At 40.8% G+C, this 144,179-nt stretch overlaps 1 protein-coding gene and 1 long non-coding RNA gene across 4 annotated transcripts; one reads left to right on the top strand and one right to left on the bottom strand.

The window, feature by feature from the left end:
- The first annotated feature begins 59,287 nt into the window (after positions 1-59,287).
- On the top strand, positions 59,288-128,680 carry esrrga (estrogen-related receptor gamma a). 3 transcript variants are annotated; one of them, XM_038702039.1, is made up of 8 exons: positions 59,288-59,446; positions 73,303-73,727; positions 80,283-80,399; positions 90,937-91,047; positions 93,708-93,890; positions 117,578-117,684; positions 117,784-117,946; positions 122,794-128,680. In XM_038702039.1, exons 1-8 carry the CDS (start codon positions 59,289-59,291, stop codon positions 123,036-123,038), a joined length of 1,509 nt encoding a protein of 502 aa, XP_038557967.1. In that variant the 5' UTR covers position 59,288; the 3' UTR covers positions 123,039-128,680. The 3 variants fall into 3 exon arrangements, with proteins under 3 accessions (XP_038557967.1, XP_038557965.1, XP_038557966.1); XM_038702037.1 differs by having other exon boundaries at positions 59,294-59,446; positions 93,729-93,890; positions 122,794-123,038; XM_038702038.1 differs by lacking the exon at positions 59,288-59,446 and adding an exon at positions 60,993-61,079 and having other exon boundaries at positions 122,794-123,038.
- On the bottom strand, positions 126,522-132,628 carry LOC119890676. The gene is made up of 3 exons (XR_005442274.1): positions 132,541-132,628; positions 128,850-129,056; positions 126,522-126,583 (listed from the first exon to the last, which is right to left on the bottom strand). It is a non-coding gene; the product is annotated as an uncharacterized LOC119890676 (long non-coding RNA).
- Positions 132,629-144,179: the final 11,551 nt, after the last annotated feature.

Raw genomic sequence — 144,179 nt, 5'->3', positions numbered from 1 at the left:
CATTATACTCACACACAAACTATTTTTAGTGGACAAGCAAGTTGTTTTTCATTATATTCCCATCAAATCTGATGTTTATATATACATTTTTCTCATGGATAGTGAAAAATAGTGATGTCCGTCGCTTTGTATGCCATACGTCAGCGGACTAATTTGCCTAATCTTCGCAGGCCTTTAGAGTGCGGTGGAAGCGCACACAACAATGAGCTGAAGGAACCTTTTTGTTCTCTGAAAAGTAGTTCCTGGGACTAAAAGTGCCCTGTACTTTCGGTGGAAAAGTGGTTTTGTTGGAAGAGTCTCAACCCAATTACCTTTAGGACACAAGCACATACTTTTATCAATAATATAAGACAAGATGTTCCTTGGGCTGGCCCAATTACATCTCTTACTAGCCTCCACCACCTCTGCTCTCTGTTTCTTGTGTTACGGGCCACAAAAAAAAATTCTTCAGAGGAGGCCGCCAAATGCGCAAAAATAACAGATGCTACCAGGGCTGCAGTAGCTTCAACATCAGCTACAGTACCCTGCGTAGTGCATGCACTTGAAGGAGTAAAAGAGCTGAGAGACTGAGAGCAGGAGGAGAGTGGAGGTGAAGCGATAAGCATGGAATAGCTCAGCCTGTAGGGAGGGGCAGGGAGGGAGGGTCATTTACACTAGGGGCGCTGGGGAAATGTCGCCACCACTTTTTGAAAGCATTTGTTAAGCAAAAAATTATTAATAAGCTACTGATTACTGCATTATATTTTCTTATATTTTTACATTGTGAATTGTCACCTACCACCTGAATTTTGTGACATTTCCACAACAAATTGGTGCAATAGCCTATTTCAACTATAAATATTTTTTCTAAATAGTAGGTCTATTAAAATATATTCTTGTCTTGTAGTCATGGACACCAATCTTATGCAATGTCACGTCACCCTTAATCTGACCCCCTAAATGATGGTGTATTGGTGAGGGTGAGGGGTGTCCGCCAAAAATGCCTTCCCCCCCACACAGGGAAATGTATTGAAAAGAGTAAAAAGAAAGAATAGAATGTAATAGTGTATGTGTGTATGTATGTATGTATGTATATATATATATATATATATATAGAATCAATTATCATCTATACAATTAAAATAGAATGTATCAGCAGAGATGGGACATGTTGGGTGCTGTGGCGTTGTGGAGGTGGGATGAACTCAGTGCTGTAGTGGAGTCTGATGGCAGATGGCGCTTTGAGGCACTGGGCTGGATTAGTCAGTGACTGAAAGTGCTCCTGAGTTGCCTCAGCTCAGCATAGAGAGGATGAGAGGGGTTGTCCATGATGGCGTTCAGCTTCCCTGTCATTCTACTCTCAGTCACTGCCTCCACACTGTACAGTTCCATCCCCACCACCGAGCTGGCCTTTATCACCAAGTCCCAATGCCACCTCCCCAGCACACCACAGCAAAAGAACTCATCACTGTTTAATGTATAAATCACTAAACTGGTTGCATCCTAAATTAAGAAGGCAATTCCACTGGGTTCAGTTTATCTTCAAATGTGTTTTTTTTAACTGTCCCTCATATTTAAAACAGCATCTGATTCCATCTTCATATCCACTCAGACACATGCAATACCCCTTTTTCTTTGTACCCAGAACTTATAAAGAAGTTGGACATAGATCGTTTCAATATAAAGCGCCATGGGACTGGAATAATCTTCCTTTTTCCTTGAGTTCCTTCAGATCCCTATTTCTATACCTTAAAACAACTTGTTTATGCTTTTAACTTTTAAGTTAACTTCAATCCTCTGTTCATTTGTTTATCTGTTAAAATGTCATATTTTCTCATCTATTTATTATTTTTTTCTCTGTAATCTATTTAATTTTTTTATTTTTTTATAAATTTACTGGTGATATTATTATTACAACTTGTATTATTTAACTTTGAGTAAAAACGTAGGTTAGTGGGAGGGGTTGGTGTGAGTTGGTGAGCGAGTTTGTGTGTGAATGAGTTTTGTATGTGTATCTGTAATGTATGTTATTTAATGTTTTAGCTTATGTTTTGTCTTTTGTATTCTGTATTTGTGTTTATAGGACCCTCTTGAAAATGAGATGATGCATCTCAAGAGGCTATCCTTTAATAATAAATTCAAACACTGGCCACTAATGACTGAAGATAGAGCCCTATGATTTCCGCAATGCAGAAATACGAACGAAGCAGAATTTAATTTTAAAAAATGGAATATGCAGAATATCGTGGAATCTGCCAAAATGTGGATGTAAATTATAAATTTTTGGGTTTTCTCTAGCATTATGTATGTTTTTACCACAACACTTAAGCCAAACAAACAGAAAAAAAACTATGCTGCTATGTTTTGGTGACATTTAGAGGCACACTTCTGCTTCTGTTCTCTGCTCTGTGTGTTTCACCGAGGGCAGGGCTTAGCACCTCTAACGTAAAACACCGAATGGGAACGTAAAACACCGATGGGAAAAAATAAAACAGAATCTGGAACAAATTTGAACTGATTTCATATGTATTCACATGTACTGTATGTGGTCAGTCCCCCCCCCCCAGGTCCTAGTAATGACAAAAGAACAAATGGGATGCTAAAGGCACTTCCAATTTATATATGCAAATAATTATATGGCAAATTTACTTAGTATTTGATATTTCTATTTTCAACAATTTACTTGCTTGTGTCTCCTCAGCTCCTGCTCAACAAATTGTACATAATATTTTGTAGAGTCAATATGTGCTGTAGCAAGCACTAAAGTGAAATCCAAAGCAGCACTCTGTACTGTACTGCCACATCTGTGTGTGTGTGTGTGTGTGTGTCTCTGAGCATGTTTTTGTGCTAGTTGGTTCTTCGCTGAGAGACTGAGAGAGTCAAGAGTCCCTAATCCTTGCCATCAGAGACTTCTTGACACACACATACTAACGCGCGCACACACACACACACACACACACACACATTCACACACATTCTTATCAGCTTGCCCAGTGAACCATTATGATGTGATGTGTATTTTTGTGTGTGTGTGCTGATGAGGGGATACCAGTCCTCCCATGACAGAGGTAATCCTGTTCAGTGGCAGGTCTGGATATCCCAACTGGGGTGTGTGTGTGTGTGTGTGTGTGTGTGTCCCATAGCAGCAGGTCATAGAGCCCAAATCTACTGTCTTGTCTGCTTGCCACTCTGCCTGTTCGTCTGTGTGTAAGCCAGTTTGTCTACTCTACCGTCTGTGTCCCATCATGCCCACGTCTGTCCATCTGTACCATTAAGTCTACTGAAACATAAACTTAAATCTTAAAAAATGGATTAAGAAATATTTTTCTTATAGTTATGTGAAAGGACTAATTGTGCTGATCCTACTGAGAATCAACGTATACATTTATTTAGCTGACGCTTTTATCCAAAGCGACTTACAATTGCTATATATGTCAACTAGGGGTTACGTGTCTTGCTCAGGGGCAGACAGGTGTCTGACAGTGGTTTTGAACCCGGGTCTCTCACACCAAAGCATGTGTCTTATCCACTGCTCCATCACCACCCCATATCAATACATATCAATTTAGGAAACATATTGCTTTTTCACTGTAGATTGTGATCTCCAAGTCCACAAGCAACAGTAAACATTATTTATGCTTTTCCAGATTTTATGACTTATCTTCAATGTTATAATGTTGGATGTTCATGTTAAACACGGACAGAGTTTAAAGCATTTATACGAAATCATTGTGAGCAAAAACCTCAGGTTTCCTCCTGTTCTGAATGCTCTGTTTTGAACTGCTTTTTCTAACAACGGCTCCGTTCTACGTAATACCGAGCCAGACGGAGCTGGTGTTCCATATATGGGCTGTGTTCGAAACGGAAGGCAGTTGTCTCGCTGCCTCGATACCTTAATAAACAGCTGCCCCAGAAGGCATCACTTTCAAGTGAAGGCAGCTCTGTTTACATTAGTTTCGAACAGCCTTTATTATAATATTATAGTTGAATGTTTAGTTCTTGCTAGATTTTCAAAAATCGAAGCGAGAAAACTACTAAAAACTTTTAAAAACGTATATTTGTGTACAAACTCGGCTTGTTTTTCTGCCACCTTGACCAGTTTTCGAAAGCTCTGGCGGCCGCAGCCGCGCTGCTTTCTGGGTAATAGTCAGCATCAAGTCACCATCGATGCTGCCTTCAAAACTGGCCGTTACTGGGGCAACTTGAAAGCATCTCAGGATACAGGAAGAGATCATTTGAGCCGTTTCGAAACAGTACTCGATGCCTCGCTGTCCTGTTAGACACCTTCTGAGACAGCAGTTTAGCCCGTTTCGAACACAGCCATGGTCATGTGCTCCCACACTAACGGCACGGCAACGCTCAGTCTGCCTGTTCCGCCCAGTAACAGCCTGGTAACATGCTTCAGGTCTTGGCCAATCAGAAGACAGTGGGCTTTGAGAGGGGGGGCCTTAAAGAGACAGGAGCATCTACAGCTTGTTCAGACAGAGGCTGAAATGAAGGCCTACATGAAGAATCAGTATAAGGAAAAAAATAATTTTTTTGAACTTTGAATCATGCAAAGCTGCCATACAGGAGTCACAGAACTACAATATAGGACTGGAAAAGCAATATAATAGGTCTCCTTTAATCATGAAGACCTCTCCCCAACCGTAACCAATTTGTCTAAATATAACCATACTTTAACTATAAAAGAGGCAGATCAGAAAATGTGCACATGAGTATCTTAAGCATTACAGGCTTTGTTCTGTGTGTCTGTCTGTTTCCAGTTTTATTTTGGTAATCGTATCTCTGGTGTTAGTGTAGTGCTTTGTTTCCTGTCTGCCCTGATTACCCTAAGGTGTCTCACATGTTTGTTCACACCACCTGCTCTTTTGTGTGTCAGTATAGTCCTTGTTTCCTTCCTGTGTTTGTGGGATCGTCTTTGTTTGTGCCTTGTGCTTCTGTCTGCAACCCCATCTGAATGTTTGTCATCGGTGTCCTGAGCTTCAGCCAACACCTCTGCCTGGTTGTTTTGTTCTGTGGGGTTTTGGATTTATGTTTCACACCTGACTGTCTTTTTACCATGTTGGATTACTTGCTTTGTTGAACTGTTTCACCTGGATTTGTTTGGACATTGCTACATGGTGATTTAGTGTCTCGGCCTACATCACTAGCTAGCTACCTGTCTGCTTCATGCCTGCCTGTCTGCTGCCTGCCAGTTGATGGTCCGGCTTACTCCTGCTCCCAGTGTCAAGTCGGAAGCCCAGTCGACTCCGGTTTCCAGCGTCCAGCTGGCAATCCAGTCGACTCCTGCTCCCTGAGTCCAGCCCACAGTGTCCAGTCGGCTTCTGCTCCTCGAGTCCAGTGAGCTACACGGCTCACTCCTGCACCTTGTGTCCAGTCGGCGGTTTGTCTGACTCCTGACCCTACTAAGTTGCAGCTAATCCCTGCCCCTGCTGAGCTTCAAATGACTTTAATTCCTTTGTTCCAACAATCACCTGAGCCAGAACTGCAGCAGCTTCCTGTTCTCGATGAATTACAGCAAACCCCTGACTCTGCTGAAATTCAGCAAACTCTTGCTTCGCCTGAGCTGCAGTTACCTCTGGCCTACCCTGAAATGCAGCAACAATCTCCTGACTTTGCTGCCGCATCCTCTGCCTGTTAACGTGCAACAGTCACCAGCCAAAGAACTGCAAGAACCTTTTTCTTCAGAGCTACAATTGACTTTGACTCTTGTGCTGCAGCAGATCTCTGTGCCGGATCTACAACATTCCCCAGTCCCAAAGCAGCAGCAACCCCTTGACCCTGTTGAGCAACTGTCACAACCTGTCATTGTTGAGCTGTTTCTTGCTGACTCTGCTGAGCTACAGCAGCCCCTCCACTAGGGCTGGGCGGTATATCAGTATATAATGTATACCAATATAATTTCAAAAAGATATGAAATTAGACAATACCTTTTATACCGATATAGTCTGATGTTGAGTTAATTAATGTTTCCGTAAAGTCCTGCCAGCGCTCCTCTCTCTCTCCCTCACCACACAGCCTCTGCGTCTGCACACAGCCGTATACTCACAAACTCTCAACAACATGGAGGGAGACAGAGTGTTGGTCGACACTGTTAAAGACCTGACTTGTAAAAAGAAAAGCACAGTTCATTCAGTGTTTTCCACACATACACTTTACTTCGGCAGGCCGCCCAGGTTAGGCGATCTCTGGGTACTATCTACAATGGAAAACGGAGGATGGGCGAGGCGAGTTGAACTGGTACCAGTAATGGAAAAACGGCATAAGAAGCGGGGAGCGCTGACGTTTTTGCAGCAGAGATGTTCTATGAGTGGGAAGAGAACTGAAGGAGGTGAATTCAATGAGTGATACTTAAGATGTAGAATGATGTATAATTAAAACAGTGAAATAAGAAACAAGCTAAGTTACTGAAAGTAGTAAAAACATGCCCGCTAAACCCCCCCCCCCAGCCCGCTTAGCAGTAAATACCGATATATATTTTTATACCGGAATTCTGCCTAACAGTACCGGGATATGACTTTTTGGCCATATCGCCCAGCCCTACCCTCCACTTTGTTCTGCTATTGCAGCCCCCATTCCTGCTGAGTTACAGATGTCCTGTTGTCCTGTCCCGTTAAAGCTGCAGCTGACTTTCATCCCTGTGCTCAAGCAAGTCCCTAATACCAACTAGAGCAGCTTTCTGTCACTACAGAGCTCCAGCAAGACCCTGACAGTGCTAAACTCCTGCTATACTACTACTCCTCTCATCCCCCTGCTTTAGTCACAAAGCTGCAAATACCTCTGGTATCCCCCGAGCCGCTGCAACAACTTCCTGACTCTGCTGAGTTGCAGTGACTTTCTGCCTCTGTTACTAACAGCCGGCCTCCAGCTGCCGTGTCGCCAGCCTCTTGCCTAGCCTACAGACGGTTTCTGCTCTTGTTGCGGCCCCCCTGAGGGGTTCCATCTTCGCCTTTCTGGTCATCTTCCAGGCCTGTTTTCCCCCATAGTCCTGCCTCCAGGCCATCTACCTGAGGTCTCCAGCTCCTCCTCTGCTCTGCTTTCAGATCCCCCATCTGAGGTTGTATTTCGGCCCTGTTCCAGCAGTATGCCTTTCTTTGATTATCTTAATGTGTCTCACCTGCTTATTCACCCTGCTTGCTCTTGTGTTAGCTGGATATGTTTCTATTTCTAGTAGGTATTTCTTATTTCATCGTTTTAATTCAAATTCATTTTCCATTCTTCATTCTGATTTTTGTGTTTTTGTGTTTACTCACTTTTTGAATCTGCTCCCTTTCCCTTCACTTGTCTTTTCCCCACACGTGCACACCTGCACCCTGGTCTCATACTGCAAATACCCCCCCTTGCCTCGCCTCTTTCTATTTCTCTCTACCTGTATGTGTTTGCTATGTTGACTTTCTCCATCAGAAGTATGTTTTATAAAGTTGCTGAAAAGTCACAGAACTCGTCTTTTGGATTTTTCCACCCACGATTCTGTTTTTACAGCAGCAGGTGCGCCGCATGTGGAGGAGGCTTGTAATGATCTATCAAAACGATCAAAACCAATGTGGTACCAAATATAACTGCACTGGTGTGTTCACTTGTAAAATATCCACTGTGTCTGCGTCTTGTAATGTAATACCAGACAACAGCTCTCCTTGTGTTTCTGTGCAAAATGCTACCTGGGCAGCCCGCCCAAGTAAAGTCTATATATGGGAAACACTGCTTACACAGCCTATTTTGTTGTGTAGGTGTGACAACTTATTGACTGCACAACGGCCAGATACAAGATGAACAAAATTGGTTTCTTTCATATCCTCTGTCTTATTTTTTCATAATTTCCACATTTGAGAAGAAGTGGAGATGTGTGTATGCACACGTGGACTTACTTTTTGTCTGTTAACTAGGGCTGAACAATTAATCGTTTTCAAATCGAAATTGCAATTTGAAAGAACAAAATTTGCTAATCATGAAGATGGTGATTAAAATGTAGGTTAATTATGCTGCACATCTGACCTGTTTTAAACAGTCATGCACCTACATATTCATTCCATTATCATCCTTGTGTGACAGACTTGCTAACCAATCACAAGCATCATACGCCTCCTATTACTGTCCTGCTCACCAATCAAAGCGGGCACAGGGCATGTACATTTTAACAACAAATAAAACTAGAGGAAAACGTGGGATAATGGCGCCTGCTGAACAGACACAGGCAGCAGCTGTACCATGGTTTTGTTCGGCTTCAGCTCACGCTGAACCCACAACTCACGTTTAGCCTGCCCTATGATGCTGACGTGTTGCTAATTTGTACTTTCTTGTGCTTCATCTACGTGTAACTCAGTGAGCCCATTCGTTCCGCTCTGTGCAGACTACACATCCCACATGGAGCATTTCAGAATAAGAGCTTTTTGCCTGCCTGATTATGCTGACTTGTTCAGATTTTGTTAATTTGTTCAGTTGTCCTTGCTTTTTGTGCTTCTTCCATGGTTAAGTAGCTACATAGTTAAATAGTTTCTTTTTTTGCCGTTTTAACTGTGTTTATTGTTGATATACAACCAGGAGTCTGCACAGGGTGTTTTATTTTGGAAATTGACTGGATTCTCTCCGCTGTTCTGTTTGACTTCCTGCCCGGGTCATCTCTCTGTGCTGCTTGTCACGGCTTCTGTCAAAAATAGACTGGCTGTGAAGATTGAACTTAGAAGAATCAAATGGTAATCACAATATCTGGCAGAAAAATTGCAATTAGATTTTTTCCCCAAATCCTTCAGCCCTGCTGAACTATATTCTGAAGCATTCATGTTTAACAAAACGTCTGCACTGACATGAATGACTGTGTTGCCATGTTTTTAGATGTCTTGATGTGTAATTTTGTGTCTATGTGCTGCACCTGTACCTGTATTTTTGGAAGCAAATTTGTAAATTTGTGTCTGTCAAGTCAGTTTTATTTATGTAGCCCAGTATCACTCAATTTTATCTCAAGGGGCTGCACTCAACACCGTCTATCCTTGGACCTTTGATTAGGACGGGGATAAGTCCCCCCCAAATAAACACTTTAACTGGGCAAAAATTGAAGAAACCTGAGGAACAGCAGCAGCAGAAGAATTTCCTCTCCCAGGACTAACAGACATGCAACTGATGTCCTGTGTACAGAAAAGACCAATGTAATAAAATTATAGTATGGATAGTTATGTTGACAATATTCTAAGTAATTGTAACATATTTCCTTCCGTATGCGTGTACAGAATATGCATATAGTAGATTGAAAATGTTTAGATATTATATAAGGTAAGTATGTGTGCTTACTTGCATATTGACATGGTTTGAGATTGTACTGTGTACGAGCGTTTATGTTTAGCCGTGCTTTCTCTTGTGTTTTGGGAGCATTACAGTGTCTGTTTTCAGGACACCAGCGGGGGGCTAATGGAACAGCTTTGTTGGTTTAAAGGAATTACCAGCCTTCTTCGCCAAAATCAACTCATAATCTGCTTTACTGGCACCACTGGGCTCACTGCCACACTGCTGACAGTACCTACCAACACACACACACACACACACACACACACACACACACACCACACACACACACACACACACACACACACACACCAGTGGTGATCAGCCAAACACCACTACAAGATGCTAACTCTCTTGTGAAAACTGGCTGAATAAAAAAAAGAGAGAGGAAAAAGACAGACAGAAAAGAAATACCAGTAAGAATGGAAGAGAGGTATAAGGTGAAGAGACAGAGAGAAAGAGGAGGGCAACAGTGGAAGAGTGGGGGTGAGACACAGGGAGAGAGAGGGAGCGATGAGATGCTGCAGGGTTATCTGTGATTAACAGTTCCACCCTATAGAACGTTGGGTTGGACTTCAAAGAAGGAGCTGCTTTTTGTTTCCAGGCCTTGAGTGTAACCCTGTTAGGAATGTGGTGTTTATAAACACACACAAAAATGTTCCAAGTTTAACAGTAAAAGACAGAGGGAAGCACACAAGAGAAGATGTGAATATTGAAACAAGGAGCAGGATGAGGATGAGATTCAACAGAAACTGACAGAGGGTGAGATACGGAGGGGAAAGAGAGCAACAACTTCAAAAGGTTATTAATGTTTTAATGAAAAATGTCATGTGTTTGTGTGTTCGTGGTTAAAGGACCAATACAATCTTCTGTGTTTTACAGTGTTTATCTAGTCATTCATTTAGCTAACATTCATTTAGTGTTTTCTACTTTGGTTGAAGAATGACAGATCAATCCACTTGGTATCATGAATACCAAGCTACTCAAACCAGACTTTGTGTTATGGTTATTCCATCCAATTCCAAATAAAGCAAAGAACTCCACTGTGCTTTTCGAGGGGTGGATTTTGTTTCAACAAAAAAGTTGTGCGTGTGGTGTAAGAATGGTGTGGGCTATGTATTCAATAGAGGAATGTTGCTGGGATGGATATCGTACATCACCTTTGACATATAATGTTACAGTTCCCAGGGATGGGTACCTCAATAAGAGATATGTGACCTGTATGAAAGCAGATGAAACAGGAGCAATGAAGATATAGTGCTTTTCGTTTTGTAATTGCTTCTCTGGTTGTTTTATTAAACAAATCATGTAGACACAACACATTTCTGTTCTAAGCAATTCAGTCCAATGTCCAGGTCCAATAAAGTTTCATCACATACTCAATACCTCTCCGGGTCAATAAAACATCTTCTCACTCTGGTCAGTACCTACAGTCAATCATTTTGGCAAGGTGTGTTCTAACATAGTGCATATTAATTATAAACATTTTATCAAACAAACATCTGAAGATTCCACAGTGTACAGGAACCATCACATTCGTAGCGCCAACATGGCATCATCGTGGGGAAACTTAGACCGAGCAAACTTACATCCTGTCTTTGCACATGTCAAAAACCATTGTACACACTCTAAACACATAACAATCACATTAATAACGATGTTATAAACTCAATATTTATGGGTTATTTACAGTTTACAGGCCTGTATGAAATCAGGTGAAACAGGAGCAATGAAGACACGGTGCGTCTCGTTTCGTTTTAGATGCTTCTGAAGAAACAGCGGAGGTAGTCTCACATAGTCTCACCTTATCCCATAGACATGAAGAGATCAGTTAAAAGCCCAATGCTCACTTAAATGTTCTTGGGAAAGCACTGACAGAAGCACAGGCTTTTTGAACTGTCTTAATAATTTGACGAATGAGAGAAACATTTTATTTATGACACATTGTGAACTTTTTGGGACATAATATGTTCTCAAAATCAAAGTTAGAATTAAATGTAGATCAGTCAAGTTGGCCTTGAAATAGAAAGACCTGAATCTTCTTTAGAATCCGATCTTCGCCAGTTGTGGAAGTGGATGGATTTCACTTATTGTTAAATTGCCTGCACAAATAAACATAACCATTAAAGTGAACACATTCTCTCAGCACAACCAGACACACACACACACACATACACATTGTCTTATAACTTCTTCCCCATACACACACACAGCAGTAAAATGCTCCATCAAAGTACAAAAGTGGAGCAAGAGAGGGAGATAGAGAAAGAGAAAAGGAGAGGTCTGAGATCTGAGAGGAGAGGAGAGGAGAACAATGGCTTTAAGTCTTGACAAACACTTAGCCGAGGCCTTCAGACTAACACTTTGGAGAAGACATGTCTGCCTGCATACCAATAGCAAACACTGTCACTCCCCATCTAACTCAGAGGCTTTTGATGTTCTATTCACAGAGATAGAGAGAAGGGAGGTGAAGGAGGGGATGGAGGTAGAGTCAGGGTAGTGAAGGGGATATGGAAGAATGAGAAGAAATGAAAAAAAGAAAGCAAAAAACGAGAGAGGGAAGGAATGAAGTTGGCTGAGAAAGAAGTAAGATCTTTAATTTCTTCAGCAAACTATGGCATTGCTGTCTGACCTTTTCTTCTCCCTTTAACTTTTTTTCTCCCTCTTTCTCTCTATCTGTCTCCAACAATATCTAGATTACAGCAGTAAGAATAAGTGTCACAGAGAAAGAAGAAGAAAAAGAAGAAGGAGACAACACAGAAGGGACCCCTGTCCATAACATCATGGTACATAATTTGCAGTTAAAGGTTTCCCCTTTCTGTCCTTTTCTCTTGAAATACTGATAGGACAGAAGACATAGGAGGGTGATGGTGTGTAAATAACCCAAGGAGTAGTAGGAGGAGGAGAGGGTTTTAAAGTGACAGGGTTATGTGTGTGTGGGTGTGTCAGAGCCTGATGCAGTTCAACCATGAAACAATTCTGTATTCTGATACAATCTATTCCTTTTTCCTTGTCACTTTCTCTTCTGATTTTATGTTTATCTGATCACGGTCATGTGAAAACGTTTTATCCCTACAAAAACCACTTTTCTACCAGCTATGGCAAACACAAGCTTGCTTTATGATGTTTAAATGGTCACTATATACTTGGGGTGGGGGAAAAAATTGATTCTTAGATGCATCGCGATTCTCTCTTGAAAGATTACATCTCGGTGCTGAAAAGTCAATAATCGGAAATTTAACCCTCCACCCCCCACCAAGCCGTTGCCGCTGCGACCGCAGTTGAGCTCTCATTACGTTACGAGGCAGAGCTCTCAGGGTGGCTGCTAATAAACCTGAGATTGCAGATCCCCCGTGCATATTCAAGTCAGCAAGTGAACACTTAAAACAAACATTCCATTTTCGACAGCATCACATCACCCGAATGTGCTGATTAGCGCAACGAGACGAAAACAGACTGGAAGGGGAGTCTTTCTCCCCACAGCATTCAGGCAGATTCATACTGTGCCACAGTAATATGCTATAGAGTCTTTATTGATGCATATATGCAACCCTTTTTTTATTGCCCTGAATAAACGAGCGCAAGCTGCAGATCAGAAATTATCAACAGGTCAGAATCTTATGATTGAGCATTACTGATTTTTTATTATTTACAATATGCCAGTATTTGAGTGTGTTAACTCTTACAGTAACAATTAATTATATTCTGCATTTACACGCCTAATGCAAGTTGTCTAATTAAACTAAAAGACAATGGAAGTAAATTAAACTGTTTATTTTAATTATTTAATTTTATTATTATTTAATTAATTATAATCTGTTTCAATAGTAGCAAGTAGTCGCACAGTGAGAAAAAATCAATCACGTATAGAAATCCCAAATTTTGATTTTCCAAGATGCATCGAAAATCATTGTAGCATTGTAGTCCTCTGAATCAGAATCGAATCACGGGGTGCCTAGAGATCAAAACTAATGCAGTCTAATACAGCACTCCTGCAATAAATCCCCACTTCATGAAATTTATATGTTCTGTTTTGTCTGAGAAAGGTATTGGTTCAACTGTATGGTCATTTTGCAAGCTGTAGTTTGTGGCGCTGGTAAATTGTAATGCATTGTACGGAGAGGTGTTTCTGTTACTTAGCGTGTTCTAATTGATATAAACAGCACCGCAAATCATATCTAGGTGTACCTGATGAATTGGCAAACTGAGAATATTTTAAATAGTGTTTGATGTTTTCACATAACAGCAGTGACATACAAACTATCATATGTGCAAACCTGTTCACATACATGTACATTACCAAGCACATCTCTTATCTGCCAAAGTGCACAGGCACTGCCAGGCACAAACAGACACACAAACACTCACTTACATGCACACACACAACCTCCTCTGCAAGTTGATAAGTGTGTTAAGGGGGCAGGGAGAAATTATTAATTATCAGGCTAATGGGCACCAGGCTGAGTTCTGCTTCATTAAGCTCTAACTGTTTGTGAGTGAATGTTTGTGTGTTTGTGTTTGTGTATCAGAGGGCAGGGGGGGGACCTCTGAGTAATACACAAAGATACACATAAATTTGCGTACACCCATAAATAGGGGGGGGCAAATCCATATTCACTTATGCAAACATACACATGCATGAAAATACTTAAATTTGTATAGACAGAAATACAAATAGAATATTTAATATAATACTCAAAACTTTGAAAATCTGTCTTTATACGTAACACAGGAGCTTTTTTTTAATAACTTGTGAACAATAAAGCCATGTTCTTTTCATGGTAATGACTTGTATTTGCATTGCTTACGTTGCTAACATTGAACATTACTTCCTCATAGACAAATGAGCTATTTCAATATTGAGAACAAACCAAGTTAAATCTTCAAATGATATGAAGGCTTTGCTCAGTCCCTCCCAGTAGCAGCAACCACCAATTGAACATGCAGTACATCAGCAAAGTGTACCATTTCATATGTCTATGAGTACATGTGCTTTATGCAGTTGTAGTTGTACTGTGATTGCGCCCTGAGTTGAATGGTGATGCAGTTTGCTTCCTCTCTATCCCTTGCAGGGTTGTGCTGGCTACACTATGATAAGTAAAACCAGCGTTGACGTTAATCTGTCTCACTCCCACTAGGAAAGACAGATAAGGTTTGGAGAGAGGCAGGAGGAGGGAGAGAGAGTGAAGGGAGTCAACGAGAAAAAGTTACATTGTTGTAATTATTTGGATTTAGATGGAGCCCTAACATAATTCTAATTTATAATAAGTGAAAAAAACAGGAACACATTTTAAGAATTTTGTTTGACAGTTCACAAAGGGGAAGAGAGAGCGAGGGGGGTGACAAAGGGTCCCCAGTCGGATTCAAATATTGTAAATTGCAATTGTATGGTATACTTCTTAGACCTTTGAGCTACCAGAGTGCCTGTTTTGAAAACATTTGAAAGCATTGCATGCAGCATGTAAGCATATGAGCATAGCTTCAAACATTAGGAATGCACAATGTAATGAGCACTCACCCTGTGACAGTGGTTGTTGAAAATGAGAGCAAAAAAGGTCTAAAAAACTGTGAATTCAGCTCCAGGTTGATCTATTATACCCTAACCCAAAATATAGGAAATGAGGAATAAAATCAAGAAAACTAATTTTGTTGCTACATGTACCTCAGGAGGAGGACAGGATTTGATTTGTGTTCTTTGTCTTTTGGTCAAAATGCTTATTTTGCTTGTAGTCATTAACTTTGAGACAATACTGTTATTTACTGCTTATTCTGTCACATTGTGTTGAATGCTACTACTTTGTTTGGAGAAATAATTCAGCATGCCAGTTCTTGTGTTCAATATTGTCATGCATTTTAATTTCCCTCTCCTGCTGTCATAACTTTGCAGAAATTTTTCTGCAAATCTTATCTGGTTTGAATTTGAAGACTTGAGTCAAACTATCAACAGCATTTATGACAACATATGGCTATTTGTGATTTGTGTGTGTGGACGTGTGTTTGCCTATAAATAGCGCTGGTGGTAACATAAGCAGGGGCCCGGGCTCAGTGGTTTTTCCCATTGATTAGCTGGCTGGCTAATGCACAATCATCGCCACCACTCTTACACACACACACACACACACACACACACACACACACACACACACACACACACACACACACACAAACTACTGCACTGCACTAATGAGAGTTAAGACCCCCTAGGAACAACCAACCGCCACTTTACCCCTGAGAGAGATGAGGGGTGTGAGGGAGAGAGAATGAAAAAATGTAAAAAGGAGAGGTAGATTAAGTACGATAAAGAGAAAATATGGAGATAGACATGTGGAAGGCACAAAGCATGATGATAATAGCGAACAGCGAGTGATGGAATAAATGCAGTCCTGCCTTCATTTTTGTGTGAATGCAGGTGCGTGTGCGCATGACGTAAAGATGCCCCTGAGGGGTGTCCTCTTGCTGTCGATGTGTGTATCCCTGTGTCTGGGTTTATGTGTGTGCTAGAATTACCCAGAATGCTTTAGCGATTGACTGGCTGGCTAATGGCGGTCTCTGTTTTCCTCTGATGGCCATTGACTGGGCTTTCTCATCAATACCTGTTTTTACAGCTATTCTAGAGCTGTGTGTGTGTGTGTGTGTGAGTGTGCGTGCTACTTGTGAAAGAAATCACCTCTGCTTGGAACTTCAGAGTTCCTTAAAATAACCTATTTCGCCATTTCCTTCATCTTACACGGACAAGTTATGTTTACATTTGGACAGCATTCTGATTTTACTGTGATATTTGAGAGGCATTATTGTGGTTTAATTATTACATAATTGCAGATACTGGAAAAAAGAACAGTGTTTTTTGATTAGCAGAGGTTGTAAGCGCTGCTGTAACTGAAACGCAAATGTACGGTGTAATCAATCACCTGATCAGGCAGATCCTAATGCATCTTATCACCTTATCACCATAGTAACTAGATGACCATTTAAACAACTGCCTTACCAATTACATATGTAGGCTTTCTAAGAGATGTTACATTTCATAAAAATGGCATTATAATGCAATACTTGCTTGCTGTGGGAAAACCTAAATATTGTTTTTAGACCAGTTAAATTCAATTAGAGGACATTGTTGAATAAAGCACAGCTTCCTCTAACCTCTCATCTCCTCCTCCCATTCCTTCTCTACACTTCTTTTCAGTTTAAACCTCTCTCCTCATCATTATGGCTCTGTTTGGTTTCATTCCTCTCCTCTCCTCTCTCAGCTCCCCTACCTGTCTATTTCCTCTCCTTTCTCTTCTGTTCTTCCTCTGTTGTTCTCCTCCTGCCGTTTTCCCCTCAGTTTGGAAAGGATTTGGTCTCACAGACACTCAGCAAGACTATCACCACTCCACCCAGGAGACCACTCATCTCTTCCTTCAACTCTCCCCCCTCGCTTCCAACCTCCTTCTATGTACCCATCTACCCATCTATCCATCCATCCATCCATTGATTGCCACTATTCCTGGACTCCTGTTATCCCACTCCTGGTCCAGCTCGGGTTTCCCTTCCCTTCCCACCACCCACAGCTGTGGAGGTGTGTGTGTGTGTGTGTGTGTGTGTGTGTGTGTGTGTGAGGGCACTAAACTCTGTATTTCTGCCTGTCTGAGTATAACATTTGATTAATTATCAAATCTGTTCCCGTATGATAATCATCACAAAAAAAAACATTAATTTTCTTTCACTATTAATCTGAGACAACAAGACAAGAATTTACTAAAATCAATTTGTGATCACTTTTTATCATCTCCAAATACATGATTGCAGCACTTGAAACACACACACGCACACAAAGATGTGCTTTCCACTAAATGTGACTCAATTCTGTGCTCATTAGTAGCAACAGTGCTCTTGTTGCCTAGTCACCTCTAAATGGCCTAAGTGGCCCAAGTATTGATAATCTATAAGAAATGGTCAATTCTATGAGAAAAGCTGACTTAATCAATGGCCTGAATACTCTAGTAAGAGGGGAGCTCTTTGTTCATTCATTCATTAACTAACTTAATCATTCATTTCATTAATATAAATACTTTTTGAAAGTATTTTTCTGCCTTTATTAGAGAGACAGATTAGAGAGGTGATCGAAAATGAGGGGAAAGAGGGATGGGGGAAAAAGCATGCAACAAGGTTCCCCATTCGGCTTCAAATGAGGGACTTTGGGGTCAGCGGTCGGCGCATTAAGCCCTAGACAGTCACTGCTAAATGGACAGCCACTTTCTCATATAGAGGCAAATGGTATGTAGTATATTTTCAGATAGACACGTCGATCCATTCGTACTATCTCTCCTGTCTCTCACGCTCTCTCTGTCTTTTCATATTTGGGCTATAAATGAGGACTTCCCTCCAGTTGTCAGGTATCATGTTGATAAATTCTGAACACAGATGCATAAAACAGTAGGCACACTACATGAACACAGTCGGTTTAACTGGCCAAGATCTCCTCTCCTCTCTTCTGCTCTCAGTAGGCTCTCTTTCCTCTCTAGGAGTGAACATAAAGTTGTGTGGCAGAGGAGAGGTGGATTGTGCCTCTGTGTGTGTGTGGACACTAACTGTCATTGCAAAGTTTGATGTCGCTGGGTCTAATTGTCTTATGTGAACACGAGAGAGTTGTTTGGCAAGCACAGGGTAAAGAGAGAGAGGACAACGAGGAAGAAGAGGGTTGAGAGTACAGCATAGTGAGGACGAGGGGAAAAAGAGTAAGCACTGAAAGGGAACAGGGAAAAGAGTTGTCAGATGTTGCAAGGCAATAGTGCTCAAGTGAGATTCCAGAAGTGTAAATCCCATTCATTTTCTGAATTGAGGATTTTGAATTATTAGCTGTAATGTCGTAACCTTCCAAGGTAAACTAACCATGAGCCTAGAGATTGTGAAATGATGGTATATGCTCCTGTAAAAGCCACAAGTCCCTATGATATCATCCAAATTTTTCTGCACCCACGAATGGCGAACTGCTAGCACTGAACAATCGTTCTAAACCGTTTACGTCACATTTACCACAGAGCAACCAAGATTTCCCTGTCCAAGTCATACTAATCATGTCGTTATCATGCCACAGTGAATATAAAAAATACAATTACATAACAGCAAATGACATGCCCTTAGGTTGGAAGTTGTTGGAATGGTATTCGCAATGGTTTATGCGATGAGTAGTCCCTTCGCTCTAAAAATAATTATGCATACAGTCTTGTCATCCTAGTTGGTTGGCTTCCAGGCTTAAAACGCTTTATATAAGGATTTTCTGAAACGTCAGTGGAGTGAATGAATGGGAAATTCACTTCCAGAAAAGGAGCTGTTCAAGAAGTAGGCAGTCACTGTTGAGCTCTAGCTATTTAGTTTTCTCCCAGATTTACCTCATTCTTCTAACCTACCGGTCAGCCATCCATGTGGGGGCAGTGGATTTGAGTGGTGTTTTTTATTATTATTAATCTGGACTAAATCTTGCCACTCTGACCTTAACTCTCACCTAAACCTGTACCTGTTTCTTGATAACACACCTGAAATAACAAACATGCCCTTAAAAGAAGCAAGGAGCAGCCACAATGCCCTCACTTTGGAGGTTTTCCTCTTTTATACAATAGAAAGATGAGGAAAAACATCTGTCCTAGACACATCAGTTCTAGCTCTTCCGCCTCTAGCTCTACCTCCCTCCTTTACTGCCTGTCTCGCTCTTTAACGTGTTCCACAACTCACCTCAGTAAGGGGAATTTGTTTAAAACCATGGTAATTGATGCAGGGCTGAGAACTAAGAGAGAGGCTGCCGCAGGTGATTAATGCACATAGAATATGCGCAGCATTTTTTGAGACACTTTTAACTGGGCCTCTTAAATGACCATGGAAAAAGAGAGACAAAAAGAGTGAGCAAAAGCAATTCCCCTGCTCTCATTTCACCTGTGTGTGTGTGTGTGTGTGTGTGTGTGTGCGCAAACTACCTCACTGTAGTTATTAAAGTAGGTGACAGCTGTATAAAACACCTATAATTTGAGCTTTAGCTACAAAGACAAAACAGCACCACTGGAAGCTGATCATTGGGTTGAAGTAGGTGTTGTGTGTTGTGTTTGTTGTGTTTTTTTAAGATGAAAATGTCTGAAATATTATAAAGCTTTAGCACTGTTGCTGCTAAAAAAACAGCATCCTCTTGTTTTACGCCATAAAGCAACCTGGTGAAACCTGTGTGAAATTCAACCCATTGGCATGCAACAGAAAAATTGTGTTAAATGATTATGATAATTTTTTATTGATGCAATGCACATTTAATGCCCTTCTTTATCGTATATCAGAAAGAGGGGAATTTGAAGTTGAGTGTGATTAATCTTTACATCACTAAAACAATTTATTTTCAAATAATAATTAGGAAATAATTAAAGAAAGCATGGGTGGTTTAGGAGGAAATGTTGTGTGATTAATGTCATGTAATTTCATCCAACATTGTGGTGGATATAGGACAAACTTTACATCACTAAGCCACAGAAATGTAAAAACTAACAAAAAGGGCATTAATGTTCTGAATATTCTGTGTCATTGGACCAACTCCTCTGTGCCTGTATTAGTGTCCATGTCTTTGCTCGAGCAGTAGATTGGATGCACTTCCACATACCTCTATGGAAATGAAGTCACACACATACACACACATACACACGGTGGGACAATCAGGTCATTCCAAGGTAAAAGGACTTAGATATAGTGAAATATTCATATTTCAGAAGTATATTGTGTGTGTGTGTGTGTGTGTGTGTGTGTCAAGCTCATGACTGCTACAAGCAGTTCTCTTTAATTGAGGTCCTGACGCCTTGAGCAAAATGCTTAGGAGAAAGATAAAACCTGCACAGTGGTGGATAAACACACACATACACAATGTTGACCTTAAAAACTAAATAAATAAAAGTTGGTTATCAGGCAGCCAGGCAGTACTGATACAATATGATGTAGGTTACTTCCTAAGCACTGCCAGTGAATTTATACATTATTAATGTGCTAGTTATTAATTGCATGTCTTACCATAGTGAGGATAATGTAACTCACTAGTTTCAGGGTTTGTATGTAGTAAACCATGCCATGAACGGACTTCCACTGACTCACATTACACCCAGGAAATAGTTTAATTTGTAAAGAAATTCCACACAGCTAGTGTAAGAAGACATTTAAGCCATGAAGGCTGACGCACTTTACTCAAGTGAAACCCAGCCAGTGACAAAGCAGTGCTTGATTTACTGAATTTGGCATGGCAGTATATTGCACCTACTTGACATTTCTGTTGGATTTCTGTTGTAATTGGACAGCTTACTTCCCTGTATTATGACATGTGACTCGATTAACTGAGTCCAACTACAGGTCGCCGAAACTCAAGGGTCAAGAGGGGCGAATTGGTTTGTGCTGCCATTGCAGTTGCATTTGGCTGTCTACAAATCTCAACAGAGGTCATAGATTATATAAAAGACACTCACTATATTATCAGCTACAATGTAAATATATTAGTACCTCATTGGCACTTAGTGTGTGTGTGTGTTTGTGTGTGTGCCTGCAAGATTGACATTAAGTAGATAAGCCAACTCACTAATAGCACAATCCTGTAGCATTTTTTCTGTATCAGAATTATAAATATTAAATGTTTGACTAAAGATACTATAACATGTTTATACCTCATACACATGTCCCTGTGCACAGGCTCTCTCTCTCACAAACACTCTTTGTGTGTGCACGAGATCTGTGGATAATGGCTCCTAAAAGCCTTTAAAAAACATACATCCATCCATTCATCTCTTCATAGATCTAAATATTTGCCTTTAATAAATGGTTTATTGAAGATAATGTTTCTGCCTAGTTCCGACATTGACTGGTTGTAATGATAGGCAGTCCACGACGCAGGGCTGAAGGTGTGGTGTGTCAGTATGTATGTCCTTGTGTGTGCTTGTTTACCTTTTACAATAAGTGTATGTATTCACCTGCGCATTTTTAAATCTGTATGTGTATTTTGTATATTTCCTGGATGTGTGTGTGTGTGTGTGTGTGTGTGCATGCGTGTAATTAGTTGTATTATAAGCAAAAAGTAGATAGACTTTAGATAGTTTATCTGTAATTTACAGTGTTTGTGGTTTCCTGTGTTCTCTGCCCTTTACCAGCTCTGATAACGGGTTCTCACTACAGCCAGGTGTCTGAACCTTATCAAGATCTCTCTCTCTTGTTCCCTCTCTCTCTCTTTCTTTCTGTCTCTCTCAAAAGCTAATGGATTACACAAATACATCTGCGAAGGCATGCACAGGCATACATTACTCACTGCATGCAGATTGAAGCTAAATACTCCTGAAATGTATTCTTAGCATTTTGCAGAAGCAGTGCCTGAACATATGCTATATAAAAATGTGTATTTAATTTGACATACTGACCTACTATATCCTACATACATAGAGCTGAAGAGATCATGCATGGCCATAAGGGACTGCTGCTTCTCTGGAGCTCATGTATTTTATTCTCCATTATGAGTCACCTAAAGTATATAATTTGCCCCTCTGTTTCCCTTTTCCTTTGTCTTTATTTCCAAACTTGTCCCAGCTTTTGTGTTACCAGTTTGTTACCGCTTGTATTTGGAAGTGCAGCAATAATTTGTGAGGCCAATTAAGAGGTATTGTAGTGTTCTGGTCTCAGCAACAAAACGAAAGCACCAAGGATGGAGAGAAAGAGGTGTTCCCCTTCCTCCCCACTTTCCACCCTCCTTCTAATCCCTTAAAAGCACTTACGAGATTGGCGCTGCCCACCCGCCTCTGCCTTCTCGGCTACCCGTTGGTTGCCACAGCAGCTGATTGGAGGAATCGAGGCTCCTAATTGGATCATGAGGGTGTGATGCAGGCGACAGTAGCCACATTATAGGAAGCTGACTTTGTGCAGTGTAACCCTGCCAGGATGACCCCTTCCGTGTGTGTGTGTGTGTGTGTGTGTGTGTGTGTGTGTGTGTGTGTGTGCATACTGACCTCAATGTGACTAAGAGCCTCCGCTCATCAGGGCCGGCTGGGTGAGGCTGCAGGAGTGGATAGGTTGATGAAGAGAGGATAGGAAAGTGGAAGAGAAGAAAATTGAGTAAAAATAAAAGGAGAAAAGAGAGGGAACACAGAAGAAAGAAGGAGCGGAGAGAAGATTGAGATATTAGCACAGAATTAAGGGTACTGCGCTTCAGTTTTCCTTTTTTACAAATTTTTCCTTTCTTTGTGACAGTAGGGGGTAAGGTAGGATTGATGACATGATGCAGTGAATTAATCCCCCTGAACTTTGTGCCTGTGCTGTGTGTGTGTGTGTGTGAGAGAGAGAGAGAGAGAGAGTGTGTGATGGTGTCTTTCACTTTGGTGCAAAGTGACTGTGTTGTCCGTTACGGTGTAAATTGATAGCGTCACTGCTCTTTGCCGCATTACGGGGAGCATGGAGCTGTACATTCAGTTTCCTAACTGCATTCTATATCACACCATCATGCACACCTGATCCCACAGACCTGAATGATACACCAGCAAGGACTATTTCTAAGCATTTTAACTTGAAACCTTGTTGGTAACACGCACACACACAGGCGCACACGCACGCTTCCTTTGTATACTATATGTTAAATGCATTCATTCTATTTGAAAACATTGTTAAAAGTAAGAGTTAAGTTTGATGTCTGTTTCTTGGCAAAGCCATCCATAACATAAGGTTACTCGCCATTCACCTTTTGTAATAAAATCCAAACTGTTAACATTTTCACATTTTTGCATGGTAAAGGAATTGTTGTGAGTGAGAAAACCAGCTATATAAAGTGTTCTTTAATATACATGTTGTGTGCAAATGTACATGCTCATGAACAGAGGTGGTTGGCAATAGCACAGTTGTTTCTAAACATTTTTGTACACAGTTAAATTACAATAAGACCTACATGTACTAATTACTTTATCCCCGAATAAAAGGAATCACATCTTGCTTTGTTTTATCGTGTCCTGATTCAACCATTTTTGACAACCCAACCTCTTTTTTTTCAGCTCAGCCGACTAACAATTTTTTCTAAGCAACTTCAGATGACTCACATAGAAAGTAGGTTTTGTATAATTTTGTTTGTTCTCTAATGTGACGGTTAATGGAAATTAGTAAAACTAAACTCTGAAATGGATTTCCCAACAGCTGGCAAAATCCTTTTGCAAGTATTGCTGTTTCTGGGCTGGTGTGAAGCGACGCTGCATGTCTCTCTTCTGTCAGTATGGTAGCTTTGACTCAAATACCCAGCTCATTTTAGTGCAACAGGGGATGTCTCGGTGAATATCTGTGTGTGTGTGTGTGTGTGTAGATGTGGATGTTCAAGTGAGTGTGGATTTGTGAGTGTGCCCGACCATGTTGGGAGTACGTGCATATTTGTGCAATCGTTTGAATACTTGGCTTGTGTGAGTTTGTGTGCACGTGTGTGTGTAAGACCGTGTGTATGTGTGTGTGGCATGTCACTGAAGTGTGGCAGTACAGCAGGGGCGTCTGATCCCTCCACCTTTTAAGAACATCAGAGGGTGTGAAAAGCACTGATTGCCCTAACCGCTCTCATTGGGACTCAAACCCCCGGCTTAGTTGTGCTTGAGCGAGTTTGGAGAGACAAGAGAGGAAGAGAGAGAGAGGTGTGTGTGTCTGTGTGTGTGAGTGAGGGAGAGTTGGATAGGGAATCAGGGGAGAGATGGGGGGGCAGGAGAGAGAGGGGTTGGAGTGAATTAGTTTGGATGAGTGATGGAGAAGGAGAGAGGAAATAAGGGTTAGCAAGGGAAAGAGTGAGTAAACAAGCAGATTTGGAGTGAGAGGGTGGTGGTAAACGAATGAGGGGTTGGAGGAGAGGGAGAAGGCTGAAATAAGATGGAGTAGAGGGAAGAAACGAGGGAAATAGTGAGGGAGCATGCAAGTTAAGGAAGTCTTGAGCAGGAAAGTTTTGGAGAGGCAGAAGTCAGACAGAAGTCACGACTTGCTTGTTCAGTACCTCGTCTTTAAATCTTGACATGTGTTTGTTCAAGCTTCTTATTGAAGCTGTGGTGAGCAACACTGGAGAAACTAGCATGAGATGATGAAATGATTGGCTGGGCTTATTACAGTCCTGCTACATCCACAGATACCGGATGTTTTACTATTTTTTGTGTCTGAACATTTGATTTATTGACTGCTGTCGGAATGTAAATTCAACAAATGTAAAAAAAAAAAATGCTTCTGAAATAATTGCCTACCCCAGCTTTAAGATCCATACTGTTTAAAGTTACGTAATGAATCCATCAGGTGCTATTAGGTTAGGTTCTATTAACAGAACACAAAACCCTTCCGACAATGTTCTTTTTCCGCGATGAAAAAAAGTATTGGGATTAAATAAGCACAGATAAGACGGCTGTATGATAATTCTGCCTGTGTCATTTTACCTCACAGTGTAGAGGGACGACCCTTTCAAATGTCAGTTTGATGACCAAGGTCAAGTCTCTGGTTGGAAAGCCTGGTAAAGTGTCTTTGGAGAAGGCAGTGATTCCCTGCAGGCCCTGGGATTGTTGCTTAGTGCTTGAACCTGTGCTCTGTTATAACACTTCACTGACATTTAATGCTTGTTTTAAGTAAAAACTTGAAACAAAAAGAAAAAATCACTGTAATGAAGAAGTGAGCATTCCTTGTATTGAGACTGGTTCCCAGTTGGTTTTGTTTTGTGTTTGGGAGGCACTTGACAATCACACATTTAAAAATGAGAGAAGGAACATATTAATACAATTTTGGATATTTTTGTTTCTAATACGGTCTTGTTGGGTAACAGGGACCCTGTATGACAGGGATCCTAGTTCTACTGTAGATATTTTAGTAGATGTGTTAATAAAATAGTACTTTTATAATAATTTTTCTTGTAGATTATGTGCATGTTTCAGTTCTCTCCCTCTCTGTTCTCCTTCCCATAAAAGAAGGCACTCTGAAGTTAATATTTCCTCTTTCGGTGTGTATATTACACACTACTGTATAAAAATGTGCGTGTGTGTGTGTGTGTGTTTGTGTTGGTGTGCTCAATGTCATCTAGGGGTTAAACTCAGTGTTGACTGTGTAGAGCAGAGTGAAGCACAAGACCCGCCGACTGATATCCACTGACATTCAGCACATTAAGCCCTACACCCTATCTACACGTGGTAGGAGTGCTGTTTATTCTCCTCAGCCAGCTGCATAAAGATACAAGCAACAAGCCTTTACCCCAACTGAAATTTATTTTTTCAGTGACCTTCACAAGAAAAGTATGCAGTTATGTATGAAATAAATAAAACAATGCAGAGGAAAATACTGTGTGTAAATTTTCATTAACATAACACTATTCTTTTCATTTAGTATTTTAGAGAGGATCCATGAAGGTCCATTTGGTAACCGGTGAAATGGCATTTGTTCTTCTTATTTATGATGAAGTTGTCTATGAAGATTCTCAGTCATCCAGGTCATAGTTATCCAACGAAGGTTAAAATCAAGGGCAACTGGACTTGGTTGAAGATAGTGGAAGACGTTTCGTCCCTCATCCAAAGGACTTCTTCAGTTCTGACTGACTGGCAGGGAAATTCAGCTATTTAACCTCAGTGGGGTCGCTGGCCCGGGTCATCGATACCGCTGGTTCGTTAGTGTTCCTTGTTGCTGTGACGACAGTCGTTACAGTCGTTAGGACTACCTGTGGCCAAGACTGAACTTTATGATGAACTTAACAATAACTTAATTTGAGGGCAATAAAGGAAAGTGTTTTTGCAAATCTCTGAAAAACACAGAGGTTGTACAGCAGTTAAGTATGGATGAACAACCAACAAATTATATTTTTATTTTTATTGTTTTAAAAATGTTTTTTTTATAAAGGCCTGTTACTCATGCCGATCTCATTCTGGCAGTGCCAGCCTCATGAAACCCAAAATAACTTTTTAGGACAACACATCATTTAAGGTAGATTTGAAAACTCACAAAGTATAAGTAAATAAAAAAATAAAACCTTGAAAATATGAGAAGAAAGGAACAATAAAGAAAAAAGACGAGGGCATCTCTCTCTCTCTCTTTCTTTCACACACACATTAAGACAAAAACATGTTCTTGCACAAAGTCTATACACACTAAAACACACACAGCATGGCCCAGTAGATTTATATGGGGCAATGGGGTCTTGGGGTCAGATATCCAGGGGTAACCAGAGGCCTGACCTCCTGGTTTATTTGGGAGTTCTGGGGCACACACATACACACACATAGTGACACACAATTTAGCACATACCACTAACTGTAAATTATGCTGCTTTTAGGAATTGTTTTAATTCCTAAAACCTGCATGGAATTAATTTCAGTGACAGGTGATGTAAACCTTTTAATAAGGAAAGGTTTTTAAAAAATCAAAATGACAACATTTCGGGTTATAGCCTCAAGGAAAACACACAAATACACACACACACACACACACACACACACACACACACACACACACACACACACACACACGCGCACGCACATCAAGGTGGGGGTCAGGTGTGGGGTTAGGCTGTGAGGGTCTCTAATAGGTTCCCCTGACACATGAGGTGTCAACACTGGAGACAGAGATGTCATCATACACACACACACACACGTGAACTTACTTAAAAACACATACATAGAGCCACACATATCATGTCCCTGTGTCCAGATATAATTTCATGCAATATATAGACACAAAACCAAATTGGCAAATTACATTAAACAGAGTATATACAAGCCCACGATTACACAAAGGAAATATGTACACCACAGTACACGCATATACACAAGTCTGATTAGAATACCTGTGTTTTCATTCTTGAATTTCTCATATTTTACACTGTCCCCTGCCGGTTTCATCCTCTAAATAACTGTTACTGTGTATGTTTTGGCATCTTTGTGTATTTTGTGCCAGCTTCTGTTTGGGTGTAAATGTGTGTATTGTTATAGGTGTGTGAATCTCAGCATTTAAAAAAATTTCAGTATGTGAGTGTGTAAGAGAGTGTATCTCAGAACATGTGAATGTGTATATCCAATGTTTATGCACATGTCTGCGTGTGTGTGTGTGTGTGTGTGTGTGTGTGTTCGCACATGTGCCTGTGTTGTTATGGATTGCCACATTGTGGACTTGACAGGATCATAATTAGGAGCAGTGATGAAATCTACCAAGTGTTTTCGCCCTGCATGGCTGCGTGTGTGTGTGTGTGTGTAATATTTGTCATCTGTGGCAGCACGCTCCCTGTTAGCACACAGTAACCATGATCACACCTCCATCTTCCACTAATAGGACCACGACAGACAGACAGAGAGTAAAAGAAGATGGATAGATAGATGTAATAATATATAGAACAAAACTCAGCAGGTACATGCAGAAAAATGAAGAAATATACCAATCTATCTTATATAAAATGTCCCCATAGGATTTCCCCACAGAGAAACTCTTTCTCTGTAGTTGGTGGTCCTCTGATAATGTATTGCAGTGAGTGAGTGAGATGTCTTAAGTGTGTGTCAGACACGCATCCATTCACCACATAAAGGCTTTTTCCCTCCCTTCATTGGTTAGTGATCCAACCCTACCTGCCACTGTAGTCAAATCTGAGAGAGAGAGAGAGAGAGAGAGAGGGGAGGAGAAGAAGAAGAAGAAGAAGAAGAGGATGAGAGTAAGGGAGCAGGGTCTGGAGGGGTGTGGGGGGAGAGAAGATGGAGGAAAGATGAGAGGAGTCAAGAGAGAGGGGGTGAGTGAGAGAAAGAGAGAGATGGGAGGCGCTCAATTTGCCATCACGGGTGCAACGGGGCAGAAAGTATCCAAGAAAGAGGATGAGTGTGTGCGTGAGAAAGAGAGACGGTGAGTGAATGTTTATGCATTTATGTGTGTGTGAGTGTGCGTGTGTGTCTAACAAGGGAGAAAAGACAACTCATTTGAATGCCAGATACAGGGAAGCGTGGCGTGCAGGGAGGGAGGGATGAGGCGAGGAGGGATAAGAAGAATGAATATGGATTACTGGGATGAAGATTCTATTATTTTCTGCCCGTTTCTCTGATCTCTTTGTCGCAATGTTATAGGCCTCTGTGTGTGTGTGTGTGTGTGTGTGTGTGTGTTAAAGTGTGATAGAGAAAGTACGGGTCTGCTACAGAGAGAGTGTATTTGCTTATGTGATGTCTGTATGTGTTTGTAACAGTGCTTGTGTGTTTGAAAGTGTTTGACAAAGTGTGCACAGCCAAAATTCATTTAACAAGAATGACGATGAGAGTATGTTTGTTTGTGTGTGTTTTTGTGTGCGTGTGTGTGTTTGAGAGAGTTCTTAAGTTTGGATGGATAAAAGACTGGAAATCATAAAGTGTTAGCTTTTTCTAGCTTAGTGAAAACACAACAGCATTTTCCTACATACGCACACATACTCATACTCGCACATGTGCACACACACACACACACACTCTCTCTCTCTCTCTGTAAACGCACACCCACACTCACTTGGCAGCACTTAACTCAGCCAACTATTGATTTTCTAATTATAAAGTGATGTCATGTCAAAATGTAGCATTAGAAAAGCTCTTTAAAAACAGCAAAACCAGGTAAAATGTTATCAGTTTTGCACATTTAAGCTTGACTACTTATTTGTAATGTACATACAGTGAATACAATGTCATAGCACGGACTCAATACATCAATGGGCACTGGAACAACTGTTTCAGTTTACAAGTGTACAAGTGTTCAAAAGCAGCATTAAATATTGGTATAATAATGTTGGCTGTAAAACATGTGGTCATACTACACAATGCCAGACTGAAAGGTAGTATAGAGGTATCTTTTATAGTTTTGTATAACCATAAGTTAATATTTTACAATACTGCCAGGGGCTTTTCTCCGACTTTATCTTTACATAAAAGTACAGTTCTTAAAATGCTTTCCCACTAATATAAATCTAACTAGCGTTTTATTTAATTAGAAAATGCATGAAATACACTAGACTTTAATAGAAATTGCCACTGCTTTTATGCAATAGCCTAGCTAGACCCCTGAAATTCCTTTCCATTGAGATGCACGTGAAAGGAAGAAAGTCTATATGCATCAACTTTTAGTCATTGTTTCCCTCTCTTCCTTTTTATGTTTCATCATAAATAATTTTTCTTAACCTCCCTCCACACCATTTTCATCTTCCCTCAGATGCATATTGCTCCTCCTCCCCCACTCTCCACACATTATCAATCTCTTTCTTTCTGTCTGTTGCTCTCTCTTTCTCTCTCTCAACGGTTGAGTGGTGAGCAGACAGAGGGAGAGGGAGAGAGAGAAAGAGATGTGAGTCTCGGCCAATTTGTCCTGACATATAGAGATGCTCAGGTGGCAGAGAGGTGTCAAACAACTAAGAGTGAGAGAGAGGGCTAGATGGGTTCGTAGGAAGAGGGGAAAGAGAGGATAGAAGAAAGAGGGGTGAGAATGGTTGATGTAGAAAGACTGAGAGGAAAGAGTTTATACATAATCTACACAGTAAGGAAGTTGTGTGTTAAAATTGTGGACCTGATTCAAATGTGACCCTTGGAAAACCTGCTAGAAACATACATGCATGAATACATTTTCAAAAAAACAGACCAAATTTGAAGTCAGGGACAGTCAGAATAGATTTAAACTAGACACAAGGATAATTAGACCCAATACAAGATGCATGGACAGACCCAAATAGAGAGAGAAAAGGTGAAAAAGAGTAACAGTACATGTCATTTTTCCTCCACTTCACTATCCCTGCCTTCCATCTGCCTCAAAGACACACTTTTCTTGTACACTGTTTATTAAGCATCACGTGATCACAGCTGATAATGAGCCACTTGGAGCCACTAAAGTCAGTATTTTTGTGTTGTACAAAATAACAGATTTTGTCTTAAAGGGCAACATATGACACCCTCTAACTGCTATCCATGTGTTTTACATGATATTTAACATCCCAATGACAATGCAACTGTAGCACAAATGGACAAAATGTTAAAAATCAACAAAATAAAGGGAGGGTAAAAACAGAATGAGGAGGGATGAGGAAGGGAAATGGGAATAGGAAAGTAGAAAGAAAGTGAGTGATTTTATATGAGATGAGAGAGAGGGAGAGAGAGAGGCAGCGATGGTTCCCGGGCGTCCCCCTGTGATAGTGGCATGTCCCCCTTGTGTCGCAACAAGAAAGAGAGTGGGATCGACAGAGAGAGAGATGTCTAATCTTAGAGGGTAAGGGAGCGTGGACTCCCTAGGGCTTGTCGTGCTCAGCACCTTGTTAACCAGACATCTCTCTTTCCATCTCTATTTCCATCTCTCTTTCCACCTTGCTCATTCTCTCTCTCTACATCTCTTTCTAGCTATCTGTCGCTCTTTTTGTTAGACAGGCAGGGAGAATCAGGCATCTTGCCACTATTGTCATTCTCACCTTTCCAGCTCCTCCATCTTTTTCTCCACCATAATTCATCTCTATCTATCTGCCTATCTGGGCCTATTTCTAAAGAGCTACAAGCAGTTGTGAACAAGTGTTGTTTCATTTGCCTGACAAACTGTTTGTGTATGTCCATGTTACAGAAGTGTGCCCATAGGTAGGTGTGTGTGTGTGTGTGTGTGTGTTTTCCTGTTGACAGTGCATTGTCAGGTTAAGGAAACTCCTGTCTCTGGTTAATGGAACATCAGCCAAGGTTAACACAGACTGGCAGCTCCAAGCACACACACACACACACACAGTGTAGCAGGGTAGTTGTCAGTCTCAAAATCTCTGGAGCAAGTCTGGTTGTCACATTCAAACAGCAACCTTAATAGCAATATTTTATTGTTGTCTCTGGTAAATACAGGACGCACGTCGGTGCGTACAGTATCATCCAATACAACTACGACTTACTACGATTTTTACAACTAATTTGTTACTACATATCAGACATTAAAGTGGGTTGGATTGTATTGTATTGGATTTAACATTGCCAAATTAGGTACACGAGGTGCAAGTATCATTTGCCGATCAATGTTACCACAGTTGACAGAATAAACTGTTATGGGGGCTCAGTGGGCTCAGGTGTATGTGGTGCAATGTAACCTGGAACAGGAGCTGTTTAAAAGGAGCTTTCTAACTCTGACGAACTGGTGTATCTGATTTTAGAAAAACTAATTTAAGAATATGTGTATATATATATATATATATATATATATATATATATATATATAGAACTTACAGAATGCCTATATTAGAACTGGGAGATTTGAGCTTAAGTTTTTGGAATACATCTCCAGTTTTAACTTAGAGTATGTCAATCAAGGTGTTTTTCATCTGTACTTTTATCCAGTGTTTTAGTTGTTCACATGTGCAGCATCCATAAAAGCCCCCCCTGCTGCTCGTGTGGGTTAGCTGTGCCCCTGCAGGTTGCACTGGTCGTCCATTAATTATAGGGTTGGTGTTTCAATACCTGGCTCCTCCTGCCCACTGTTCTTGAGCAAGACACTGAACTTCTTGCTCCCAATGGTCAGGCGAGCACCTTGCATGGTTTGCTCGTTTTGGATGCAGCTCATTTACCACTTACTATGTGCCAGGGGCTACAAGCTGTATTTGAATTCCGGGGCCCGAGCCCCAGAAGTACATCGCCCATGAAGGTGGAACCTTCAGAGGACCTGAGGGCCTGTTTGAGCTTGTTTCTCCTAAGACCATCTAGACTTTCCAACAATTCACTCTCAAAAATGTTTTTGTGCAAGTGCCACTACAGAGGAACAATTCATTCTTAAAAAGTTTGATAAATGATGTCCAGTGAGTGTGGCTCATGAACAATTCGTGACGACAGAGTTCCATGCTAAGGCATCTGTGTGGGACTACAGGATATTATGCTGGTTAGTGCTGAGCTCCGAGGTTTCAGGATGCTGTAAAACAATGTGAGAAGCACTTTCTGCTCGTTCAGACACTGCCGTAATGAGAAAATACTCTTAATCCAGCTCACACATACACACACCGAAACGCGCAGAGGCGTATTTCTGCTGCCGAGTGGTTTCTTGGTGAAAGCATATTGCGAGAGAAGCAGTTTAAGGAGTGGCAATTATAGTTTTGGACAACGTCATTGATTTAAACTCCTGATTAGAGGAAAGGTGACAGAGGTGGTACACACAATGGTGAGTGTAGGGGTGGGGTGAGGATGGGTGAACAGCACAAACACACACACACACACACACACACACACACACACACATATCCGTCAGTCATGGGAATGCCTTAGAATGGCGAGGGTCCCCCCTCATTCCTGCTTTCATGTTTTTCTCTCTCTCTTTCTCTCTCTCTTTTTCTGGACACACCTGACTGAAATATTGATGTCTCCCAAGCGCTGCTGTTCATGCCTAAGTGGTTGTTTTTGTTTCAAAGAACTAGTGACTGTTTCACGTGTACACACACACACACACACACACACACACAGTACAGACATAGAAAGAGGTAGGCAAAAGGGGAGGCACATGCACACTTAGCTTCCTTGATTACATTATGCTTATATACAGGTCTTATATGCTAAATGGTTTTCTTTGAACAGTAGCACAGTAACACTTTCATGAACACAGCACCGCAAATATGATGCCTGACCAATCTTAAATAGGCCTGATCTTATAAGTCTGAATGTATCCCTTCATTGCTAGTTTCACATTTGATGATTATCAGCATATAAGAAAACACAGTTCAATATGCACATTTAGTTTCCAAAACATGCTATTTCAAAGGCATAATTTATCATTATTGAATGTTTAGTTGGTTTATTGTTTGAAGGCCAGTTCATTCTCAAATGGAGGCAGAGGAAAAGTTATAGTCTGGAAAGTCAATATAAGGATGTTATTCAAGTTTTTGTCATTTCAACATAGAGTTCAACTACTCACAACACATCCTCAACCCTACACAGCACAAGAGGTCTTTTGTTTTTGCCACTAAAAACATATGAGCATTTTCATTTTCTCATTTGTTGTTAAAAATTCCAGTAACAAGCAAGGCTCTCAGGTAATGCTGGACACTTTGGATACCCAACCATTCACCCTGACCTTCTTTTTTAAAGAATTTTTGCAGCCCCATAACAACATCAGGCTACTTCCACCTTTGCTTCTGAGATAAAAATAGTTATCACAGGGCCACAAGATGCATTCACCTGTAATGACAAAATCAAACTTTTCATTCACATCATTTGGAAAGTTGTTTAAATAAACAACCAATGCTAATGTTTTCTGTGAGGACTCGGTTGTTTCTCTAGGGAGGACCTTTCCCAAATATTAACATGCATACTTATATTGTTCCAGAATATTAACATGGTGGGATCTATTTTTCTTGAATTTTATTTCAGTCCCAGTGGCAGTCTTCCTGCACAACAGGAAAATACATGCATGTGTATACACACACTCGCTCAGAAATGCTGTCCTGTTCTGTGCTGCCTCTGTGTTACCGTTTAGCATATCCTATTAATATTAGATGAGAATCATTTGTATCTGAGCGCACCATTGACCTTAGTCTGCGGAGGCATGTAGAGTACATGTGTATGTGTGTGTCTGCATTCTCAAGCTGCCGCTCTCAGAACTTGTAATAGCGGATGTTATGTTGTAAGCAGAAAGTCCCTTTGATTTTTTTTCTCCAGAAAAACACACAAAAAACACAGCGAACAATCTCAGTTCCTACACATTTTCATGATAATAGATCATAATATCATAGATAGATGAAATCTACTGCTAACACTGGGGGCATTCAAGTGTGTTAGTGTATTTAAAAAAACATGTCAGTCTATTTAAGAAGAATAAAAAGGTACAAAAAGTAGTCCATCAACTAAGGGTATAACAGCATTATTTGCTTACCCTATTGTTTAGGCTAGTGAGATTCAGAAGCCAACTTGAATGCTCTGTATTGATGATAGCTTAAAGAATATGGTATTATAAGAGGTAGAAAGTAGACTTGTTGCCATGTAAAACACATTTAGCTCGGCTAGCTCGGGAACAGATCTCATCAGGACCTTCCTTCTTTTATCATCAGCCTATACAGGCCACCATACCTTTGCTGGTGCTGGGTCTCTTGCACTTGTCTTAGCTGGTTGCTTGTGTGGTGGCATTTTAAGCAATTTGTGCAATTTATTGTTCCACACACTAGATAAAAATGTCAGCTAAATGCTTGGTAGTAAATGGAATTACCAGGTTACACCAAAATATACACTTTCTGTCTGATACCACTTTCATTGAGAGCCTGATGAAGCTTGCGATATCTGCTGTGTTACGAGATTCATTTAGGCTGTAGTGTGCGCGCGCGTGTGTGTGTGTGTGTGTGTGTGTGTCCCTGTGTGTGTTTGTGTGTATTCAGGCAAAGCTGGGCGCTACAAGCTGATGTCAGATTGTAATTGAGTAACTCTAGTTCGAATGCATCTCCATTAGCTCTCCCTATCAGAGTGAGCTCACTCTGAGCCTGCACAAGAGATGCACAGCCTCTAATCCACCCAATGTTGCTAACTCTCAAGGATTGGCAGGGTGACTCACAAAACAATAGTTCAACTTTTGCAATTTTGAAACATGCTGGTGTACAATACAGGTCACTCCCATGCTGGCTCACTCTCTGTGGTGGTTGAATGGCGAACACTGACATGAGATCTCAGCTACCGTATTAAGATGTGAGTACGAGAATGTCTTCACAACCGATGGCTCTGGCCATCATTTTGATCGGTTATCAAGATCGATTGTAATAAACCTTAGTTTTCCTTTAAAGATTGGTACAGATGATCATTTTACCATTTAAAATTTTCCATTTAATTGCAAAAATGTCATTGTCTCTCAAAGATAAGGACATAATAATTACCTTACATTAGGGTACCTGGAGTTTTTAGCACGAACCACGGACTGTCAGAGGTATTCTCACAGCTAAAAGTGGGACTAAAATGTCCTTTTGTGAAGGTAGGATCCATAAGAGTAAGTACTATTTATAGCTACTGTATGTGTTTTGCTGTGCGTGTGTTTGCGAGTGTACTTTCAGTGTGTCCTCTATGCCCCTGCATTGTTCCCCCCATTGTTTTTCTTCACAAAAAGTCATGGCCTGACAAGGTGCTGCACGCTGTAAAAATTATGCCTTGTTTATACGTATTTATTTCCCCTTGACAGTTTAATTATTTCTGGCCCCATTGGAGGAAACCACATAAAAAACTCCCATGTTCATACAGATTCTAATTAGGAATGCTGGCAAATTAAAACAGAGTTGTTTCGAAATGCTGTCATTTTTCTAGTTCCTCGTCTTGGAATTATGTCTCAATCAGCACAAGCGGAAATAATTACTTGTATACCTTCTAACTGCCAACATTTACCAAATGGCAAAGCAATTTACAGCCATCATGGCCCGAGAAGCAATCATTGGGCCAACTATAAATTCACAGGTCGACGGTTTGGAGTGCAACACTAGAAGGAAGGGTTATTGTGGAGAATTAGAGAGAGAGATAAAGGGTAAAGGTCTTTCTTTCTACCCGTGTACTCCCTCAGTAGCTCTTCCTTGTTTACTCTCTCCCTTCCTCTTTTCTTCCACTTTAATCCCTCCCTTCCCTTCCTCTGGCCAATCATTCTCACTATTTTATTTTACTCTTTTTACTTTCTTCTTCCCACGTATGCCTGCATCTTTCAGCTTATTTTACAATGAAAACACAGCACCAAGACACACATACACACACTTCTCAAATGGAGGCAGCGCGACGATTAAGTGATTATTTCCACACACACCATTAAACACACTCATTGCACGCACAGGCACAGACAAAGGCCCAGATAAAAAAATACATGAGCACAGACACTTAAACACCAGCACACATTGGCTTTAAAGTAATTACTCACACACGTCATTAGACACAGACACAGATGAAGTGGAGTGTGTTTATGTTCTATGTGTCTTGCGGTGTGGACTATTGTAGTCCCCTTTACTCTTTGGATGCAATAACATCATCCATCTAGTATAACAAATTAACAGATTTTCACCATATTACAGCACACATAGTCAATCAAATAGCACAGGGCAAACAGCAGAATGATGAATGTCAGCTTGAAGTTTGAATGAAGCTGTTCATAGTGACAGCAACAGCTGACAAGTACAGAGAGTGGGACTTAAAGAATCTTTCATATTATTTCTGTTTAAGTAAAATTTGAACAGAACCCTAGAGATCTCAGCTACTCATATTCTACAAGAACTGTAGAGTAGATTTGGAGAAAATCAAGAGTAATATTAATTGTGTCCAACTGAGGCTTAACTTCACTTTTTGGGTGGTATCCGTGATGATATACTGTATATCATTTGACAATAGAAAAACACAATTTAAAATTACGCTTTATGATTTATTTTGCTGTGTCACAAATTCCACACTTTACTGTGATATTTTCACAAGGGGAAGACGCTTTGCGCCACGGTGAGGTTAAGTTGAATATTTGTCAGACATCTGTCGAATATCCAACAATAAACTAATATCCAACTTAAAACTAACTAACTGCAGTACATTCTTCTAGGGTGATCATACGATCATCGGGTGGGATTTCTAAATTGCCAAAAAGTCTTTCTCTTTTAGGGCTGCCTTCTTGCACACCACCATTGGTCGGTTATGTAGGCCTATGTATTATCGGGATCTGTGTCAAACAGAATACGTGACCTGCAAAGTCAGTACATACGTGTTAGTGTCAAGTATAATCTAGAAGTCCACATGTAGGCCCTATTAAAGCTCAATAACATAGTTGCATGGTTACCACACACTCCCACCATCCCCATACACATTGCCACAGTGCCACCAATTCAGAATCAGCTTTATTGCCAGGTATGTGCACACATAATTTTGACTCTTGATTGTACATTGCTCACGATGTGTTTACTCATACAAAAATACAATATCACAATAATAAAATAAAATCAGACACAGACTTCAGTGTAGACAACAAGAATATACACACTATGAACAAAAACAATATAGACATTTGGACAAGTAGTGCAGTGAGCAGAGTGCAAAGGATGCAGGACTATGTACATATCGGAGGTGGATTTAATATACAGGTACACGTACACATACATGCATACATGTACACATATACACAGTGCAATGAAGCATAGTGCAAAGGATGCTGGAGTATTTTGTGCAGGAGTTATGACTTGAGGTAGGTGGATTTGGTATACATTATGACAATATAACAGTATGAACAGCTCTGAAATAGAGAATGGTGAATAAATAATAAGTGGTAACCAGTAAACAGGTGGCTAATTAGAGAAGGAGTTACTGGGTTATTGCACAGGAATTGTTCCCGAAACCGTGAATCAGAAATCAGCTGTTCATCAGAGTGATGGCTTGTGGGAAGAAACTGTAGCGCCTACCAGAGGGGAGAAGCTGGAACAGGTTGTGTATGGGGTGAGATGGATCTGCAGTGATGTTTCCTGCCCGTTTCCTGACTCTGGAAATGTATAAGTCCTGACCGGACAGACTGGATGATGACTGTGTAGAAGTGGATCAGCAGCTCCTTAGGCAGGTTGAGCTTCCTGAGCTGACGCAGGAAGTACATCCTCTGCTGGGCCTTCTTGATGATGGTGTCAGTGTTGGGCTCCCACTTCAGGTCCTGGAATATAGTGGAACCCGTTTCTGGGTCCAACACTGATTCCAGAGCAGACACAGGGCTGTTGAGTATGGTGATGGGGGGCAGAGTAGGGGGGCTCCTCCTGAAGTCCACTATCATCTCCGCAGTTTTGAGCGTGTTAAGCTCCACATTGTTCTGACCACACCGGAGAGCCAGCTGATCAACCTCCAGTCTGCAGGCCGACTCATCACCGTCCCAGATGAGGACGATGACCGTTGTGTCGTCAACAATTACTTGAATTCCTGCAGAATTCAGTCTGCCTCCTGCTCCCACTGTCCTCTTTTTAGAAAATATGGTCACCCCAGTTCTTCCCCACGTGCCAGTGTTGCAGGGAAGAAATTTGCATTCAGAATAAACAAACATGGAGGAGAGTGAAGTTTACTCAGAAATGGTTAAGGACTACTGAACAGGAGGACTCAGTACATGCAAGCAATAAAGGAGGAGCTACAACCTGAGAGAGAAGTCTGTTGAATAGACAAGCCACACATCACTAATCCAGTAGTTCCAGCCATGATTTCTATGTCAGGTAACATTTAATGACTTGTCTACGAACATTCAGCTAACTTTCTAGTTCATCAAGAATAAGCTTAGCTATAGCAGCAGGAGAGCTGTATCGCAGACTGGAGCTGCTGGTCTGCCTCTGGGACCGTCTCGTACTCTCATGTTAGCTTTGCAGCAGCAAGTAGCAACAGTTTGCTAAGCCACAACCTAGCTTACATTGATTACATCACTTGCTGTGTTGTTTTTAACTATATATCTTGGTATTTGTCATGGTATTGGATTTCTTCAGAATTGCATACCCCACCTTTATGATGCAGAGAAATATCATGAGTTAATCCCAACAGTAACAGTAACTGATATTTCATTGAATTTACAAAAAATGTTCTATATTGGGATATGTTTTGTTATTGGGATATGAAATGACCTACAGTATATACAGTACATATGACTGTTCCCCAAAACAACGTATATGTCTGTTGGAAAGTACCACTCCAGAGACAGGTGTGCCGGACCTGAAAGTGATACTAAGCTATTCTAATGCAATGGACTTTTTGTTAAATTCAGCGAAACTTTCTTTATGGTTTGCTAGCTCTCCGTTTTGTATCTGCTTTGAAAAAAATCAGATTTTCCTACTCAGCCCTGGGTCTGTAAATGGAACAAAGAAAGTGGCTCAGAGTGATCCCCATAACATTGTTCCAGCCAATCAGCAACAGGTGGCGGTAGTGCCCTCATGCATTGGAGCAGTGGGAGAGAGAAAACTGTAAACAGCGTTAACATTCATGCTGCATACATACTGGATTCATTACGTGACTCTAGGCGCAGATTGAGAGATGGTCGAGAAACAGCAAAAGTGGAAGAGATCTGAAGAGTACAAATTGTGAAACAAGTTCCATGACCAGGCAAGGGAAGACCCATGTTAACATTGTTGAGGTGTACCAATGCTGGAGAAATGTCTCAGATTTGAAAGGAATGAAAACTGACGCGGACGTTGCTCTGTTTCTGCTGGACAGGTGAGTAAAGTTAGCTTTGCTGTTTTACGCAAGTGATGGTTCAGTACTGTCTTGTCTGTTTGTTGTCATGTTTGTGATGGCTGATCCCAACTGGTTAGCATTGTTAGCTGTGCCATAGCAGTAGGGCTGGACCCCAATATTCGAGTAGGTCATTGGGACTTTCACTTTTGGGATTACAATATTCAGGGATTCCCGGATTCTGCTCTGGACCTACCTTGCCCAGTCTCATGCACTCTGGACTCTCACTACGGTTTCCATCCTGCTCTGCACAGCAGCCACCAACCCGGTTCTGCACACATCTAATCTAGCCCTTTGTTCGTCCCCGGCTCAATATCCAATCCCATCAACCCTGCAATAAGTATTCCTCTTTTATCTAACTCCTTCCTCTCTTAGTCCTGTACTTCTACTAGGCTAGTTTTAACAAAATTAAAAAGTTTTGGTAATAATACCTTGCTGTTTTAATCTCAAACATAGCATTTGTGCTGACATTTCTTATTACTTGCTACTACTCAGCCAATACATACTAATATTGGGTTTATGTTTGTTGAAACATTAATGAACAATAATTAATTAATTAATTAATTAACATTAATATTTAACTTTGTTTGTAACCTACACACACAAACACAAGTGGTGCAAATCAAATATCCACACTCACCAGTTTGAAACTGGCTATTGATGTTGAGGTTAGATTTCACATTTTGTTGTCCTTGAAAATAATTTTTTTCTGTAGGCTTACCTTTCCTCTCAACCCTTTACCCCCCTCTCTTCTCTTCTTGTTTTGTCCCTTTCCCCCCTTCATCTCCTCTGTGCTTACACTCTCTCTTACCGTCTTTATTAGTAGTGGAATTATTCACTTGGCTTGCACCTCAGTTTGAATAAATTGAGTGTTGAACTATTGGAGAGGCTGGCTTTTTTGGCAGGCATACATTTGTGTCTGAGTATGCACATGTCTTATGTGTGCTGCGTTAACAAAGAGACAGCATTGAGAGACAACTAATCCCAGTGGAATAGCCCACTCATGTTCTGTTTGAGAGCGGCGTAATTAAAGGAGCGCACCTTTCCGAAGTCACCTATTTCAATACAAGACACTGCTTTATACAGACACACAGGCAGCGAGAGATACCCATACACACACACACACCCTCATTGCTTTCTTACCCAGGATAAACTCACTCTGTGTATAATTACATCCCAGTTATAATTTATCCCTGGGAATATATCAAAACCTGAGGATGGGAAGGTGGGTGGGTGGGTGGGGTGGGGTGGGGGGCAGGGATGGAGAGAAAGTGAGTGTGGTAGTGGCAGTGAGGTTCAGAGAGATTATTAGGTCAAGAGAAAGTAAGAAAATAGAGTTGTGGTGATAAAATCATTAATATTAAAAAGTTAGTTTTTGTTGGATACACAAATTATCTATTTGTATTTCTGTCTAAAAACTTTTTTTAGTCTTTTTTCTCCTGAATTTCTGGCAGCTTGCCTCTGTTTTTCTACCAAACAAATTGAAGGTGTGCTCAAAAACAGGTGGCAGGATATACACAATTCAACGTTGTGATAAAAGAGTGCATCTATTTCTTTTGAAAAACAAAAAGAAACATTTTATCTCTAGTGTGTTGGTGCATGAGACAGACTTGGGCGTCTTAGGTGTAGAATAGAAGTTGGACTGGGAGGATGCACGTGTGTTTCTGTGTATTCACACAGTAAATGAACATTGACTGAATGGAAATTACATCCATACTCAACTAACGCACACTAACACACCTTCAGTGTTGACATCTATCATGTCTGCCCTGTGTGTCCACCTGTGATGAGGTTACACCCCAGTCCAGCCCAAATCCTTCCCCTTTTCCCTGTCCCTTATTGATGAGGTCACTCCTTTCGCTCTTGAATGAAAGCCAACCTTCAATCTGACCACTGTCAGGACTGCAACTGACCCAGTCCTGTAGCTAGACGAAAATTCTTGGATGGTCATCTGATTTACCTGGGCAGACCCTTTATTTTTAAAAAGTATTTATTTTTTAATGATTAAAATACAATAATGGGAAATATTGTCAATATTTACATTTTATCCCTCCCTCCAACCTTGTGTGTGTGTGTGTGTGTGTGTGTGTGTGTGTGTGTGTGTGTGTGTGTGTGTGTGTGTGTGTGTGTGTGTGTGTGTGTGTGGGATTCTGAAAAAATATTCTATCCTCTTAATCAAATTGAACTTGATGCAACTTGAACTAGATAACAGCAGCATTTATTAACTGAAACACCATACAAAATACATTTACTTGTAAATGTAAGGACACATGAGGTGTATGTATGTATATTGGTGATCTAAATGCATTTAGGAGGTTAATGCTCCCTTTTTATAAACTCTAAGGTCACCTTCTCCATATGACTTTCTTTCTTACCCTCTTTTTGTCACCTTACTATACACGCATCTATGTCCTCCCCCCTCTCTATAAAATATCTGTCTGTATCTCTCTCTGTCGCACATACCTCTGTCTTCCTAGCTGTGAATCCTGCCTGACCTTTGGATGGAATAACAGGGTTGTCACATGGCTCTGTGTTCTAAAGAAATCCCAACATACATCCTCTAAGATTATAAGCATGTCTATCTGAGTGCACGTGTGGCTGTGTATGTGTCAGGACTGTCATCGGTGTGGTTAAATTATGTTTAAACGTATTTGTGTTTGCCTTTTTGAAACTGCTCACACACACCACACAAATCCATTACACTGCACTGTATATGGTATGTTTTGGAATGAGATTTAATTGTTGATGCGGGATTGCATAAGCCTTACTGTCTATCGCACATGTGTGTGTGCTTGTGTGTGTAATGTCCACATACCCTCCTCCAAAGGTTACCCAGATAGAGATTTGGTGACAGGTTCCAGAAAGCCCCCTAAACCCAGCAGCTTTTCCCAGCAGCTGGTGTTCTCTCCTTGGCCTTGATCACCATCACTGCCCCTTCCCTCCCTGGATATGCCTGCGTGGAGACACACACACACACACACACACACACACACACACACACACAAATGGAAATAAATGTAGTAACCAAAGCCATGACATCTCAAAAGGTAATCTTTAATGATGTATCCACCAATTATTAATTTTACCAGCATGTGGTATCAGTAAGCATACAAAATGTTAATCAGTTGACCAAACTGCTGCATCTGCTCATTTACTCATCTACGCATCTGTTCTGCAAATAGATCCAAGCCTGTGTGTGTGTGTGTGTGTGTCACCCTCTGTGACTGTGGAAGATGAAACCTCTGAAAACGTCAATTCACCTGCAGTGGCTACTTAGTGTGTGACCTATGTGTGTGTCAGGATACAGTACCTTTACGTGTGTAATGTGTGCTTGGCCTACGCTGACCCCTGGCATTAAAATGCGTCTTGTATCCAGATTGTATCTAGATATAATTTTAAACTATTACATTTACACCTGGTATTAATATGTGTGTCCAGTATCCACATTTAGATACAATTGGCCTGTCCACCTGAAACAACCACACTTCACACCCTCCTCTTGTTTGCGCACGTCCAAAAAATTGTCTTTAACTTGATCATCGAGCCAGCTTTCCACCATAGTTTGTTTTCCTCCATAGATTATACACCCATGTTTTCTTTTCTCTTCAATGGTGTGGCGATTTCCTTGCACTACCTTTCTTCCTAATCAAATCCTTACTGTTGTTTTAGTAGTTTGTAATGAATTTAACTCTACGGCGCGTGAGTTCATGTGGGGTCTGTGTTCGTGTATGTATCTTTGTGAGAACCAAATGTTCTCACATTGAGTGCAGAGCAAGGCAACCTCTTTAAAGTCAGGACATTTTTAGTTGGGGCTTTTTGGTCAAGTATCAAGATGAGGCATTATTCATGTAATTCATGTAATTTATCACATTTATCAATATCTGGTCACGTTAGAGAAACCTTAATTGCAACTATGAAAACACTTCTGTAATCCGTTTTTTTTTTGGTCCTTATTTCATTATTAGTAAGAAGGTTTAATATTTAATGTACATATATTCATTCATATTATTTCACTCTCACTGTGTTTTTATATTTGATTTTTTTATTGATACTTAATTATGTTACTTTCCGCTGCTGCAACAACCCGATTATCCTAAAGGGATCAATAAGGTTTCAAAATATTGTCCTAATGTTGCAAAGCAACATACTAAAACTTAAACACGGATAAACACACTCACTCACTAGCACACAGCCGAAAATGAACTGCAGCTTAAGTTTAGTGTTTATCTAATAACAGTTCAGTGACCGACATGTCTCCATCTCACTTTTTCCTTCCTGCTTTGAGAAGCTCTCACACACCTACTCTCTGTCTCTCCCACTCTCCTCTCCCGTCTTTTTCTGCATTTTCTCTTTCTGTTGGTAGCTGGTTGGAGAGCTGGGAAGGGGGTATGTGGTCAAATTTGCTGTTTTCTCACTGATTTCTGCTGTACCTGCTGACAGAGCGATCAGATAACTTAGCACCATCAACTCTGTGGGTGTGGTTGTTGTGTGTGTGTATGTGAGGTTCTTTGATTGTTATTTATACATTTTTATTATTGGTATGATTCTTAAATTTATGATGATTAAATCTTACATGATATATACATACAAACACACTCATGCACACACACAATGATTAAGTCTCTGTGCTGCCGTGGCTGTAAACTGACCAGAGTCCGTAGCTCCCTCTGTTGGCTAGAAGTGAACTACAATCTCTCCCGCTCTCTAGCTCTCTTTCTCTCCTGGATCGACAGCACTCTTTTACAAAAGCAAAGTTCAGAATTGTGTGTTTTGTAAAATTCCCAAATTTGTTCTTTTCAATTTTGCTTCAGCTTTTCTTCGCAGTCAAGATTATAATAATAAAATACAATATGTTTTGCCACTAGTTAATTATAATTTAATTGAACTTAATTATCATTGGATATCAATAAGGAAAAGCACCAAGTGCTATTTAATTATAACCATAAAAGTCATATTTTTGTTCAAATGTACAGGAGCTTTGTTTGCAATTTTAGCCTCAGTCTAGTGGTGTGTGTATGACTGGCACACATGTGCCGATGGGTGGCCTGAGGTCAGCCGCTTAAGTGACCGCCTCTTGAATTTGTTAAAGACTGTTTTGACCAGCACAGACACACACACACACACACACACACACACTGCCCTGAATGAATTTGCTGTGGCCTATTGAGTGGTGTGATTGATGTCAGTGAGAGTTTCAATGGATAATTCTTTCACAGATGTCAACAGGCTGCCACCACAGGGTCAAAACACACGCACACACACAATCACTGGCAAAAGACAAGAGTGAGAGATCAGCAGTGTACAGAGTACAATAGCCTCACATAGCAACTGAACTACAAATACAATGCAAATAGGCCCATTCATACACACATACAATTATTAATCATGCGTGTATTCTACATTTTGACTGGGTTGGGTAGGGTTTATTTTTATTTTAGTATTATAGTATGTATATATAGTATGAATAGCCATAGTCTTGTCCAAATCATGGGAATGTGATTGCCAGGGAGCCAACACACAGAAACACACACACACAAGAACAGGCAGGGTATTTCCCTTGCTCTTACTGTAATAGCTCTGTGTTTAAGAGGTTTGCATGGCAGCTGGGTTTGTCCAGAGACAGAGAGAAGTGGCCTAAAGGGGTCACTGTCAACATACACACTGACTGAGAACCAATCAATAGTTGGTGGGGGGAGGGAGGGGGGACTGGTCAGAGGGGAAAGAGAGGAGCGAAGCATAAAGAAAAGGAGTTAAGGTTGTTTTTGGTTCAACTAAAATCCCTGACATGTTGTGACAGCATCTATAGATTTCAAATAGAAGCTTCAGGAACAAATGTGTTGACAGTTCTGTTTATGATTTTGTGTGCGTGGTAGAGGACTAAACTGTCTTAAATTTCATTCTTGTGTTTTTGTACTGACTGTCAGTGTCCTAAAAATCTCTTTCTAACACAAACTGCATAAATACATAAATTACAAAATCTGGAACTCTGCTGAGAAAAGTGTATTTTCTAAAGTAAACTGCAACAAAGAAATACGCCTCCATGAATAAGATCAGTTCATCACAGACAAGTTGTGAAATTTATCTCTGTGTGAGTCAAATCACTGTTTCTTTAAATGTTTTTGTTTTGTAATGCAACCCTGAAATTTGTGAATTTACATTTGCATCTCTACTGCAACGCTAGACATGTTCTCTTCTCATTGTTTCATTTATGGTAATTATTTATATTTTGGGGGGTGGGGTTTATTTGGGTAAAATAAATTTCCAACAAACAGATTTCATTATTTCAGTACACAGTTACACAGTAAAAAAAAAAACATGTTCCTGTATCTTAGTCTTTCTACACAGATACAGAGGTGGCACTTGCGTGTGTTTGTGTATATGTATATATATATATATATATGTGTCTGTGTGTGTGTGTTTGTGTTAGAGACAGAGCTTTTGGTAAAGGATTTGTTTGCCCAGTAGTGACGGCAGCATTGATTCACACTCATCTTTGTCAATGCTTATAAGTCTCTGGATACATCATAACTGTATGTGTGTGTGTGTGTGTGTGTTTGTGTACATGAACCTCATAGCATCTGGGGTATACATGCGTTTGAATACATGTACCTCAGTGCACATGACAAATGTAGGTATGTGTGTCAGTGAGTGTAAGTGTCTGCTTTTTTTTTTTGTCTATGATGATCCAAAAAAATATTTACCATTTTGTGTATGTTATGTCCATGTTTTCATGGTGTCTTTATTCTTGAAAAGACCCCACCTTTTACTAGATGCATTTTACTTTCATTTAGATTTTTAGCCTGAAAATCAAAGTTAACCTGATCATTCATACAAAGACACCTAGTAATTAGCTTTTGATTCGTCTCCATAGTGTTGGGTATGTCTCTCTTTTCCTGTTTTTAGTAGAATCACAGTTGATTTTACTTAACATGTGCAATACATGTGGTTACCTTGGTTATTTTGTCATTGATAGATAACTATCTATATTTTCAGTGTACTTCAGTTGAATGTGACAGTGGAAGAGACAGCCTTTTTAGTTCTCCATGGCACCACATACAACACCAATATTCACATCCTCATTTTGTGTTGTCATTTCAAGAGTGAAAAAAAGGTATTTTAGTAAAGTAATTAATATTTGGACACTTTACTGTAAAACAGCAAAGCTGAGGTGTTAAACATTTGACTCTGTGCTTAGACATGTTTGTGAAAGAGAGAGAGGGGTTGTACTTACTGTTGCACACACATATCCACACACACGTACATCAAAGCAGAGATTGGTTTCAGGAAATGTTTTATTATCTGTCCTCTTCCAAAGCTGCTAATCACAACCACTCTCTTTCATCTTTGCATTCCCCCTTTCCACCCCTCCGATTTCTTTCTCTCTATCTCCTTCCCACATACCCCCCACCCCCCACCCTCCATCCGGTGATAGACGTTAGAAAAGTCAGATGGAAAAGAGGAAAAAGAAAGAAAGAAAAAAAGGAAGAGGGAGTGTGTGCATCATTGTGGCAGAGCAGACCTGAGTCTCCCTGTAGGTTTCCCATTTCCCTTTTTAGAGAAAATACCCTTCCCTCTCTCCTCACGTTCATGTTGTCTCTTTCCTCTGTCTCCCCCTCTCTCTGAGGCTGAGGAGCGGAGAGCTAATTCTGCAGGAGAATCCCTCCTGCACGACAATACCCACATTCCAAGTTGTTAGATATAATGGAAATACTGGAATTATACAACCCGCTGGTGCCGAAATGGCAGGGAGCTCGACAAAACAGCAAGCAGAAGGGTTGTCCCAATCATTCCCAAATCATTCCACAACAAAGGACTCGGGCCTTGGAAATGCCATAATCTTGTATTTTACTGCTGAGCTGGGATGGACTCTGCTGTACTCTGTGTGTGTGTGTGTGTGTGTGTGTGTGTGTGTGTGTGTGTGTGTTTAGGGTCGAGCTTACACTTTGTCCTTTGATCATGCAAGTCTCTGGATTTGATGAGCTGAGCTGACACAAATACGCTATGTGTACCTGAAAAATGCTTCGACACTTGGTTTAACTCAAATGTTTAGCCATTCTGTTTTTATTTTTAAAAAATGTTAACGTTTAAAAAGCAAAGAAAGACCACATTTGTTTTGCAGGTACATGATTAGAGAAATGAGAAAAAGAGACCAATGGAGAGAGACTTTTGAGACTTGGTCTGAGGGACAAAAAAATAAAGATTGGCTCATGAAGAGACAAAGAATGGGGGGAAAAAAAGGAGGAGAGCAGGATGTCTTGCTTTAAATCTTTCCCTCACCTGTCTCTTTCTCCTCTCAGCTCCCTCCTTTCCTTCCTCCCTCCCTCTCTCTTCCCCTCTATCCCTCTTTGTCTGATCCCTCCCTCTCCACCTGCTCTTCTCCCTCTCTCTCTCACTCTCCCTCCCTGTCTCCACCCCTTACTCCTCCCCTCCCCGAAGCCATTGGTCAAGTATCCACCAATCACAGCAGAACCCGGGCCTGAGGGACTGCATATGCAAAATGCTGCTTAATATTAATGAGCTGCTATCGGGGCTTTAAGTCGTTGATTAGGACAGCGGCACAGCTTTCCGTCCCAACTGCCTGGCTGGCTGGCTGTGTGTGTACCTATAGCCCCCTCTCCCAGGCTCTCACATACACACACCGCGCGCATACACACACACGCTCCCTCACATCCACACACACGCAGAGCCGATCAGTGCAGGCAGCGCAGACCCTGGTAATTGTATTGCTCCCTCCAAGTGGAAGGAAGGACCAAGAGAGAGAAAGACCGGAGAAAGAAGAGGAGGAGAGAGAGGAGAGATATAAAAACTTTGATTTTTTTCTGAATTTTTCTTGTTTTTCCCCTGGAGGACGTTGACATGACAATGACCCGGTATCGCCGATGGATTCGGTAGGACACCCGTTATCCGAGTGTTTTTTAATGCACTCTGAACAAGAGTAGGTAAATTTTACCTTTTAATCCTACCCTTTTATTCATCATTCAAGTTCAGTCACTGTCTTTCGCCGTGTATGTGAGTGTGTTTGTGTGTGTGTGTGTGTGTTTGTATGTGATTTTATGCAGCTTAGGTGGCCGGCACCATGTCAAGGTTGTTTCTGCTGTCAAGTAGCACGCGTTCACTGTCTGTCTGTCTGTCTGTCTGTCTGTGTGTGTGTGTGCGTGTGTTTGTGTGTGTGTGTGTGTGTGTGCGTGTGTTTGTGTGTGTGGCTGCAGTATCCGGACAGCAGCTCTTACTCAGTGGGTAGAGGATCAAAATTTCTGTCGCTCCACCTAGGAGTGAGATGCAGAAACACCTGCACGCACACACACACACACACACACACACACACACCCTTATTAATAACGTAGAGACACAGTTTCTCCTTCAGTTGAGTTTTGAAGACATTGCTTTACTTTGAGTCATATTGTTCTTAGGACAGCAACTTAGTCACGGGATGTCCACATGTTCGGATGCCTGTGCAAGTGTTTTGGCTTGTGCGTGTGTGTTTTTATGTGTGTGTTTGTGCAAGCAGAGTATCAGCAAAGTAACAGGGCATTGAGGTTACAGGAATAACGTGGAGAGACGGGAGGAAAAGGGCCCATAAGAGAGGAGGGAGGAGGAAAGGGGGAAAGCTGCGCTCTTAAATGCCAGAGGAGGTAGAATTTCAGACGGGCAACTCAGCGTGTGGCCCCGCACAGGAATTAGAGACAGTTACACACACACACACACACACACACAAGCAAGCAAGAGCCGCTGAGCTGCTCCTTTTGCCAACGCTTTGCTCTTTTACGTGTGTGTTGAAGACGCTGTTCAAAATGCAGATTAACTGATTGGCAGAACGGACAACAGTGTGTGCATTATTGTGCGCGTAACATGAAAAGTGTGTTTTATGAAAATACACAACAGGGCAAACAGACTGATTAAAGTGTAGTAAATATACCAATACACACTTTTTCCTTTTTCAAAAGTAAAACAAGGATTTCTCAGAAGTGATGAATGTAATTCAGTAAGTGGACTTTGCATGTAAGTATGAATTCAACAATGGCGCTGATACTGTCAAATTTGCATTGCTATTAATTAATGCCAGAATTTTATAGTAAATATGTGTAGAAATAAAAATATATGTTCCAGTGAATTTTGTTCCAAGGGGTTGTGGCTTTATAATAAATTAAAAGATTAGATAGATTAAAATGAGTTGCACTGAATCACAGCCACAGTAAAATGGTCTTACGGTAGAAAATCGGAGAGCTGAAAGGACAAAGTCAAAGCAGAGGCCGGTGCAGGATGATATACGGATATGTTTCTCGAACATGACATTATTAAAGAAAACTGACATTTTTTGTGTGCTTTGAAGCTGTTTCACCTTTTGTATCTGTAAGTGTGTGTCTTTTGCATGCAGAGACCCTCTCACCTACACAGTATGTGGAATGGAGAGGATAATTTCAAATTACAAAGGGCAGCTGGCAAAATAAAACTTCTTTACCACTGAACATCATCATTTTTGGAAACTGATTTTTGGTAGCTTGTTTCTGTTATGATTAGATTTGCAACTAATAATAGATATTGCAAATGCCTGAAGAGCACACTTTTATGTTTACTGAAACACAAAAATTAAACAGATAAAAATTCCTAAAGGGATTTTTAATGGTTATATTTTGAATATGAGTGCAATGTCATAAATCAGGCTTTTAGTGAGTTTGAGGTTTAGATCTGAATCAAATTGAGCATACTGGTTTCCTATTGTAAACTAAATAACTGGATGTCAGAAAAAAGTCTAAATTCAGTATATTTTCAGCTGTAAGGACTCAATCCTGCACACTGTATCTGAACAGAGTCTATGCGTTGACCTTTCAACTACAAAATAGCGTGGTGTATTTTAGGAATAAACAACAATTCAGGTTTAAATACATTATACTCTTGCTTTTGATAGGGAATTAGAAAGTTAACACTTTTGACTGTGTTTTGGTCCATAATGGTTAGATGTTAGATCTGTGTTTAGAAACAAAGCAAAAAACTGAAAAAAACACTTTCATTTCACACAGTTAGCAGTGGAATGTCCTGCTTTACCTGTGTGTGTTTCTGCAATTGTACATAAGCTGGGACCGCTCTCACATATTTTGGAAAACCCTCTGGTCCAGTCTTACATCTGTCCATCTGTCCGCTTCTTCATCCCTCCAGTCATCCATCCGTCCATCCATCCATCCATGCATCCATCCATCCATCCACCCTGCTCTTTTCTCTACTCAGGCTTCCCCTCCTTTGCTCTCAGGCACTGCTTTCCTACACTAATTAAAATATTAGGGATAATGATGATCATACCGATAATAATAATAATAACAACAAGTACCGCTTAAGCTGTTTACATAATTGCATTCCCCTCATGCCACCATATACATACCATTTGCATATCATTAAGATATATTTCCTACAGTGACTTTAGTGAATTTGGTGGGTTTTGTCAGGAGGTGTGAAGGAGACGCGTGGGGAGAATTGCACAGCGGCCGTGCAGATCATTCAGTCAAAGGTTTGCAGTGTGAGAGATGAAGAGAAACACAAGGCAGCATGAATGATTTCAGTCAGAATTGTTTTCAATCATGATTTTTGTCTGGATCTAATTATTTTCTGTAATTACATGGAAATGTTATGCAAATAAATTGTTTGTGATTATGAGTAAAAAAAATCTAAATTTCTCTTCAATCAAATGAAGTCTGAATGAATAACAGTTTATTGGGTGTTTCTAAATGCACTCTATCAAAGTGTGCCCTTGATGAAAATTTTAAATTCATCACACTAAATTCATACATGCCAGAAAAATTATACTCAAAATCATTTAGTTATAGTAATAATTATTTGCTATTTGAACAGATTTAATGATTAATCGGGTGCACAAGAGAGCACGGAATTTTCACCCTGCATGTCGTAGAGTGTTGCATCTTATTGTGACAAGGCAGCAATGAAAGAAATTACATACAAGGTCCATTGTTTCTGTTTATTTTTGGAACAATGCCTGGACCTTAAAGATTTCATAATGATTATATTTTTTTCAGATTTTGCTGGTGACATAATGTAATTTGGGTAAATTTAAGTGAAGAAAATCAAATTCTTGAAACTTGAAGGCCGAACATTCTGCTATTTCTGCAAAATATCAGCAAGTGCAAAGACTGTTTTTTTTAACTAAACCCTAAATAATGCAGCTTTGTTATAATGTCTTAATCACTTAAAAAGGTAACAATAATGTGCCTTTGCTGTTGTTTTAAACTGTCTTGATGAAAAGATTGACATTTATGGAATTATTGAGAAAGAAAGGAGAATCTTGCTTGCGTCCCGTGTAAGAAAATTAAGCGCATTTATTATATTTTTCTCTGCCTTTTTTCCTTTTTGTCAGTCTCGTGCACGCTTTTTCTCAGGCCAGGAGGGAGAGAAAGCAGTAGAGAGGGAGAGAGAGGTAAAGCTGACTGGAGGGAGGGAAGAGGGGGGGCAAAGAGAGATTGCGTAAATTAAAATCCTTTTAATCTCCTTATAAAATCATTTACTTAATTCATCTGTCAAAGCATGTCAATATGTGCCGCACTGATTTGTTGGCTGTGCGCATGTGTCTGTGAGTGTGTGTGTTAATTTGCATCTGTTTGTTGTCATGCATGGGTTCATGTCTGCCTGCCTGTCCACATTTTGTGCATGTGTGTGTGAGTGACCTATTGGTGGCCTGTATGAGGAGGTGTTGTTCCTCTTTTTTGGGTGTCTGTTTGCCTGTCCATCTGTCCCTACAGCAATCATTGTGTGTCAGTTTTTGCATTGTCTAAGCCTATGCACACGCACAAACAGATACAAACACACCCACTCACACGTACGGTGGCCTCTCTCTCATGTGAAGGGTCCGGGCATTCCAGTGGTAATTTAGTCCCGTAAAGAGAGAGAGATGCAGTGAGAGAGACAGATAGAGAGAGGTGGGAAGGGTGTGTGTGTGTGTGTGTGTGTGTGTGTGTGTGTGTGTGTGATGGGGGGGTTGCTTTTGTCTGACACCAGCACTTAGGGGTCCGCTGGACACATGTACGCATGAATGCACACATGCGTGCACACACACATGCACGCAAACACACACCCTCACACATTTTTTTGTGCATCTGCAGATAAAAAGTAGCCTAATTGTGTCAGAAATGCAATTACATATTCCGTACACGTACATTTGCGTCTATACACACGATATTGAAAACACACTATCACACACAAACACATTTGTATGGATGGCCTTGATGATGTGAATTTCTCTGATTTATGCTCAATCCATCAGCGCAGTGTGTGTGCAAGTACGTCATGGGTCACTTTATGTGTTGAAAGAGCAGTTAGGGAAACTGTACCAGCTGTGACACACACACACTCACTTCAATTAGCCATTACACCGCACTGGTGGTGAAGCTAAATGTGTGTGTGTGTGTGTGTGTTTGAATGCCAAAGCGCTGATTGAAAGAAGAGAGGGAGTGATATATACTGAGGGACAACACCGCTCATCTCTTACGCCTCCCCTTCCCTCTCTCCACACTGCTCATCCGCTCATTCCTCATGTTCCGTCGTCCATACATCAAAATGTGCTTTAATTTATTATTACTATTATCACAATCTATCAAATCATTTGTGCTTTGACTAAAAATTACTCTTCTGACGGCTACGCACAGACTTTTCTGTCTCATTCAGGCCTACTTTTATGAAGTTCCTTCTTTATGTAGCAGTTTAGCTTAGAGACACGCAGGAGAAAGGGGGGAGTCTTCTTTGCCACTGCCAAAAGGGTTTGGTATTTTCCTTCTTTTGTGAAATTTTAACAGGTCTGTTTTACAGACCTCTGTGTTTGATTTCAGAGAATATTGGCTTTTCCTAATTTATGTCTTATTTAGAAATCTTATTGTCACTGCTGCGGCTTTATTATTTTTAGTGAAGGAGTAACTAAAATGTGATTTCAGCTGTTCACTGTGTAAACAATTGAGCTGCGCTTCAGAACAGGAGGTCAGTGTATGTATACGTGCGTGCGTGCGTGTGTGTGTGTGTGTGTGTGAGATTCTGTGCGCGCGCCTATCGTGTCGTGCTCAGGACTTCTAATGCTGCCTCTCACCCCTAATGGGAGGAGACAGCGGAGACTGGGCCACAATAGAACAGATTTAGATGGAGAGGTGCCATGTATGTGTGTGGGTGTGCATGAGTGTGTGTGCATGAGTTAAAGAGGATCGAGAGAATGATGCAGGTTCGTCTTGTCTGTCTTTTGTACTTTTTCTGTTTGCTGTTTCTCTCTCTCTCTCTCCTTCCCTCTCTCTCTCTCTCTTCCTCTGTGTCCGTGGGGAGAGCCCTATAGATTGGCTGGTTGGATAGTTCTCCCCCTCTACATGCCCAGGCCTTGTATAGTATGATTAAATTGTCATTGTTTCGACTGTGTGTGTGTGTGTGTGTGTGCGTGTGTGTGTGTGTTTGGGGGTGGGGGGTATCAAAAAGACAAAAGGGTAAAATACAGTAGGGACATGGATAGATACTGAGAGAGAGAGAAAGAGAAATGAATGACCATGCCACATTCCGAATGACAGTGAAATATACCTCCTCTCATCCTCCCATCATGCTTCATATATGTGCCTGATGGGGAGAGAATGACAGGCAAGCCCACCACCCCACCTCTCCCTTCAGTTTTTTTTGAGGGGGGGGGGCGGTCCGCCTCTCTCTCCCTTTTCTCTTTCTGTCTCTTGTCTGTGCACTTGGCATCTCCTTTGGTGTAAGTAACTAACTTTATCAAATGCACATGACAGTTAAACTTCACCATCACACAAATATATTCAGCACTAGTTATGCATCTGTATATTCAAACATCTGGGCACATAACAAAAACACATCTTTTCAGAGAATGGTGCTTCATTAACACTTGAGAAGCCTTTATGGTAACTGCAGGTATACACTGAAGAGTAACACTCATAGGATTCTTGTGATAAAGGAAAAGAACATAATCCTAAAAAAAAAAAAAAAAAAAAAGGGTTTTAAATTTTCCACAATTAGCCATGCCTTCAAACTTTTTTTTTTTTTTTTTTTTACAAACGTTCACCATAATATTCAACACCATAATATTCTAACAAAGCAATCGCAAAACAGTAATTTTATTAACTTTGGTTTATGTCATAGAATGATTTTAAAACTGAGCAAACAGCTTGACAGTGTTCCCGTTTTGCCCCTCATATTGTCCCAGCGATTCTGCTTTGACACATAACTGTGCACAGGTGTGTGAATATGTCACATCTTCATACACAATGTTGTTCACATGTGCAACACTGTATCCGTGTGTAACAATAAAAGAAAAATGCAAATGCAGGTATGGCTCTTGTTTCTGTGGGTGTTTTAACTGTCTGAGCAGGTGCAGACTTAAATGACTTGTAGTTGTAGTTGTGAAAACTAGCAGCGCATTACATTTTCACATTACTTCGCGTAAGTCGCATTTGGCTTTTTTCAACATAACCACAAAACATATCTAATGAGATGAAGGAGGACTGGCCCTTTCGGAAATGCCCACAGCCCCATCACTGTTTTCAAACCTTTTTAGATATGCTGTGGTACTGTTTGAAGTTGACAGCAGCTTTTTCATATTCAGAAACAATTATGTCTATTTTCTCTAAGTGAAATTGTAGAAATACATCTGTGTCATTAGGACAAACATTTAATACTTTTGGCATTGGCTAATTTACAAAGAAGGTGTAAAATGTTTGGGGTTTTTTTTTGCAAAAATATGTATAGATACATATACACACAACAAGTGTTTATATTGCATTAAACATAAACGCTTCTTGCCCTCAGGAGGTGCATTCCTCTGTGCGGATGATCCGCACTTTTCTTGACCTCCGTAGATAATTCATTTCCCCTTTATCCAAGTCTTTCTTCACCATTCACCCCCACACACATTCCTCCCCACACGCCCCTCCCTGGTGGAGCTGTCACCTTTCTGCACCCGCTCAGTCCCTATTAAGGCCGACAGCCCATCTGCCACCTGCCCCGCTAACAGCTCCCGTCGCTAGCACTAACGCACACACACATCCACATCCAGTCAAGACACACAAAGGGCTGCGTCGAACCCCACCTGCCCTGATGCACATGTAGAGAAACATATTCACACACATTTGTATTTCATACACATTTTAGTTTTAGTATTTGTCATTATCTAATGATCATTTTAATGTCTCCCCAACAGACAAACAAACACACACACAAATGTCAAACTCCTCATGATACTTTGTTTACAAATATCTCATAATAATATCAAACATGCACATATTAAATTTACATTTTTAACAATTGTCTGACATTAGATTAACTATACTTTGTGCAGTCATGTCTCAACAGCGTTTACTACCTAGGAGCCCAGTAATGAAAAAATTTTAAATCAAGAGCCACAGTTTTTTTGGGAAGTTTTAAGAACATAAACGGAATAAAAGGAAAACAGATTTTCTTCTACTTCACAATGATGGACTCCAGATCTCCTTGTTTTTTTTATGCTGAAAAGGCGGTCTTACTTTTTTGTTCTGGCATTAATCGGTTCATATGTCACCTATGCAACTGTTTATGAAACTACATTTAGGCATGTTTGTGGATATTTATTACATATATAGACATCGAACTGCTAGACTAGAGGGGTAATTAGGTAGGGCAGTTGCAGCCCTGTATATGTGTGTGTGTGTGTGTGTGCGTGCGTGTGGTGTTGTGGCATTTGCTCCCTTCAGGGATAGGTGCGTTTGCATTAGCAAGGATGGCAACTGTCTCATCAATCACTGCATCACCATGTCACACACACACACACACACACACACACACACACACATACTGTGTCATGGTCATTCTGTTCACAGATGGGCCAGCAACACATGAGCGAGTCACTGAGCATCAGAAAGACACCCAAGATCTCCCTACTTTTACACAACACACTCACATTGTGTTTTTGTGTGTGTGCTGGTGCTGCTTACATGTACTGACAGCAGCGTGAAATAGGTTAGGTAGAATCACATAGGTTAATACTCTTACCCTTTATTCTCTCCTTTTATTTTGTATGCGTATATAAATATTTATGACCTGAGCTATTAATTTTTGTATGTGTAAGTTATGTTTTTTAATGAAAATGAAAGGTTCCTCAAAATAATATGAATCTATTCAGGAAGTGAAAAATGTTTAATTTGTTAAATATCAGTTTCTGCTTTATATGTATTTAGTACTGTGCCAGTACGATGTGTATTGTACTTTTTCTCTTGCAAGATTTTTCTGTAGCCGCTTTCAAGCTGGTGTTAATGCCTGATTTAAATGATTTTCTAATTTAAAGATGCTTTTTAGCCTGAATTTAATATTAATAATAATAAAGTCACGAGAAAATATCAGATTACCTTGCCATAAGGTTTATGTAATAAAACAGAATCTCTTTGTATTCCCTAACAGTTTTAGTTACCTGGGTCAATGCAAGTGGCAGACAGGAGGTGACTTCTAGAAAATCCAAAAGGCCTTTTGCCTTTTAGCTAGTGATTTATCTCAGCACTTGGTAAACTCAGGTTTAGGCTAATGTTTGTTAAGTTACTTCCCTCTTTAAATGTCAGCCTAATCTCGTCCTTTTTTCTTTGTGTTTATTAATCTCTACTGTATATTTATTTTGTCTGTTATGTTGACCTGCGGAAGGATACACAATTCATTTAACAGCCTTTATGCGACTGGAAGGCCAAGGTGGGGATTCAAACTAACAACATCACGTGTACATGGCACTGGATGTACCTTAGTCTGGTGTGACACCAGGACACTCCCCAATAAAAAAAGCAGTATTAAGTGTTGCCTGTCTGTATAGCATTGTGACACCGCAACCAAAGCCAATAAGTGTTGGAAGCAGCAGCAGCAAGATATCGATTCCTCCTATTCACCAGAGTGGAACTAAAACCTACATATTACACAGCCTGGCCCTCCACCTCTCGCTGAGCCAACCCAGTGCGATGTATGGAGGGAGGGGTGCCTGTCAGACGAGTGATTGGTCTGTCTACCTGCCTGTCTATGTGGCCCTCACCTAAACAGGAACCTACAGTGGGACAACATCACACACATACACACAAATGTCAGTGCGGTGTTTGTGTGGTAAACATGTGTCCATCAGTTTGTGACACATACCAACATCCTACTCTATTTACTGATACACTTTGTCTGGGACAACACACACACACAGGAATGTGGTAGTGACATGAAAAATCCAGCCAAACCAAAACAATAACTGAAAAGAAATTTATGTATTATCTTATTAAGTAGCTATTTAGCTCCATTGCACGGCTAGAAGAGCTCCCAGATGGTTTGGTTTGGTTTGGCATGAAAAGATTAGTCAGTATCTTCAAAAACAATAAAAGTATTACTGTGACTTGTTAAGCAAAGTTTCAACATGAAATACTAATAAATTATATTCTTAAATAAGCAAGCTGAATTATTTTAACTTATCTGTCATTATTCAAAAAAAACATAGAAATGCTCAAAATGCAAAGCACAGGAATGCCTCAAGCGTCGCTAGCAGGCATCTCTTATTCATTTTACATTATTTTAGAAGTATCACTTTATTACCAGTTGTTTTCTGACATCTCCTTTTTTTTCTATATTTTTTCCGCCTGTGATAAAGTGCTTTTCTTTCCTACAGCTCAGCTCGATTCTCTCCGGATAGTTTTTGTTTTAATGTAGGCCACCCAGCCACTTTTATTACAAACCCTGCCTTCTCTCCTGCTCTTCGGCGTTAGCTATAAGTACTGTCCCCTTTTCTCGCTCTCTGTTATTTAATTCATTTCTTTTCTGCAGTCAATGATTTTGATTCTATTGCCTGCGGTGACCTTATCACCCAGCAACAGCTCCTCCCCTGACGACGGCACTGGGTTTGATTGACACATAGCAGTCCCTCCTCCGGTGCTTGTACTTTTATATTCCCTCAGTCTGAAAACCTTTTCCAAGGCTAAAACTGGTAAAAGTCCTCTGACGTTAAATACAGCCAGGGTGCGCTTCAATTAGCAGTCTAACGCATCCACCAATGCATGTACGCACAGACAGATGTATTTGACAGAAATATGTTAACACATTCTAGGACAAAAGTCTTGTGTACCGGTTTAAAGTCACAACCTGTCCTCTGCGCATCTGCCTGTCTAGCTGACAGCTGTCTGTCTGTCTGCCTGTCGGTGCTCTCAGCATGTCGGCCTTTGTGTCAGTCTGTCTTTCTACATGTCCTCGAATCTGACTGTTTTTTCTGACCTACTTGTCTCTGTCCTCACTGTTTTAAGGAGTTGCGTACTTGATTGTAACTGATTGTGTATACTGCCGCTGCTACTTTGGGCGTACAAACAGGCAAAAGATTATATGTCTGAAAATGTGTGGGTGTTGTGTGTTCATTACATTTAGAACACATGCATTGTCTCCTCAATTCAGTTCATTTATTGGTGAGTTTACTTTTGTTTTGTTGTTTTTTTCTTTACCATTCTGAAAGCTTGTCTTCTTTTTTTTGAATCCCAGTTAGTGTCCTAACCTGTTTTTTTATTTTTATTTTTTTAAATTTAAAATGTATTGACCATTGAAAGTTTTTTAGTTCAATTTTAGATATATAATTGTTTTTGTTTACTATGTATTGCTATAGTTTTATTCCTCATTTGAATTGAAACAGGAAATTAGATTCGTGTACTGAGAAATAGTTAACGTAAACAAAAGAAGGCGAAGTTTGATTTGCCTATTTGTACTTTTTCTACATTTTATTTTTTTTTTTTATATGTGTATTGTGTCTTTTTCTTTCTTTCTTAAAAAGATTGTGTATGTTTTACTTGATAGCAAAACCGTTAATTAAACGCCCATAAGTAGCATAAGAAAGGTCAGGTCTCAGCTGCTCTTTCCCACCTACTTTTTTCTGTTGCACTGACTCTATTTTTACCCCACCTTCTCTTTGCTCCTGTCTACAGAATGAACTTATCGAAGGGGCCATTGGTGAACAGCAGCAGTGAAGATAACTCCAAGTCAACTTATAGTAAATGCGGCGCTGGCGCCTGGAGGATGCACCAGAGCTACGATCCACTAGAGGCCAACCACATGAGAGACGCACATGCCCTCTACAACCCCAGGTAAGACGAAATAGAGGACCAAAGACACACAACAAGAGAGGGAGAGAGAGTGAAAAACTCAATTCAGTTTTAAACAAAAATGACACATGACCTCCATAAACCTTAGATGAAAGAGAAATAAAAGGCAAGCACTTTGAGACTGTTTTTTGTGGTCTGTGTGTGTGTGTGAGAGAGAGAGATTTAGCACTGAGAGAGGAAACTTTTCTCTGATCTATTCAAATATGACTATATACTTATGTGTCTTTTCTTAATTTTCATTGATTATTCTCCTAAACAGGATATTTCTCCCTTTCGCTATTCCATTGGCAGCAGGATATATATTCAGGTTATATGTATTTTAAATTGTCTTTAAAATAACCTGCCCTGCTTTTGGGTGTCCATGTGCAAAATGCAAAATGACTATATGCAATAAGCGTCTTTATTTACTTCTTTTAAAGTATAGCTATCAACGAAGCAGTTTAGAAGTCTCTATTTTCTCTTAGTTTTAGATGTGTTAGTGATATTTTTCTCAATTAAAAAAAGGGGTTCCTAGAGAGACTGCTAAGATTCCACGTTATTACAATAAATAATTTCTGATCATCAGTGACAACAAGCAAGGAGAATGTGTTGTCTATTGAGTGGCCCAGTCTACATTTTAAATTTCACTCTCTGTTTGGTTTTGATTTTAAGAAATGTTGAAGACTAATATTAACTAAGTGAGGAGAAAGGATTTCATCTTCTAACTCTTACTAATAGTTTTGTCTGTGTCCGTGTGAGTGTGTGTGAGCTGTGTTTGCTACTAATAGTTCCTAACGTGTTACTCACTGTCTGATGGCAATTTTTATTTTTTACCAATGTATTATATATAAATACTATTATGTAATAATACCTGGATAAACCTGATGGCCACTGCTACATATGTTTTTCTTTTTACAGTATATGATAAATGTTACTAGTTAATGGTCTGTATTTGTATAGCGCCTTTCTAGTCTTTCCAACCACTCAAAGCGTTTAACACTACACCACATTCACCCCATTCACACACATTCACCTGCTAAGGTGCCAACTGCTCATCAGAAACATAAATTAACTCATTCACCAACATTCACGGAATTTTATGGTTGTTCTTGCCCAACAAAACTGGGGATCATACCACCGACCTTCCGGTTAGTGGACGACCACTCTGCCCCCTGATATAGATGGGGTATCACAACAAAGTGGGATTCAACTTCCGGCTCAAGGACACTTCAGTTGTGCAAATGCGTCACATCACAGAGGCTTTAAATCAAATCATTTGGTTGAAGGACAGTCACTTCAACCAATAGTAGTAATCCCAATGCCATCTGCATGTGCAATAAACCATGCTTCAGCTTTGACCAGAGTTACATTTCACTTTAAAGTTCTCTAGTGGAAACCAGGATAGTTTTGATTGAGGCAGGTGAAACTGAGGGCTGCCTCGGTCCATTTTTAGAACATAAACTGTAAATACGCTGCTTGTTTAATGTTAAAACACAGCAAATGTGTGACGCATGAAACAGACACACACTTTTCCTCTCTCTTCGTATTCCTCCTCCCTCTCTCTGTCTTTTAATCATTCGAAGTTTCTCTGAATAAGAGGTAGAGAGCCACATGCCCAGACGGCAAAACTATAATTGTAAGTATGTGTTTTGTATATAATTAGCATAATGTAGGCTTATTGCACTATTATATGTAAATGAGCAAGAGTATGTGACAAGTGGGCTTACTGTTCTATGTTTTTTTATTTATATATTTTCTTACCTGAGCTTGTTGTGACCAGGCTCTTCCAATCATTTGAACTGACATTAGATGTCATTGTAGCAGAAACTTTATCTATTAGTCTATACTGATGAATATGGATTTAATGTGTTTTGTCAGTGGTCATGTCACCCTCTGGATGTTGTTTTTATGACCAGACAACATTATGCTGCATGATCTCACTAACTGACATGACTACCTAAATGAACATTACTATCATGTATTATGTATTATTGCAGCCTATTAGAACTCTATTGATTAACATTGATTTGCGCTCTGTTAGGCCTTTCATTTTATGTGTGTGTGTGTGTGTGTGTGTGTGTGTGTGTTTGTTTGTGTTTGTGTGCGCTGTGTAGACTGGGAAGTCTTAGTCCAATAGGATTTCAGGGTTAGTCTGGGTCAAGCCAATTAGAGGTCTGGCAAGCCATTCTCATGCAAACTCTCAGCCAATCACCAACAGGAGTGTTACTAGCACAATGTGAGAGTGTGTGTTTGTGTGCGTGTGTGTGTGTGTGTGTGTGTGTGGGTTGGCAGACAGTAAGGTCTGGTGATGAGAGGTGTAAAGGGTTGCCAAGGGCTAGGAAGTCACGCCATGGCTTGAAGTCACACACTGCATTTGCACACACAGATAGACATACACGATACACTCTGAATTATTTCCGCTGCAGTAGTTCAAGTTTTGGACCACAGTTGATATTGTGATGGGGAATTCAATTGTCAAAACCAAGCTCAGATAATAATAATAATAGCAAGATATTTGGTGGTGGGTGGTGATGGTGCAATGAATAAATACCTGCCTTTGGTGTGAGAGACCCAGGTTCAATCCCCCACTGTGACCCATCCACCAATGTGTCCCTGAGCAAGACACTTAACCCCTAGTTGCTCCAGAGGCGTGCGACCTCTGACATATTTAGCAATTGTAAGTCGCTTTGGATAAAAATGAAAAAAAAAAAGATCTTTATATCTAAAGTTTACAGCTTCATAGTTTATCTCAAGACTTCTACTGAAATACTGCAGTACAGGTATATGTAATGTTATGAATGTTTATTGTTAAGAATATGCTCACAATAGACCTTTCAAGTATCCGAGAAAAGTCATGGGAGAGTGACAGTAAGCCAGCATGAACACTAGCAGGACCCTGAAACTGAAGCAGCTAAATGGGATTCAGCCAGCATTAATGTGCTTATTTACACATGTGCCTTTTCTACTGTGACATGACAACACATGTTAAAAAGGGCCTGTTCTTTAAAAAATAATAATAATAATTAGGGAGTAAATAGTATAGAGGAAGGTAAATGCCAGTCACCTCAACACAACTTAACCTTTCACACAAACATCGCACAGATTGTATACACACATGTAGGGCTGTGCGATATGACGATATCTATCGTTTGACGATAGAAAAATCGTCTATCATTTACAATTTTGCTCTATTGTTTATATTGTTGTGTCGCAAATTCCACCCTTTACCGTAATATTGCACCGCATTGAAGTTAGTTTTACGTTGGAATTCAAGATCTATCGGATGTCCGTGTAAAACTAATATTCAGCTTGAAACTAACTTCACCGCGGTCCGTTCTTCCACACATGCCGGTGTTGTAGAGAAGAAATTTGCATTAAAAATAATGGACAAGGCACACAAGACTATCCAGCAGTGGCAGCCATGATGTGTGTGTAGGCAGGTAACATTAAATGACTTGCCCACAGACATACAGCTTACTTAATAGTTCACCAAGACATGCTGTTGTTGTGATGTTAGCTGTAGCAGCAGGAGAGCTATGAGTGTCGCTGTCTGGAGCTGCTGTGCTGCTCTGGGAGAGTCTCGTCCTGTCATGTTAGCTTTGCAGCAGCGAGTAACATTAGCGTCAGTTTGCTAATCCACAGCCTAGCTAACATTAGTTACATTACTGCTGTGTCGTTGTTCACTCTGTCATGGTATTTGTCATGGTGTTAGATTTCTCCAGAATCGCTTACTCCACCTTTTATAATGCAGAGAAATGTCCGGAGTTACAGTTGGAAATGCCGTATTTATTTGAATTTACAAAAAATTCGGGATATATATTGTTATTGGGATATGAAATGACCTATATCGGGATATGAATTTTTTGTCATACACACATGCGGTATAAAATCACATTAACACTCCCTCCAGGGCACCTGACCTCCAACTGTGTTGATGGGATTAAGTCACACAATTGATATACACACTCTCACAAACACACATACACTTGACACACCTTTGGAAAAAACTCCAATTTTAATTGTTATTAAACAGTATTATTATATAGTATATACTTGTGGCCAACATATCAAATCATTTGAAAATGCATGTCAATTATAATTGATATGTAACTGAAAATGGCATTTGCTCATAAATCCATCAAAAACCATAATTGTTTTATATAAAAAAATTAAAAAAGTTCATATGCTTTGTTTCCTGGAGCTCAAATGAAAACTTTTTTCTGAAGAAATTCAAAATTTTTGTTTTTGGAGCTGTGCAGTTTTCATTGGACAGCAACAATATTATTCCTATTTTTATTTAGGCCATCAAACCATGGGAATGTGATTAATGTCAGGCAGCCAGGGTGCGCTAGAATACACACACACACAAACACACACATTGCTGTAAACTGAGCCCAATGTAATCATAATGATAAAGCAGATTGCCTTAACACACAGATGGGCCTCCCAACAGCTCTGTGTGTGTGTGTGTGTGTGTGTGTGTGTGTGTGTGTGTGTGTGTGTGTGTGTGTGTAAGTGTATGTGTGTGGACAGCGCTGATTGGATTGCAGATTTATAGAAGAGGATTACTGCTGGAGCAGAGAGAGAGAGAGAGAGAGAGAGAGAGAGAGAGAAAGGGTTTCAGACACTCACTTCTCATTAACTTCCACCCCCTTCACCTCAACTTGCTTTATTCTCAGTCATGGATAAACACACGCACATACACTATACGCACGCATAAACGTGGACAGTTAAGATTCTGTGCAATGTCAAAGTGACACTGTGAACAATTGAAAAAGCCTGTGAAAGTGAAGCCAACACTGCAAAGATGAGCAGTGGTGGACATTCACTTTCAGTGGATTATACTGTTCTACAATCAAATTGTTTAAAGCCCAAAAATTCACATGGAGGAAGTCAATGGGAAGTAAAAAAGATGGGAAAATGAAAAGGAAGATATTGATTTAAAATGTCCAAATACACAAAACTGAAGAGTCATGAACACTGTAGAAAAATTTAAACAACTAATAATGATAGACAATCAAAGACAGAATATACAGAAAGAAGCAGACAGGCCAGAACGAGACGCAGATAGACAGAGAGACAGAGACAGTGGGCACTCCAGCAAACCTGATTATGAGTGGATGTGAATTAGATTCCCTAACAGATGGTCCAGGAGCGAGGCTGTAAGGTGCATCAGCCAGCAGTGAGGGGAGGGAGAGGGGGAGGAAGGAGGGCAGGGAGAAAGTGATTTGAGATCAGGCAAGGGAGGCAGAGGGGGCGAGTGTCAACAGCAGCTGGTGACGATACAGATCAATTCAGTACAAAACGTGTTGCAGGAAAATGTATTTACGTAAGTTCTTGCTTTCAAATTATTAAATATGAATTTGGGCAACGTGGGTGGACATTTTGTATTTATTAGTCATAATCCAAATATTCACTTTCTTCTTTCAACCCACAGTACCTTATAGCAAAAGTAATGACCTGGCTGTATCTCTACCAGTCACTACATTTTTATATGTATCAGTAGTATTCACAAAAAGTTTATTATGTTCATCCTGTTTCTAAATATTATTTATAAAATAATAAATGTTGAACTGAAAAGTAAGCGGTGAACTCTGTTGCCTGTTTAGGACGGATTTTCTCAATTTTTACAGATGCCGTGCATTATTGTATATGCTCTCTCTCTCTCTCTCTCTCTCTCTTCCTGTGATGGATAGGTGTAAATCATCACAATCCTGTAGTGACAGCCCAATTTCCCCAAATCTGATCTGCTTAAAGAATGCAGCTTTGACGCTTTACTCACTTATGTCTCCTCTCCTCTCTTCTCCTCTCCTCTCCCACATTTCTTTTTCTCCTTTATGCCACTCGCTCATTCTCTCAGATAGAGCACCACTTAACTTCACACACACACACACACACACACACACACACACACACACACACACACACACACACACACACACACACACACTCTCACTCACTCTCACTCACTCTCACTCTCTCTCTCTCTCTTTCTGTCTCTCCTCTTTTTTGCAGCATTGCGCTCTCTTTTCCCATTCCCACCTTGTCTGTTTCCCTCTTTCTCCCCTCCCCTCTCTATGCCTCCCTCCCGTGTCACATTTGAAAGCCCTGTCATATTTACTAGAGTGGAAATCCTCTTTCACCATCTGTTTAATAAAATGTGTTTTTAATCCGATGGGGGATATTTTGTTTTTTTTAAAAAACACTTTTTTATTATACATTTGTGCAATTTCATTTGATACGGCACCTTGCCCAGGTCTCTATCTGTCTGAGTATGAGAGAGAGAGTGTAGGAGAGCTGTATGTCTCACTGTACACAAATGGTGGAATGTGCACGTGTGTGTGTGTGTGTGTGTGTGTGTGTGTGTGTGTGTGTGTGAATTCATGTGTGTCTGCCACAAAGGCAAGTGTCGGTAAGTGTTTGGAAGGGCTGTTGCACCCCTAATGCTTAGCGATAACACAGCTAATCCACACACACACACACACACACACACACACACAGAGAGAAAGCGAGACGAACACTAACCTTGATCAATGACCTTTCTTTTATAAGGGAACCAGCCTACAATGTATCTCCCTTATATCCCTGCACAAACATTACCTGCCAATATCATATAAATAAGCAGTATGAATGTGTTCAGTCGCATGATATTTATTGTGTATATCTTTTAAAGAGATTTAATATTTATGTGTATCTTACTTTAAAAAGGAGGGTTATTAATTTCACGTTCGCCACATGCAGTATCTTCTGTTTCTCTTAGGTTAACCTAAAAAGAGGATGAATTCAGTAATTTCATTGATTTTTACTCTTCAGCCTTTCCAGTAAAAGGCTGTAGGTCACTACAAGTACAGGGTATGCAATTTAGTCTGCCAAGTGCCAAAATGGAACAGAATTAGACATCTAAATTGCAACAATTTATGCATATAATTATTTAGCAAAATAATAGTCAACAGACTAACTGTTAACTGCACTCCTGATGTACTGGATGTTTTAGAGGTTTGAAGCACTGTTCTTACAGTAGACAACCACCCTCACAAATACAATGACACACAGTAGATAAAAGAGACAGAAAGAGAGAGGGGCAAAGAGAGAGAGACAAAGAGAGAGGTAAGGGGAGAGAGAGAGACATGGTGACAAAGATAGTGCCTGGCAGCAACACACTTATCAGCCAGTGCTCCACAAGAAAATGACCTAAATCATCAAGATTCCCATCTGACACACACACACACACACACACACACACATACAGGGTTAGCGGTGCAATGCTTTGACGTTTTTGCCCTGAACAAGCTCAACCTCTTATATCTTTCCACCTAAATTCCTGCACCAATGCAGTCGGACTCTCACATCTAAATCAACCTTTATACAGCCCGAGGAAGGCTTTGAGAGGAAAAGGAATTCCCTTAAAAATTGTGCATATAATCACCTTGTATGAGAAGAGAAAAGAAGTAAACAGACCGAAAAAAAGAAAAGAGAAGAAGAAAGTACATGAAACAGTTTTAACAACAGCACTATATGACGATTGAAGACGCATGGAATGCATTGATATCACCAGACTCGACATGATATTCCTGAATAGTTTGAGGTCCCCAGTTGGGAAAGCACATAATTCTTAATCAATCGTGTTTGGCTGAGCCTGCCCTGTGTGTGCTGTCTCCCACTGTTTATCCATTCACATCTAGTGTGTGTGTGTGTGTGTGTGTGTGTGTGTGTGTAAACTTTATAAACCCCAGGATGCATCATAACAGCTTTAGCCCCTCTAGTGTGCCTCAGCCCAATACATTTCACACCTGTGTATATGTCGTGTGGATAGCATTGCAACAGTGTGTATAGGTCTGTGTTTGTTACATTAAAATTCATACCTAAAAGGAGTCGTAGTGTCTTAGCACACACACACACACACACACACACACACACACACACACAGTCATAGACTCATACACTCAGGAATATAAACACACATACACGCTCACTTTTCCTCTACTCTGCCGGTCTTTACAGCCCGACAGCCCATTGGGCAGAATGCATTTTAGCCATTATCACATTGATTGTATGTAATCAGGGGTTTATTCTGCAGCCAATGAAGTGAATTACAGGTTTCCTGCCCGACTAACACTGTAACAATTGATCTGCTCCCTGGCGTGTGTGTGTGTGTGTGTTTGTATTTGTGTGGGTTGTAAGGTGGTCTGTGTGACAGGGTGTGGATGCACAAGAAAGACAGAGAAGCAATGATAGAGTGTGTTTGTGTGTAGAAATTACTAGAGAGAGAGAGAGAGACCCAAAGAGAGGAGGCGAGGGAGAGCTCAGTGGGAGGGAGAGTGGTTTAGATTGACTGTCGCTGCGTGAGTTTTTATTCCTTATTTTATTCATTTTTCTTCCTGAAAACAACTATAATCATCTACACACTGTGAGTCTATGGAGCTAAACTCCAACACAAGCATTGACACAAACACACACCCAACACTACACAGCAACACACACATTATTTTCTCTCTCTATTTGTCTGCCTTTAAACAGCACACCTTACTTAATGCACATGTAAAAAAAAAAAACAAGAAAACAAAATACAGATTCAATTACTACCCAGAAGGCACACAGAATGACACGCATGAAAATACTTTTTTGTGTGTTTGTGTTTTCCCTGCCCTAGTCCAATAATTCAGTCACCAGAAAATAGAACACATGTTTTCGCTGTAATTCTTTAACCACACCAGAGGTAACCTACTCATTTTGAACCGATGTGTGCAGCTAACAAGTCAAGTGTACGTGTGTGTGTTTTTGCATGTGTGCATACCCACCAGTGCACGGATCGAAGTAACAAGCTAGCAAGCAGTTCAACAACCCTCCACAGATAGGAGAGCGTTGAAAGGGGAGTAAAATAGAGAGAAACAGAGCAAAGAAAGTAAAATAAACAGAGGAGTGTGAGGACTGAAAAAGCAATTCAGTCTTTTGATGAAATCGTTCTATTCATTTGACTATGGAAATGTAAATGTATTTTTTTGCTCATATTCCCCTCCTTTCACCATTCTTTAATTCAATGTATTTTCTTTTCTGTATTCCTTCACTTTCCCAAAGCATTACCAGTATCATCTAGATAGAATTGTGTAAGGTTTTCACTCTCTGTCTCTCTCTCTCTCTTTTTTCTTTTTGCTTATTGGACTGTGTGTTCTTATCAGCATTGAGAGCACAATGCTTGGTGTGATGGAAAGGTATTAGCCAACCCGCCGTAGCTACATTGTCAGCACTTCTTCCTTCTCTGTCTCTATTGCTACCACTTCTCTATCCTCTCTCTTTTTCCTCTCTCCTCTAATCCTTCTTTACTAATTTGTATCACTTTCATTTATATGAATTTGGTTTTAAAAATGTTGTCAGGGTAGTTCATACTTCTACCTACATGCACCGAAGTTTCTCAAAGTGTAGTCAAATGCATTTTGTTTCTCCTTGAGAGGGTGAGATATATTTTCAAAGAAGTTTTAGAGAGCGTGCCACTAGTGTTGGGTCCATACCGAAACAACACGTGTTCAGTTTCTGCCCACAGCTTTTTGCTGCGTGTCATCCCCTCTCTGTCTCTCCCAGTTTTGCCGCATATCTCTGCAACTGTCAAAGTAAAGACAAAAATGCCTAAAAAAGCAGTTTTACTTTTTTTATAAAACAAAAAGTTCCTAATGTTTACATGTTAGCTTCACATTTGAATGTACTTTAATTCTCCACATACAAAATATATATTTTCAATCATATTTTGGTTGTTTGACCATATTTTTATTTGTTATTTTTACTCACCGATCTAATTGCTGAGACCAAATGACATGGCAACCTCGAGTCCAGCAGGGCAAGCAACATGAGACAATCAGACAGGTTATCTAAACCTCTGATTTGTTAGTGGAAGGTGAATGTTAAAATGACACCCAGACTGTCAGATGTAAACCTCTGTTCAACTTGCAGCATCTTACACTGCTCCATCCTCTTCTCCTCTCATGTCTTCTCTTCTCTAACCTGGGGCGGGACAAAAACAGTTTGGAGTAGTTTGAGGATCAGTTTGTCTTTATGGCCGCCATCTAGCGAGACAGTCGTACAGAGATTGTATATAATAAAAGAGTGCGGGTGCACACAGAAACACAGACTAAAGGAGCACACAGCGAACAGCCCAGAGGCACAGAGTGAGGCAGAGAGTAGTTGGTCTAATACGATGATTGTATGTTTGTCCCTGCCAGTTGTCAGGGCGCTGCATCAGCCCACTGCTCTAATGACAGCTTGTCATACTAAAGTGGCCCACCTTCCTTCAAAACACACAGAAAAATAATTCTTCTCTTCTTTTTTAGACGTCATTTTATTCTTTATGTTGCTCTCTCTCAACGCAACAACATATTTCTATATATATATTTATATATTTCTCTTTCATGAGTCACTGTGCCTTCAAAAAGTGAGAAATGGAAAAAAAGAGATAGGAACGAAGAGAAAGAGAAAATGACAGGGGTCACGCTGGAAATGGAGACAAGAAAAGGTAGTAATCTTTCTGGGGTGTGTGTGTGTGTGTGTGTGTGTGTGTGTTCTCCCTCAGTAAACTCTTTCCCTGCTTGGGAAAGAGTTTTATATCTAGTTGGTGTCACAATCACTTCATGTGTGGTCAATTTTATCATAGGCACTAATCCTAATAAATAAACCTACATGAATTAACTGTTCTAAAAAAGCTAAAAACAAAACCTTTGTAACTCCAAAAACATTACATTTTGAACTGTCCACCAGTTAGCCTTCTTTTTGTTTTGTTGCCTTCGTACTTGTTAATCATCACTTGTGAAGTGATTTGTGAAAACACACAAAACATCTAACAATTTAACAAAAATAAATCTTCATGACATCTAGTAAAATAAATTTTATTTATGACAATTTAAGAAAAAACAAGCTTCATAACGTTTGTAATACATAATCCGTGCATTCCAGAAAAGCAGACATCTCATATGTCACAATATACTGCTTTTCCACTGAAGTACATCAAGAATGGGCAGAACAGCAGGAAGAAAATGAAATCTAAAACCCCTTTTCTGTAACAGAATTAAGCAAAACAGCTAATACTAAAATCTGATTACTGCTCTTCTTTGCGTTTTACTGTAATCATCTCATAACACACTGCTCACATCTTTGAGCCTCTTGTGAAAATACAAAAAGAAAAAGAAATACACTCAAGCTTCCCTCTTTATATAAATCTCTTTAAACACCTGAAAAACATAAAGAATTGCTAAAAAAAGAGAGACCCTAACCATTCCCTCTTTCTCCACACTCATCTGAAGAGCAGACAGGCACAATAAGACTGCTCTTTCAGCACTGAGCCGTCGTTACATAGCTCCATAATTATACTGATAACATACATACATAAATGCATTCAACCTCAGCACAGCGCACTGGCTGTGATTTCTTAATCTTCTTTTCTCTTCTCCTCTACTTTGCACGCATGTCTTCTTTTTTATTCTTTTTATTCCTCCCCCTTCGACTGCCATTATTTTTCATTTATAAGCAGTGAGGGTGAGAGAGAGAGAGAGCACATAGAAAAGATGTGAGAGCAGGAGGAAAAAGAGATGATAGGAGAAGAGAGAGAGAGAGAGAGAGAGGAATGGGGCAAAGAAGAGGAATGGAAAGGGAGAAGGAAAGAGAGATAGATGAGAATTTGAGAGAGAGAAGGAAAAAAGCACCTGAGATCTTTTGGCACTTAAACTCTTTCACTTAATGGTACTCAGAGGGATTGACGGTCGAAGGGAGGGGGCACAAAAGAGCATAAAGAGTGAAAAAGGAGAGATTAAATCATCCCCATCACATCATCTACTTAAATGGGTCTACTCTCTTTTTCTGTCACCACTATGTTTTCTCTCCCCCTGCTAGAACATAGACAGTCCTGTGCGATTGCTCATCATTCCATCACTCTTGCCCACATTTACATTTATTGCTTCCTTACTTATTGTAGCAACTTGTATGTGTTTCTGTCTCTCCTTCTGTATCCCCCTGCTGACTCTCTCTGTCCTTTTTTGCCTTCTTTCCTCTTCGATTTGTGTCCAAACCTTTGTCACAGTCCCCCTCATTCCAAACTGAAGGCCTACCTTTGCATCAGATAAATGGATTTATAGACATTGGTGAATACCACAAAGCCCCGATTAATGGAGTCACTGAATTAGAAGGACCTGCAGGGAGGGGAGGATGGGAGTGGTGGTGGGAATAAAATATAAGATGAAAGGCTGGGGGGGGGGGGGGTCGAGGCCAAATTGTTGTATATTGTGTCATGTCATTTTATGAAAGGGAAAATAGACTCAAAAAAGAACAGAATTTCTGGGAAAGGGGCGTTAAGGCCTCACAGTACCTGTGTGGGTTTGGCTAAAGGAAGACGGCCTCAGCATCATCCTGCTGCTCATCAAACGCATTAAAGCTCTGCTGCACATTAAAAAACTAAAAATTGTTGCTGCTGTCAGTCATCAGTCACTGCAACCAACTCTTTCTATTTTTCTCCATTCTGTCTGTCTCTTGCAATGGCTGTCTGTCTGTCTGCCTACCTGTTTTCCTGTCTATATCCATCCTCACCCCCACCCCCACCATTCCCTCTCCCAGCCGGTTCTTCATTCACCGTCAAGGCGCTGTCTGTGTTTTATGGGTCCCTGTAGAACAGGGATCTTTTACAGGCTGACTGGACTTTAGAAGCCCCTCGTTTAGCAGCATCCTGCCTTAATTAAAAACCCCTTTTGTGCTTTCTGCCTTTAACAATGAAAAGGAGAGAAGGGAGGGTGGGCAGGGTTAGAGGAATAGAGAGTGGTAATGCAAAGAGGAAGAGAAAGAGAGACTGAGAAGAGATAGAGAGAGAGAGATGGCAGTGAATAGGAAGTGATAGGGAGACAGGCATATAGATAGTAAGGTAGACAAAGGGAGGGATAGAGAGATATGGACAGAGAGAAGATAGCTGTTAATTACAACTGCCATTAACAAGACACCAATCAGCCTCCTTAGGGAGAGGAAGAAGAAAAAACTGGTGAGGGGAGAAAGGAACGGAAGCAGAATATAGGAAGGAAGAGACAGCAAAGAAGACCAAGAGATGAGGAGAAGAATACAGTAAAACCTCAACACTGATTAGTGGAGAGAGAATTTTTTTGTATTACACGCTTTCCTTAACTTCTTAAACTGTATCTGTCAGTGTGTGCTTGAATATGACCGCCGTGTATCAGTGTGGCTGTGTATATGGGCATCATGTATGTGTGAAGCTGTCTTTGGGATGATTGAGCAGCAGAGAGGCTGCTTACTGATTACCTTCATGTAGAACAAGCTGCTATTGACTGGAAAGTGACGGATGACCGTCTGCCCCGAGCATGTGCATGTGTTTGTGTGACTGTGTGGTACTATAGATGCTTCTCTGCTACTGTTTCATACATGATTCCCCTAATGAACCACAATCTATACATTTTTGGTGTTTAAGTCTCTTGCTCTTGTTTTTTTACCTTGGCCGTCTTTCTTCCTCCGCAGATCTCCCTCAATCATTTCTCTCAAGAAAAGAATAACAAATGTGATGGATGTAGTGTGTGTGTGTGTGTGTGTGTGTGTGTACATGTGTCATTTATAGAACTTGCCAGGCTCAGTGAAAACATATAAATCCATCATAGAAAGTGACAGTGAGGAAATATAACAACATCAGAACAAGTGATTGCTATAATTGGAAATGAATTTCTTTCATTCAACATTGCCTTAACTGTATCTATTTTTCTTCTACTGCCTTTCCTCTAACACTTTGCTCACTTGGTTTTCTCTCTTTTTAAGTGTCCATCATTTTTTTTTACATTTTCTTGTAATACTTTCTTCCTCTTCTTCTATTTGTCCTTGTCTCCCTCCCTCAGGCTTCTCTGCAGAATGTCCAGTAAGGAGCGCCACCTTGAGTCCAACTGTCCGTCCTCTTATATAAAGACTGAGCCGTCTAGTCCTGCATCCCTGACTGACAGTCTAAACCATCACTCCCCTGGTGGCTCCAGTGACGCCTCAGGTTCCTATTCGTCCACAATGAACGGCCACCCCAACGGCTTAGACTCCCCAAGCCTTTACGGCTCCAACGCCGGGCCCCTGGGACCTGCTGGCGGCCCCGGTTCAAAGCGTTATGAGGACTGTTCATCAACTATTGGGGAAGATTCACAGATTAAGTGCGAGTACATGTTGAATTCGATGCCCAAGAGGCTGTGTCTGGTCTGCGGGGACATTGCATCAGGGTACCACTATGGAGTGGCATCCTGTGAGGCCTGCAAGGCCTTCTTCAAACGCACCATCCAAGGTTGGCTTCGATTTTGACTTTCTGTCTATAATTAGTCTCTGTGTTTGTCCATGTACATGTCTGTCTCTTGCTGTGTCTGCTTTCCCATAACAGGTTTGCTTTCATTCTTTCTCTAATTGTCTCTTTCTGTTTTGCTTTAGTCCTGTTTTAGTGGCTCTGTTTTTCTGTTTTCTGAATTGGTGGGTGTCTGGGTTATTTTAGATTATTATTATTCAGATTATTTCTTAAAAAATGTAAACATTACAAGAAGCTGTGATCTGTTAAATTGACTTGATGAGAAGGGAGACATTTTTTGTAGTTATTTATATTTAATTATTACCAAATTAGCATTTATCTTTGAAGCTATGAAAGTACATGAAGGGTCATAAACACATCACAACAAAAGAACACATTGCAGGGTTGGCTGTGGGGGATGCAAGGTCAGATGTTAAAGGTGAATAGTGTGTTTCATATAGGTTCTTTAAAAAGGCACAACTTTTCCAAGAAATATTTCACACATAGCACCTAAAACATAAACTATGTTTTTTGTCAAATGAAATGCAGAGACAAAATGTAGTCTGCCACACATGCGCATACACCTGAGCCATTAGACTAGAATCGGGACATATGATAAAAGCCCCAGGCCAGATGTGAACCCAGAATTTTATATGGTGAGCCACTGGGACCCCCACCACAGTCTATTTTTTCTCTCTCCTTCACTATTTCTCTTTCTGTCATACATGCACATACACACGCTCACATAAGCATCCAGTCAGATTCATGCATACTCACCAATTCCCAGAAACGCCCTCATTTCACCCTCAACCTTGACCTCTTCTTCATCAATAGCAAAGAGTAATTACCAGGTGATGTTTGCATTCCCAAATCTAGCTGCTTATGCTTTACAGGAAATGTGTTAACTTTAAGCCTGATGTCTAGGAGATAACATATTGTCAGAGGCAGGTCAGAGGTTATGTCTGCAGGTCAGGAGTTCAGGTTAAGGGGTAGAGGAGAGAAGGGATAGAGCAGTAATCCACATGATGAGAAGAGTACCAGGAATTAGGCTCAGTAATCCTTTGCTCGTCTCTTGTTAGGGGTAGAAGTAGTCCAGGAAGTGCACAGGTATTTATGCTATCCTCTCCAGTTTTGTGGATATTCAATTCATATCCAACCTCTCAGCTTGATCACCATCACTATGTCCTTTATTTACCCTTGTAAGCACAGAACAGGTTAGTCTTAAAGACAATCAGTTAGCCATAAAGCAAACTAGTAAGCCAGCCATTTGTTCATTATTCCACCCAGTTCAATGATAACACAACCATCCTTGTTTCACATAACATAACTAATGCAATTCATGGAAAATCACCCAATATATAATACATGGAATTTCACAAATATAGCACTTGTACAGAATCCACAACTTGATTGATGATTGATGATTTATGATGGTTTCCATATTTCTTTCCAAAGCAAGCACAACTGAAGCTGTTTTCCTCTGTATTAAAGCAACACCAAAGGATAATGCTCGCAATATTCTATACTTTTGTCAATGCAAACGATTCCCATGAAAGGACCAAAACCAACAATGTATTAATCCGTCTCTCAATACTTCCCAACTCTCTCTAAGTGGTCTTCTCCCCCAAGTCCATTCATTCCTACTGAAGATGTCAATCTTTGAAAACAGGTCAAATATTTCTACAATACATATGATAAATATTTTTAGCCACTGCTTTGAGAATACCAAATGACCAGCCAGTGCAATGGTGTGGCTCGCTGTTTTTCATAGTTTTTGGACAACAGTAGAGTTCTGTGACACGAGGAATACACTATATCAGGCTTTGGCTACACAGACAATACACGTTAGTATGGTAAATCTATTGTTGTCCATGAAGCATTTTTAGGTATGGGAAATCAGAGTAATTGAATTTTATGTTAGGGCCAATGTGGTTCTTTTGACCTTGTTAGTCGGTCAGCAAGTGATAAACCGTTGAAGACTTTGTGTTTGAGTAACAATCTTTAATGATTTGTTCAACTAATAGGCCACATCAGTCAGCAGGACAGCCTTCTTGTCAGTCAGTGTGCCACTGCAATAGCCAAGCTACCAGTCAGCCAGCCAGTCATCATCGACCCACCGACTCAGTCAGTCAGTCATATCAGACAGGATTCATCTATCTGCCCTTCCATCCATCCACCTATCTGTCGCTGCTTTCTTTTTCCTCCGATAAGCAGCTTTCCCAGTAAAGCCCCAGAGAGAGAGAGAGAGAGACAGGGAGATGTGAGGGGGTGGAAGTCTTACATCCACTAGATGGTTACCACTACCTAGAGATGACCTGTATGTGTTTATTATAGGATGAGATCAGGACATTGTGCAACCCTGAAAAAGAGATTGGAGCACACACATACAGAGATAAAGGCAGAGACACACACACTAACTCATAGAAGCACATGGACACCAACACACATGAATAGACAGTCACACAGATTACTTTGTAATCACTCTGTGTATAGGTTTAACCATTAATTTATCTGTCTTCTCTGTAGTGTCTAAAAGTTGACCAATTCCACATTCATTTCATTTTGAGGGTGTGTTAAAGGTTACGTAGGTGAAGACACAGTTACAGATTAAATAAAAGAACCCAGCAAACATATAGATGATGCCATGTAAACGGTGACCTTGAATAGATTTAAAGCAAAATGCTCTGTCCCACCCACCCTCACTCCCTCAGTTCCACTGTATTTGTAATCCTCCCTTCTCCTGTAGTTGACATGTAAATCAGGAAGTCCGGAGTCAGAGGTTATGGGTCAAGACTTTGGCAAAGCCTGTCACAGGACTGTTGTCACGAAAGGTTGCGACGAAATCCACCAGTTTGGTGAGCAATAGGATTGGAAGCCACATTGAAACTGGAGCCACAAGAGAGATACAAATCATTATTTTGTATTCTTGGTCAAAATTAGCTTAGAATTTCCTGGATGTTTATTAAGAAATTGCTACTAGTCGACTGACAATACACTTACACAAGCTATTTTTCAAAGCTTGAATGGACACGTCTAGAATTTATTAAGAAAATCCATCAATGCAAGGCCATTTTATGAACAAAATTAATGTTTGTGCTACAGTACAACTGTTAATGTTTGTTTGGATGCAGACTGAGCAGTCTTGGATCTACTCTACCAAATGGGTCATGACATTATCTTTGGCTACCACACAAGCCAAACTCTTCCACAGATAGTGTGGAAGTGCATTAGCCTGTGTGTCTGAGTGTGGGCTTTTGGGCTTGTGCTCATCCATGCAAATGAGTGCAGGTTTATGTGTACGTCTGTGCACATATGCCTGTGTTTATGCACGATTGTGTGTTAGTGTGTGCATCTTGGCTGGAATGCAGGGCCAGCCTCAGATGGGCAGCGGCAGACATATTGGTATGTTTCAACCCATTAGCCAATAAAACTGCAGGTAATCACCAAAAAAACACCTCCAGCTGGACAGGGAGGAGAGCATGGGGTGGGAGAGGAGAGGGAGAGGAGAGGAGAGGAGAGGAGAGGAGAGGAGGTACACAGGTTTGGATAAACCACAAGTTGAAACAAGGAATGAGAGAAAGAGGGGCGAAGGGGGAGGGTGGATTGGGCACATGGATGTAGGAAGGAATTGTGTGTGTGTGTGTGTGTGTGTGTGTGTGTGTGTGTGTCGCAGCATGGAGGAAGTGGCTCTGGCAGCTGCTGTTTCTGTGGCGTCAGTCCAGCGACACCTGACAACCTGCATCTATCACTCCCTTATTGAGAGAAAGGGATAAAGGGGAGTGAGGAGGAGGGCAAAGTGTGTGAGAGGGAGGGATAGGGCGATGAAATGGGAAGAGGAAGACAGCAAGAGGGAAGAAGAAAAGTAGATGAGAGTAGAAAAGAAGAAGATGAAAAAGGCTATAGTAAATTAGAGCAAAGGAATGAGGGCAGTGGAAATGGTAGGTGGGACGATCAATCTATGTGATAGTTCTGTTCATACTGCCCTAAAGAAAATAAACAAATTCCTCAATAATTGAACAATTTTAAAATACAAATACATATTTGCATGTTTGTATATTTTGTTATAGTATGGTAAGGCTGGATTTTGGTCAATCACAAGGAGAGAATTCGAATCTGGCTTTGTCACTTTGTCACCTCTCTGGCCCTCTACTTATATATTTTCTGTTGCTCCCCAGTTAAAACCATCTAATCAGAAGCCAAGGTAATAAGAAAAGGAAGTGAATGAGAGGGAGAGGCTGAACTTATGTCAGGAGGAGTTAAAAAAAAGACAGCTCAAAGAGTATGGCAAGGAAAACACACACTAACATTCATAATACACAGTCTGTACAACGGTGGTCACTTGTCATGCAGGTGGACATGCACACACATCTCAAAGGAAATTGCAGGGGATTTTGATATCCCCCTCACTCACACCAACACACACACGCACAAACACACACCTTGTACATAGGAGCCTCCAAGAACATCTCTGCTCCATGCCCACCTAGTGCACAATAAGACACATAAAGACACACACACACAGCTATGCCATTCTGATGTAAACCCTTCTAATTCCTACCCTAAACCGCCACTGACGCAGGATGTTTATGTCTATGTCTGAGCATGCAAAGAGTACACAGCAAGATAACGCCTCGGTCTCATAGTCCTTTCACATCTTCATGTAAGTCTGTGATGTAAGCCTACAGTACCAACCCCCTTACCGAATTCTGTAATACCAAGTACCTTTTATACAAATATGCTAGTACAAATATGCTAGTGTTAATGTCCACTGCACCTCCAGCTGAGGTAGTAATTTCTGTCGAATTGAAGTAATGTAAATTGTGTCATTGGGTGTCACTTTAATCAACAAATAATATGTATTATTATTATTGCCCATTGACACCCACTTCCACAGTAGCACTCAGTACGTATAGCTATTAACCTTTTTTCTCACTGGGGGTTTAACACATTTAGCCATAAGGCTACCAGCCATATAAGTGGCTCTTTACTGCAGTTATCCATTTAGCAGCGCTTGCCTGTTTAGCTTTGCACTAACAAGGCCTTTTACTGACCAGCCATTAACCCACGCAGAATCTGTGTCATTAGCACATTTAGCCTTAGTGCTAGGTAAGTGTCCCTCTTAATTGCTGACTGAATCTGCTCTGCCTGTATCATCAGCATGTACGCTAACTAGTCCCATTAGTAGTGTCCATTAGAATGTATGGTTTCCCCCAGCATTTAGCATGTGTAGCCTTTACTTTAACTAACAAGACCGATTAATGAGCATCTTGTTACCCATTAAGCAGTGGACGTGCATTTAGCCTCTTCCAAGCTAACTAGCCCCCTTAATCAGCCCAGTAATGAGAAAACATCCTCTGCACAGCAGCAGTCAATAGCAATCACTGTTTACTCTGTTTCAGTGGGAGATGCATTGGCTTGTCTGGCTACTGTAGTTGTAAGGTGGGCAGGGGAGGAAGGGAACAAAGAGTTTTTTGTTCACATCTCAACACAGTTTATACTAAATAAATAGACCTTCCTGAACAAATAAAGCTGTTCGAGCGATTCTGTAACAGTCCAAACTGTCCTAACAAATCCATAACTGTGCTTCACTTTGAACTGGCTGGAAACAAATTACTAAGTGGAGGAAATGAGCAGAACTGAGAGTGAGCCTGAAAATAAGAAAACAACATAGCGAAACAGGGTGCAATGAAAGGGGAGGAAAACAGGAGGCAGAGTAGATGGTTAGAAATAGGTCTCATTTAGAGTAAAAAGCCAAGACATAGGACATGACAATGTATAAATAGGAAGATATAGAAATGGAAAGATAAAGTATAGTAAAAGAGTGAGGAGCAAAAGAAAAATGTTATTAAATATTAAATATATTGTAGTATAGAGAGAGAGAGAGCACGTTTTTCACAAACACTTAAGGTGTTGTTGTTGTTGGCCAGCGTTGCGAAGTTAATAGACTTAAGTCGGCTGATAGTCTTAGCCTCAGCTCTGCACCAGTGTTACTGTGAGTGAACTACAGCTAGTCACGCAACCTCAACTTGCTCCAGCCATGACACATTCACATGCTGTATATACCCATGTAACACACATGCATACATAAACATATAGGCTACACTCTTTTCTATGCTAGTTGTTTTTAACAAAGTGATAACTTAATAGGTAACAATGGACCACTGACACATTAAATCAACAGTCGTACGAAAGCACATGGTGTGCTTATGCTGGTCAGTTTAAAAGAATTTGGTTTCAGCGCTTGCACTGTACTGAATATGGCCAGTATGCCAACAGTGGGGCATCTTAAAGTCAAAGGTGAAGACCAAGGTAGCTTGTACATTTTCATCAAGGTTACCTTTTATTGTGTGTCTGCGTCTATCTACAACTTTACATTTTTCTCTCTGTCCATTCAATAATCAAAATGAAAACATGTAGTGTATTTTTTCCCCCTTGTGTCTTCGTGCAGCCGGATGTGCTGTGGAACGGCGTCTAACAAAGTTGTCTGCCTGCCTGCCTGTTGATGTGTCTATCTAAAATGGAACCTTTCTTTCTCTCTTCCTCCAACATGTTTACATACAGGCAACATTGAGTACAGCTGTCCAGCCACCAACGAGTGTGAGATCACCAAGAGGAGACGCAAGTCGTGCCAGGCCTGCCGCTTCATGAAGTGTCTGACTGTGGGCATGCTGAGGGAGGGTAAGGGAAAAGGTCTCTTCCTTATCTTTCTCTGTTACCTGTGCTACATGTAGCATTTTAAAGCCTATTAAAATATGTTTATTTGGTTATACCAGATTAATTTATGGCTCCCAGAGAATGTTTTTTAGACAACAAAACGTTAAAAATGGCTACAGTTTCACTTCACGACACATGGTGAAGTAAATGTCAGGTCAGTCGTCCGTTCAAAGATGTTGCACGTTAAATATACCAAGATACATCAAAGTATGAAAATCATTTATTGATGTTGAACAATGCTACATGTAACACTTCTAAGAAATTGTTAATACTCCTTTTATATACAGTATATTGAAATTTATTTATATTTGCATCATGTCCCTCTTGTTGCCTTCTGATTTCCATCTTTTTTAATCCTCATATGTGTTCAAAACTATGTTTCTCTGACTCTTCTGTCTGTCTTCTCATCTCACCATCACTTTACACTGATGTATGATGTATGTTTGCATACAGAAATTACATAAAATAGTTTCCCAGTGGTTTTCCAGACCCATTTCCAGATACCGACTACTTCCTTGTTTTCCATCCATCCATCCACCGTCAACCTCTTATCCTGCGTACAGGATCAGGTGGGGCTGGAGCCAATCCCAGCTGACATCGGGCAACAGACGGGGTACACCCTGGACAGGCCGCCAATTACTTCCTTGTTTTACTTTACCTAAATATGGAAAACACATATATTAAAGGACAACACTCACTGTTGAGCGGTGAAGAAAGGTTAAAAAAAAAAAACGAGATATTATCTGCTCCCACACCACTTTGATTAAATACACTCACTCTCTCATTTTCACACTCCCTCAATACCTCTGCCCCTTTCTCTCCCTCTTGTCTGCCCACCTCTGACCTTTCTACTCCCACTGCACTTCCAACGATAAAAGGAGGGAGAGGTGTAGCGGGGATGAAGAGGCGGGCCGAGAGAAAGAGAGAGAGAGAGAGAGAGAGAGTCATAGTGGGAGGGAGAAGGTGGGATAAAGCTACAGGGAGGGAAGCAAGAAGAAGAGATTGATTTATAGGTGCAGAGGAGAGGGACCAGGGGAGGATGAGAGGCAGGGGGGAGGATGGTTGAATGAAGCAGAAAGTGTGTGAGAGAGAGAGAGAAAGGAGAAAGGAGGAGGGTCAAGGTTGTAATTGATGGGAGACCTGGCCTACGCCCCCTTCCTTACAGTGGTCAGGGAGCGTGCCTCTGTCGACGCCTGCCAGCCCTCCCTCCATCCATTCCTGTCTTCATCTCTCCCTCCAATTCTCCCACTCAGTGTTATTGTACTGGTTCTGTTGCTTCTGTTGTCTTTCGTCCATCCATTCTCCTCTTCACTCCATGTTCTCCCCACACAGTACCTGCAGCTTTTCACCCACTCAAACTGTGTGACACCGTAACGATCTGAGGTAGATAAACCAAAAAATACATGCACATTTTATTAACCTGACAAGCTGCTGATAAAAATATTTTATCGACTGACAACTTCACATGCCTGATGTCACACTTCCTGACATGGCTAGAATAAAATTATAAATAATATATATAGCATGAATTTATTATTTTATGATGTATGTAACTTTTTTGTACTTACTTACTTACTTTCAATAATCTAAATTTTAAATTGTGACTAAAACTAATATTGGTTGTAGTAAAAAGGCTAAAATGGAATTAAAATCAAATTGAGATGCTGGGAATTTACATCATGGCTTAGTTTTGACTTAGCTGGAGCTTGACCCTTGTCTTCAAATTATTCTTTTTGTCTGTCTTGCAAACAGCAAAATGTTATGAGAGGGAAGATGACACTAGAAAACTTCAAAGCTTTGGACACTTAAACACACACTTTAACAAAATTCATAAATATCACTGCCTCCAACAGCCCAGTTTCTCTTCACTGTAAACGCATACCTCTCTCTCTTTCTCTCTCTCTCTCGCTCTCTGCGCACACACACACACTCCCAACAAGCTGCTATCGTAGCATTTCTTCTCCCGGTTGATCTGACATAGGCAGAACCTATGTCTCATCTCTGTTTTGTCTGGTGTGTGTGTGTGTGTGTGTGTGTGTGTGTGTGTGTGTGTGTGTGTGTGTGTGTGTGGCCACAACCGCACATGTAAGTGTATGCATTATTGGCGGCTCTGACAGTGTCACAGTTCACACAGCTCAGGCATCATCCTACTGGACACAGAAACCACATCGCCCTCGTCAATAAACTCCAAACCAAGCCGTCATTTGCAACAAAATATGTTTTAGTGATAATTTCCCTAAAAGCTATGCTTTTTTACAAATGTTTACCTAGATGTTGTTTAGCAGTGAGTGAACATGGAGGTAGACATGCTATTGATTTTAACTCTTAAGGATGTGGTTTGACCACTAAGCCAGTAAGAGAGCACAACTATAACTGCCTTTTGTTGCCGCTGCTTCGTCTGCTCCTCGCACATATATCATGCATGCGTGCGGCACACACACACACACACCCCTAGGCCTACATATATATACATCAACATGACAGACCACAGCCACCCCATGTGTTGTGCTGGGTGTGAATTTAATACATGGGGTCCCGCTTTACATATGAATAAGGGTCATTCGGAAGAAACTGATATATCCATTTTCTTATATTTTCAAATTTTCACTGTTTTTAAACTGTAAAATTTGAATTACATAACTAACACAAAAGGAGCTAAATGTATCCCATCACCTTTGCTTTATACTGTTGGAGATGTTAGTTTATAATATTGTGATATACTAAATTTCTTAAACATCCCCTTGAATTAATATTCTAAAAGGGACCCCCCACCCCTCTGAACTCAAACCATAATAATGCACTGGTGTCACTGGAAACGACTTAACTCAATTGAAACATTACCCATAAAGAAGGTATAGTCTGGTAATTATATAATTTATTAATTAGTGGCTTTCCATTATCACAAATTTTCAAAACCTTGTGCAGATTATTCCATCCTTAAAAATATTTGGGTTTTCTTAGCAAATACGGTGATATGTCTTTATATCAAAAATGTTTGTTCAGTATTTTGGTACATCATGTTCAACCACATTTTACACTGGACTAATAACACACATCTTTATAAAGACCAATGTACAGAACAACCAAGGACATTGTATTACCTGGTTGAACATGTTTTCACTCTCAACAACCCTTTGCACACGCAACCTTTAAGAACATTGCCTAATGTGTTTCACGCAGCCCTTCTGGGTGTAAGCATCGTTGCAGAAGAATCGCAAAGATGATAATGGTAAGTGGCTACATCATTTAGCATCATAGCTAACTGGGGTTGTCAGGGGCTAGCTCACGGGAGAAAGGTGAAGATAAAGTGGTAAGGGTGGAGTGGGAGTGGGGTGGGGGACGTGAAGTAGAATGTGTGTGCATATGTGTGTGTGTGTGTGTGTGTAGATGCTGTAGTTTACCCCTTAGGGCAAGATCTGCCTCAAATTAGCTTTGTCGCCCTGGGAGACAGAGAGAGTGAGATGAAGAGCAAGTGAGGCAGCAAGGAAGTGTGTGTGTGTGTGTGTGTGTGTGTGTGTGTGATAGAAAGAGAGGGGAGAACAAGAGGCCAGAGGGTCAGTAAACCAACTCAGAGTGGAGCCTTTTCTTTACATGTTCTCTTAAACACACACCTCATCATGTGAATGCACACACACAAAGCTCTGTGTGTAATATTGAATGTTTCTCACCCAGAGGAGAGGAGTAAACGAGCAGGAAGGAAGCAATGAACATTGGGCACCCACCCACCAATATGTAGCAGCTAATTTCTGGAGCAAGGCAATTAAAAGACCTGACTATATTATGAGAACTTCCCCTCTGGCAATGGTTGTCTGTCCATTTTTAATGAGGTCATAATGATGCGTCAGCTGAAGACCGAAAGGTCACAGGGGCGGGGTGTAAATTTGCATCGGGAGAGAGGGGAGGGGGAGTGAGAGAACAGGGGTATAAACAGGAGAAGGTTGAAAGCGATTTTTAACAAATGCCAACCTCAGAAAATAAGTTTTAATTTAATTGTAACAATTTGACAAGTTAAACTGTACAAAATCAAAGGTAATGACACTGTAGCTGTGACAGTTATTTCAATTTATACACAACTGGCAAGGCAAGACAGCCATAATGCATTCAAATTCAGCAGTAATGTGTAGAGTTGTCATGAACAGAATACAAAACACAGATCAGACATTTGAACATGAAAGGCTTTGGCAAAGGCGCACAGTCCAGGAGCCAGCAATATTCAGTCAGCATGTATATTGTACATATGGTCATACTGACAGATTTGCTCTCTTACAACATAGCAGCTTTGATGATGGCACGTCTGATGAATCATGGTTAAACAGACAGAATGTGTTGAATCCAAAACCAAAGCCTCCATCTCTAGATTGTCGTAAACGGCCAGCTGGATTCACATGGTAGACTACTAGAGAGACAAGTCCACGGACTGCAAATATAAACCTTGGCACATTGCCCCACACATGCACACACACACACAAACAGCTCGTGCCAACTTTGGCCGTGCTCCCCACGGCCTCTAAGACCTAATGAGTGAGATCGGGTGGAAGGCCTCAGTCTGTGTGAGTGCTGGTGCTTGTGTGTGTGTCTTTGGTGTGTATATGCAGCTGGTAGTGTGCGTCATAACTCGCTTCATAGCTCAGCAATCCAGTCTGCTGCAATGCAATCTCATTGCTGCACTCACCACAGTGAAGACGACTGGCTGACACGTGCTCACCTGCAAATCACACAAAGACAACTCATCTCTCATAAAAGACTGATGACAGTGAGGAAAAGGGGGAAGATGAAATGGCAAGGAAAACACAGTTTGTGGGACAAAAGCTGACTGGTGAATGAATACTGCAGGAGGAGAATACAAGAAGAAGGGAGGAAAGAATGAAAGTAGAGGATGACCAGAGGATGAGAGAGTGAGCAATTGGGAGAGGGAAGGAGAGAAGAGGAGAGGACAGGGAAACAGAGGAGTGGAGCGCCAGACAACTGGTGGCGTCTGGTGTTCCCCCATGGGAAACTTGTAGCTAAATCTGGCCCTGTAGCGTCTGTCCTGACCGAGTGTGTGTGTTTGTGTGTGTCACTGGCATCTGGTTGCATCCCAGCTAGAAAGGAGCGATAATGGAAGTACTGTGACGAGCGATCTGTCTAAGTGGTCCGCTCTGTTTCGCATACACTTTCTTTCTGGTTTGTCTTGAGAGGAGAGGTGTGCCAGGAATATCCCTTTAGTTATCAGAAGACTTTTCAATTATATTTGACAGCTCATAATAGCAATGCTTTCATTAAACACTCACACAGAGCTCTAGTGTGTCACAAATATAATAAATATGCACGTGGTGCTTTGCTATGTAATGACTAAATTGTGATAATATCCACAAGAATAAGTTATTTTCGAGAACTGATTAATACAGATTATATTGTTTTGGGGTGTTTTTGAGTATAAAATAAATACCCGTACTCTTATTTGGACAGTGCATTTGCTGTAGTAGTATAAATGTATCAGGGTATTTCATAAACACGGGCCATAAACATGGAAAAGGCCACATTGTTCAGGGACCCCACATGGTCTCACACACATGGCCACATTTGCACAAACACACACACATATTCACACACCAGTGACAGCCACCTGCCCGCTGCCTTGGGCAGTGCTGTTCTGATCTGTTCTGGTCTAAACAAACGTCACTGCATGACACTACACACACGCACACACACACTCCTCTTAACCTCCCCTCCACCCCTCTCTCATGCTCGCTTTAGTTTTCTTTCATTCTTTGAGCTCGCTTGTGTCAGTTTTCTTAACTTGAACGTAAACATCTTTAAGGAAGATGAAGTGAAACGCGGAGAATTTTGACTCGGACACTGATCTGATTTCTTCACACTCAGTTTTATTCTGGTATTCCTGTGTGCACATAGATTGTATGTTTCTTTATCTTGTTATTTTCTAATTCTTCCTCACATGCAGAAGATATAGAGATGCACACACACACACACACACCTATGCATTAAATTTAAATGGGTCTGTTGTCTTACCCAATCTACTCTACCATCAGTTCTTAAACCACATAGGAAAACCCTTTATGTTATTACATCAACACTGCGGTTTAACAAACGCTCACAAAAACACACACACACACAGCAACATAAGGTGATAACCTGGTCTGAGGTGGAAGAGAGACTTCAACCCTGTTACAACTTCAATTACCATAAAACTCCACTCTCTTCCTCTCTCGTTTCCCCTCCCTCTGTGTTTCCTCGTCTCTGCCTCTTTAAATGCTCTCTTCCTCTTGTGCTTTTTGTCATCCCTCTTACTCCTCACTGTGATCAACAGAAATCAATCATTTTATTTGTCTTCCTACTCCACTCTCCACTCTATCCCTCACTCCCGTTCTCGCCCTCTTTCATCCTCTCATTCTCTTATCATATCATTGACCATCTGAAATCAATCCATTTTGTGTCTAACTCTCCTCTTTCCTCTCCCTTCTGTCTTTCTCTTTCCGCGCTTGCCGGCTCTCTCTTCAAAGGCACTTAGGTGTCAAAGGCATTTCACTCGCAATCCCTCAACTGCTCAAACGCGCACACATACACTGACACAGAGTGACGCCAGTGCGGTGTAAAATCTATGCTGATGTGATCAGTGCAGATCGTGCTATTGACAGGCAGCAATATTCCCACGATAGAAATGATTCACCTTCATCACTGTCACTGTGTGTGTGTGTGTGTGTGTGTGTGTGTGCGTTACAGTGTCTACAGCATATGATAAAAGTGATACAAAATTGTGTTATTCATATAAGCAAATATATGGTATCAAAGTTTACAGACACTATGCTCTATGTACGCAGAAAATTGGCGAGCAAATGTTTATTCTCTATTTATTCTGATATTTCTGTGTGTAGATGTAGAAGCAGTAGACAGAGTAGAGGTGTACTGTTAGTTGACATAATAATTAAAGCATATAATTAAGGCATATAACCTCTGTGGATTTCTTCTTTTCTTTCATGGGTTCTCTCATTATTCTAGTCCTATCTCATTTCCTTTTATTAGCACTCACTTCATCCCTCCTTTTCTCTCTCATTTAATTTTTTCTCTTTCTCCTTTCTTCTTATGTTTACTAGCCCATCCATTACGTACCCCTCGCCTTCTCCTCTTCTTTCACAACCTATGCTCTACTCCTCTCTCCTCTGTTCTCTCTTTTTTTTATACTTTCTGTTATCATAATCTTCCAGTAATGCTTTTTATCGTTTTTTATCTAAATTATAATTCTTTTGTCTCACCATTTTATTCCAATGCTTACCCATTCCCTGTTCAATTATCTGTTCTTCCATTGCCTTTTCTTTTTCCTCTGTTTTTTGTAATGTTTTTTTCTGATTCTTACATTTCCTCTCCCCTGACCCTTTTCCTCTCCTCTCCTTCCTTCTCCTCATTCCTCCCTCCTCTCCTCTCTTGCCCATTCTTTATGATTTGAAGGCTCATTTGTTAAGAGGAGGTAGAGCACTCTCACTCTCCTGCTAACCTCCTCCTGTCTCTTTTTTGTAGGCTTTGGAAATATAATTTTCAATTTTTAATTTGATTCATTTAGATTTGATCATTAATCAGTGCTGAGAGAGAGTTAATTTGCTGGAAAATAGATGAGGTAGTTAGAAAGGGCTCTTTATAAAGTGAGCTCAGCACAGCACTGGGTCTTTTTAGGTATGAGGCAAAAAGAAAGAAAAATTTAGTCTGTATGTGACAGTGTAGTTTGTGCAATAGAAAGTAATATGAGAGAAAGAGTGTGTAGATTGACAACATTGATTGTTGTATAAATTCAGAGTAAATAAGAATGTCGCTGACCACGCTGTCAGCATCTGCCAATCTCAATGTTGTACCTTGTACTTTACTTTGAAAATCAGGTGAATTACTATATGGCATGAGGCAAAATGCTGCCCCTAACCAGGAGGGCAGTAGCTTATGGCAAGAGTGCTCTGGAAGCAGTGTTTGCTGTACGCTTGCATTGCTCCAGGTTAACTGCTCCCCCTGGTAACATTACAGCCAGTGCTGTTTTCTTTTGTTTTGAAACCATGCTGCCTTCTCAAATGAGTGGCCTGGTTGGTGGTGCCACCTGTATATTTGATCGTGCTGTGCATGCATGACTTAGCAGGATGTTTGAGTGCTAGTGATGCTACAGTACAGACATGAGGAAGTTTGCCCATAATCACCCTTTGACACCAGCGTAAAATATTTATTAATTTCTCAGTGAATTTAATATGAAACTGTGGTTTCAATACATGTAGCCATATGACTGAGATACCCTTACCTATTGATTTAAACTCTTGCTCAAACCCTGTCTTCCATTTAGTCTTTATTCGCCCTTCCCATCTAAACATATACCTTTTCCCTTGCTTCTGTTGTCCTCTACTTTTTCTAACTCGGATCTTTTCTCCCTCTCGTCTTCTGACCAGCCACTGACCTAGCTAGTGACTGAGCAAGCTGCTTATCGGGGGCTTACCCAAACACAACATGGGGGTGGGGGTTAGAGAAACATAGACGTTGTGTGAATGTGTGTGTGAGAGAGAAAGCAGAGTGGGTGAGTGAGTGGGTTAGTACCCCCTGGTGTTTAGAGTTTCTTGACCGTTTGCTGACACTGTCCCTCCCCCTCCCCACTGTACCTGGACTGTCAGCCCTTCTGTCTAGCTATTGCAGTTTCAAGCATGCACGTGCGCGCACACACACACACACACACACAGATGCATTTCATGTTCAGTTCACTGGGTTGGCTGCCACCTGGGCTAGTTAGGTTTCTAAATGAATGACATTTCCGTAGAAAAAATGTGTACACTCACATCACTGCAAGATGCTTGAATAAAAGTGCCAAAATGTGCACATGTACAAAACACAAATAAAACAGGGAAACGTGTGCACTTACAAGCACTTACAAATGCTGACGAATGCACAAACATGCTCCCTGACATTTTTTTTCTTTTCTGACAATAGAAAGTATTTCTCTAAAATCTCTTAGGTGTGATGTCTTGGTCATGGTCAGCACATTTGCAGAGGATTTAAATCTCTGTGTGTTAGCAAATATCTCTCTTGCTCTCTCGCGCCCCCCACCCTCCCTCTTTTTCTCTCTCTGTCTCTGCATTTAGATCAAATCTTCACTGTTTTAATTGCACTTTGCATCAGAAAAGCTTTCAAATCAGTGGTCGGGGGTTTTTCAGTAACTGAGATTAGTGTCAACAGCATTTCAAAAGTAATACTTTGCATACTGTTTAAACCAACAACATTCAGATTTCTCTGCAGCCGTCTGACCCTTCCTCCACCACTTACTGGCAAACTAGCCAACGTGACTTCTAAGTTAAACATTTGCTCCAAAAGCCAGGAGCCAATATTATTTATTTAGTATTTTAAATTCCATGCTGAAAAATACCATTCCCTCTCCTCTCACTTGCACTTCTTAGATCACTCACTCAATCGGTGCATTCAGTATTAGGATAACTTTTCCCCCCAGACCGTCGTTGATATAGATGTTGTTCTTAGTGTCTGTGCAGCGTTAGTGGCTTTCTCATTTCTTTTGTATTTATTATGACGACACTACTGTTGCTCCTGCCATGAATGTAACATGAATCTCTTTCTGAGTGCCAGTGGAGTTTTTGCTGAGATAGATAAGCCATCAATTTCCATGGAATGGTTATAATACAGCAGATCTAAACAACAGTTAACAGAGTGGCATGAACATTATTTAATTTATTATACAAAAATCAAATTAATACCTAAACTTTTTTGAAGATAAAGAAGGCGTAAGAGAGACACATCTCAGACCTCCCTCTGCAGTCATTATGGAAAGCCATTTTCCACAAATGATTCATCTGTAAACCAAAAAAATTGCTTAGTATCAGGTTTGAAACATTTGACAGTCCTTTCAGATTCCTCTTCCCCTCTATTCTGCTCTCCTACTCCAGGGCACATGACACCTCTGTCTTCCTTATCCATCTTTAAGTGGTAACCACGGTAACATCCAATCCCCTGAGAGATAGGCCTAATTAAATTAGGACTCCTTTGTGTCAATTAATTAACGAGACAGAGAGAGAGAGAGAGACAGCAACAGAGAGACAAAGATTGGGTAAGAGACAGGGAAAGAGTAAGTCAGAAAGCCAGAGACAACGTGTGTGTGTGAGAGAGAGAGAGAGAGAGAGAGAGAGAGAGAGAGAGAGAGAGAGGCCCTTTACTCAAATGGTGTCTCTATAAATTAATCTTGTTGTAGAATAAAAGAGGCAAGCGAGTTTAGCAAGCTTGACAATAACATAAAAGTGCCTGTATGCATAACAGACACATACATGCATACACTGCAGAAACAACACAGCTATCACTACTTTACACGCAGGGCTCATACGTAATCGCTGGTCCTGTCTTTTTCATCTCTCCCTTCATTTCCACTCTCTTTTTTACTTGCATACCAGCAGATTTGTCTTGTCTTGTCTCTCTTTATTTTTCTCTTTAAGCCAGTGTCATGGGCAGTATATTGATACACTTCTTCTGTCATTTCTTACAGGTGTTCGTCTGGACAGGGTTCGTGGTGGGAGACAGAAGTATAAACGCCGGATAGATGCGGACAACAGTCCATACCTGAACCCACAGCTGGCTTTACCTCCCAAGAAGCCATGTAAGAAAACATGCACACACAAACAGTATATGTAATAGCCCTTGTCTCTCTGATGTTAAACGGGGATTCTCAAGGGCATAAATTTGCATGCTGTCCTCGGTGCCCAGTAACTCATACTCTAAAAATTGACATACTGTATGTACTACAGTGGCAACAGCATCTGACATGGTGTGCAGAGGGAACAATGAAGGGCAAAACCTCCCTGGAAGTAAACAGAAAATATTCAAATTCTAGCATATTGTAACACTATATGCAGGTCTGTTCATGTAATACCCAGGAGCTGTTGTTCAGAGACCAGAAGAACTGCCTTTCCATCCTAATGAAGACAGTTGGACAGTAAAAACCTTAAAACACACATGCAGACACACACACACACACACACACAAACACACATATAAATAGACACAGGGTAGCGAGAAGCCCATCTGTTTGGGACCAAGTTTATCTCCCTGCCTCTACTGCTACCAGTTTGGGGTCATAACATTTTATATGTGTAATATTTCACTATAAAGGTGTTCATTTAGCTCTTGCTGGATTGGCTGCGTTTTTTAAAAGAATAAAACCATCGCCAAAGACTGATGATTGAAAATTAACAAGGGAGAGAGTGAGTGAGAGTGACCGAGAGACAGGTGGAGATGCAGAGGGAGGGAGTGGGAGAGACTGAACCTAAATGAGAAGGGTTCTCAGAGAGAGAGCGAGAGAGAGGGGAAAGGATGGGGACCAGCCAGAACCCTAATCCGGATTAAATCCAATCTGGCAACCACATCAAACTAGAGTTAGCTCTTTAGCTAACCGTCTGCTCACACACATAACACACACACACATGCACACACGCTCATGCAGTGCAGATTGAGCAGTGTTTAGCAGCTTGGTCCCCAAAGCCCATTTTGCTTAAAGCTGGAGCATATTCTGCTTTAGGCCAATATGCTGAATGGCTGCACAACAGCTTACCGGGACTTCTGCACTACTAATCATTGAAATGATTGGATAATATGAATGTGTGTACACTGTTTATTCTGTATGTGTTAGCATACACAGAACATGTGTGTGTTCAGCTAACTGAATGTCTTCACTGGCAGGCTGAAGATCACTGTTCCTTAGGATGGTTAAATTAGATTTAACCATCCTAAGGACGGAATCACCAGTGACCACTCAAAATAGTTATTCAGGCTTTAATCCCTAGTTTACATCTTTCCCATAATAAATGTATGAACACAAATCTCTATCTGACCTAAAACCAAACCTACACTTGAAAAACAAAAAAGTATAGGGTTGATATAGACTTCCTAGACTCTCTTGTTCTTTTCCTCTCACACACAGTCAATACACACAAAAAATCTTTCTGTCTCTCTCTCTCAGATACATGCACACAGCCTATCTGTAGCCCAATCCCTAGCCTCAGCGTCCCCATTGATTGTGTGAGGACAGAACAATAGCCCTGGGTTTGGAAATGGGCTTCCATTGATTCTAATTAGGGAAACATTAAATAAGATTTACCCACAGATACTGCAGTGTGACTGGGATAGGTTTGGCTGAAACGACCCTTGAGCTGGAGCTATAGGGAGGAGGATGGAAAGGAGATATACACACACTAATATATATATATATATATATATATATATATATAGTGTGTGTGTTTGTGGGTGGAGAGTGGTAGATCAATACACAACTCATCCTCCCCAACTCTGTATCACTCTCTGTCCATGGCTCTATTTCTACCTGTCTGTCTTCCATTTTTTTCTTTGCTTATTTCTCTCTCTCTTTTCCCCTATCCCTCGCTCATCTCTTGCTCTTCTATCCTCTGTTATTATTCCCATGCTTGATTAGTCAGTGGATTAATTTGGAAGCAGGGTATCAGTCTGTTCCTAATGGGCCATAGAGATCTCATCACCACATGTCACCATTACCAGCTGAGCTGTTTGGCTTTCAGTATTATCTTTCCCTTCTGTATGTATCAGCGAAGCTTCTTAAGGCTGTGATACAAAAGACAACGTTCTGGGTATCCTGAGTCACCAGCAGTAATCACCTTTAAACACACCTTGAAGCCTCTCCTAAACCTGGAAACGTTTCAATACGTTTTTGATCTTTTGTCAAGAGCATTTTCATCTTTAGTCCTGCCAAATTACTGGAATCAAATCAATTATCTATCGCTAGATTGTTGACAAATTCCACAGGACATGTAGGCAAGGCATCGGTGTCAAGCTTCATCTTCATCTTATTTGATCTTGTTTCCATTGCATATTGTGATATACTGTATTAATTACTGTATATAATATTTTACTGTAAAAATAACCTTTCAGGTAATGTGAAGATTTAAGTTTTACACTTACATACATTACTTTTGATTTTTGAAGTGTGGTTTGACAATTAAAAATGAAATGATTAAAAAAATGATATTATACATACAGTAATTTGTGTATATACATATACAAATTACTGTATGTGTAATATCTAACATCATTATACTATAGAGTATACTGAGTATACTGAAATACCTGTAGATAAATGTGTTATCTAGCAAGCCATGTTATCAGGGACTTTGCATTTAACCTTTCACATTTTTGCACCAGATTGGTGTGGAACAGCTTGTAGCCCAACGCAGCAAAAATTCACCATCTCTCTGTCTCTGTGTCTTTCTCCTTGTCTGGTGGTCATGTCAGTTGCCTTTGGCTGCCTTGCAGATAACAAAATCGTCTCTCACCTGCTGGTGGCCGAGCCAGAGAAGATTTACGCCATGCCTGACCCAACAGTACCAGACAGCGACATCAAGGCCCTGACTACGCTGTGTGACCTGGCGGACAGAGAGCTGGTGGTCAACATCGGCTGGGCCAAACATATCCCAGGTAGGGGGGACTGCTGAACCCTGACTTTCACACTGAACCTAAACTCCATGTTGTGACACTATCACACACACATACACACATACATGCTTTTTTTTTCCAATTCCAGAGTATAGGGTAGTTCACACACACACACACACACACACACACACTCACACATACAGGATAGACACACAAACACACATGCTGTGTGAATTGGCAGAGAGAGTACAAGGTTACAATCACTTCTCCAGATGCAGTTCAGGCACACTTACATATATACAAGTACACCTGGTAAGGCTAAGGTATGACCTTTCACCCTGAGCCCTTCCCTGAACCCAGTCCAATCCCCTTACCATCGACTTGTGTGTGTGCCTGCTGTCACTGTACCATATATATGACAAAGCCCTTTTAAACCACTGCTTCACCCTGCTGGTGAACTATGTATGTACTGGAATTAAAGGTTGCAAAAATGTCATACAGATAGACAGCAAGAGTATTATGAATAAAGCTGTACCTTTACGTGTGGCTTTTAGAACATTAATGTAAAGAATAAGGTTTTCGTTTGCTTTTTAGGTTGTTTTTTTAGGTTTGTTGTATGAGAGACAGATTTGGAAACATAAAATTCTTTGGGATAATTGTTGTTTAAAGTGATGATCATTAATTCATATTTTTGTGTGGTAACAATCTCAATATAATATTTAAAACAAACATTAAAGAGAGTTTTTAAGTGTCAAGTGATATAGTAGAATGTGATGTCTGTTTTTAGCTTATAGCGCATCATTGTCCCTCTACAGGTTTATCACTAAAACAATTTAACTAATCTAATCTTCTTAAACTATCTCTTTTCTCACTTAATCTGTTTAAAATTGCATCTGGACAATATGGACTACTATGGACTGAGAAAATGGCAGATATACAGATAAGCCAATATGTTAGTACATAAGAAAACAAGAGAGAAGAAAAGAACAAGATGACAAATGCATCTCGCCATAGAAGCTAAACTGAAGAGGAAGACAGGGAGCAAGACGCGTGAGAGGAAGAGATGATACTATAATCTGGTTTTGGTTTTAGTGAGGGAGCTTGCTGTGACAGCAGTGAGGAGGGAAGAGCAGCGTCCCAGATTAACACAGATTAGCACAAAGATTAGTCCCATTGTCGACTGGAAATATGGTTCGAAAATAGAATAGAATAAAATTACCCCCTAACAGTATAGGCGGTTGCAAGAGTATAAAGGGAAATACCAGATAAGCAACATAAATACCACTCAGTCAGGATGCATTAATCAGTAACCATAAAGTCAATGGTGTTGGAATACAGGATCTCCAAATTATATATAAATACAATATCCTGTCAATAAATGTGAAAATAAAAGAGAGACAGAGAAAAAGCAGATGAAGAGAGAGAGCAGAAGACATGGGAATGCATTGCTTCTTGTTAGTGTATTGATCTGTGTGTTGCTATATAGACAGTAAGCAGACATATATATTGATCCATATACCAAGTATAGTTCCCTGAATATTCATTTTTCTCTTTCAAAATAACATTCACAATAACACAGCCCAATTCCAATTCGATCTCCTTTCCTCTAATGTCCTTGTCATGTGTTTTAATCCTTTTTCCTTTCTCTTTTAATCTATTTATCTCTCTCCCCTGCTATCTGTGGTTCTCTCGCCATACCTCCGGGAAGCACCTGTACTGTATATAAATCTGACAAACAGAAAAAGAACTTGCAGACACACACAGATACACACATTAACGTTCATATAATGTCTTATTTAATGAATTGTTTTGGATTGGGCTTTCCCTTTCCGTTGCTCACTACTTGGATCTGAGTTAGCCAGGTTATGTGCTGGGCTGAGTGTGTGCATGTGTGTGCGCGTGTGCAGCTGTCTGTGTAGAGGGAGCGAAGCGCAACGATTGCTTGGCGGAGGAGGGAAGATGGCGTGATTAGATGAACGAGAAAGGCAATTCACTGCTCATAGAGAAAGATAGAACTCTTCATCTTCCAAGTGTGTGTGTGTGTGTGTGTGTTAGTGTGTCTGTGATGTGAACACTATGAAATTCTCATAGTTTACCACACTGAACACTGATCTAATACTCTGTCTCTCACACACACTCACACACACACACACACACACACACACACACACACACATCACATACATGTACACACCAAAAGTGATCTACTGTTCACTCAGGGTGGAAAGGATTGTCAGAAAGAAATACACGTCAACATTCTTTATCAGACTCTTACACAAACCCACACACAAACTGAAAAGAGTCAAAACAATAGTCTACAGTGACTTAATAAGTCTTGAATAGAACAGAATAGACCTGTTAACCTTTTTTCAGCCGTCTTGTTTCACATCTTGTCAAGTGTGTGCACGCGTGTGTGTGTGTGAGAGACTGACTCAGTGCAGGGTGTCCATGTGAACACACACATGCACACGTCTTTGCTCGCCATGGTACAGTAATTTTTTTAATCAAATTGATGGAGAGAGACAGAGAAACAAAGAGAAAAAAGACAGAGGAAGAGAGAGAGAGGAGAGGTGAAGCCAATTTATGCTTCATGATATGGCTGCGCAGCGCTGCATACACACATACACACACACACAGGCTGCTAACAGTGGTAACAACGTGTCAAGGCGAGCGCCAGGCAGCTAATTTGAAGTCATTAGATGTCTGCCGTACTGGCAACAATTTGTTACGCTCACACACGCACAAACACACACACAAAAACACATCGCATACACGCACTGAGTTAAGAGCCGTCTGCGGATAGCGAGGAGGCTAAATTGTAAACTAATTTAAACATCACTCAGCGTTAGAGAGGCTGCCTGCAAGACAGGCCCCCGGATAACAAGGCTAGGGTACGTGTGTGTGTGTGTGTGTGTGTGTGTGTGTCGCTAGTCATGTTTGACTCACAGACTCGCCTAACCTTAGAGACTTGTGACAACACACACACATATACATAGATCTCTTTGATTTGTTCTTTTATTCTAAAGCTGTGTGCATCTGTGTGTGCATGCTCATTTCCATACTGATACGGCCTATATGCAAACATTTGATATGTCATTAGGAGAGGAAAATGAGGTTCCAGACACGAATGGGGACACTATCATGCACGTGCACCTCACACATGCACATGTGTTTGTCAAAGAGAGAGATGAAATACATGCAGAAACAGAAACATAGAGAAGTATAGAAGCCTTTTTGCTGATTCAAACTGTGGGCAACGTATAGACGCATACAATCACATTCACATTAGAATATAAAAAATATGAGCAGTATCCTCTCACACTCCAGAAACTGTGTGTATGTGGAAATATCGTAGGAGTTGTTATTCAGAGGCTGTGAAAGGCTTTGGAGTCTAATAATATGGATTAGTGAAGAGAAGATCTCATTTTAATAGCTCTCAAAGAGACAACTCCACTTGCATATTAGGCTGCATGTCATAGTCATAGAGTGTGTGTGTGTGTGTGTGTGTGTGTGTGTGTGTGTGTGTGTGTGTGTGTGTGTGTTGAAGGAGGAACGAGAAGCGGTCAGGTGAGAGGAGGAGGAGAAGAACTGCAAATATTTAAACAGGAACGGATGAGAGAGTGAATTAAAAGAAAGAAAGGCCATTCAAAATGAGCCATTTATCTGTCTGTAGAATTAGTCTTTTCATCCTCTCTTTTCTGTTCTCTTACTCTCTCATCCTGTCTCTCTCCATAATAACTAAATGACTACCGGGCAGTCATGCCAGCAGCTCTTATCTAGACTTGCGGACACAAAAGGGAAAGACAGACAGGCGAGCACTTGACTTGACGAAAGAGCAAGGAACGAACAAATGAATGAATCAACGAACGAGAGCCAGAACCTATAACACAGTCTATTTTACCAGAACCAGGGGCCTTGCCATTAGGTTTTTTTTGTACAACACCCTCCCCCCATTCTTTCTTTATTCAAGACAGAAATTGCTCTTGGGCCACCCCTCACTTCCCCTCTTCTATTCTCTTGCTTCCCTATCTCGTCTTACTTGCTCTTTCTTACAGTTTTTCTCCCTCTCTTTCTTCCATTCCCCTTTCAATTTTGACACTCAGGATAAGCGGTCTATGTGTCGGCAATAACGCAGTATGATTGAGCTGTAAAAATGGGGGAAGGGAGGTGGAGGGGGGTTGCTGTCGGTCTGTTCATTTAATCGGTCTTTATTGAGATATTGGAGTAGGGGTTTGGGTGGTGTTTATGGTGATGGGATAGTAGGTAAGGAGTGAAGTCCTCTTGCTTCATGTTCTGCAAGCTTCTCTCTATAGCCCCTTTTAAACTGGACTAAAAAACAACTAACACTCGCTAACATCTGCCTTTTGCCTTTAGTGAGAAAGGCTACAATTGGCATTTACTCTCGGGTGAAATGACTGCAGTAGGTATTTATCAGCTCCAGCTCCATTCGGTAGTCATGTGGATATGCTAATTTTCTTTTTCCCTTTTTCAGATCCACTGTTTTATTTTTTTCTACAGATGTCTATAAATATCTCATCCACATGTTTTAATTAATATTAAAACATTAAGTAATAAAGTAAGCATGCTAGGCTTTCAGGGGGGGCACAAATACTTTAAACACACTTGTCACCTGCTCCAGCACTGCTGTTAACCAGAAACACCGCTGTCTATGGTTTACACAAAACAACCACCATAACATTGTCACTGGCCTCCACTCTATTTTCTACTGTCACTATCAATCACAACCCCCTCTGATGATGATTTTTTCGTCACGCGGACCCTAGCGGACCCTAGCGGACCCTTGTGTACTCACGGGTGCAGAAAGTATAATCCTTGTATAAGTCAAGGTCAAGAAGTTTAAGCTTTGGTTCAGCAAGAAAGGTTGAGAGTTTCTCTCTGGCCAGCAGGAAACCAATACAAATTAAATTGGAACTTCTGTTTATTTGTTATATATTACCTGTGGAGTTCCGCAAGGCTCAATCGTAGGCCTCATTCATTTAAATTTTTTTATTTAAAAAAGAGTCCTGGATGTTATACTAGTATTGAAGCTCAATGTAAAAAGGTCATTTTGCATTCTAACCTGCACCAATATCCTGCACAAGCATTATAATGAACTTGGCTCTTTTCATTACTTAATAAAATTCCTATTTTTTTCTTCAGTAAATTTTTTCTTACTTTGCTATTTAATGATCATGTAGCATTTGATTGCTATACACATTAAGAGTTTTGATTTAAATTATCTATTATTATAATGTATCTCTTATTCTGTGTTTAGTGGAAAATAACAGAGGGCAATTGGATGAAGAATGGAGAACTAAAGAGGACGTTTTAAAATTAAACATACAAGGCTGAAGGGAGAGAAGAAAAGTGTAGGAAATGGGAGGAGAATGGAAAGCAGGCTGGTCACATACATTCCCTCAGTATAACTGGTATATTCCCAAAGAGCCTTTAACACAATACAATTCCGACCCGATGGCTAAATATCCCCCACCTCTTCAACCTTTTCTGTGACCACTCTTTTTCTCTCTCTCTCTACTTCTATCTATTTCTGGCTCTCCCTCCTTTTCTCCCTCTGTCTGACCTGACCTCCCACTGTCTCTCTCTCCATGGTATCCTTAACCTCTTCATTATAGAGTCAACCTCATCTCTCAACCCCAATCCCCTCCCACGCATTCCCACCTCCCCCCTTCTCTCATCCTCCCAGCCAGCCATCATCACCGTCTTTCTCTTTGGTTCTGTCTGTCTGTGTGTCTCTACAGATACAGTAATCAGGATTTGTTGAATCCAAATTCAGCTCTAGATTTTGAAACCGCATGAGTGACTGCTCATTGATCAGATTGCTCATTCAAATATGTGTTTTTGCCAACAATGGAACATCGCAGCACACTCAGTGAAGCACCCAATAAGCTAAACTCGCTCTAATCTTTACCTCTGCTGTTGTACCCCTGTGCCCTTTCTCTTTTGGTCATGTTATAAATGGTTTTCACTTAGAGATTCAGTCAACCAGTCGAGCAGCTAGTCATTCAGACTGCCAGACAGTCTGAATGACTAGAGCCAATCGGTCAGTCAAGTAACTACACATCCAGTCAATCAGCCAGAAAGACTCCCAGTCAGTCAGCAAATATTGATTGATTAATAGAAGTGTCCTGCTCCTTTTAGCAAATCAAATGTTGAGTCTCAGCAGCCAAGGGGAACCTCTGCGCACACACACGTATACACATGAATACACACATCTTTGACTCTGAAAGTGCAGCTCTCTAAATTAACACTGACACACATTCTAACACTTCACAGTGAGCTCAAAGAGATGCAGGACAGCACCGTGTGTGTGTGTGTGTGTGTGTGTGTGCGCGCGCGCGCTCGTGTGCATGTGTGCGTGTGTCCGTGTGTGTGTATGATGGAGCAATTTAAAAGCCCAGACTGGTGGTGATGTCACACTGCCGCCCTCCTCATTAAGTCTGGTGCGATCATCAATCAGCAAAGAGGTTGTTGGGCTTTGGGTCAGAGAGTGGTAAATCAAAGGAGAAACATCTTTCCATGACCACTCACACAAACAGACACACACACTTTTCCAGTTGTTAAATGAATGAGCTTTATTGGCATGAAACTTCTGAAACAATATCGCCTCCACCTAATTTCTTCCAGGCCTTTGTGGTCTTAACTGTACTTCCCCCTGCTTCACCTTTCAGTCTGTCTCTCCCTCTCTGTGCCATTACCCTCTGCAGTAAAATGCCTAGTCTAGGTACATGTAAACTTGTGAAAACACATACAAGGAAATACACATGGACACACACACATAAATTCACAAGCAGATTTGCCCCCATTCTGTCGGCTAAGGCTAGTTCACCTTGACAGTCTCAGCATGCTGGGTGCCTTCTTAACACACAACACACAAACATACAGTGCATTCAAATAGACACACACATACAGATGAGTTTATAGACATTAAAACATTTATATGGCAGTGTCCAAGCAAGCACCTAAACACAGATAAGCGGTGTTTAGGTGTTTGCACAAATACATACACACAGATTGAGCCTAATTAGTCTTAAGTCTTTATAAGCATAACAGGTAAAGGTGAACGATTTGTAGTAATATGGTGGAATGGTTAAAACAAGGTTTAAAGTTGCTAAGATTTAAAAAAAAGTTTATGGTAGAAAATTCTGAATTACTGAGAAATGTCATCAAATCTATTTTCTGATACATTAACTGTAACCATTAAACCCTAATCATTCCTGAGCCAGGAGCAGTTACTGTAGGGAAAACAAATGTGAAATTTTGACAGGGAGCATTTTATGTTCAATCAATATATTTTATTTAATGCTATATTTAAAAAACAAAATCTATATATATTTTAGCAGTTTGCATTTGTAACATACTCTTTCCATTCAGTTCAGGTAAAGAGGATAAGAAACATATCTGACAGCACTCTGTCTTCTTTCATGTAATATAACCTAAACACACCTTTTCCATATTCTAATGTGATTCAACTCATAAATATGACTTCAGATTAAGGATCAGATTTAGATTTAGAATCAGAATTAGATTTCTTCAGGTGTGTTTTTCTAGTCGCTGTTGATTTTCTCTGTACTCTGTTTGGCGTGTTTGATTTCCATTTCTGCTCATCCCTGAGCTACATAACACATTTAGAGGTTGATGTCTTGGTTTCAAGGATGTGTGTTTGCTTATGTGTGAGCATGTGTGCATGTGTGTTTGTCTGTTTCATTGTCCACATTCATGCATAAGAGACATTTTGTTTTCCAGCACACCGCCACAATGGTTTCCTCTTGCAGCTCACACAAACAAACACACTGTTTGCAGATGAAAACAAATATTGATAAAATCCAATTAGGAAAAGAATATTTGATATCTGAGCTTAATGTTTGGATTAAGTTGGGCTTTCTTTATTGTATTAAGCCTGTGGGTATTGGAAGCATGTCATCAATATGAGAAAACAGAGGACGGGAAAGATTTCCATTGTTCTGTGCATTTCTTTTCTTCTCTCTTATCTACTTTACTTTACTTTTTATGTGTTTATATTTGTCCCTGTGTTTGTGTCTGATTATAATGAGGTGAGATCTGTCTGTGCGTTTTAATATGCAAGAACAATGATCTTTTTTTCTCATCTAGGAAACATGAAGGAATGTTTAAATCATTAATATCAACAAAATATTTTGAAAAATTAACCTACAATTTGCCACACAAGCACTGCAATAGGAGTTGATTTAACAAAATAGAACCCACATTTTGGTAAAACTTAATGTGACACAACTGAGGGGGAGTATGTGGACAAGTTCAGAGACATGAATATACTTTTTACTGATGTAGTCACTAAATTCTAAATACACACACACACACACACACACACACAAATGCACCTACATATTCAGTCTCGGAGGGCACGTTCAGTCTGTGTTGACTCTCCTGTCTGTCCGATGCCCTGTGTTTGTTTTGTCATCACCATGTTGACAGTGTTTCCATGACAATGTGCCTATGATGACACTCAGACACACAAAGAATTAGGTGCCATTGTCATACACACACTCAACACAAATACTCACACACACACTGGTATTACCTCTATCAGGTCACACCTTGGTGGTGACATACACCTTATGCCTTTAGAGTCGAGCAACTTGACACATCATACGACAGACACACATGTACACACAACTTGCTTCACACATGGTACCTACCAGCTGTTGCTGCCGCTGTATCCGCATGTGTCACACCATATCAGACCTTGATCCAAAGTGATAAATAAAAAAATGCAGAAGTCACTTGAACAGTAGTGGCAGCCTATGGTAATGGAAAATATGTATATATACCGTATATCACCAACAGTTCCTTTACTAACATCAGCACTATTATCAAGACAACGAAATAGCTGTATATTAAGAATTACACTGATTTTAAAAGTGGTGTTGGATGAAAATCTTTTTTTTTTCTGACCAGCTTCAGATTACAGCTTCTCCTTAAAAGTAATTTTAATAATTTTGATTCTATTTTTTTTTTATTTAGTCATGAAAGTCATTCAGTAAATAGAAGTAAAAGTAAGAGAAAAAGACAAATATTGTAGTTGTGAGATTTGTGCTCAGCGGCCCATTGCTGTTTTTCTTATTAGTTTGATTGCATTAGCAAATCAAATTCATTTGTCTATCAGCCTTTGAGACACAGCCTGCAATCTGAGTACACTGACTAATCTGCATCAAATAATGTCTGTCACACACACACACCAGAGAGAAGCCGCATACATAAGCATGCACACAAGCATACACAAACACATACATCACAAACGCACCCATGAACACACAAACATACACTTCTAAACACACATACACCCACTTCTAACACACAGTGTATGTGCACAAATGCACAGACGTGCACGTTTTTTAATATGTGACATCAGACGAGCAGTAACAAATAAATCAGCGCACCATCTGAGCCCATCATCATCTAAGTCATCACTAGCAAACAGTCAGCTTTTACCACTTTCAATTTGCTTTTGTGTTTGTGTGCGTGTGTGTGTGTGCCTGAGAGAGATGATGTGATGTGATATGATATGATATGCTGGCGGGGCATAAAGATAGATGATCATAATTACGCACAGGCCAAACTCCATTTCAAATCATCATCATCCTATTCTATCTGTTGGAGCACACATGTACCACACACACACACACACACACACACACACACACAAATACCAAAAGCAATATAAAGAGTTCACACACCTACAGGGATTCACAGACATCCCCACTCACATATCACACACCTATGCATGCAGCAAATCTAGTGGAAGGAGGGACGGGCTTGTCATGGCATCACATTATTTCTGTCGGTTCATGCAAAGTTCACAGACAGGCATGAAATAGTTATTCTCTCTCACTCCACATACTCGCTCTCTCTTTCTACTTATCTACCTTTCCACACTGTTTCTGTCTGTATCTTCCCTTCTCCACCCTTTATCTATATCTTTTCCTTTTTTTCTTATTAACTCTTCTCAGTCTCTCTGTTCCTCCTCCTATCATCACTCCTTCACTTCTTCCTTCCTCTCCCTCTGTCAGCCCTGTCATTGTTACTCATCTGCTTCCCCTCTCTCTCCTCTTTCTTCCCTTCTCTTCCTGGTATGCTGTTTTTGTTTATTCCCTCTCTGCCTTCCTGTTGCCTTTTCCACCTTCCCCCTTTTTTCTACCTCCCTCTGTCTCTCTCTTTATCTCTCCCATCCTTCATCCATCGTTCTTAAATAACAGTCCAGAGCATTCATCCTTTCCATCAGGGAATTAGCAGGTGGGAAAATAGGATTGGAGCGTGCTTGTCACAAGCTGGGGACGACTTATAGTCTGTGCAGACAACACACACATAGAGGCAAGTTATATATATGTATATATGTGTGTGTGTGTGTATGTTATAGCTATAAACACACAAAAACATGTACACCTCAGGCACACATACACTTGTTAATTGGCAACAGTTTGGGACTGCCCCTTTTACCTGTGTGTGGCCCAGCAGTGTTGAAAGGTAATATAAATAACTATATGTTTAATAGTTTTATTAATTGTAACCATCCATTAGCTTGTTGTATTTATGTCTATTTTAAGGTACCCACGTGTCATATACCCCTCACAATTGCTGGCACATACTATAGATGGACAACATGTGTGTGCTAAGCGAATTTCAAAGGTGGCATGATAACATATAAAGTTAGTGCAAAGATGCATTCGTAGACATATTGGCTCTAAGCGGCATGAATTCAGATCAAGACTCGTCCACGCAAGCTGAAAATATTTCAACTTTAGCGAAACGTTTTCGTTTATTCAGCGGCTCTGTGGCTCCACCACTTCCTCACTGTACAGAGACGACAGGAAAAACTGGAGAAAAATGACATAAACAACTGGGGTTTTGGTGAAATCTAAGCTACATCAGAATCTGAGCTTTTTCATTAACACACACACACACAACCACTCTTCACACAAATGATCACAGTTGACATTGTTAGCTAGCTACAGCTAACATCTATAAAGTGGGTACACTGGATGTATGGGGTGAATAAAGTGAGCTAAAAAATGCTCCATTGGTCTAATGCGAGGCATGCATTTGCAATGTGTTTAGTCTGAGCACACTTTGAGGAACCATGTTCCTCCAACATAGAAACTCAAACAGGGTGCTGTATGATCAAAACTCTAACCACCACTCTTCAAGGCAATTGGCCTTTCTTACAGCAGACATTTTGACATACTGTGTTACGGCTATGTTATTCCATTTGGCATGCCACACTCTCTTATATGCAGTTGAATATGTTTCCTGTCTTGTTTCTTGTTTCTTTGGATATCGGACTGCTTGAGCACTTTTCAGGAATGCACATTGGATAGTGTGCATGTGTTTGTACACAGCACTTCATCCTTATACAAGTGTGACTTCCCACCTGCTATGTGGCAAAGGACCATGTATGCGGTCTCAGTGCTTCACTGTGCTTTTTAGTGGCACACACAAAACACACACATACAGCAGTAGTAATGTGTGTATTTTTGTGTCTATTTAATCTTGATGGGATGTTTCATCTGCAGGCTGCTATCACAGCTGGCTGCCTTATTGTCTGGGTCAGACTGATGGGCGTGGGTGTGTGTGTGTGTGTGGGTGTGTGTGTTCCCGCCTGTATGCATTTTCAGTTTGTGTTCCTCTATTAGTCTGCATGCATATACATAAACCTACAACTGTGTGTTTGCCTGTATGAGAGCAAATATGTTTCTATATCTAAACACTATATATCTGCATGAACAATATGTACACATGCAAGTGTGTGTATTGTGCATGTGTGTGTGCTGTCCATCAAGCCACACACACAGCCGTACCAAACCATTGGCTTGGTTGCTGATGATGACATATGAGTTCCTGGCCTTGGTAATGGCTGTTAAATCTCATAATTACACGCTTCTTTATTGCAATGCATAATGACCCCGCAGCACTATTGGACAATTAATTAAGATTTTCAGCCCAGGCTTTTTCAGGCCCAGATGAGGAGGTGGAATGAGGTCTAATGTTCTTGTCTTCGAGCTAGGACATTAAGGCATGATGCTGTAGGAGAGAAAGCTGTCTCTCTTTGTGCATTTGTTTTCATCTCTGTCTTTCCTTTACTCTATGTATGTGTCTCTCTCTCTTTCTCTCTGTTCTCTCTCTCCTCATTGCTCCAGTCTTGTGCCCTTCCTCTCGGTGCTTGTCCAGGATGATGATATTGGAGACCATATCTCTAATCTGTGAATGGTAAATGAATCCCTGTGGAGTTTCTGCAGTCCTCTCCGTATGGAAATCTACGGGGGATTAGGAAGATAGTATCAACACATCCTCATAATCTCATATAGAGACACTAGGCCTGGACGGGGACAACTGGGTTTTGTTATAAAGCCACAATCAGCTAATTTCCACTCATACATCTAATTTCCACTCATACATCAATAGTGCTTTACAAAAACAAATGAATCTGTCTCATGTCTACTCCATAACAGAGATGCTCACAAGTCTTTGAGCTAGAGTCCAAGTCAAGTCTCAAGTCTTTGAGCAAGAATCTAAGTCAAGTCTCAAGTCTCTCGTGGTTATTACGAATGTTGTATCACCTGCTGCGTTCAATCCAGGTTGCTAATAAAACATACATATATGCATGGCTATAAGGAATTCTGTAAATGTAACCTGTTTTGCATTTATAGAGCATAACCATGTAATGTGAAATGCAATGTGAAATGCAATTATTGACAGCTTATTAAATACTGTAAGTCAAAACACTCCCCAGACTCTTAAACCCAGTGTAACGTTAACTCAATAAACCTGTAACCTGTTTTTAACTTACAGGGCACAACTATGTAGCCTAATGTGTCTACAATTAATGCGTCTACAATTAATGACAACTTATAAACTACTGTAAGTCAACAAACCGTGTTGATTTTCAATCCCAGTGTAAAGTTATCTAAATAAAACTGTAAAGTTACATGGTCAACAATAAAGCTGTAACCTGTTTTTAACTTACAGACCACAACCATAATGTGCAATGCAATCAATGACAGCTAAAACTACTGTAAGTCAACAACCTCTTTCCAGCCAACAGCAATAATTAAGGTGATGGCAGCCAGCGGGACGTAAATAATTATGTTAATCGACCACCATAAGTTTGGCAAGTAAGCAAACACTCATTCATCTTTTCATAACGAACGACAGTCGGAGTAAACCTCCCGTAGGTCGTAGCTGAAGTAAGAAGCAAACTAACATTAGATGGTCAAGGCTGAGCTAAACATGTTTACTCACCACAGATTACTAACCTATTTGCTGTTGCCACAAATCTACAAGCTGATCCTCCATCTCTGCTGTCCACATTAATTTCACCTTGTGCTGTGCCATGACTGTGTTGCTTATGCTTCCGTCTTCAATCATCTCGCTTTCTGATTGGATATTGTTTCGTTTCACGTGATAATCTCCAGAACGTGCACGCGTTTGTCCTCGGGGATCCCCCCACACATCAGGATTTCTGATTCGCGATCGGGGCGCCTCCGACGTTCTTCCGATCAGGTTCGGACACTTTTAACACACCTCACACCAAGGGAGAATCTGATAAGATAATCTGTAGAACCAAAATCAGCCCGATTATCTTTTGGTGTGTACCCAGCATTATGTCGCACTCTAGTCCGAGTCTCTAACTCGAGTCCCCATCTCTGCTCCATAATTTACTTCTTTTGAACTACAATATTTTTACTTGTCAAATGTATGCTTTGTTACCCCTTTTAAATGCAAAATGTTGTTTGTGAAAAGAAAAAATGTCTCCTGCCCAAAGGTTTAGATGGCAGGGCAGCCTATTTGCTGATGCTTGAACTATGGATTTTAGAAGAATGTCTTATGGCAGGATATTGTTCTGAAAAGTTAATCCACCAAGAGATCAATAGACTGTCACAACCCAGTTAATTGACCAAGCTGGGAAAATGAATTAATCACAGACTAGAGAGACAGATAGACAGAGAGAGAGAGAGAGAGAGAGAGAGAGATGTGGAAACAGATTGAAATGGACAAAGATAGTTGATAATTTTATTTAAAAGCATTCCTCCTTTGCTCCCTCTTCAATGTAAAGAACAGTCAAACTGAGCATATGAAATATTTTAAGTTGTGCTGTGTTGCCAACATAGACTATATAAAAAAAAGTGGACGTAGCCTAGGCAGTCTTTAAAACCTTCTCAGTTTTGTGTACACATGGTTAATTCCCCTGACAGATATGTGCGTACACGCACATGCTCATACACACACTGGGTGGCCATTCCTGCCTGCATCAGCATTTCATCAAAGGAGGAAGAAACATAATGCAGAATTAGAATATTAGAGGAAAAATCGGAAAGGAAGATGTGAAAAACAATGTGGGAAATTGTGGTGAAATTTGTTATTTTACACAATGTTCATTTCACCAAGACATTTTCAAGGAGAGCAGTCTGTTGTCACTTGAGAAGTACTCTTGACTCTATATAACACATAGCCCCAGTGGAGCTAGCTGTGGCACATGCCCCCCCCCCCCCCCCATACACACACACAATCACACACACTCCTTGACATGGCCCTGGTGGAGCTAGAAGTGGGTAATTAAAATGTAAATATTGATATTTTATTATTTGAAATGCCTTCACCGCAATGGGCTTAATGTCACTCCATCTGTCGTCTCCACGGAGGCTTGGGGTTGCCCTCAACGACCGGCTGCCACCACCCAAGCAACCCCACCATGGCAAAGGCTATAACACTCGACAACCGTCTCCGTGCTGCCACGTCTCCATTTTGGGTCTAATTAAGTGTTAAATATTAGCACCCGCAAACCACAGAGGCAGCACACACCACACGTACACACAGAGAATACCGCACACAGCCCTCCTCTCCACCTCTGTCTCTCTCCCCCAACTCTCTCTTTCACGCACACACATCGACACACACACACAGAACACCCATCTCCACTACAGCAATGGGAAGATTTTAAGTGTTAATCTTGCAGTGCTGCTGATGGTGTCTAATGTATGCAATTAACAGTCAGCCAGGGCTGAGGGTTTGGTAATTAGCTGGCTGTTCACACTGATTAGAGGCTACTGCAACCCTATGACTGTTCTACTCTCCCCGAGGCCGCACAGAGAGAGAGAGAAAGGGGGAATGTGGTGGAAGGAGAGAGAAGGGTGGAAGGGGACAGAAATAGAAAGATATTTTAGCTAACAATATCAGGGGGGATGAAGGTGAAGGTGATGATGGTGTGTGTGTGTGTGTGTGTGTGCAACATGTGTATTAGAAAAGTGATTGGTTGTGTACCAAATTCTTGTATTTGCAAGAACATGTGTGGGCTATTTTCCTTTGTTCGAAAAGTATTGGTCATGTCACGATGTTTCAAGACAAATATATAATAATAAATAATAATTGGCTTTGAATAATAATAATAATTCATTAATAATAAGTAATAAAATTTGTGTCTGATATTGTCTTCCTCAAAATAATTAAAATCCTTGTTTAAAAAATTTTAAATTATATCAGCTAATCCTCCAACATTTACAAATCCAGTCTTAATACTGAACACAAGATGTCTCCAACTTTAATGAAACGTCTATTCTCAGTGTGTGTCCTTTGTAGGTGTCATGGTTCCACATCGCATTTGCGCAAGTTGCGTGCTGGACCAGGATTGGCCTCCAAACTAGTTGTGATGTCACAAAATCATGCTTGTACGTGCAGAATAACCTTAAACTGAGATTTAAGTTTAGCACAGAGAAACTTTCCACCTTCAGTAGATGAATGTGAAAACAACCAAACGCTTCACAGATAGTACTCTGCACAGTGAAGCTCAAACATCCAAGTAAAGGAACAATACGCAAAACACATTTATGATTAAAAGCCTGTCCAGATAGGAGCAAATTTGGCTGGTTCATACAAACAGCAGGATATTTAGTGACGAAAACATGGTGCCTCATTGGCTTCAGTATCCACAGTGTGCAGAGGCTTACTGGTCAAATCATGAACATTCTTCTCTCTCTTGACCCGGGTTCACTTGGTTTGAAATACAACAATAGTTACCTGAGGTGTCAGGTAGCCTTACCACTTTCCCATAGTATAAACTCCACTTCACACATTAGGTTTTTTATAGTATATAGTGACTTTGTACGTGTATCTATGTATGTGTGTTTAACTTGGTGTGTGTCCTGTGTGTGAGTGTGTCTTTAAACCCCTCTAAATTAGCTGGTTCTCTGGGTAGATTTGTTTCCATTTCGCTGCGCATCTCTGTGTAATTGGGTCAGCTGGTGGATGTGTGTGCATGTGTGTGTGTGACAGCATTTGCCAGTGTGCTTGTTGTGTGCGTGTATCTTGTGTGTGTTGTTTCAGCTTGGCCAAAGCCATCACAGGGGGTCCGTGTTCATTTGGGCCGGCGTCTGGCCGTATGTTACAAAACAGTTTGAGATGTGCACACACATAGACACATACACGCACGCACCCACACTCAAAAAGCATCACAAGGGAGCACTTGCATTGCACAGCATGCAACAATGTGCACACCAACACACATTTTAACACAAACGCGTACAGAAAGTGGTATAAGAGAGAGCACTGGAGCCACAAAACACGGTGTGCATACAGAACAAATACGCACACACATGCAGGGCAGTGATGTGGTGCTAACTGTTGGAAACTTCACGTGTCCTAATGCAATCTCTATCTCAGTGGGCCAGTAGACTTAAATCTGTCCCCTGCAGAACACAATACGTGTACATGCTGCACATAGACAATCCACTATTCTCTTCACGCCTACAATGAGCCACTAGATGAGTTTACATCACAGTTCTCAATACCTCTTTCAAAATGCCTCATAACAAAACAGATTGGGTACACTACATCAAAATTGAGGATGGTGATTATTGGAGAAAAAACATTCCTCTATTCATCAACAGTAAAATGCATATGTGCTGTTGTTTCATCTGTGGGTTTCTGTCAGTTCTCAAAAGAAACTGAACAGTTTCTCAAGAAAATCTTTTGACAGTTTTCATATGGTACATGCCTATTACGTGTCTATTTCAAATGTTTAATGCAGAACAACAGACAATCTGCTTTTTTTTTTACTACTTTTACTACTTTGAGCCAGGATGCCTCTCTTACAGTAACCATCCAGTTCCCCTCACTGTGCTTAGTGTGAACTCCGTTTTGCTGCATTGTGTTACATTTCAGTGACAATGTGTGAAGCTTATTCTTACAACTTCAACGCAGATAACTCTTGATAAGTCTGTGAATCTTTGCTGTTAAATTGTTGAGACAGACTGAAGAGATTCCTGTTAAATGTGTCCTGAGGCCATAATCAAATAGGACAGAGCACAGTGTCATTGGTAACAGAGCAAGCAGGTGCTCAAAGGTCTGCTACAAGTGTGCAGATGGACCACCATATGTATTTTGTAGTATTTGTAACCTATTTGTATTCAGATACTCGGCTTTACACAGAACAAATGTAGAATATATTTACTTAAAAGCAGGGTTTGGAAGGCATGTTTTAATGAATTTGAAAATGACTAAAATAGCCTCTCTGATATACAGAGGCAGTCATGTACTTTTGGAATATTTAGTAGGCAAAATGTGGTTGAAGGTACATAATATGACAAAGAAGCCAAATCATTAAAGTGTCTGATAGCACTGGATTCCAAAAGAAAACAACTGTTTGTTATGTAAAACTGGCATTGTGGTTTTATAATCTTTTAGCATTTGGTAATTAGCTGAGCCATAACCCTAACAAAATCTAATAAAACCCTACCACCAGCCAGCCACTCAAATATTATAGGGTGTCCAGATAACCTGTTAGGGAAGTTGCATATACTACATAACCTCAATGTCCCTGATTCAATTAAAGCTTGCAACTTTTGTTGTATGTCATTACCCTGTCATTATTAAGACAAGAATGCCGAAAAAATCATATTTTTTAAAAAAAGGGATGTTCGAATTTTGGAGATTTACACAATAGAAAACATAATGCCCAAGCGCTTTTGGCCTATTCTGTTCAAGCTGCAGTCTCACACTGGGGGTTAAGTTTGGTAGTTGGCTCATTCAGATCAAATGTAGTCCAGCAACACTGATTTGACCCGCTTTTTTGCTGGCAGCACCCTAGCCTTGTACACACATATTCTCACCTGGACACACTCTCTCACACATTTTTGTATTTGCTGTTGAAGAAAAGTATGAGATGGCTGTCTTGAAATTATGATTGTGGCCTCGCTAAAGCTGACCCTGAGCCTGATTGTAAGAAAATACTGTCAGAGAGTCTTCCAATATCAAATCATATTCTATGTAGAGGCTGACACCTGTCATTTAATTATATCAGATGTACTTTGCTTTCACTTACTCTCAGTTTTACTTGTGGACTCCTTTTAAAAACAGACTTCCAGGTGGTTCTAAAATAACACCCAAATATATGCAGAAAGTCTTGTTTTCCACTGCAGTGACATAATGTAAAGACTAGTCATGTGTTAGTAACTGGTACCAGATCAGCATTGCAACCAGTTTTCACACCTATCACATTAATCCTCTCACACACACACACACACACACACACACACACACACACACACACACAGAGAATAGCCTTCTTTGATGCATCAGTTGTTGCAGATGTACATAGGCACTATCATACAAACATTCACAGACTCACATGCACACACAAATAGCTTCACAAATGCCACAATCTGTAAAACACAAGTGCACATGTACTCATAAGCATCACAATCGGCTCTCACTGGTTCCCATTTGCCCTGTAACCACAAGAAAACAAATATAGGCCTCCCGGATATGTGTGTTCACGTGTGTCTGTGTAGCAACTGGGGCATGAGAGAGGGCTATCCTATGTGTGTGTCTGTGCCAGACTGTTGTGCGGTCTCGGGTGTAAACGTGCAGTCAGGACTCATTTGGCAGACAAACAGGCCGCAGGGTGGCTGGGGAATCGACGTGTGTTTGTGTGTGTGTTTGTCTTTATGTGTGTGCCTGACAGAGCAAAGGGAAGCGAAAAAGAAAGAGAGTGCGAGAGCAAGCAGTAGAGGTTAAGTCTGCATGACTGCGCTGCAGCCTCTTTCTGTCAGACCAATATATGGCACATGCACACACACACACACCTACACACACCTTCATAGTTACAAACTGTTTTAGCGGACACACCCAAATAACAGGACACACACACACATCCAACCAAATAGATCATTATGTCATTAACTTGACATCATGAACTCCTTACCTCATCTCAGTCATTATGTACACTAGTGTGTTTATTAAAAACAAAATTAATATCCACAGTGTCTCCTAAAAATTAAGTTTTTATGCTACTAAATTAGCAGGTTTGTGTCCTGAGCCACCTTAACTCACTCACTTATTCATCATCAACCGATTATCCTGCGTATGGGGTCACAGGGGGCTGGACCCAATCCCAGCTGACATCATGAACATTTTGCTGCTCTGTAGATTTGTTCATTAAATGTTTTCTCATTATGTGAATAAACGATGTATCTAGGCAGCATTACATTGCTTTAAAGTGTCTGTTGCAAATTTGTTGTGCATGACAGTCAATTTTAGGGGACATGGTTTCAGGGCCACATAGTCACATTAGAGAAAAGGTGAGCACAGAAGAGGAGCGGTGACAGACAGATGATAAGAGGCTGCAGAGACTCTCTCTTGGCCTCATTTGAATTACGCTAGAAAATATTTGGGTTTGGACATTTCACGTAGACAGTGAATGAAGACTTCCCTGCACCAAATGTTTAGAATATACAGTATACCATACTTGGTGTTTAGTTAACACTGATAAAGAAAAAAAAAACACATGGCTCAACTTGCAGGTCATGTCCTATAGCAATTTTCTCCTCTTTAAAATTTATGTTACTATGTTTATCAAAGCTTTGAACTTTATTTCCTTGTACACTACTGTACATTCAGCTCAGCCCACCATCACCACAGCAAACAGCACACGAGTTAACGGCATCCACACATACACAAACACAGACACAAACACAGACACAAACACACTCCCACACACAGCATGAGATGCCTTATCAACAATGGGCAGAAAGGAAACGTAATTAGAGCCAAATAAGGAACCTTCTTTTGTCAAGTGAAATCACAGGTATGAAAGAAAGGTCTCCACCCCTCCCAGCACCACCACCATCTCTCCTTCTAACACTTCTCCACCTTTTACTTTCTTCTCTCCTCCATCTTACTCTTTCTCGTGCTCTCTTTCCCTCTCCATCAATACCTCTCTCTCTCTCCATCATCAGCACTAAATTCCCATTGATGTTTCTTTTCTTCTGCTGTATCGATCGCTTGCATGAGAGGTAGGGGAGGAAGGGAAGAAGGGAGAGATGGCGTTATCTGTTAATTAATTTGTCCTGAAGCTGGCCGCCTATTAATCAGACAGATAAGAGGCATTGGATGGCTGAACAGCGCAGACAGGCGGGTAGGGAGGGGAGGGGGTCGGAGAGGCGCACACATAAACACACAGATAGAGACGCACAGGCAGAGTTTCACAGAAACATGTATGGGAATGTATGCATATATAAGAAATACAAACATGCTAATAAAACAACAAGCCAGCACACTCACACTACATTTATGTATTTTAGGTCCAAATACACAACATAAGCATAAATATACTCACAAAAGCACACAAACTGCTTTCACACTCATTTACACACACAAACACACACACACACACAAACCACATCCTGATAAAAATCACTGATGTACCTCAATAAGAAAAGCCAGCTCAATAAATTAATCACAGGGGTTTTAATTATTGGTGTTTCCTTTGTGTGTGTGTGTGTGTGTGTTTGTGCATGTGTGTGCTTGTTGCGTGTAATTAGGAGGGAGATGTGTTTTATGGGAGGTATGTGCAAACCCTATTATTAATATATAGCTAGTCATGCAGATGTGTTCTGGATGACTGTGTATGCATGGTTGTGTGTGTGTGTGTGTGTGTTCCTGCCTGTATGCATTTTCAGTTTGTGTTCCTCTATTAGTCTGCATGCACATGCATAAACCTACAACTGTGTGTTTGCCTGTATAAGAGAGCAAACGTGTTTCTATATCTAACACTATAAAACACTACATACACTAAACACTATATACCTGCATGAACAATATGTACATATGCAAGTGTGTGTATTGTGTATGTGTGTGTGCTGTCCATGAAATGTGTGTGTGTGTGTGTGTGTGTGTGTGTGTGTGTGTGTGTGTGTGTGTGTGTGTGTGTGTGTGTGTGTGTGTGTGTGTGTGTGTGTGTGTGTGTGCGCCCACTTCTTGAGCCATGTGTGCCCTGGATCAAATTCCGCCAGAGGGATGTGTCTGAATTGATTGAACCCTCCGCACTGCTTCCAATTCCAGAGCGCTGGAAACACACACGCAGAGACAAGTTAAAACACACAACCAGTGACACCATTAAATGATATTAACCCCTCACTCGTGCTTTCTTCTCTTCACTTGACCCCGGGGTTTGAACAGATCCAATAAGTGTGTGTTAAATTTAGTCATGCCCATGCTTATTTCCCCTGCCCACGATGAGTGGTGAAGTCTTAAAGACCCCCTAAAGACATCTGAGATATGTGTGTATGTGTATGTGTATGTACGTGTGTGTGTGTGTGTGTGTGTGTGTGTCTGTGTGTCTGTGTGAATGAAGACCCCCTTAAGAAATTCACCTCTAATCCCTTCTGATGATTTCATTAAGTAGAAGAAGACACTGCCAGTTGGCAACGATACTGCTCCCTTCACTGTGCTGTGCGTCTGTGTGCGTGTGTGTGTGTGTGTGTGTGTGTGTGTGTGGTGTATCAATCATACACTTTTGGATTCCTTCCAGTGTGTTTCTATGCATTTATGTCTATGCATATGTGATACTGTGTGTGTGTGTGTTGGAGATGTTAACAGTTGTAGATAGAATGAATTAGAGCACATTACAAACAACAATAGCCTGCAACCTGGACATAATGAGACGCCTGCCATTACCCATCAACGCACTGTGAGATAAGAGCCCCAAACACACATGCACATACACATAAACAGACCAATGCGCACACACTGTCACGCATCTACCATCTCACGAGGAGGCACATTGCAGCAGATGTTGTTGTAGAAATATCTTCCTTCTCATCTGCCTGCTTCTCCTGGCAGGATGTTCCTCTCAAACACACACACACACACATACACATTGGAGGGCTGCAGTGAGGTCTGACAGGTGTGCTCACATGGGCCACTGTCTTTGCCTTTCCTATGAAGGCTTGCACACACACAAAAATGCACACATAGGCAGACAGGCAGGTGTGAATGGACAGGTGTGTGAGGAGAGGACAGCTGTGAGGAAAGGTGTGAGTGGGCAGGTGTTCCATTAAAGAGATAGACAGACAGAAATAGAAAGACAGACAGTGAGAGACAACAAGCAACAGTGCATTTAAGTAAGAATGTAATCCAAATATATGAAATGAAAAAGCAAAAATATTGCAAACAAAATGATAGTACAAAAAACAGAGACATTGAGTATAAAATGTAAAGAACAGTCTAAAACAGACCAAACAATCAAAAGGCAGCGAGCAAAAATGTACAAAATAGAGAGACCCAGACAGACAGGACATACAGACAGAGATGTATCAAGATGGATGGGAAAAATGTGAAGGCCGAATCAGACACACAGATGGTCAGTTGTAGACAGACGCTTACAGATAGAAAGGCCTGGATTGCGATTGGAGAGACAGACAGATATAGACGTAGGCAAATAGAAAGACATGGATTGACACTGGAGAAAGCAGGAGTTTTGAGGCCATAGCAGCAATTAGTGTGTGTGTTTGAGCGGTGCAGCAGCGATGGCCAACATTGATCCATGGAGGTTGTGTCAGGGGGAGATAAGGCCTGCCTTTCCCCAGAGAATAGCCCTGGGCACAGGGGAGAGAGGAGGAGGAGGAGGAGGAGGAGGACTCCGGTCAGCTGGATGGATGGAGGGTGGGCAGGGAGGGAAGGGGGACAGCTGATCTTGACCCTCGCACTAGCTTGTCTTCATTTCCTTTGTTTCTCCTTAGTTTTACTTTTAAATGTCAATTAATTTACTTTACCAGCATGGCTGTTTTTTACAAACAGCATCTATATCACAAATGTTATTTGAAGTTGTCAATTTCAAATAACGTGTTTTAAAAAAACACATCTTTAAAAGAACAAGCCAGCATGTATTTCCTGTTTTTCCCACATACAGCGTAACAGAGTGCTTATCCTTCTACTGCACGGCGTTGCCCTCAGCAACAGGATACTTTTTTGGCTCATTTTATTTGTATATTTGACATGTCAGGAATCAATCTAATGAAACATTTGGGGGGAGCCTTCTTAGAGGAAGACCATCAACATGACTGTGGTGTGAGTGAAGGCTAAGCAGATTTCATTATTTTGCATGTTTAGATACTTATAACTTGAAAAAAAAAATGTACTTGTGTACATCTAAGGAAACATTAAAATGTTTTTAACAACTTTTGTGGTCAAATATATATTTAAAACATTTTGTTTTGTTATGCAGTCAGGCCAGTTTTCATTCTCATTCAATTCTCCAAAAAAGTTTGGAGAAGTAAAGAGGCCAGATTGTTCTTTGTGATGTGTGATGTAAATTAAATTTATTTTATTAATTTGTCTCTCAACTGTTTTTAAAATTAACAATCCTCTTTCTTGCTTATCTTCTCTGTCTCAACCATCCTCAGGTTTCTCTACGCTGTCTTTGGCAGACCAGATGAGTCTACTGCAGAGTGCATGGATGGAGATCTTGATCCTACGTGTTGTCTACCGCTCACTGTCCTTTGAAGATAAGGTTAGTGTCTTTGGCTTTGTGTTTGCTTCTCGCTCTAATGAAATAAAGAGACACACAGGTTTATTTGCAACCTTTCCACTTCTCTGTGCTTCTCTTTAGTTGGTGTATGCTGAGGACTACATAATGGACGAGGACCAGTCGAAGCTAGCTGGACTTCTTGACCTGAACAATGCAATCCTTCAGCTGGTCAAGAAATACAAAACTATGAAACTAGAGAAGGAGGAATTTGTCACTCTCAAGGCTATTGCTTTGGCTAACTCAGGTTTGAAATTCTTCACTCTCAGCTGATGTTTTTGTCTGCAACTGTTTCTGTCTGTGTGTTTGTGAACACACGACTGGTGGAGAAAGACTTAACCCTGGCAATCTCCAGTCTCACGGGACTTATTTAAACTGAACCATCAAAGGACGGATTTCAATACTCCACATCCAAACACACACACGAAGTTGTCAAACTTCCCACTTTTACTGTTAAAGCCACACACAGTTTTCTCGTTATGCTCTTATAGTCGCACAGTCAGACCAAAACCACCATACAAACACACACGCATCTTCAACCTGAAGCCCACCTCCCATACCCAAACAAAGTGGCGATTCTTTTTACAATTAGCATAGTCGTCTCTTCAGATGCCTGTTAAATAAGGTGAAATCATTAGAACCCAAAGTCTGTCGATAAAGCCCCCTCTCTGATGTGTCCAGCTGCATCGACAGCTGACTGACACGCACGCACACACACACGCTTTCTCACAGACGCACATACACACACACGCGCCTTCTTCCTCCCATGACCCGTCTTTTGAACTTTGTCTTGGAAGCTGGCCAGCTCTTCAGTACTCTTTAATTACAAGGGGGGAGCTGTCAATACAATGTGTTTAAATGGGAGAATGCAATGGGAGAGCTTTGAATAGGGAGGGAGGGGCCTTTTGTTCCGATTCTGCCACTATCAACATACACGCACATTTGCCAACACACACAAACACACACAAATACACTCAAGCTTTTTCTCAAGTACGCCCCTTTTATCTCTCTGACATATACATACACACACTCAAACATATGAGATTAGCGTGTTCTTAAATGTGAAGCACTGAAAAATGTTTGTTCACACACATACAGTACATACTGTCATGCACATGCAGAAAATATTGACATGTTTTCCTGTGGGCTATGTGTGACAATCAATCTCTTGGCTCTGCCTATATGTGTGTGTGTGTGTGTGTGTGTGTGTGTGTGTGTGTGTGTGTTGCTGGCTGGTTCTGCTGGCTGGACAACCGTGTTGATGATCATGATGATGATTTAGATGAGTTACTTGGCAAAAAGGTGTTACCTTAGCCTTTGTTACTTCTAAGATTTCTATTGGCCTGGACGGGTTGGCAGGTCCGGTAGCGAGAGAAAGAGTAGCTTAAACTTTGGTGCATCATATTTCAAAAGCATAAATGAACAAGCAAATTTAAAAGTAACATACACAGATGTATTAGGTGCACCTGTATAAGCTATTGCAATCCAAAACAACATTGTAATTGATGATGTTCAGTTATTGTTGTCACTGTGTCAGAAGGGCCAACTAACAAGTGTTTTCTTGATTAATCAGTAAATCTTACGGTCCATTAAATGTCAGAAAATACTTGAAAATGCCCAAAGAATACCAATGTGACATCTTCACATTGCTTGTTTTGGCTGATCAACAAATAAAAATCAAAGATGTTTATTCTGTAAAGATATAAAACAGAGAAAAAAATTTAAAAAATTAATCAGTTATCAAAATGGTTGCCAGCTGATTTTCTGTAGATTGAATAATTGATAAAACAACATCATCATTCAATCATTTAAGCTCTAGATCCAACTCTCTGGTCAGTTAGTGGTGGTGTTGCTGTACATTATTATATTACTGTCAGGCTTAAGACATATGATGTGCTGGAAAGGTAGATGACTAACTGACTAAATGTCAAACTAGAATATATATATTTTATTCTGCAGTTATAAATTGCAGTTGCTAACATTTTGTGGAGATGAAATGTCTTGCCAGCACATTCAATTGAAAGAATATCCAGATAAATTCAGAGAGTAATTATCTATCAGAAGCTGACCCCACTGTTGACAAAACTCATTTGAAATAGTCATCCTTTTAACTGATTGACATCAGAACAGCTGACACCCAAAAAGAATTTTGCATCATTGCTCCAGACTTTCTAACTGCTCTTCAAGACAACAGAATGCTAGCATTAGCATTTTGAAGGGCATTGACACTAATTAATTCACAGGATGCTAATCGTCTGCATTAATGAAGCCCAGCCTTAAGAAATGTTAGCAAACGTGCCCCACATGTAAAGACAGCTAAACTAGCCATGGGAAACAGGAGGCACGTGTGTACGTCCGTGCGTTCATTTATGTGCGTGTGTGCATTGTGAGTTCTATGTTAACATGTGTGTTTTAACAGCCTTATGTGCTCGTGCTCATTAACGTCTGCTGTTTTACTTGTGAGTGTACTGCGGGTCACAGCACAGGCAGCAGCCATGTCTACCATTCTAAATACTAAACACACAAGATTAATCAAAAACAATGTGAAACTCATTAAACTTAATTTTAACTTATGGACATTATAAGCTGTGCATCACGTAATTACTTATTAGCAAACAAAAAATAAAGAGGAGAAGAGGATTCTGCCACCATCAATACACATACGCCAACACACACACACACAAATACACACACTCTTTTTCTCAAATATGCCGGACTGTTAGAAAGTTTTTTTTAATTGTGATAGACAGTAAAACTCATTTATTAGTACATTCAATACGTTTATTATGAGTAATAGAGAATAGTGAACACTGTACAAAGTTTATATTAGATATCATTGAACAGGAGACATTGCATAAGTGGCAGTTAAATATATATATATATATATATATATATATATATTAATTATATATATGTGCTGAAAATGTTGTCATTGAAAATAATGAAAGAACATTTTAGAAATATGAGCAAAACAACAACAACTTGCAAAACAGAGGTCTGCAAAACAGAAGTTTATATTGTATGTACATTGTGTTTTAGGTTTTTGTATGAACAAAAATGTAAATAATAATCCAACTCACTAAGATATGTTTTCCCCCTCCATGCTGCTTTCCACTGAGCAAAACATCATTAAGCAGCAAAGTATGAAAATAAATCCAGATGAGTGGATCACCCACTCTTATTTAAACCTGGAAAAAGTAGAACATTTGAGAACCGATAGAAGCTGAGTTTTCTATTGATCTGTATAGAATCCAACCCACTGACTAGTCTGGACCTGCATACTGATACATGCATTACGCTCTATAGATCCAACACTGTGTAAGTGTGTACATCAATGTGTATGTCTCTGTTTTCACAACATTTTATGTTGAATTTATTTTGTCTGCGCAGAATAATTTTTATGTTTTACTTGCCATTAAATTTCTGTTTTTCTAAGTTCACATTTTCTTTGCAGAAGTTTGTTAGTATGTACATGTGCTTGTATTCAACCTCTGTGCATCTGGATGGTGTGAGCGTGTGTTTGTGAAAGAAGTATACTGTGAAAAGTATTGGATGTATCACAAGTCAGTATCCTATGATAAAGGCTGACAAAAAGGCAGACAATAACCCCTCACAAAATAGGATCACATTTAATATTCTATAATTGAATCACTCGGGTCCATTCAACAGACACACACAGTAACGCTCAGACACATCAGCACTTTCCCACAGAAACATCCAACCTTTCAAACGCAGAGGAATTTGTGCTGCTTAGTCTTTACACCTCTGTCGTTTGACATGTTGCTATCAAATACACAACCACCCCCAAAAGATATAGTGAAGATAGTAAAATGTAAAGGTTTTTTTTGAAAGCTCCATGAAGTTTGTGTGTGTGTGTGTGTGTGTGTGTGTTTGTCTGTCTGTCTTTTTATTTATGAAATATTTTTAAAAAATTAATCTGTATACATACTGTGCACTCATAGGTCTCATCTCCTTTGCAGATCAGGTGTATGGTGTAGTGGCCTATCAATAGTTGCCTTGTGATTATTATTTAACATGCATGTAGTCATTGATCGGAGACATTGATCGGAGGTTGGGAGCTAAAGGCCAGCTCACATTAAGACTTTGCCTCCCTAAGGGGCAATATGGAGCATTATCATTGAGGGACATTCTCAGCCTCTACTGCCACATATGCTGAAACACACCTTGCATGCCAGCTCAAAGAGAGATTACAGATGTGTGTAGCGAAATACTTGCACACACACACACACACACACACACTCTCTCTCTCTCTCTCTCAGGTGTTCCTGCATCTCTCCATCATTCTACAAGTCTATCTCTTTTTTTCTCCGCCCACTCATCTCTTTGTCTGTCCATTCATCACACCCACAGATCCACTCTTTAAAGACAGCCCCTGAATTTAAAGCCCCATTCCCGGATTTAGCTTTAGCTAGAAAATGTGGGTTTGAAAACTACATTACAAAGCAGTGTTATAATTTACTGGTGTTGAATATAAAATATGATATTAATAATAATAATTATAGTAGATTATTAGCATAATTCTCTGGTTTCACTGGTATATGTGCAGATGCAAATGTAGAGAAGTATTTTGCACGTCACAATCACATTTCACTTGGAATTTCCACCCTTGAGTTGTGGCTTTCAGCAGCCTCCCTGCACTGACTGAGTCTGTTTGGATTTTGGATTGAATCTTTAGTACCTGTCCCCTTTGCAGCACTGAGCAATAACACAACAGACAGAGGTGGGGAAAGGGACTGACAAAGACACATACTGTTATAAACATTATCTGAGAGAGCAGTGAGAGCTTTCTACACTGAAAAACTTGCCTGCCTCTATTGCTGGAAACGCAGAAAAATACGCATTTCAGTCAGTCGAAGAGTTCACTACACGCTAGGAGTCTGATGCCAAAAAATCAACCCATAACCCCCTATTTTTCTTTTATTGATATGTTGCATATAAGATGTATATGAAGCATATAATAATATAAATGTAATGTCAAGATTTAGATCTGTGGACAACATTGGATGTGGAAATCAATTTTTTTTTATTCACATTTGAATTTTAGTCATGTATTTCCTTTCCTTCTCTCTCCAGACTCAATGCACATTGAAGATGTGGATGCAGTGCAGAAGCTCCAAGATGTGCTCCACGAGGCCCTGCAGGACTACGAGGCTGCCCAGCACCAGGAGGATCCCCGCCGGGCGGGCAAGCTGCTCATGACCCTCCCCTTGCTCCGTCAGACCTCCACCAAGGCTGTGCAGCACTTCTACAGCATCAAGCAGGACGGCAAAGTCCCAATGCACAAACTCTTCCTGGAGCTGCTGGAAGCCAAGGTCTGAGGACGGGGGAATTGATAGAAGGACAGCTAGACACCGCTCTGAACCACTTGAGCTTCAACTCAAACTCTCACTTTGAATGACCTCTTGCTCTTTTACACACACACACTCTTACACACACGCACACACAGAAATATGTCCCTGAAGTATGTCTGCTGACACATCCCCATATGAATAAGCAAGTAACCTAAACCTCTTACCTGAACCCTAAACCTCCACCGTCTTTGACAAAAGGGTGCTCACTTGACCTTTTGTTTTGGGGAAGATGCTGATAGACTGACATGACCCCCCTATTACAAAGGGAAGATGATATTTCCTTTTCAAACTATTAACAATCACCTAACTGTTACCACAGTGGTCCGAACACTGACGATGGCAAAACTCTTACGCATTTAATAACGATTAAGGTGTTATTAATGACAAACGCTTAAATGAGGACACATTTAAAAGAAACTGAAAACTCTTCATTTTAGTCCTGAGAGACTGTAAGACTGCACTCGTGTCTCCTTTTCCCTCCCTATTTCCCCCAACAGAGATTTTTTAAGTGTTCAAGAAGAAAACGAGTGGAGAAAAAAATGAACACTAAAGAAGTATTAATGACATCTGTTGACAAATTACATGTACTATGAAATTTGGATGGATGGACAGAAAGAAAAGAAGAGGAGATTTGCCCTGCCAAAGAATGGAGCTCATCCATTCAGAGGATGCCAGCAAACTTTACTGTCATAACCCAAAACTGTTTCTGGTTTGATCTACCAGTGGTTTTCAATGCTGGGCCTCAAGAGTACTGCTGGTTTTCTGTTATTTAAATTCATTTGTGGTGATTATGAAAACCAGCAGGGCTCAAGAGTACAAGTACCTGGATTGGAAAGCACTGCTGTAAACACTTTCTGGTTCTCCCTAAATTCAGCTCCTGGTTTCCCATGACTCCCCGACTTCAATTACAACTTTACTATTTGTTGCATTTATTGAGGATCAGTGACCATGGCCTCCCAAACCTGTCAGTATTACCATAGCATTAGTGTTTGCACACTTGATGTGGCTGAAAATGCTTTCAAATATTCAAAGTACTTGAGATGTGATTGATTGACAGAGTTTATAAGTAAAATTTGACTCTAATAAGACTTGATATATCAAGAATGGTTCCTGCTTGGCCAGCTGGTAGATGTAAGCTCAGTCCACAGTCTCCGTGACGCTACTTATCCTGTCAAACATTCGGCTTGTGATTGGACATCTGTTTGAAACATTTCCAGCCGCTTAGTGGCCAGGTTTGTTGCTCTCCACACACAAGTCAGTAGACGTTTCAGTCTGTCAATGTGCCATTATGGATAGTCCAGCCCCGCTCAATAACCCAAACTCCCAAAACTGCAAAGTGTCACGTCAGTACTACCCTCCTTGCGTCGTTGCATTCACAAATTCCAGCTCATCTCTTGCGTCAGTACAGAGATGTTTTTGTGATTCATTGAGGGATGATGAGGGAGCTTCAGTCACTCAACGCAATACAAACCAGAAGGAAAGGTGTGCTGACAAAACTGACTGAAGAACAACTATTGTTGCTTTCAAACTCCTTATTTTATTCTTGATTTCTATCTTGAAAATAATCTTAGCAATGATACCAGTATTAGGGTTGTAAATAACTGTCATCCTGTATATGACATATAACACGGCTTTGTTTTTGTTATTAATATTGTCTTCTTAAAACTGAATCAATCAATATGTCTTTCCTTTTTTCTATCAGCTTGACCACTTTCAGCGATTATCATATATATATAAATATAACAAGTAATAATGTATTAACAAATCAGCGTTTATCTTAGAAAACTCTGAGCAATAGTGGTTTTTAAAGGAGGGGTTTGTGCATATGGACTAAGTCTGCAATATTAACATTAATGTGCCAGTCTTAAATTTGGGAGAGAGAGAGAGGATGGGGATTTGAGGAGAGTTTGTAGCTTCTCCTTCTCTCTGTGTAACTTGCCATAAGCTATTAGATAACAGTCAATATTTCCTTTGTTATAGACAATTAGGCAGGAACCAATATGGACCAGAAATGTGAGGATGAGATATTAATGTCACATAAAAGCTGTGTGAAGAATGGTTGTTGTGAGGGTTGAAGATGTAACACAAGCAGCTAAAAACTAAAAGATCCAACTTACAGTTTGCAATTATCACATGATTCTGATGTTTGCACCATTCTTGTGACCAGGCTCTTTTTGCTGGCACAGGAGAGAGTTCTTTGTTTAAAATCCACTGTTTAATCCACAGTTTTTGTGCTTGAGGTGTATGTTTTTTCAGCCGTGTGGTCGAGTGCGGGGACCATCAGAATAACCTGAATTAATCTGGATCTGTGCTGAGGGAAATGGTACTAAATGCAAAAACAAAACATCCCCATAAAAAAAGCACAACACTGACAGTTTCACGCTAGCTCACTCTTCCACCTCTTGTTATCAATTTTAAAGGAAATGGTTGTAATGGTAAAAATGAACAGCGCTTCCAATAAAAATAATAAAATCTAAATTGATAAAAATGTATAACCATTACAAGATGTTTTTCTAATATTCATGCCTTTGTTTTGTAGTTTCTGTCTACCAATTTGTGTTGTACTTAAAATCTACAATGAAACCTGCATTTTAAGTGGACATACAGAGGTCTCATCAAATAGCAGTTTTGAAAATATACCTAAATTAATTAAACCCATAACCACAAGGACTTTACGTGCTGATTTTGTTGTAGTGACAACATCTAAAAGTTGCCTGTTTAATTAAATTGGAGTGTTTCGGGGCAAGAAATGGAAAGCTGAGCTTACAGGAACCTGTCTGACATCTTACAGTCAAGTGAAGGAACATTCATTTCATTGTTATAGCAAAATTGCATACTGTACAGTTGAACGATCACAGCTTTAACAGGTGAAGGCAGTCGAGGGATTTTTTTATATCATTGTTTATGTAATTTCTAAGCCCGAATAAAAATGCCATAATGTGTAATCTAGACGGTGTAATCTAATAAAAAATGGCAACTTGTCATAGCTGAGGAGTGCTGCAGTTGAAGTGTAGCTGATCTCTAACATCACACGCTCTGTATCAACATCAGTATTATTAGTAAGAGGTATTTTCTCAGCCTTCTTAAACATTGTATATTGTAAATTATACAGATTATAATTCTAACATAAGACATTTTATTGGAAACAAAATCGAGAAAAAAAAGAAGAAAAAAAAATGTAGTTCAGCCTCGATGTGTGTTTCATGTTTCACTGTTTTTTTTTTTCTGTCAAGAAAAAAAAACCTGTTTCTTTGTTTGTTTTCTCTGTTTTTGTTTAAAAGTCCTTTTTCTGTTTGATCCTTTCCTCCTCTGTTGAGTCCTCTAAAGGAGTTGCTGTGTACTTTTTCTTGTGGTGATTCCCGTTCTTGTGCCGTGTGCTTCTTCTTTAGACAACACAGAGTAGAGTAGAGGCCATGTTGTCTGTCTGTCGGATCAGTCCGCTCGGGGTCTGGGTGCAGGATTCTCTCCCAAGGAACCGGACTGGATATAAGGCTCTTCTTCTAGAAACTTAACTAGAAACACCAAGATCAAAATTACAGTATTCATCTTTACCAAACTATACATAAATAATTAAAATATTTAGTATCTAAATGAAGAAACACCATACAAGTATTTAAAAAGGGATCATTTGTGTAACTTTCCTATAGAATAAACAATATACTGTATATCTTTAGGTTTAAATAACGATGAAATGAAAAGGACATTTGAGTAAGTCAGAACTTTAGGTGACTCTTTTTTTGATAAATCCGCTGTACATAACTGCCTTCCACACAGATCGGCTCAGTCATTATCTTTACTGTTTCAGCAGTCAAAAAGAGAAAATATGAAGATGAAAAACTCCCTCGCCTCCCCATTGTTGTGTCCTGTTTTTCAGCTCATTTCCTGGAAAATATCTTGCTTTACAAAGTAAAAAGTGATCAGACAGGTGACAGTTAGGACTAAAGGTTTTTGTGGGTTAATGGGAAATGTTGAAGAAAAAGCTTGACATGTTAAGTTTGCAAATGCTGTTTCTCCTGCACTCATTATACTGTGGGACATGTTTCTGGTTTGGCCCCAGAATTAAGAACCACAAGGTCAAGTCTCAACGTCCTCTAATGAAGTTGTTATTATACTCATTGTACTTCTTTATACACATTTATAGATTTATAGATTCTGCGCTACAAATAGCATAAATTCAAAGGTCTTAAACATTAATATATAATGTTTTTAAAGAGAAAATATACATACAAATTATTTCACAGATGCATAAGAGATATTTGTAGGTGAAGCCCCTGATGAGTTGAATTTCCTATTTTGATTGTAACTTCAAACACCGTCTCACACCGAGGATGGTATTTCTTGTCTGCTGTACATGAGTCTACAAAGAACATATGAAAGAAAGGTGCTCTTTTCTTACTATTGTTTCTCTTCTGTTAGTTTTTTTATTTATTTGTCAGTTGTCAAACCAATGCTGTGTACTTCTGAACAATTCAACACAATGAAAGATGTTACACATCTCCCTGAGTTGAATCGCCATGGTTTAAAATTGAGTTAAATGTCAAATTCAAGTAATTCTCTGAAAAAGATGGTGAGTTGGGTCCTGCCAAAAATGCTGCCATCTTGATCACCGAATAAAAGCAGGTCTGCTGCTGCTGCTGTTGTTTTTGTACTTCAGATGGCTAAAAGAGAACAAATCTACCAGTTAAAATCTGGAGGGAGATTGTGTGATGCTTTCACAGGTTTTGACACAACTTGCTTTTTTAGTTAAAAAGCAATATTTTAATGACTGTACAATGACGAGACAAGATTTGCACTTGTTTTTGTTGGGTTACACACCCAAATGCTGTTGTGTAGCTATAAAAATTATCCTGAAATTAGTGTTAAAACCGTATAAATGACAACAAACCAAACTGGTATTTTCTGTGAGGAGCGTTGGAAGGACTGTCTGGGTTTTTGCAGAGCCACTGATAAAAAGAGTTTAACCTGGTTGCACTTTGGCCACCATGTTGTTGCCCTCATCTGGAACTCAGATCCTTTAGCTGCGAATACTCTGTATAACAATAATTTAGCTGGGACAGAAGGTTACTTAGACAACAATGGTTGCCCCTGAAATCTGCTAAGGCCAAACTGTGTCTATTTACAGCTCTACAGTGTGTAGTCATTTAGTTGTATTTAATCCCCAAATGTAACTGCCACTTGTGCTGCAGTTAACCCTGCAGTCTGAATTTGCAAATGTGAAGAAAATATTCAAGGGAGAGAGAAAGATGACACATTTGGATACAAAGGAAATTTAATGAGCTGGAGAAGAGTTGTGTACGAGAGAAGACCCTGTAGTGTAATTAAAACATGTCTGTAGATTTTAGATGTGCTTCACATCAGTAAATGAAAAAAAAACAATAATCTGTATATTTTTGTGACGTGTATCATACAAGTGTGCTCCAACAATAATGTCCATTTGTGTAAATGTATTTATTTCACATTGTATATATTGTTCAATGCAAAAAGAGAGACCTATGATTCTGTAACTTAAACTACTATGGGTTGAAACATTACATGTGTTACTCCAGACTATGCCTTTCAGGATTATTACAGTAGAGCAATATCAATTAAAACCAGGCTTCCAGTTTTGACACCTGTCTTTTGTCTCTGATCTTTATACACACTGTGTTGTTTTCCAATATGCGTGTGGTACCAACAATAAACACATCATTTATAAGATCAGTTTGCAGAGCAAAATGCTAGTTTCCCTCAACACTCTACTTATATACACTATATTGCCAAACATTTTGGGTCACCTACCTTTAGGGTTTAATATGGAGTTGGCCCATCCTTTGCAGCTATTACAGCTTCAACTGTTCTGGGAAGGGAACCTTTCCACAAGGTTTAGGAGTGTGTTCAAGGGAATTTCTCTAATTTATCCCAAAGGTGTTCTGTCGGGTTGGGGTCAGGACTCAGTCATGTTCTCCACACCAAACTCGCTCATCCATTCATGTTCAAACAGTCAACCTAGAGGACAAAAACATCAAACATGATTGATAGCAACTGGGACGGTCCGTACAAGGTCAGGAGCACAGGAGGGAAATTTAAACAAGGTGACTGTCCCTCAGCATAGAGCAACAAAACATAACCTTCTAAAGACTCGTCTACAACAGCGGAATTGTCTTTCCCACTCCAACACCGAAACTTCACTGATTGCATGTTTTTTCTATCAAACTCCACTGGTCTTAAACTGGAGTTATCCTGAAAACAAATGCATAAATGTTTGCACAACAAAGAAGGGGCCAAGAAATGTACATGACACATGTCACTTTTATTACAGCCAGGGGCATAGCACAAAATTCTGGACCCTGTGTTATAGGCATTCTCGATAGGCTCATCCCCACATCCATGCCTATTCATTGTAGTATCTCTGTGGGCCCTCCTCCCATGAGGGCCCAGTATACTCCTACCCTAAACCCACCCCTCCCCCCAATCCTATGCCCTTGGTTACAACTTTCAAGTGCTTTATGCATTTTAGTGACTTAAAGGATACTAGAGTTGTGGTTTTCAAGCATGTTTATCATTTATTCTCTAAATGCTCATTTGTCCATCAGTCTTTATTAACTGTATTGTCTTCATGTAAAATAAAATGAAAGAGTACAGTGAATAATAAATGGAAAGAGTGAGCAAAGGTGGAAAAGGGGAAGGACAGGAGGAGGAAAAGGGAAAAGGAAGTGGTAACAGCTTGCTCCGGTGGGTGGCTAACTACTGTCCATTCTGAATGACCAGATCTCCTGCTCTTGCCAAGGGCACTGAACACACACACACAAACACATACACACACTGATGTAAGACATACTGTGTACAGCATTAAAAAGAAGATATACAAAAAAATCATAAACAAGCATAAATAGAAAACAAATCAACAGAGGCTTTGTCATCCTATTACCCTTTCTTTCTCTGATTCTTAAAATTGTGTTTTAAATAATCAGCCTCTGCTCATCTTTACTGTAACGAATTCCTGTTTTCTTTTTTTTTGTTTCAGACATCCCTCTTTCTTGTTGTCTCCCCATCCCTTCAAGTCTCCATTTTTTCTTATACTCTTATTTCATCTAGCTCTGTCAACCTCACTTGCTTCCCTAACCCCTCCTTTTTTATCTCTTTCTTTCTCCCTCTCTGTCTTTCTCTCTCTCCCATAATAGCTACCAGCAGTAAATGGGATGCAGAGACCAGATATTTAATGTAGCAGAGAGCCGTGAAGCGTTTTAAGAAGCCTTTTTCTAACAGGGGGAGCCCTGACCTGCAGGCAAATATTTTTCAACCAGATGACATAAGAAGATATTAGCTGAAAGAGAGCAAGATTTTTATTCTTTTTTTCCCTTCTTCTCTCTTTCCACAATTTCTCTCTCTCTCTTTCTGTTTGGGTTGCTGCCTGCACATACATTTTATTTTACTTGCTTGCCTTTTGGAGTTCATTTATTTTATTTTATCTTTGATTCATTATTATGATACGATAAAAGCTACTTGAGCATTTCAGCTACTGAGGGGCTCTTATCGTTAACCTTGTGGAACGCATGTAAGAGTGGGCTCAACACGCCGCATCACTAATGACCAACTTAACTCGTCTCTTCTCCTCCTCCACCTTCTGGCTTTATCCACATCTCTCCTTCTATCTCTGTCTCTCTCTGAGCGTCTTTCACCCCTTTACTTTGCTATCTCCTTTTTTCCCCCCCCTCATAATCTCCTCCTACTCTATCTGTTTTTTTAACTCATTTTTCAATTTCATAATTCTCAGTATTCAAATTGGTTGTATTTTGTTTTGTATACAAGAAAACAAAATTCAGCATAGATCTATTATACTCTACTCAGCATAACTGATTAATAAATGACATATTTTTGTGACTGTTTAACTTTAGCACTAAAAAGATACATCCCAGATGTCTTACTGTAAATAACTGTGATGAGCTGGGGTTTTCAATGGTTTAAAACTTATAAGGCATCTGATAAGGCATTTTCAGTCACCATAGGCAATTTATCCATAGAAGACCATTATTTTGGGGGTCCCGCAGGGTTAATTTTTCGGCCCCATTTCATTCTCCATTTACATGCATAAAGATTCACTGGTATACCAATGACACACAGTTATAGCTTCCCATAACACCTAATGGCACCATTAGTCAACGCAGTCGTAGAAGCTGCCTTGCAGATATGAAGTGTTGAATGTAACCAATATTTCAACACAACTTAATGAATCCAAATCCAAAGGATACGATCCTTTCTATTCAAATAACTCCATTGCATTCATTTACTGTAAATGAGTTACAATTCCAAAGAAATTTCAGTAACATGTATTCAGATTGATGGACATTTGAGCTTTGATGTACCAGTAGATTCAGGTTTTAACAGCAACCTGTGCACACATGCACCTTTGGTCACTGAAATCAGTTTACAACAAACTACCCTTATCAATATTGTCATGCCCAGGCTCTCTGAAGTAAGCTAGGCAACTTCGTCTGGATGTGGTCAGTGAAAATCTCTTCAAAAGATGAGGAATCTTCTGTTTTTGGAACTTTACTAAACTTTGGCAGTTGATTACTGAACATATAGACATTTATATCAGTGGCGGCAGTTATGCTGGTGGCAGAGATGCTCACAAGTCTCTGAGCTAGAGTCTGAGTCAAGTCTCAAGTCTCTTGCGGTTGAATGTTGTATCACCTGCTGCGTTCAATCCTGGCTGCTTATAAAACTGCATAGTTATAAGGAATTCTGTAACTGTAACCTGTTTTTCACTTATAGAGCACAACCATGTAATGTGCAATGCAATAAATGACAGCCTATTAACTACTGTAAGTCAACACACCCCCAGACTCTCAAACCCAGTGTAAGGTTAACTAATGTTAAATAAAACTGTAACGTTACATGATCAACAATAAAACATGTAATCTGTTTACAGCCAACATTAATAATTAACATGATGTCAGCCAGCAGGACGTAAATTATTATGTTACCACCACAAGTTTGGCAAGCAAACAAACACGCATTCATCTTTTCATAATGAACGAAAGTCGGAGTTAACCTCCTGTAGGTTGTAGCCTACGGTGTGCGACTCAAACAAAAGTCCCCATCTAACTCATCTAACTTTTCTCTTCGTATCTCTCTATCCACAACAGGCAACATGGTATTTCTAATGGGGAGAGGGGAACTGACTTACAGTATATTCTTAGGAGTGGCAAAGACAGGTACTGGGCACACCTTCAGCGTGGTTTTTAGACATCTAGGGCCCCGCGGTCAAGTTAGCAATTACAAATTTGCAATGTCCGGTCAAGTTAGCAATATTAAACACGCAACTTCAGGTTAGACTTTCAAAATAAAATATGTGATTAACATTAAGTGAAATGGTCACAGTTTGGTTAGGTTTAAGAAAAGATCATGGTTAGGGTTAAAATAAGTACATCTGTTAAATAAGCTATGTAAGTAACGTACATTAAATAATATTACTTACCAAAGTTACCAAAGTTACGTAGCATACGGTAAGTTAAAAAGAATCTGTTGTGGTGGCAGCCGGGCTGACGGTGAGTGTCCTGGTTTTCTCTCTTTTTGTATGCGATTCTGTTTTTTCCCTGGTTTTCTGCCTGCCTCCCTGTGTGTGTGCTCCTTCTCTCTCTCTCCCTCTGCTCCTGAGCCCAGCCAACGACCCGCACCTGCACCTCGTCAGCCACCTCCTCTGCCTGCCACACCTGCCAGCAATCAACTCCATCTCTGCCAGTACTTCTACCCCGGTTCTCCAGTTAACCCCTGCTTGATCGTTGCAGCTCCTAACCCGGTGCCTCTTGATCCTTCGAGCCCTTATTTAACCTGCGTGATCTGTTTCCCTGTCCTTGTTTTTTCCTCAGTCACTAATCCTGTTTGTCTGTCTGTCTCTCCCCAAGTTCACTCACCTTCATCCTCTGCCAAGTCGGCTGGGCTCGCTCACCTGCCCTCTCCCTTTGGACTCCCCCCACGGCGTCCTCCCAGTTCTCCCGTGCCTCCTCTCTTCCTCGGCTCCAGTGTCCCCCGGCTCTCTGGTCTCAGTCTCCTCGGTTCCCCGTGCCTGTGTTTCCCCGGCATCCACCTCTCCCTCAACTCCAGTCCCTCAACCCCTTTTTTCCCTCAATAAAACCTGTCTATCTTGAGCGCTGCGTTTGGGTCCTATCTGTCCATACCATAACAGAACGATCAAGCCAACATGGACCCAGCACACTCGCCCTCACCCCCCCTCGCTGACTCCACCGAGTTTGTGGACAGGCTCCTAGCCTTCCTTAAGCTGAGGGGCCTGTGGGAGAGAGCCATCAGCGACAGCCTTAGGGAGGCTTTTCTTGCCAGGGCCCGACAGTTTTTGGTAGCGGAAGCTCGTTTGAGGGCTCTTATCCCCCCTTCGGATGCTAGCTTCCTCCACGCCTTATCCCCTCCGCCTGCGAAGGAGTCCCCGAGCATGTCCCTGCATCTGGGCAGTTATCTCGGCCTGCGCTCTGCGATCATTGGACCGGAGAGGGACCCGGCGGACATTAGCCCTTCCCCAGAGGACCTGTGCCAGGTGAGGACCATCATGGACAATCTCCTTTGGGACTTAAGGGCTGAGGGTTGGCACGAGAGGCTGGACGTGCTAGCCCGCTTTGAGAAGGCTCTGGGCCAACAACCGTGCCTACTGAGTGCTCCTGGTATGGCTGGGCTGGTTTGGGAGGTGGGTCGCCTCAAAGGATTCTTGCTATTGGCTCTGAATTCCCCCAGTGCTCCTCATGCTGGGCTTAGCATGGGGCCTGCGAGCCCCCAGCCTGTCCTTCCTGATCCCCGGCCTGCTAGTGCCACTAGCCCCCAGCCTGTCCCTTGGCCTGCTAGCGCCGCTAGCCTCCAGCTTGTCCCTCCTGATCCCCAGCCGGCTAGCCCCCAGTCTGGTCCTGATCCCCAGCCCGCTAGCACCGTTGGCCCCCAGCCTGTGCCGTAGCCTGCTAGCGCCGCTAGCCTCCAGCCTGTCCCTCCTGATCCCCGGCCGGCCAGCCCCCAGTCTGGTCCTGATCCCCAGTCTGCTAGCGCCGCTAGCCTCCAGCCTCTCCCTCTTGATCCCTGGCCCCTTAGGGCCACTAGCCCCCATACCATGTTGGGGGACCGACCGACGTCAGCCCCGTCGGTGGTCCCGCCAACCCCTGCTCCTCGTGCCCTGTTGGCGGACCGACTGGCCTCAATTCCGCCGGTGGTGCGGCCGACTCCTGCCCCTCGTGCCCTGTTGGCGGATCGATCGACATCAGCCCCGTCGGTGGTCCGTCCAACCCCTGCTCCTCGCACCAAGGCCCTCAGCCCAGCAGGAACCAGGGACGGGACCCTGGTTCCTAGTGATGGTGAGATGAAGCTTCATGAAGCATTGAAGCTTTCCATACAATTGATTCACTCATGGTCCGAAGCTTCATGGTGCTTCATTTGCTTTACTGTGCCATCTAGTGGACAATAAATGTAAAACAGGCAGAGTGATTATAATAGCGCCATGGCTTTTGTGAGTGAAGCTTTGAACTGAATAAACTCATGTATGTTGTTTGTCATGCCGATACATAAATGATAAACTTATTAATATGGTGTCTGTCTTTAGGATACAATGATAGGGTCAAAGGGAATGTGGAAACAACAGAGAGGGTTATGATGTGAATGTGTTGTTTGGTTTGTGACTTTAGATAACATTTAAAAGAGACAACATTTATTCATTTTTATTTTTCCACAATGCTGGGCTTCAGGCGGTTTCTTCTTTTGGAGATGATTTTACCTGCTTTAGAACATTATTATTAGGGTAATATGGGGTAAGATGCCCCAGTTTTATTCTTACAAAAACCACTATGTCAAAAAAAATCTTCTAGCTACCGCAAGTCTAACTGTACAAAAAATGTTCTGTTTCATCACAATTTTTGATAAAATTATCTGTAGATACAATCTAATTGTGTTCAATTAAAATCTGAAATAAAATTAAAAAGTCCAGAAAATGTTAGTGAGCGTCCATTGTATTTTGCTGCTCCTTTTTGGAATCACACACCAAACCCACGAACCATTTCCTGAATCAGTCAAGTGGTACGGCCGGCTCGCGAGGCTTCGAACGTCACCACATACGTCACCAACACAAGCCTCAATACGCGCTTCACAAAAATCACCCTGGATTACTCGACATGCGCTTCGAAGCCTCGATACGGAGGGACACATCACTACTGATTCCCCATGCTGCTGTCTCGCTGCCGGCCTTCAGCCCAACCCCCTGGACTCCGGAGAGGTCTCGCCAGGCTCCCCGGCCTCCGGAGAGGTCTCGCCCTCATCCTAGTCGCCCCTTAGCCCGACCTCCGGTTACCACTAGAGCCGGTTACCAATTCTCCATCGGCCTCCTGGAGCCTACGGCCCTCCCCGTCGACCCTCGGCTTGGCCCCCTGTGGACCTCAGCTCAGGTTCTTGACCTCCTGACCTTCCCGGTTCCCTCTCTGCCCAGCCTCCGGGCCGTCCACCTCAGGTCTCATGTTCCCTCTCCACCCTGCGCATGGGAAGCCCGCCTCAGGACCCTTGTTCCCTCTTTGCCCTGCCTCCGAGCCGTCCTCCTGAGGTCTCATGTTCCCTCTCCGCCCTGCCCCTGGGAAGTCCGCCTCAGGTCTCATGTTCCCTCTCCACCCTGCCCCTGGAAAGCCCGCCTCAGGACCCTTGTTCCCTCTTTGCCCTGCCTCCGAGCCGTCCTCCTGAGGTCTCATGTTCCCTTTCTATCCTGCCCCTGGGATGTCCGTCCGAGGCTACTTGCCCCATCTCGGTCCCACCATCGGGCCACCCGCTTGAGTTCCCTTGTTCCCCTGCTTTTGCCCCTGGGCTGCCCCCTGAACTCCCTAGTTCCCTTGCTCCGCTCTCGGGACGCCTGCCTGAACTCCCTGGTCCCTCTGCCCTGCCCTCAGGCACCCTCTCTGGCCCTATTCCCTCGGTTCTGCCCTGCCCGTCCCCCTGACCCTTCCCAGCCCTGTCCCCCTCTCTGAAGCTTCTGTGTCCCGTTTAGTTTTGGACCCTGGACCCCCACCAGCCGGACCCCAGTGCGATTTCCTCCCCCTGACGGACTTCTGCCAAGCCCTGCCCAGCCAAATGGGAGGTCCGCCGGGAGGTGTCCGTTGAGGAGGGGGCCCTGTTGTGGTGGCAGCCGGGCTGACGGTGAGTGTCCTGGTTTTCTCTTTTGTATGTGATTCTGTTTTTTCTCTGGTTTTCTCTGTACTCTGCCTGCCTCCCTGTGTGTGCGCTCTCTCTCTCTCTCTCTCCCTCTGCTCCTGAGCCAAGCCAACGACCCGCACCTGCACCTCGTCAGCCACCTCCTCTGCCTGCCACACCTGCCAGCAATCAACTCCATCTCTGCCAGTACTTCTACCCCGATTCTCCAGTCAACCCCTGCTTTATCGTTGTAGCTCCTAACCCGGTGCCTCTTGATCCTTCGAGCCCTTATTTAATCTGCGTGATCTGTTTCCCTGTCCTTGGTTTTTCCTCAGTCACTAATCCTGTTTGTCTGTCTGTCTCTCCCCAGGTTCACTCACCTTCATCCTCTGCCAAGTCGGCTGGGCACGCTCACCTGCCCTCTATCTTTGGACTCCCCCCACGGCGTCCTCCCAGTTCTCCCGTGCCTCCTGTCTTCCTCGGCCCCAGTGTCCCCCGGCTCTCTGGTCTCAGTCTCCTCGGTTCCCCGTGCCTGTGTTTCCCCGGCATCCACCTCTCCCTCAACTCCAGTACCTCAGCCCCTTTTTTCCCCAATAAAACCTGTCTATCCTGAGCGCTGCGTTTGGGTCCTATCTGTCCATACCATAACAGAATCAGTGTTATTTGTTTCACCAGGGAAATGAACACCAGTCTCCTAGGTGTAAGCCCAGTGTCTGACCCATCCAACCACCCACACACTCATGTCTATCGCAGGGGAGTCAAGCTCCTTGTAGCTCACCCCCTATTTTGATTAAAACTGACAATTTACTAAAGTTGGCAGCATCTACTCTAAATGTGTACAGAACCTGCATGGCCACAGCTCTGTATGTATACATGATTCTGTTACTGCACTTGCTTGTAATGGTGTTTATTTTCGTTTTTGTAATGTAATTGTTTTTATTACATACTTGCTTCCTGTTGCCAATAGGTGGTACTATGACATTGCATGATTAATGTCACATAGGTGTGTTCAGGGCAAGACTCTTATCAAACAGGTTTGGTAGAGATCTGAGCATGTACGTTGAAGTTATAACAACGTCCTGTTTAATGACGAAGCGTCGATATTCCTGTTGCCAGTAGGTGGCGCTATGACTTTGACTGAATATTGGCGCTAGTATGGTCAAAAATCTAAATTTTTTGATACAAATTGATTCTGAATATTTCAAACGGTTTTAATATTAATTTTCCACAGTATCAATCCTGAAAATATGCTTCTCTTCTCCCCAACAGCAAGCTGATACACACACCGCTGCAGTGCTCACCCAGCCCCACCTCCTGTCACTTACAGCTCTTTCTTCTTGTCTCATTTACTTGAATCGTGTTTTTTTCCCCTGCTAGAGTTTCGACAAGTCCCTCCCTATTGTGCTATGATTGGTTAGTACTCGTCACTTGTGATTTGATGCTGGCAAAGGTTACAAGAAAGCCCATATGAAAGTGATGGTATGGAGCGGTGCTAACGAAAGAGCAAAGCACCTGCAGGACTGACAAGCCGTCCAAGACAAGAGAATTTTTTTAGAAGAATGAACTCAAAAACACAGACAAAAGCTCAAATAAGAGGAACACACAAGACTGAGGTGTTAAGAGGTGCACTTGTCATTGGTTTCCTCTGGTTTGTCACAGCCACGAGAAACCTTTATCACATCAAGTCTGTTGCTGAAGGATTCACAAATATTCACAATTCCGGTTTTGTTCAGAAATCGGTGATTTTTTAAAATATGGAACATATTGTGACACAGTTACACAGACAGTCTTCTTCATTAAGACCCCATATTGTAGTCTGATTTAATTTCAGAGCAGTTCTTATTTATTTTGGGAGTAAGTCTGGATGTGATTTTCTCCTCCTAATACGGTGCCCAACAGGGTCAGTCTCCAAGGGTGACCATATCTGTTTTAGGTGCTGTGACCTGTAAAGTGCTAATGTGTAGCAGCTTCACACTGATGGTGTTTCAAAGTCCTGTTTTGGGGCTATTTACCCCTCCTTGTGTGTGCATATATATGTATATATATTTGTCTGTCTCTGTGTGTGTGTGTGTGTGTGTGTGGGAGGGGTCATTTTGCCATGTGTGATTTATAATTTTACAATATTGTGGTGTCCACATGTGGTCATATGTCAGCTCTATTTGCATGCATCTAAATTTATATGTGTCTTTGTGTGTGTGTGTGTTCTCCCCATATCCCCTTGTATCAGTGGTCTGGTTCCCTTGGGTTTCACAGGCCTAGTGACATGGACTCACGGTGGTAATGGCCTTTCACAGCATCTAGCTCCCCTGACACACAGACAGACAATCCACACACACACAGAGATAAGGAGAGTAACACGGTGCACAGTGACAAAAAACTATGCAGTAATTTCGGCCCTTCATTTGTGCAAACCTACAATGATTTACTTGTTCTATGTTCTCTCCCTTTTCACTCTTTGTCTATTTTCTTCTTTATACACTGTCTCTTTTTCATTCATTCGTTGATCTTTCCTTCATTCTTTTTTGTAATTCACTGTTTTTCTATCATATTCGCTATAACCTTAAATCACCTGTGTCCACTTGCCCCACTTCTATCAATCACCTCTTTCCATTTCCCCAACATCCCATCCTCTTGTGTCATCCCATTCTCCATCCTTTCATCTCTTTTCGTCCATTCTGTCCCCCATCCCTCTATCTCACAGGGTGTAAAGTGGCTTAGGTGGCTGCGTGCGTCTGAGCTGCATGTGCAAGCTATAACAGGGTCAGCTCTCTATTTGCACTTTTAACGTCTTAACTCTATACGATGGGCCATTTATTTTCACTCTCTCCTCTCTCTTTCCCCTTCTCTCTCCCTCTTCCCTTCCTCTTTCTGTGTCTATTGCTCTCTATTTCTCTCTTAGGACAGTAAATGTTTTAACTCTCCATTCTATGGGCCATTCATTAAGTTAGTGTACTTTAATAAATAGTCTGACGTGTCACTGGCCAGTGAATTAGTGGCACTTAAAATCACCCACTAGTGGCCAATAGATTGCTAGAAGGTTTGATATGCAGCAGCCACTTTTTCTTGGAAAACCAATTAGAGCTTACCAAGGCCGATATGTACATTAATAACACATTTGTCAGTATTTTAAGCACAAACAATCTCTGTGTACAGTGTGTCAAGACACAAGAGAACATTCTGAAATTATGTTCTGAAAAATGTATGTATTTTTATGAATATTACCTAATTTTACAGAATACATTTTTATTTAAAGCCATGTATTACAATAGTAATATTAAAACTGCAAGCAGCTTTGGACAGGCCCTCATACCATAACGGGAATTGGGGCTTGTTGTGGCCACAGCGCAGTGGCTGGAGTCAGGACACGCATTTCTGTATTACAATGCGTTTTTGACTGTTCAGGAAGGAGTAAAAAATCACTTCCTTTGTGGACTAGGTGGTGCTAGACAACACCCGCTAATTATATGTTGTGTACCAGTACATGAAGTGTGGACCACGCTGAGAAAATGTCATGTAAATTAAATTATTTTTGTCACAAAAGGTTTAATTCCTGTTGCCAATAGGTGGTAGAGAAAGAGAAATAGAGAAAAAGAACCCTCAGAAGCCTGTGCTCCAGTTAGTGCGTGAAACTGTAGTATTTTAATTATGTGTTACCATAATTAGCAAGTATGGGTACATAACGTTAGCTTGTAAAGAAACGTTAATGGCCCACCTCTTCAGTTAGCTGACGTTATGTAACGTTGATGTTAAAAGTAAACTTGGATATATATATTTGGATAAGTAAAATTAAAATTACTGTAACAGAGTCACTGTTTCACTAGAATCAGTGTCTCCTAGTGGACTGAGGGACGGGGTTGAGGGTTCAGGGAGAAGCGGTGGTTGTGGCTGTCGTGTCGTTAAAGACAGGTAACTTAACTTAGCTGGGCTGTAACTATGGTCATGTTCCTGAGTTGGGTAACGTTAAAATAATATTAGTTATGTAGAGAAATTAGCTGAATGACAGCCGCTTCTGAGTTTGTCAAGGCTCTCCAGCTGCATGTAATTTTAACCAGTGAAGCCCTGCTTACATTCAGGATTCAAGCCCTTTTTTATTGTGTAGCAGATTACTTTTGGGACAACCCAAAGGTGCATTACCATTCTCTATATGTCAAGTATTACCAGTTCAATAAAAATAATGAATATACAATAAGAGCTGACCTGACTGAAGTGGTGTCCAGCAGCAACATTATTATTGCACATATCAGTAAACAGTGTATTGCACATTGCCACAATTACTGTTACATGCCAGAGAGGTTATCATGCTGAGGTGATCGCAGAGTTCAGAAGGTTTATGGCAGTTGGGAAGAGGCTGTCACTAACTTTCTACCATTGTTGTGTTTAAAGGAGCCAGATGAGCTGATGGCAGCATCATTCCAGATGTGAAGCACCAAAGTCCAGCTCTACAAAATTGGCCCTCCCAGATCCTGCAGCTTACTGCTTTGTTAGCCTTTTGTTTTTGTTTTACTTTAACACCTGGACTCTACTGATTTGAAATTATGACACTGGCTTCCTATTCATAGTTTTCAGTCACGTGACATGGCGGTGACCCGGAGGGCAAAACAACGGACCAACATAGCGGCTCACACCACGACTCCACTGTAGAGCTGCGCAAAAGCAGTCAAATTTTATTTGGATCACCTTTCAACGTAAGAAAAAGAAAGATATGAACACAAACTGCAAGTGTTGGGCATATCTGATCCATATAACGTTGCAGCATCCTCTGCCGCATTTCTACAGTCCAGGTTCCTGCCCAGTCCCGCTCAACTGCGGTAATGTTTACTTTTACCTTCTGGAGAAACCCTCACCTAACACAGCTCAGGCTTGTGTCCTCGATTAGTAAATCCGAAAGCACAACAATCATCCAGCATTTTGGCAACGCAAAAAGTAACAAACTCAAATTAACAGTGTATCACTTGCAGGCAACAGAAATTAACATCTTTTTGCCCTCCAAGGAAGCGTTTTCATTGGAGTGTGACGTCACGTGAAAACTATGAATACATATAGGTTTTGTTATTATATTTACTGTTACTGTACAATACATTACTTCAAGTCATACAAAACAACTTTTACATTTTTAACCTTTCAATATTGATGTTTCCATGAATGCAAGATGTGATTTTAATGTGTTAAACTTTTGCTTTTATCAGACTAAATTTACTTAAAATAAAATCACATTCTTCATTCATCAGTTTCTTATGTTAATTGAATATAGTGTGATCTAACATTTGTATAGATGCACCTATTTACCACAGGTGCTCTGAGACCTCAGAGTTTGCATCATCACAATAATGGTACCACCTAGTTGGCTTCATTGTTACTCTGTGCAGGTAATTCTTTGTTTCAGCACTTACCCACAGGTTGGTTTGGATGTGTCCACATTCTTCTGTGTTTAAACTAGACTTAAATCAGAGCAGCAAACAAGGTACTGACTCCTTATTTATCTTAAAGTACAAGGTAGAAAGTGAAAATACTCCTGCACACACAGAAGTACACTGCATAATTACTTTTCAACATTTCATGTGAACCATGAAACATTTGGGAGCATTTTCATTTTTCAACTTGTACTAGACTGATATCCCTCAGCAAGAGCTTTAATGTTTGATATTTTATCTGTGTTGTAAGATTAACTTGTCCTTAGATTTCAGATTCTGTCTGTCAATTCCAACATTTTCAGTCAGTAGTAAAGGCAAAATTAGTAATATATAGAGAATTTATTGCAATGTAAACCATATTATATATATATTTTAAATTTGCATAAAAAACACATAAGGACAACATTTAAAACTAAATGTAAAAGTAAACAGAAGGGGAGAAGGCCTTTCCACGTAAGTCCATGCCATCAGATACAGACGTCCAGCACACTGAGGATGCCTTCCAGGGCTGCACCCGAAAAGTCACCTTTCCTTGACCACGATGGAAAACGTCATGAGGTCAGAGATGTGAAGGAGAATTAATAAGGACTTAGGAAAAGAGGACCGCGAGGCTCAGAGAATCTGACTGCTCTTTTCTAAGCGACGTAATTATGCGACGGCGGATGTTACTGACCTGGCTTGCCGTGATAAAACTACAATATTCCGAAGATGGACTACAAAAAGCGCATCTTTGACACTGCGCCCCATGTTATTGTAATGCAGGCCATCTAAAGGTGGACAGCACGGTGGAATATATTACTTAATAACCAAGATAGCAAAAAGGCAGATAAGGTAGCCTACCAGTCACTAAATAATGGACAGGGTTGTCACATTGAGAATGCTTGCTCACACTCACCCTCCTGCCATAGGCCTATTTATCAACATGAATCCCAATTGTATGTAAATACAGTGTTTCCCACAGAATGACAGCATAACTGTGCTGAGAGAGAGAGAGAGAGAGAGAGAGAGAGAGAGAGAGAATATATGCACTGAGCAGTGCTCTGTCATCAAATACGATTTTACGCATTTTAAATAGTAACAATTTTGAGCTTCAAAACGGCTCTTCAGAAACCAACTGGTGATGTCACAGACACTACGTCCATTGTTTTATACAGTCTATGATTCAGGGCAAGACTCTTTTCAAATATGTAAAGTTTGGTACAAATCTGAGCATGTACACTGAAGTTACAACAGCTTCCTGTTTAATGGCAAATCATCGATATTTGACACCACGCCACAAACATGGCCTTCAACGAAAACTCACATAGAGCACATTTTTTCATTGTTAGTGCCTTTAGATTGCACAGCCAAAATTTGAAAACCATCCAATTAATTCATGAGCATCTACAGCTTGTTCAGACAGAGGCTGATATGAAGGCCTACATGAGGAATCAGTATAAGAAAAAAAAATATTTTTTGAACTTTGAATCATGCAAAGCTGCCATACAGGAGTCACAGAACTACAATATAGGAATGGAAAAGCAGTCTAATAGGTCTCCTTCAAGGGTCATCTGAGACTGTTTTGATGTAGGTGTGGCTAAAGTGCTGGGAGTAGTACCGCTGCAGTGCTCACCCAGTCCCGCCTCCTATCACTTACAGCGCTTTCTTCTCGTCTCATTCGCTCTGTTTGAATCGTGTTTTTTTTTCCCCTGCCAGAGTTTCGACAAGTCCCGCCCTACTGTGCTGTGATTAGCTAGTACTTAGATGCTGGCGAAGGATATAAGCAAGCCCATATGAAAGTAACGGTACAGAGTGGTGCTAACGAAAGAGCAAAGAACCTGCAAGTCTGACACACTGTCCTCTATAAAGAACCTGGAGAGGTTGGAGATATCTCCACTTTCAGCATCACTAAAGTATTAAACAAGATGGCCTGGTAAACTGTTGAAAAGATAGAAAAGATTTTTAAGGGGCACTAGTGAGCTATTTTGACATGCCCAAGACTGAGAACCATATGACCTGTACCTTTTTGCAACACTTTCGCAACACAACAACAATTTTGTGCCAAGTTTTGTGAGTTTTCACGCATGTTTAGGCTGACAAAAATGCAATTCATTTGGGAGAAAGAAAGAATTCCTAGCATTTCAATAGGGTACTTGCATGTTTCATGCACTGGCCCTAAAAATAGATTAGTACTGGTATAACAATGAAACAAATAACAGTAAACCACAATAGTATTCCACCTGTAATGCATTCACAATGTACACTGATAAAACCAATCGCCAGCTTGTACTGTAATATACAAGTATAGTTTTAGTGTCCCTGGATTCCCTCATGGCTTACATTAACAAATAAAGTTTCTTACACTTTAACTGTGAACATACTGTAGTTCAGTTTTTAAATGTTCAAAAATATTTCAGTGCCAGTGTATTTGTTTACTGTGACAACTGTGCTGATTCCGGGTGAGTTAATTGCTTTCATTAAATACAATTTTTACTTGTAATTTTTGTGACTAAAACATTGGTATATCTCCACTCGGCAGTGAGCGGTGTTTCCGACTTCCACTGTTGTTGATAGCATT

The sequence above is a fragment of the Micropterus salmoides genome, unplaced genomic scaffold (assembly GCF_014851395.1).
Source record: "Micropterus salmoides isolate LMB-PRFRI ecotype aquatic unplaced genomic scaffold, ASM1485139v1 Ms_hic_scaffold_6, whole genome shotgun sequence".
Classification (NCBI taxonomy): Eukaryota; Metazoa; Chordata; class Actinopteri; order Centrarchiformes; family Centrarchidae; genus Micropterus; species Micropterus salmoides.
Note: the sequence above shows the minus strand (reverse complement) of the source record. Positions and strands in the feature narration are given on the sequence as shown.

What these genes read in the sequence shown, in the direction of transcription:
- esrrga (XM_038702039.1), top strand. Translation starts at nt 59,289, where the DNA reads ATGAACTTATCGAAGGGGCCATTGGTGAACAGCAGCAGTGAAGATAAC. An exon ending in TTTACCTCCCAAGAAGCCAT is followed by an intron (nt 91,048 to 93,707) that starts GTAAGAAAACAT and finishes TGGTCATGTCAG; the next exon opens with TTGCCTTTGGCTGCCTTGCA. An exon ending in CACTGTCCTTTGAAGATAAG is followed by an intron (nt 117,685 to 117,783) that starts GTTAGTGTCTTT and finishes GCTTCTCTTTAG; the next exon opens with TTGGTGTATGCTGAGGACTA.